Source organism: Rutilus rutilus (genome assembly GCF_951802725.1).
Source record: "Rutilus rutilus genome assembly, chromosome: 9".
Classification (NCBI taxonomy): domain Eukaryota; kingdom Metazoa; phylum Chordata; class Actinopteri; order Cypriniformes; family Leuciscidae; genus Rutilus; species Rutilus rutilus.
The window spans coordinates 38,602,049-38,738,258 of NC_140223.1; the positions used below are offsets into that span (position 1 = coordinate 38,602,049).

Consider the following 136,210-nt stretch of genomic DNA (forward strand, 5'->3'; position numbering starts at 1 on the left):
GGACCATTTCTCCAAACACACATGCCTTTTCCTGTGCGTGATTCAGTTAATAGATGATTGACATCCATTCCTCCCCTGTAATTGGTGTTGTGCTCTATAATATGCAAATTTTTAGTTTTTGACACTTCTCTAAACCCCGCGTTATTAACAACACTACTGACCAATCCTACTGTAAATTAGCAACCTCGTTCTCAAATTAACATGCATAGCATCATTGAGAACACCTACATTGATGTTAAAGTTAATGTTAATAAAGCATGTTAGTTAATGAAGTAATATTGCCATGTCCTTGTGGCCGTCATATAGCACAACAGCATTTCGACGACACAAGTTTAAGTCCCAACTTGTGGTCCTTTCCCAATCCCAATCACCTCCTGTCTCTCCTTTACTGTCCCCTCAAATAAAGACTACATATAAAACTAAATAAATAAATAAATAAAAATTAATAAATAAGTAAAAAAAAAAATCTGGAACAATTCTGTTCAATGTGAAATTACATTATTGCTTCAATCATGTGAGAATAATAATCCTTCATTTTCTCTGATCAGTTTTTGCCTGCGCTGTTGATCTGCTGAGTAAGAGTGGTAGCCAAGGGAAGTGGAGCTAAACAAAGGATTAATCTGCTTATTTCTAGCGTTGCATTACACTATACGGTCACACAGTTTGACATGTGAAACCCTCTGTGCTCGCAGAGGTTTCGTAGCTCTATTAACAGCTGTCTGTGTGCTTGTGTTCTACATGCTCTTTCGGGAGGCTGTTTTTTAGGGTGTCAGGACCGGGTGGCCCGACCAAACCCCCATAACGCATACAGTGTGGCAGCCGTGTTCATGAAGAAACTCTCAGATTGGCATATGCTGATACGTGAGAAGGTGTGTTTGAGTGTGTAATGTGAGAAAGTGTGTATGTGTTTATGTTGTGGGAACGAGAGGAAATCCTCAGGGTCGAGTGTTGAGAGTTGCATGTGTGTGGTTGGGTCATTTGCACCTCATCAAGTCAGGACTGGTGGTCTCAGACACACACCAGGAGCAGAGCCTGATGGGTCAGTCTGTGGTCGGTCAGGCCACCAGTTGTCAGAGGTCCATGAATCAACGTGACCAACCCCCCCCCCCCCCCAACATCCTTTAGCTAGCGTTACAGTATTTAATCATGCTATCTGTGATCCACTCACCAGACTGGGGATGAGCTGACAGAGAACTGACCATGTGTGTCGCACACGTCCTGAAAAGTGAAGCCAAAGCCTTTCGATCGCCCCCTGGGGTCTGGCTGCAGTATAGGTCATAAACTTCGCCCTCTCCATGTAATCGAATGGGACGCGAGCCATACTACTAAGTCCAATTACTCTTTTTTCCTGAAGATGTTTTTGGTCATTTTATCACGCTGACGTATGTTGAAGTCTTCATTTTTACCAGTTAGTTTGGTTTTAGTTAGTTATTTGATGGAAACGGGGTGTAACGTCATGAGTCTGCGGGAGCGGGAGTGATGCCACACGGCTCCACATCAGGATCACAACTGCGCAGACTCAGGCTCGGGAACAGTGCGGGGACAAATTGGGTCCTCCCTAAAATCGGGTCTCCGTTAGGACCCCCAAGCGATCCCATTGGCTCAAATTACTTTTAATAGGTACTCTCTTTTGCGCCTGATTACAATTCCTACAAAAACATGTTATGATAAAAGATGTTTTAACCATGGTATAATTACCATTAATGTCTGTATTAGTTAGCTTATGTACTAGCATAGCATACCGATTCAGATTAGCCTGATAGCTTAGTTTATACATGCAGTTGCACTTAACCTAGGCTATATTGCAATTTAAGTGTAAAAAGAACAATGTAATGTTCAATTATTCACTTAATAGGCTATTATTATTATTAATTTTATTTAGTTTTTTATTATTATTTCATATTATTATTGTTTTTATGTAGTTAGTATTATCATTAGCTGATAGTTGATGGAGGTCCGATTTCCCGGAAGGACCTGATTTGTCATGACACCGGCAACGACCATTACTGGGATATTTTGTCTTCATTTTTCTACATTTGAGAGAAGTGGAGACACGTCGTCCACCTTTTTATTTTTTTATTTTTTTACGGTCTACAGAGAAAGAAACATCACCAAACACACTATATAAAAGGCAATGGTAAATGTAACATTTATTATAATAATACATTTATGTGATTCTTTTTTTTTTTTTTTTTTTTTTTTTAAGTGATCTACTTTCTCCAATTATAATATTTATGTTCTTGTTAATAAATGATAAATAAAACCATATAACTTGCTGTTTAGGCATTTAAGTCTTTCACTTATGCTGAAAAATCAATTTAATAGAGGCATCAATATCGGACGCTTGCCTTCATTCACAGTAAGTTAAAAGATGGCATTAAACAAATATTTAAATGATAAAGGTTTTCACATTAAGTTGGAGAATGTGATTACAAGTTTTAATGATAGGTGCGATAAATTACAGAAACCTGTGTGATTGATTAGTTATTTTTTTATGCCTTATTAACAGAGGAATCGACGGTTGCTGTATGTTTTGTTCTATTCAACTCTCAGAAACAGTGAAATCAGACTTTTGTAATGTCCTCTTAATAAAGCAGAGTGCAAGGTTGTAAAATCCTCGTGGGTTATTTGCCCAAGACAGAGGTCACCGGGGCACTGTTGTTAATTAGCCAAATGAGTCCGCTCGCATTGTGGCCGTGACCTTCTCTGCAGTCAATTACATGAGTTACACTTCAGCTCTGTGAAGTAATGCTGATCATAAATATCTGTGATCTGATTTGTTTGTCTCGCTGATAAGAGTAAACGAGAGTTACAGCCTTGACGTAAAGCTTCGGTCTCGTGAATGGAGAGGCTCTTAGTCTGCAAATCTTGCTGTTTTATGTCTGATTACATCATTTGTGTTTTAAAGGCTAGCTCCAATTACGTAATTAGCCAGCTGGGTGTTTCCTTCATTATAGAGATGTTTGTGACAGAGCTGCTGACCAGCAAAACCTCCCAGTGCTGCAGTTTATGTGCCTTCCAGGGTCCTTCATTCTCTTTCATCTTGTTGTTCATGTTAAAGTGACATTTGTTTGTCTCTCTCTCTCTCTCTCTCTCTCTCTCTCTCTCTCTCTCTCTCTCTCTCTCTCTCTCTCTCTCTCTCTCTCTCTCTCTCTCTCTCTCTCTCTCTCTCTCTCTCTCTCTCTCTCTCTCTCACTCACACACACACACACACACACACACACACACACACACACACACACACACAAAGTATGTGTTATGGGTCAGTTTTGACATTATTAGATGTTGTTTTCCATTGTGCATTTGTATTTGCATTGACATGAACTGTTATACCAAAGCATGATTATGAATCATGGATACAATACATCTGTTTTAGCAGTAACTAATGTTTAAAGGGTTAGTTCACCCAAAAATGTAAATTCTGTCAGTAATTACTCACCCTCATGTTGTTTGAACCCCGCAAAACTTTCGTTCATCTTCGTAACACAAATTAAGATATTTTTGATATTTTCGATATCTGCCATCCCAGAAAAGTTAGTAAAGACATTGTTAAAATAGTCCAAGTGACTACAGTGGCTCAACCTTAAGTTTATCAAGCGACGAGAATACTTTTTGTGTGCAAAAAAAACACTAAAATAACGACTTTATTCAACTATTCATTTTCTTCTGTGTGGGCCTCTGACGTGAGTTCAGTTTTAATGTTGTTTATGTGTCTATGTGGGGTTTTTAATGTGCTTTAAGACAAAGCATGTGTAAATTCATAAGTTGACATCATTGCGGAGTATTTTCTCCTTAAAACTGCAGTGAACCAAAGACAGTCTTGAAATCGCTGGTGTTTCTGACGTCACAAACGACCTTGTAACCAATCAGATCAACGTGTGATCGTCAACCAGTGGATCTCTGAGCTGAGTGAGTGAGTGGAGGCGGGGCTCATTTGCATATTCATAGAACCACTTATACTAAATGAGGCAAAGGTGTAGAGTTACATTCAAGCTATTTTAAGGCATGAAAAAAAAATATATATATATATATATATGTGTCATATTGGTGATCAGAGATGAGTTTTAAGGGATAAACTGGTTGACTACAGGGGGACTTTAACACTTTCTAAAACACCTTAACCTTAAACAAAACCCAGCTCACTCACAGATCATCATTTCAAGTCAGGGTTTGGTTTGTATGTGATTGAATGTGATGATATCCGAGTTGTTTCACCAGTTTCAGCCATTCAAGCAGATCTGCATTATCACAGTCAAATACAATGAAGCAAACGTGATATGCAGGAATTATCAAATCAACTGAATAATGAGCCAATCATATGAACTTTCATCTGTATTATGCCATTCATGCCACATTTAGAGTTTGTGAAAATGCTTTAAACACTATTTGAACACATATTGATCATATATATTTATTTTTTTTCTTTTGCACTGTCGATATTTCACTGCTTCCTCATGCATCCATGTAACATGAGGTGTTGTACAGAACTGATCCACAGGTATAATAGTGCAGTTTTACAAGGAAATTGCTAAATTATTTGATGAGTAATGGGGATTTAATGATTTAACTTTAAATTAGGCATTAAACATCAAATACATCTCGAATTTAAGTGCTGGAAGCATCAGCCATCAGTGATATTGATAAAACCTCCACAAACCAATAATGTTTCAGATGCTGTAATGACTTCTCCCATGTATTTAATGCAAAACTATATGCTGAAACTGCTGCTGTTTCAGCAGGAAAGATAGGAAAAGAAAGAAACGTCGTGTAGGATCATTATCAAAGTTTCTGAAGAATTTGGTTGCTAGCTTTTCAGTATCATTGCAGTCTGATGTGTTTAGTTTGAAGCGTCATTATGGGACTATAGGTTCTTCCCTTGTGAGCCGATCATACATACATCTATTAGAGAGACTATTCCTGAGGAAATCCTCTGTCCTACAGCTAAACCCATTGGATTGCAGAGCATACTTCTCTCCGTCTCTCACTGCTTTAGACCCTTGGGGACATTAGCGGCATCTGGCATCAGCCAACATCAGCGAGAGAGAATTCACTTAGATGACCCACATCAAGTGAGACGCATATCATATCGCTCGCGAACCTTTTTATTTGGCCCGTTTGTGGAGTGCGATCTGCTCCGAACACGGATTGAGTGCATGTTACTAGGAGGAGACATTGGCCATGATTGCGAACTCTCTTTGTTCATTGAGATCTCATTTGTCAAGGCCGAGAGCCGAGAGGGTATTAGTTAGTTAGCAAATATTGACATGCCACTTTGTTCGGGGAACTATCAATTGAAATCAGCAAATCAATGCTCCTAATAGCTGCTCATTACGCACTTGATGCATTTTCAGTGTTCGCATCAGCTTTGCCGGTCAATGCAGTCAAAAACTATTACTTGACCAGCAGCCAGACACGTTTCTCACCCAAAAGCCTTCAATAGCTTTGCATATGGAAATCTCTCTATCTTTTGGGTGGTGGTTTTGTAGCTTGAACGAGGTGTAACGTTGACTCTTTGAATGAGCATATCTCACTGACATGATTATTTAAATGGAATTAATGGAAGATTTTGCTTTAATGGAAGATTTTGCTGTCACACACTGTGATTAAGTTAGCGCAATGACCTTTCATCTAGGTTTCTTTTGTGCGTACGATGCAAATCACAAAGGCTTGAACGAAACCACATTTTCGGCAGCACTCACACAAAGTCAAGCAGCATTTCGTCGAGAGAGGATCTTTATTTAGACACCAGATCTTCCCAGATAAATAAAGACAGTGTTAATGGAAGAGGGGCGAGTCGGATGCGTGTCAGGGGTTTGCCCAGATAAATCATTAGATGGAAGGTTATTGGAAATGCAGGGAGATAAAAGACTGAAGAAGCCAGTAATTGCCTTAAAGATCAGACTACAAAGCATTAGCCCGGCTTTTACAAGGCCAGTCGGCAACAAAAGAGTCGTAATTTATGAGCTCAGCGTAAAAGAATAGCATAATTGCATTAAAAATTAATGCTAATGAGGTCTAAAATGGGGAAGGTGGTTATTATGAAAGTTTGTATTCATCTTCTTTGGCCTGAATGATGGCTAGTGGCTTGATTAATGGCTTAATTTCTATCAATTAGCCGGGCCAAAAATAAATAAATAAATCTATCCACAGAGACGAGGCTAAATTGAGTATTGAATTACATATCTTATCCTGATGCTGAGAGGGGGGCCGGATTACCATAGAGGGAATGTCTGTGTGTTTAACGGTTAGTTCAACTTTTTTACGTGTTCGTAAGTGCACATTGATGGAAACGTGTATGTATACTGGATGTAAATTCATTTATTTTATGTGATCTGTGTTGATTTATATCAGTGGTTCTCAACTTGGCGGCTGGGTTCGGTTGGGGGTCGTCAATATTTACTACTACTTTTTTTTTGGTCATGTAAATTAATACAATTTTATAATAAAACTCCATGGGCGTTTTAAAACGACACCATTCTCCAAAATATTGTATTGGGTAGAAATTGTGAGTCAAAATTATAAATGGGATATACAAATAAAAATTATTTGTATTATACAAACGACTGGAAAATCATGGACCTTTTGAATATTGTCGTCAAGTCAAGTCACCTTGTGCTTTTTACATTACAGATTATTTCAAAGCAGCTTTACAGTGATAATAATTCAACAAACTTTGTTTCTGCTGTACAGCAGGTCTAGAAGAAAGTAGCGTCACAGTCCAGCTTAAGTAAGTTCAGTGATGGTTCATTTTTGTTGTAAAAAAGTTAGTTGTGAGCAATGTTTTGGCTGAGCTTGAATATTTCTAGCAAACACATAAACACAGCTGTGCTTGTGAGAGCTCCTCAGGTTTTTACATATATAGATATTGTGTGTGTTTTATTTTATTGCAAGCGCTCTCGCACTCGTCTCTATGGACTTTTCATTCTCAATCAGTGCAGTGCCATCATTAGGCCTTGTTTTCCTTGTTCGTGACATTCAAAAGCACCTTTGAATCTGTGGCCGTTTGAGACCGTCCACCTGATGATGGGCAGTTTCTGCTTTAATTATTCCATCAGTGATGAGAGCTGTTGTAATTTCGCTCGTGGAAGTAAGGCATTCAATTATGGGAATTAATGGGGCTCGGTGAGTTCTGCGTTCAACTTTCCTCTGGTATCCTTGATGAACGCTCTCCTGCAGGACCTTGAGTTGTTGAACATCGCCCTCTTGTGGTCTTCTGCCGCCACAGGCACAGCGAGCAGTCCTGCCTTCTGAAGAGGATCATTTCTTTGATTCGGAAGTGGAGAAACAGCTATTATGGGCATTTAATCATGCTGGATATTTTGCTGGTGTCAGTTGTTTTACAAACCTTGGCTTGTTTTCAATTTATTCACATCTTCTCATCCAAATCTACATGCATTCAGGTTATAAAAACAACAACACCAGCCCAACCAATCATCAACTGAATCCGTTTAGGCCTTTAGGGCAACAAGGATGGGGGGAAAAACATACTTCAATATAACAAAATCACATGTCATCTCTCTTTTTCTGTGGTTAAGACTGCTATAAGGCTTGCGTAATGCAGCGACAATGGACTCTAAATTAATTTTGTGGATAATGTGTCAATATTAAATGTCAACTTTGACCTGGCCTTGTGCTGATCGTGTCTGGCAGAGATGTCTCTCCGACAGCGCTATCGATTTTCTGCTCTCCGCTCGGTACGGGCCCCTCTCTCAAAGTCCATTATTTTTGATTTTCCTATGAAATACATATCTTTCCTCACTGACATCTGACAAACAGCATATGGAAGTCATTTTATCTACCAATAATGTGTTTGTCAAAAAGTATGAGGCATTAATGGAATTCCGGGCCAAGGATAGGTTGTCACTGATATATCTGGGTGGGCTTGTGTGTTTGTGTCTATGTATCAGTCATTAAGATGTTCAGTACACACACACACAGGAGGGGTAATAAGTGTGTGATTGAGAGCCAGTGGACTGCTGTCGTCTTCAGGACAGGCTGTAGACTTCTCGAGGATATTGCACCTCTGTTTTGCCTTATGCTCAAGTATGTTTCTTTATTACCAAGTGTGTGTTTTCACAATGTATGTACTGTAAGTGAACCAGTAAATAGTTTGGGCTCATTTTACTGCAAGTTTGTTTCTCAGAGCATATGTTTGTGTTGTGGCATCAGAAGTTAGAACTATGTCTATAAGTATGTTACTCGAATGAGAAGCTTGATATTCATTAGAATAAGTATTTTAGTTTTCTCTGTCGACATTTTCAAACTGTTTGCCGAGAAAGAATGACAGTGCTACAGTGTTTAAGTTATGTTCATAAGCCGTATTATAAGACAAACACTAGAAGCTGTGTGTGTGTGTGTGTGTGTGTGTGTGTGTGTGTGTGTGTGTGTGTGTGTGTGTGTGTGTGTGAGAGAGAGCGAGCGAACGAACGAACGAACGAGTGTTTCTGCTAACAGAGAGAAAACCAGAGCAAATATTCATTTATTCATTAAACGAGCAGAGCGAGAAGATGTGTTGTGACAGTCGCTCCCTGGCAGTTAATGGATTAAATTAATTCCTCTCATTAGCACAGGGATCTCTCTCTCTCGCTCTCTCTCTCTCTCTCTCTCTCTCGCTCTCTCTCTCTGTGTGTGTGTGTGTTTGTGCGCCAGAGCGTTCTTTCTGCCTAATAGTGTTTGTTTATGAGCATTTTCATGCATATGAGTGGAGAGAGATTAAATTGTTGGTGAATTTGAGTATCAGTAGTACATTGTGTTTTATGATTTAGAAATGTCTTAATTGTGCAAAATCACACAAACAACCAACAAGAGCACTTCTGATGTTCTGACTATCAGCAATCTCAGTTTATAATCAGTCTGACACAGCATGATTTCCAGTTTTATATTGCTTTAATACAACAGGTCAAGAAACAAGAAGTTAATATGGAGTAGCTTAAGTTTTAGACACAATTTAGCTAGTTACGTTTGTCTATTCATGGAAATAATTCCAAACAAAGTCCCGGCAGGTCTTTAGTTCATATCAGCACTCCCAACCACCAGAGGGCGTCAGCGACTGACAGCCAAGAGCTTGACCAGCAGCGAGTGTGTGCTGTGTATCAGACCGACATAACATAAATATAGTTCTGTTGTAATTATGCAGGGAATATTAAGCATTGGCATATGTATCTCTTAATGTAAATGTTAGTAGAACTTGATTTGAATACAATATACATCAAATACCAACCACAATAAGAGCCTGTGATACTATAATTCATTAATATTCGGGTCTGTTTGCCATGCATTATTTTGCTCGGAAAGACCAGCTCTACGTCTTCTAGACCATATGGCTGTTTTTTTTTTTATGTTTTTTAAGCATGACTTTTTATTTTCTGATGACTTCTCATTGACCAGCATCCACTTGTTGGATTTTTACTAGTCAGTTCACATAGAAATAATATGTTATGTTCAGTTTATTGTTGGATTAAGTTAAGTTTACAAACCAATTTTAGACCATTTAAAGTTAAAAAACGTTGAACCTCGTGCATGAAGACACAGTGGTTATTTAATTATTTTGTGATGTTAATGATTTTTATGAAAACAATTCATCACTATACAAGGTGAATAAGGTTCTGTGTGCATAGCTTACAAAGCACAAATTATTGTATTAATGTAAAATTAATGTATTCAGAATCAAAACTTTGACATTTGCAGGATCCCTACATATGTTGCAGTGCGTCGTCCGTCAGCTGGTCTGATGTCGCTTCAATGCTGTAATGAATATGAACATCACCCGCTTTCAATTTCAATAAGCAGGAGATATTCTTTACTCGAAACAAATAACCTGACTGACTGTACAGGGAGTCTTCGGACCCACAAGCTGTGTTTGGGTGGAGAACCTTTACGTTATTTATTATAGATCCGCGTCTTCTGAGAGCTACATTTCTGACTCTTAACTCCCAGAGCTTTCAGGCTGTTTCCTAACTCATCTGTTTTCACTGATCTGTGATCAGTTCCGTTCATACATCCGTCTTGGTTTCACCCTGAAATTAATCAAATTAACCCTTAAACAGGCAAGAGTAGAAAATGATAAGCAACAAATAATTTCATGTCATTTTTTTTATATCATCTGGACTTAAGTAAATCATATCAAAAAGAATTTTTGAAAAATGTTACGTATTTTGGATGTTATGAGCTGCGAGTCCCAGATCACATTGCCTGTTTAGGGTATAAAAAAAGGACCAAATCTATAACTGTAACTGCCATTGCATGTTTAAAACAATTATATCCTATACTTCAACTCATATAATGTTGACGTATTATATATCATTGGAAAGCTTACAAACTCAAGATTCCGCCTGTGAAAACCGTTTTGAAATCGGACCTTGCGTTACCATAAAAATCGTAAAAATAAAATTGGTAAAATGGTAAAAAATGTTGGATTTAGGTCAGGCTGACTAATTGATCACAGATAACTTGAAGCAAATCATGTGACCAGCATACTCAAGGCAGACAGGCTGTATCAGTTTAACCTGTACATTTTATCATTTGTAAAAAAAAAAATTCCCTCAGAATACAAAGATTGTTACAAAAATGAATACAAAGTTAATCCCTTTTTTATACCCAAAAGTGGCAATGTGACTCAGGTGTAACATACATTTCAAAACGTGCTAAATAACAGCATGAACCACATTTTTATAAATGTTCTTTTCCAGCACCTCAAGACAATGTTCATAATTAATGTTAGCAGTGTTAGTATTATTTTTTCAAAAGAAAAGTAAGTTTAATATATATTTACTTATCTCAAAATCTGAATGTCCTGCACCGCTGGCAGCCATGTTGGATTTAGTATTTAGGCTGACTAATTTAATCACACTATTTTTTTTAAACAAATCATGTGACCAGCATACTCAAGACAGACCAGGCTGTGATAAATGATTAAAAGGATTTGATGAAAAAAATCATTCTTACGCCCCAAAAAAGACGACAAAAACTATGTTACACCCAGATCACATTGCCAGTTTTAGGGTTAAATGAATTACTTTCACTCTAATATCAACAGTTCATTGTACTTAATAGGAAAAAGTTGAACAATTATTTTAAACTGAATGAGTTGCAGCAGATTTCTAGTTCCCAGCATGCTTTTTGTCAGACTGTATAAGGAGAATAAAGGTTGAAATGAAGTGTTATTTTGTGGTTTTTGCAAAAGATAAATAAAGGCGGAAATAATGCTAATGTTTAATGTTCTGTTGTGTTTTGGGGATTTGAGTTGTGGCAACTTAACACAACATATGCTTTGTCAAACCAACACCATTTTTTACAAGCTTTCCTTTCGGTTTCTTTCTCTCACGATCTGCTTTTTTTCCCCAATATTCTCTTTTCTCCTCCATTTTGTGTGCTCTTCCTTGTTTAGACGTAGTGTGCTGTTCTTTTGCTGGAGTCTGGTGGTACTGACATACTGAACCTGGGCAATGGGATCAGGACACCACCATTGTTTTTACGTGTCATGAACAAACATACAGTATATCCAGCAGATCGAGACGAACCCATCAGCCTGATGTTTTTCAGTTTCTGTGGTCTGTGACCAGTTGACCTGCCCAGCTGACCTCTCGCCTGTCCACTCACCGCTCTGTTTTCTGTTCTTCTAGAGGAATTATCTCTCGCGGAGCAGGTGAGGAGGATAAAGGATATCGAGGCCATTGAGGATGACTCCTTTGTTCCTCAGGCTTTCAAATCATCTCGGGACGCCACCAAGGTACATCTCTCGCTCTCTCCCTCCCTATTCTTTTTGCCTTCCGTCTCATATCTATATATTCTTTTATTTGATTTCCTTTCGCCGAGTTATGTAGCGTTTGTCTGCAGATGAAATGATTCCCATTAAATTCCGTTTGCTCTGTCCACTTGAGCTCGGGCTCCTGAAAAGCATGTGCCCGTTGGTGGGCCGCGCCGGGCCTCGTTCCCTCTCTCCACAGACAGCTTTACTGAATCTGGTCCCGCCAGCATTCACGTTCACCGCTCAAATTAGATTACTAACAAATGCTCACAGATCTCTGTGGTCTGAGACAAAAGGTGACAGTTGAAATGAGCCCGTATGATAGATTACAGCCCAGAAGGGCCAGGTGGCTCTCCCGAGCTGATCTCAGATCTGTCTGTGCAGACTTCAGTGCTCCACTGAGATTCACTGAACTGATGCTAGACCAGCACTTAACATTACTTTACCTGCATGCTTTTTTTTTTATCCTTTCTGAATGATGTACAAACAGCTCTGGAGATGGAGCAATAAAAGCTCCATCTAAATAAAACGGAGGACATTCTTTGGACGAACACGAATACACACAGCCACACAATAACACACATTTGATTCTTTCAGTAATTTCCATTAGATGTAATTGGATGCTCTGAGCTCTCAGCTATACTCTCACTTAACAGAGCATGGCCTGGATGTTAGAGACAGGAATCTGGTGCTGGATACAGAAAGGACAAATGCTTTCTGCAAGAGTTATGATTATACTGATATAATCCATGAACAAGGTCAATCCCCTTGGACTAACCTGCAGATAAGTGTTTGCTCAACTTAACTCTGGTTCAAGAATGACTCATTATGGGGTTCAAACCTTCAACCTTTCAGCTGCACCTACTAATTCCAGTTTAAATGGGTCAATCAAATTTAACTTGATCTCTTGAGATAAAATAGCTCATTGAACTCACTTCCTTCTCAGTACAAAATGAGCATTATTAAAACCTGAAAAAGGTGCAAAAACCTTTTAACGTCTGCTACTTACTGACATCTTTAACTCGACCACCCACATTTAAACATCAGCAATGGCTAATGGGAGAACAAAACCTTGTTGCTGCCGAATCATCATGCAGTCCTTCCAAATCGTTATTGAAGGGGATGCCGAAAACAGCAGCATAAAGCATGTTTTAATCTATCTGATTGTTCACACAAAGATGAAAATTCATTTTCTCATGTCATTCCGAACGTGTGACTTACTTCTGTGGAACATGAAAGAAGATATTTTGAGAAACTAAGACTGTTTGGTTCACCAACAAATCTGAATTTTCATTTTTAGCTCTAACCCTTAACAATGCACCCCAAACAAGCTAATCATGGTGTTCAGACTTACAGTTTCACTGGGGGCGGAGCTAAAGTCTGCAGGCCACCGGCCCTCCAGGACATCAGCTGATGAGCCCTGCTTTAAAGGCACAATATGTAACTTTTTTGCTTTAAAAATAGCAAAAATCACTATATCTATGTTATATATTTTTTTTAGTTGTGTACTTACATTATCCCGACTGTTTCCAACAACTTTCAAACCGGGAGAAATTTGTAATATAATTCGAAGACACGTCCCATTTCTTTATTTTCGTTTTGTCGCCGTCAATGGCGCCATATCCGCGTTGTCCCTGGTTTCCGCTCATACTGCCATAGCAACCAGAGCCCTCTGATAGTAACCAAGGCGACAGATGTGGACAACTGTGTAGTTCGCAATGTCTATTTGCACGCTCTTTGCACGTTCAAACATTATGGACCATGGCAAGCAGACTTTGGATAAAAAAGGAGAACTAAAACGAGAATCAGTATCAGCGCGGTGTTTTCCAGATGCCGAGAGCTCCCATAGACAGTATATAAACGAGAGCTCCACGTCCGAGACTTTGACCGCTCCTGCATGTACTTTATTAAACAGGTGAGCACATTTACATAAAACTAATCAATGTTATATAGTGCAACAATGATAAAATGTTAGAATATGATCTGTATGTTATTCTAATGTTGATCTAGCTCACTGCTAGTCTCATACAGACAAACTAACACATACATTTCAACACATTCAAATGCAGTTTAGTGTGCTAGTGTAATGTTAGACCAAGTGAAACAGCGCTGCGTTACCTCACAAGTTTAATTTGTCTAATAAACTGACCTGTGAGTAGTAATTCTGCACTTGCGTGTAGTTCGGTAGAATGAAATGTCCTTATTCCTATTATATCCGCAGGACTCGCGTCGCGTGTGGAGCTGATAGCTGTCTCTTAGCAATCCCGACCTGCTTCATATCACAATCATGATAAAAATATCGATGTATTCACTCATCCATAAACATTATTATATCGGTCTGCTTGACGTTGACGACAAGATCCATAATTCTTAGCAAATGTTGCATCATCAAACTACGCCTTTGTTATTGTAAAGAGGTTAGCGACCCCTAGCGGCGAAAAAGATTACATACTGTACGTTTAACGGGTCTAAATTATGACTATTTTTGGCACCGAAAAACAATGTACCTCAAAAGATAAAGATATGATAGCATTTATTTTTAATTAAAGGTAAGGGTAGGCAATTGCAGAGAGGCTAGCAATAGCAAGCTAGCTGTGAAAGCATAACCCCACCCACCCTTCAGAGCGTCTCCAAAGCCACGCCTCCTTCAAAACTCATGAACGGCCACAAATTACCTCATGTCTCAAAGCACATAACATTACAATAATAATGAACGTAAAGAGCACTGATCTGCACCACCTGACTGCTGCAGATTAATATCAGCGTTGATAGTGTTGACATAGTAGCACATAAATCTGAGCAGCTCCAGGTAGAACGTCACGGGTTGCAGTCTCGTAATCACTGTTAGGACGTGGTGTGAACACAGCGTAAGCTCAGTGTTTTAGTTCAGGAGGAACTGTGAAAGGCTGCTGTTGGTTTGTGGCTCTCAGTGACTGTCTGTCTAGCCTCATGAAACACGCTGACAGACCGAATGCAATGATTGGATGAACACGTTTAGGTCCTGAGACTTCAAAAGAAGATATATGTACCTGTTTTAATTGTTATTGAGTTTCAACCAGAATAATGCCTACCCCACCCTTAAACAACTTGCAGAATAGGTGTTTTGAATGTTTGGAACGATGGAAACATGAGAGCTCTGTGTGATTTCTCAGGGTTGGTGTAAAAGACATAACCGTTTATTCACAGGTGACTGAAGCTTCAGAGATCAAGAAAGAGGCCGAGACTATGAAAGAGGAAGTCACCGTTCTGCCCATCTCCATCACATACAACGACAGCAACAGCCTGGCTCACCCCAACGTAAGAGTGTGTTGCTTGTGTGTGCCTACTTGTACATATTGCAAATAGGAACGTTTTAAAAATTTTTTTTTTTTTTTTTTTTTACATCAAATAAGACATTTGTGTCGTAGGCCTTACATCCCAAGTTACAATAAACTCCCCAGGAGGCCTCCAATCAATAATCCTCTTCTCCCAATACTCATTCCCCTCCACCCTTGTAGAAATTGCCTATTTCAGAAGCTCCACTTCTTGACAACCCACACAGGGCCCTTCTTATGCACCCTCCGTAATATTTGCAGACAGAATTTCCTATGAAAGTGCGCTCCATCTCTCTCACTCGGCAAACTGGGTTATGTGTGACGGATGCAGATGAGCTCGACAGGCTGATCTATTGCAGCAATATGCCCAAGGCGAGAGAGCCCTGATCACCAGTAATGATTCAATCATTTAGCCACCACCACTTACTGTATCTACTGTAATTTCAAACTCGTTATCTGCGCTTCGCTAGGTGCGTTAAGAGTCAGAGGAGGCTCGTTGTCGTGTCGCAGAATCGCCTACGAAGAGATAACCAGGCGACATACACCCTCAGTCTATTAGCGCTGCTCAGCACGTGTTTCCCAGTCACACACAGACCCCGCAATGAGTGCTACGGGCGGACCCTAACCCGATGTAAATCACACACTTCTAATGCGCACGCAGCGGGATGGAAGTGATCAGTCTTTCCCAAGCATAGATTTGATTTCATGCCTCTCGTGTTTTTTGGATGAAGGAAATGAGTGATGAGTGTTGGAGAAGAATCCGGAACTTCCAAACTTAAGGAACTCATAAGCACAACTAATGCGGGAATCACTCAAATCCTCCCTTTATGCTGACATCCGAATCAACCGCGTGTATTACCCTGTCTGATGTGTTTATGATGCAATACCATTTACACTTCCTCCAAATCTAATCGCAGCTGTGATTGTCCTATATTAAGCCGACCGAGACAATTAGAGAGCAGACTTGGAATCCATTAGAAACCAATAGGAAAGATTTGTTTCAAAAGGATTACTTGCGTTTTAGATGTATAACACCAGTAGACCGTGGCCAAATCCAGACATTTTCTCACTTCTGAAGGGGAGCAAACACACATGCGGACGGTTGTAGATCCGATCTCGATGACGTTCTCCTGCATGTGGATGTGTGAGGACTCCGGGTCATTCACTTGTACTTCTCAGATAGGGATGATGATAATAATACACAATTTATTATGCATTTCTAATCCCAATATACAATTATTTTCAGTTCAGAAATAAGAGATCTTCGATGTACTTCAATCATCGCTTCAATTTCATTTAACCTCCCGACTAATCATAACAGCATTGACGCACGTTTATATGTCCTGTTGTCCGGCCTCATGAAGACACCAGTCTCGAAACGATCCCTGTCTAAAAACAATGCATTTCAGAATCAGAATCATCCATTGCACAGCTGTGAAAGAAGATTAAAGTAGAAAAAAAAACTAGAATTTTACAAATAATTTTTCATTCTTACATTTCTGAGGAAAAAGGTTTTCTTCTCTCACCTGTAGGTGGATGATTCAGATGTGTATGTTGTACGATGGACAGAGTAGGCAAGTGCTTTAGAAGTTCATTGCACTTTAATAGTCTAAATGACTTGAACTGAACTGGCTCTCGCTCTCTTGCAGTTGTTCATGGATAAAGAGGAGGCAGAGAGGTTGTGGTTGAACAGACTGGTTTCTCTGCGTCAGGAGAGGCTCATGGGAAGTCCGGTGTCCTGATGGCATCCAGCTTCTTCAGACCTCCAAACCAATGCGGATGTGAACATAGGTTTAGCCTCTGGAACTCCAACATCTCTCAGAAAGGAGCAAGTGCACCTCCTGCTGGCTTCTGCGTGAAATATCTTCCCAAATTGAATTCAGCATGTGCTCATTCTGAATCTTTGCTGGTTTGTTAGTGTTACTTTTTACTAACTGATAATGATGGTAGTTTTAGTTTAGTTTTTTTGTTTTTTACACATACTTTGTCCTCTTGTCCTCTTTTTTTATGTTTTAAGCAGACATCCTTCTCATCAACATGAATGTATGTCAATTGTATGTAGTGTGTGCTAGTTTTTTTTTTAGTTTTTAGTTTTTTTAAATAAATGATCTTGTTGTAATTCTCGGACAGAACTTGTGTTGTGGTCGTTTAACAGTTTAAAACCACTTATGCAAACTCTTTTTACTACAGAACGGCCACATGAAAACCTTTTGAGGATTCACTGTACACTACAGAATCTGAGCTTTTTTACTAATGAAATTAATGAAGCTTCATACATATCAGAGACTCAAGAAGAGACAGCTAGGACATGAGCTCATGAGGGGGTTTCCATTACAAACAGACTTTATTAGGAGCCAGTCTACAGGCAGAAGACAAGCAGCTGCAATTTACTCTCGTTTTACTCTTAATACTGATATTGCCATATGTTATGTGAAAATTTGTAACAATGCATCTCTTGCTCAGTTGTGTTGGATTTATACACGCATATTTCTACGGTTTATATTGATGTATCCTCATATCCACGCACCCTCGATCCCTAACGGTGGTTGATGAACGAGAAGTGCCCTCGGGTGCTGTGTGTCACGGGGGTTTCGGCAAGGATGAGTTTGAGCGGGCTCTAGTTGCAGCGATAGTTATTGCTAGTTCAATAACTCAAATGAACAAACACAGGAGAGAGATCAGGACGCAGGAACAGAACAACCACTAAACCAGATGCATACTAATAGACATAAGAACAGACGATGAACTGAACGGAGAGTGTGTATACCACACACACACTGAATGAGTGAATTAACAAGGGCAGGTGGACACTTGATATGGTACATTAACAGACACACTAGGAAACTAGTTCAACTAAGGAAAAGAAGAAATAAACACAGGAACTGGGAACACACAAAACTAAATCAAACTGGATGTCACTTCATTCTGCAACCCTTCATTTTCATCAGTGCCTTTGTAACTCACCATCAGGAGAGACGTCATTCAGAATAAAACTACAACATATAAACACAGACGTCCTCTTTCTGCTAATTAGAAGTCTAAAGCAATTCTTTTTTGCATTGTCTTCACCAGTTTCTTCCAGCTCCTCAAGCACAGAAGTTAAAGGTGACATATTATGCCCCTTTTCACAAGATGTAATATAACCTGTGATGTCCCCAGAATGTGTCTGTGAGATTTAATACCCCACAGATCATTTATTAGAGCTGTTCAAATTTGCCCCTTTTTGGGTGTGAGCAACAACCCGCCGTTTATGTGTGTGTCCCTTTAAACACGGAAAAAGTCAGATTTTCACCCCTTTAAAGCCTTATTTGTGTAATTGATTAATCTTTGATCGTTGTAGTAAATATAATTGATCCACTCTGTATTCTTAATGGGAGTCATAGGATTTGATTCCAAACCTAATGCAGTTTCATTTCTTCATTTTTGCACAGCCTCAGCTTCATCTTACAGACAGACCTTTCTAACCCCAGCTAAGTGAGTGCTAAATAATTAAGGTTGGTCAGACGAGGGCCAGCAAAAGTCCCCTGGACATTCATTGGGTTGAGGACATAATTAAATATGTAAAATTATACATATATATATATATATATATATATATATATATATTGACATCGGCTGTTTTTTTTTTTTGATTTGATTTGATTTGATTATTATGGAAAAAAATAATAATTAGCAATTGAATTTCCTAGTTTGTGGAAATTCCTAGTTGTGGAAAATCCTAGTTCCTAGATTGTTAATTTTAACCCATAATATTAATCCTAGAGAGAGTTACCAATATAGTTTAAAACCTGTTTCCCAACTGTTTCCCATGAACATACTATGCACTTTTTGTAGAATGACTAACTAGGAACTAACCCTGAACCTTATCTGAACCCACCTTACACTGCACTCTATGGCTCTCTGTCATTTAATGTTAATCAAACAACAAAAGAAAACGAGAGAATCATTCACTTCTCTTCACTTTAATAAGAATCTATGTAAATTTAATTCTTACAGTAAAGACTATGCAATGTTTTATTTATTTTATTTCATTTTTACATTTGATTATTTCTGTAGAGTAGGCAATTATTAGTAGAAGGCTAAATTGTTTATTTCATGCATATCTTTTTGTCTGTTGTATTTTACCTATTGTTTGTTTTTGTTTTTTTGTTTGTTTTTACTGAACTTTTCAAGTCACTGTTGTTGGTTGAAATTCTCTGAAAGAACAGATTAATGGGTTGGGGGGGGGGGGTTATGAACCCACTGACGGGGCCCCTGGGCATAGTTTTGCTTAGGCCCCCCAGAAGTCTAGGACTGGCACTGCGGTGGATGGCAGTGGGCCCTGGCCTCCCACGAACTCTGTCGGCCTCACCCTGCTTCACCACACCCAGTCCTAGTTATCAGGTGTAAGCATACGGACCCGTCTGCTCTCGCGGTACTTTCATATAATACATCGATCAGTGTGTGCAGCGCCGCTTCAAGTCAAACACTCCTATTTGAATCAAAGTCATGATCAGAAGCATTACATAGTGTGGAGAATTGTGTTATTTTAGGAACGGTTCATATAGATTTTTGCAACTGGTGTTTTTTTACTTGCTAGGACCCCACTGAATACAAAACAACCTGTTTCCAATTTGTTTCTTCATTTTTAGTGCCAAAATTCAAGATGGCAGACAATATATGCAGAAAAATCACAGAAAATAAAATATATCATCTTTTCACTTCTATAAAAGCTTTAAAATGGTAAACTTTTTGATTCATGTATTCCTAATAAGGCAGACAAGTGAGACAGACTATTTTCTAAATATTTATTGGATCATTTACCAAAAAATTGGTCAAAAAAATGGGGGGAAAAAATCTGCATTTTGTTTCATTATTGTTCAACAAAACAGTCAGCCATTGTCACTCAAGTATTTATCCTCATCACTCTCACTGTCACTGTCTGACTTTTCAATATTGGTGCATGTCTCCTCAGAGCCCTCACACCTGCAAAGTTGCGTGCATGGTAAGTTGTTGCTCTTGCAAGAACACCTTCTACTGCATTGGCTGGCAAGACAAGAGCACTTCACAAGCTCCACAACAGCCTCTGGTGCTGGTGGAAGTTTTGACAGGACAGGAGCCCATTGCCCATCATCAATTTGCCTCCATCCCAGTGATAGTGCGTCAAGAATCTTTGGAGCAGGCACTGTATCTTGTGCCCAAACATTTGCTTGCCAGTGTGCTCTGTAACTGCTCCTGAAGTGGGACACTCCCTGGTTGGGTTTTAGAGTTTTAAACATGTTCCACCGAATGGCTTTAGCTGTTTCATAACCAGGTTTGACGAGCTGACGCATGAATTTCTCACATCCAGCTAACACGTCTGGAGATGGATGAGGACCTACACCAAGCCTACAAAGTGCATTAATGACATCATCATCTGTCTCCATGAATAACTTGAAACAAGAAACCTTTCCTTTCCCACGGATATGGCCTGTGGTATCGCAACCTGTGAGTGCATGGAACCCTGGTAATGCTGCTGCACGCTCTGGGCCAAGAGCCACGTAAATAGGTTGGAGTTGTATCTTTCGTCGACGATCTCCAGTGCCCATGATAATGAGACTGTCTTTGTTGAGGTCTGGTACCCTGCGTAGGGCAAGCACCAAGACATCTGTGTCACATGTGTAGATATGTGGGGTTTTGCCCAAATGACTTACTGCTACTGCGTACATGATCAGTAGAGTGTCCGCCTCTTCTTGTGAGCTCCTCATGCTCACCATGTTAACTTTTGAGGCCATAACACCTTTGTGTGTGTGAACTGTGATTGGCAGTTTACATAGTTCAACAGCTTTATGAGCAAGGTAGAGAACGAGGTTGGCTTTGGTTTCCTTAGATCCCAGAAAAGCTTTAAAGTCTTTGATTGGTGTAGAATCTTGTATTTTGTATCCCTTATCCTGTGCTTTTCCCGCTGTACGCACCTGTCTTGTTCTGTCTTTCATGGAGTTTGTGATGGTATAGGTGTCAAATAATAAGTATATGTCACTGTAGCCTTGTGCCTTACTTTCAACACTTTGAATGAAGCTGTGGCGAGCACGACGAGGTCGAGGGCCGTGGGAGGACGGCGCGAGGCCGGTGGCGTGATTGATAAGCGACACGTGCGCTACGCACCGGTCTCGCATCTCTCATGGAGGAGCGGAAGCATAAAGGAGGAGCGACGACAGTGAAGAGCGAGAGAGGAACAGGCCTGTGTTTTAGTTGATGTTTTATTTCTGTTTTGTGTGGCCAGCAGTCATCCGTGAGGGGCTGCTGGCTTTTACTTTCATTTTGTATTTGGTTTATTTTTATCATTAAAATGTTGAATGTTCGCCGGTTCCCGCCTCCTTCTTCCCATAACAATATACCTCGTTACACTGGTGCCGAAACCTGGGAGGAAGGAGGAACGCGCTGTCAAAGAGCACTCGCCGCTGTGGTGAATCCGCGGTGCCATAGTGGCGGGCAGTTTCCGTCGCCATGGACGCTCAAGGCGGTGCGCGGGAGGGAGTTGCCGGGGGGACGGTCGAGCTCGCTGCTGGCCGTCTGGGTGCTGAAGGGGCGGCTGCCGTCCGTGATGGAGCGGAGGAGTCGCCGCCGTTTGCCGTGGGCCGGAGCCTGCTGCCATCCGCCATGACGGGGAGGAGCAGGGAACGGGGGACTCTTGCCGACTGCCCGAACACTGAGGAGCTGTCGCCGTCCACCAAGGGCTATCCAGCGCCACCGCCAGGCACCGTGGAGAAGATCGCCCAGCTGGTGTAGGGCCAGATGGCAGCGCGTTATGGGAACTGGACCAAGAATTATTATTATTATTTTTTTTTTTTTTTATTTTTTTTTTTTCTCTCTCCCCTCTCTCGTCTCTGTCGCTCCTCATGCTTCCGTTTCCTTTTCTCTCACCTCGTCTACCCATACCCCCGGGCCAAGGTACCGCAGCCGCTGTGATCGGTCCCCCCGGGGAGGGGAAAGTAGGCGCAGTCTCGTGGGTGCCCCCCGGCCTGCGAGGGGCGATGGGGGTATGTGGCGAGCACGACGAGGTCGAGGGGCGTGGGAGGACGGCTCGAGGCCGGTGGCGTGATTGATAATGAGCGACACATGCGCGACGCACCGGTCTCGCATCTCTCACGGAGGAGCGGAAGCATAAAGGAGGAGCGACGACAGTGAAGAGCGAGAGAGGAACAGGCCTGTGTTTTAGTTGATGTTTTATTTCTGTTTTGTGTGGCCAGCAGTCGTCCGTGAGGGGCTGCTGGCTTTTACTTTCATTTTGTATTTGGTTTATTTTTATCATTAAAATGTTGAATGTTCGCCGGTTCCCGCCTCCTTCTTCCCATAACAATATACCTCGTTACAGAAGCATTCTGCCAAATCTTGGCAACAGTTTATGTCGCTTTTCCTGACAACCATCTCCTGCACAACAGCCATGCCATCTATTAAGATGCTATCCAATGTCTGTGTTGATTGCACTGAGCTACTCTCTGTAGATTGTTCAGAGGATGCTGTTTCTGAAACCAGTCCCTCCAGTTCATGGATGAGGGCAGACTTAGCTGTAGTGGGCAGCAAAGAACCATCAGGCACCATTAGGCTTGCGTTATAATCAGCAAATTCATATGTTCCCACAATGTCCTGCAAGTCCAGTTCTCTTGAGGACTTTGCAATGAGGAGCAAGCGAACAAACAGGGAGTTGGTTGCTTTCATCTGACCAACCTCAGAAGATGACTTAAGCTTGATAGTTTTGCATCCATCTTTCCATGTCAAATACTTCAGCTTTGACATTTTGTCCCACATATTCTTTTCTCCTCTGACTCTTTCATTAACATAAGTTTCAAGTGCTTTTGCACCTCGTAACTCTGTGTCCAAAATATCATGCTGCACTGCTGTTGGCATTATTTGCTTGGTGACAAAGTTAACCAATTTCATTTCAGATGCATCATCATTCTCTGGTGGGCTGAAAGGGTTTGTGATGCTCAACACATGTTTCACATGTTTTACAGCTTTTTCCTGAAGTGTATTTCTGGATAAAGAATGTTGATGATGTTTGTTTCTCGTGGGATCGGTTATATTAAGCATTCGCTCTGTCTCACCAGCCAGTCTAGCCAGCACCGGGGAACTCAGGCAGTACTTCAACAGGCCCTGATTGTCAGTGGTTAAGGCCGAAATGGCACCCTCTCCTTTGTGAATCTTGTTCACATGCTCTTTAGCATGATCAGGTCCAATGGATGCGAAGGGAATAGGGTTCGTACTAACAACAAAGTCACCACTCTTGAGATCTTGCCAAATTGAAGGCTGTCTTCTTTCCAGGTGATACATATGTGCAATGTACTCAGGAATATTCTGGGCATAATCATGCCTGTTGTAGGCAAAAAAGTAAATGCACATCCTTGTGAACTTACATTTCATAGCACATTTGACATGTGCTGTTCTTCTCCAGGCTGGAAAAATAATTTCCCTCTTCCTGCAAAAGCTCAAAAGTTTATCGTTTCCCATCTTTCCCATTGGCTTCATGTAATCCATTCTCCCCAATAATTTTCCATGTCATCTGATTGTTAACAGAATTATTGTGGTGAGCGCAGAACATTATTTTAATTAAAATGATTATTAGGTTATATGAAGGAAACTTTTAATCGGTCAATGTGTTTTTCCGGGTATGCCAATAAATAGCATAATGGTGGTTACATCCATCATTGGTTGATAATCATGATAATTCATGATAATGATAATGATAATTCATGTTACCCATGGTCATATTTATTACCCAAGTCATTCAACTAAGTCATTCAATTAATTAGAAAATGTATGTAGATAATGATAATGTATATAATGATATACCTAACATATATCCATTTGAAATGTTTAAAAAGGCGATTATTTGCCATTTTTGGTGATATATCCGCCATCTTGGATTTTGGGCCTGTGCAGCCCGGGAAAAAAATCTGAAAGAAGGTAGTTTTGCAAACTATAGGGTCTGAAGAAGTCAAAAAACATAATTTGCAAAAATCTACATGAAATGTTCCAAACAATTTATTTTGCTACATATGGCCCTGCACTATACAATGGAAACTGCCAACATTAAAATTATTTTGCTTAACCTAAACCAAGTGTTGGCCCACATCTGCTCTGTCGTTAGCCCCACACACTGAAAAAAAATAATATACTGTATGGATAATCAAGCAAGCTGCTTCACTCTTCATCTTGAAATATTACAAACAATATAGCATTTATTCTGATGTTGACTTTATAAAAGATAAAGACTTTATAAGATTTTAAAACCAAAAGACCAACTTTTTTGCTTCCTAAAAATATATGAGCTATCAATATTTATATATATTTATCAATATATGGGCATTACACCAATCTTTCAGTGATACCAATCTTTCATTTGAAAGTCACGTGTCTAGTAGCTGTAAAACCGCATTTTTCCATCTTAAAAATATATCTAAATTACGCCATATGCTCTCATTGACAAATGAGGAACAATTAGTTCATGACATCAAGGCTAGATTATTGTAATGCTCTACTGGGTGGTTGCCCTGCACGCTTAATAAACAAACTACAGCTGGTTCAAAACGCAGCAGCTCGAGTTCTTACCAGAACCAGGAAGTATGACCATATTAGCCCGGTTCTGTCAAAACTGCATTGGTTCCCTATTAAACTTCGCATACATTTTAAAATATTGCTGATTACTTACAAAGCACTAAATGGTTTAGCTCTGCAGTACTTGAGTGAGCTCTTAACGCATTATAGTCCTTCATGTCTATTGCGATCTCAGAATTCCGGCCAGTTAATAATACCTAGAATATCAAAATCGACTGCTGCCGGTAGATCCTTTTCCTATTTAGCACCAGAACATTGGAACAATCTTCCTACCATTGTCCGGGAAGCAGACACACTCTGTCAGTTCAAATCTAGATTAAAGACACATCTCTTTGACATAGCGTTCACATAACACATTATAGGCTGCATAGATTAGGTCAGCCGGAACCGGGAACACTTCCCATAAATCCTGATGTACTCGTTACATCATAAAAAGAATGGCATCTACGCTAATTTTAGTGTCTTTGTTTATCCCGAGGTTTTCCCGCAGCCTGCCGGATCCAGGCCGTATCCAGATCTGATGAAGGATCTTCGCCTGGACCCGATGACAACACAGTGCTGAAGTGCCAACTAGTCTCTCCCTATAGAGGATCCCTTTACCACTCTACAGATAAAGCGTTGTCGGGAAAATTTGTTTCCTTGATGTTTACACTTACTGTATAAGAGGTACTCTACAAAAAAAACTGCAAGTTTCATACTAAAACAAAATTTTGATTACACAGGTTTCCTTCACACACCCTTACTATTTTTATATTTTAGCGCTTTGCATTTAAGAGAGGCACATTACAAATAAAATGTATTATTATTATTAAAGGTGCTCTAAGCGATGTCACGCGTTGTTTAGGCCGAAACATTTTTTGTCACATACAGCAAACATCTCCTCACTATCTGCGCGATCTACTAAAACGCGATCTCTGTAGTAGACAGCCCAGGCTCCACAAACGGCAACAAAAACAAACTGGCCCAGCCTGGACCATGAAACATAACAAACATTGTTACAGCCAATAACCGACAAGAATGATTTGGGGGTGGGGGTTGGGGGGTTAGTGCGCGTGCACATGAAGGGAGGTGTGGGGAATAGAGGAGAGAGAAGCATGAAGAGGGAAGTTAGCTAGAGGAGAGATGTCCTAGACAATGACAACAACTAACGTTAAAATTATATTCTCTTGAATTTTGATCCGACACACGACCAAAGAGATGCCGTTCCGATGAACAAATAGCAAAGAAGAGGGAAAAGGAGAAGGAACGCGCAAAGTCCCGGATTTACATCGGAAAAGCCTGTTTCAGGAAGCACGGAAGGGAGGGGGAGGGGACGGGATGAGGAGGAGGGAGGGTCGAGCTAGCCTCCGTTTTGTTTGACAATACTTCGAACGTCAACAAGAAGTGACGTCACCCCGATCACTTAGAGCACCTTTAATATGCAAATCAAGGATGTGTGCTCTTATCAACACATGTCTGTCCAGCATGGCTGAAGTTTATTTTTAACAACATGCCTGAGTGATTGAACGAAAATGTTTTCATAAAGTCCATCCCGTAGCCACTGCCTGCCAATCTAAATTTCCAGACTTCCTTTCCACCCTTGAGCCAACCCTGAAATTTCTTACTCTCCACTCCTCAACTCGTCCACTTTATTGGACTTATTGGTTCCATCCATTTCCCTGGTCCTTCCTCCTCCACTGGTTCCGTCCAGTTGCCTGACACAGCCTCCTTCCCTTGTTTCATCTGATTTCTTTGCTTCTCCTCAAAACTGTGCAACTCACCGAGTGGTTAGTGGTGTTCGTTGATGTTCCAAAACAAGTAGCGTAGCGAAATACAGTTTCTGTCGTGTTTTATTTGGCATTTTGTAAAATCCCATTGATTCCTGCTGGAGGACTCATTGCTCGTTGATATTAGTGTGCTAATGCTTCAGACTCAAATATCGAGCGGAAGTTTATACGCGGTTGTGAGGTATCTGAAAAAAATAGTTCCACTATAGCAAATAACACGGATTGAAATCATACATTGCGCCGATATATTTGTTTTTAATCATCAACGAACGCCACTAACCACTCGGTGAGTTGCACAGTTTTGAAGACGAACGTTAGGGTTGTTTTAAGGACATGTTTGTGCATGCCGGTAGCCAGCCACTCTGAAGCGCTCAAAGGCGATTCTAAACGACGTGTAATGGCGCCCGCGCCATTGGATGTGCTGTGCCGCAGCAAAAATGCGTTTTACATTATATAGGCTTCAGTAAATCGAGGAAAAGGAGTTTCTCCACTGCGTATAGGGAACTGAGGTTACAGTAACCGAGTAGTTTTATCTCAAATGTTTACTTTCACTATAGACATATCACATAACCAGCTGTAGCACGATACTACCATCTTCAAAAGCAGATTGTGGAGCCATTTTAATCGTCCACGTTCAAAATTCGTGTGCTCAGAGCACAGCCGTTAACGTTAGACGAACGTAGTTATAACTTAAGAACTTTTTTCCTTAGACTTTATCAGTTTACTGTGACAATCTGACGTGGTAACATACAGAATATGGTAAACGGGGTGAAAAGGGCAATATTTAGCCTAACTAACGTTACGTTTATTGACAACCTAACGTTACTCCGTTCGACAAAAACATATGGTCTGGATTAACAAAAAAAACAGTAGGTACTGAAAATACAATAATAGCAGAACACACACACTATGGCAAATACTTACTGTTAAAGATAATAGGCTACTCAATTTACAATTAAAACTCACCTCAGAGTCAGGAGAATTCCATTGTGAAAGCAGAAACAACCGTTAGGAAGGCGGCAACTTCGGCAAGTGACGACTGCACACTGCAGCCTGTAGCGCGATGACGTTGATTAGTAGTTGATGTTCGACGCATGCGCGGAATTGGATACTTTTAACACGCATGTATTAATCTTTTATTTAATGTAATTTAAACTGTAATGCCGAGTTAAGGATAGAAAAAATAGATACTTAAATATATATTTCATTAGACAAATAACAGCCTATTAATTATTATTAATTATTCTTCTTCATATCTCTGTACCATCAATAACTTTACATTTTGACCTTCTCAAATAAATTAAAAGCCTATTGTTTTATTCCTGATATGCAGGATTCAAAATGATCTAGGTTGTTAGATTTTTTTCTTAATTATGAGGCAGCCAGATTTTTACCACCAATTGCATGGTACACTGTTCATTTTGAATTACATTACAAACATCATATCCAGTAAAAATAATAGGCTTTTTAAAGTAAGATTGGGCCCCTCAGGGGCATGTTTGCAGGGGAGTCAAAAAGTCGAGACAGGACCCATCGTCAATTTCTGTGTCCACCACTCTAGTTCATCCAAAACAAACCAGAAAAGAGACTCAAAGTGCTAAATACCGGAATTATCCTTTAAGATATGGTAACGTGGGATCGCGTTAACAAAACGTTACTATGAGAAAATCGAGGACACGGATATGGAGAAAAAAGTTATGAGAAGTAACGCTTGACGCAATGCTAGCTAACCAACTAGCAAAGTCAAGGGCAATATTTCTAGACGTTAACCATAGTAAATCCATGGGCATGCACCATTTGAAAATAACACAGTTTGTCACTCACTTTCGTTTAAATGCTTCTCGGTGGCATCAGTGAATGAGCCGGGACTGCCGACACATTACTGAGAGAGAGAGGCTCTCCGAGTCAGAGCGGTACCGGTGTGTTCTGAGGTAGCACAAGCCCTAATCTAGCATTAACAACAACATTGCAAAAGCGGTGACGTAGGGTATACTTTAATATTACTGTACAAGATAGGCGATAGTAGCCAAGTCAGGAATTTAATATTAAAATGCATGACGTGCAAACGAACATGATTAGTCGAACAACTTTTTCTATGTAGCTACAGCCATCCATAATTTGATCTGCTAGCTAGCACTAGGGGTGTTTCTCAAAACCAAGAATGCCAAGAACGGACTTGTGTTCTTGGGGAGAATGCTCTTGCTAGTTGTTCTTGGAAGAATGAACTCACAAGGTGACGAGCACACAGAACGCCGCTGACAGTTTGAGACGATGCATTCTTGCTGGTATTGCGCAATAATACCCCCGCACAGACGCCGTCTGCAGTCCCAAACATAACGAGAATTATTGACGGTAACAGCCAGGCTTTATCGCCCAAGCCTACCCTCAGCTCAAGGGATTACTTTACAACACTATGTAATGTATATTCATAACAATAAAGCTACCTACGCTGGAGATTCTCACTTCCGAAAACGTTTGAGCGCATTTTCGAAAAATGCCAATATTTGAAATCTACACAGTTGATTTCTCACATCAAATGTTCTCAGAAGTGAATTTAGTGATGAAATGGCGTACGAAATTGTAGAAAAACGACTTGCTGTATTGACCTCTCGTTCCTCGAATGCCGAAATGAATGCTGGGATATTTCTGCCGTCAAGTTCACACAAGTTACCAACCGTTGCATCCTCGGTAAAATGGGCGTGTCAAGAACACTTCCGGGATTTTTAACCGTTCTTGCCAAAATGCAAACTTGTGTATTGGGACGGTACTTGGGCAGCGACTGATGACGTTTCACAAGTCCACAAGAACACAAGTACAGACAAGAACGCATATTGAGAAACGGCCTAGGTCTTTTACAGGTGAACTTGATGTAGCTAAAACGTAATATGTAGGTTACACACACACACACACACACACACACACACACAACATATTAACTACCCAATTGAAATAGGCCTAGTTGAAATGTTTAATAAATTACATGACTAGTAGATTATATAACATTATAAACCAAAAGTATCCTTACCTCCAGTGATCTCACCAGTTGCCAGTAAGACGGGAAGGTGCGGCGCCGAACTGGTCTCAGGGAGAAATTTGTTGCATTGGCAGATACCATATACAGTAAAAGATTTACAGCAAGAAGAAACACTAGTGGTTCACGCTTGTGCGCATACTGCTGTTTTGGCGCGCAGTGTTCTGATTTGCTTATTTCCCATTTACCTGTTTGGTGGAGGCAATCCAGAATTACTGTTGGTGAAAATATATGTATTATAAATACTTATTAAATGTATGCTTAATCTCTCATTTTAAATTCTTACATTTAATCAAATTAATTTACAATAATAAGACACCAGAGGACTGTTACCAATCAAATTAAATCATTTAGACCAAAAAAATTACCTGCATTAAATAGTTATGAGATGTTTTTTTTTATATATATATATATATTATATTAAATATATATATATATATACAATAATACTATATTATTTGTGTTCTTCATGAGCCTATAGTTTTCAGTCTATTTAATTACCAAAAAAACACATCTCTGTGGTAAGTAGTATGGGGTGTAAGAAAATATTAATACATGTGAATATCACAATATTATTTTTGGCAATATTGCATCGATTCTCAAAATCACTGTAACTCCAAAATTTGTGGCAATTGCTTCATGTCGATTTAAACCGTGACCACTAGATGGCAGTGTTGTTATCTCTAAACTTGCAGGGAGAAGCGCAAGAGTGCACCATTAATGTTTGCAGTAGCAAACCAAGCTCACTAGTCTCCAAGTTACCACCGCCAATGGAAGACGAAATAATCGTACCAGCTCCTGTTGCAGAGTTGAAGTGTGGACTCATTTTGGCTTCCACTATAAAGAAAGCACTAAAGAGATCAACAAGAGTCGTGCTGTTTGCAAAATAAGCCATGCGAAAACCTTTACTAAAACCTAACAAGTTTTGAGCTTGTCCACTTTCGTCTACTTCCACAGGCAGTCAAAAACACATTCGACTGGATTGCTTTCATAGTGTAAACACTCATGTGGTCGACTGTGTTCGAACAGCCACAAAAGATCGTCTACTCTCCGCCTACTGACCTGATGTTTGAACAAGTTCTGTAATTCAGTCTTCCAGTCATGTGTTGCACTTTATACAATAGAGAACGGTTTACTGATGAAATGAGATGTAAATAGTGACCGCATTACAAAGGATCAGATTTTTCTTTCGATTTTTATCTAATTTAAGTCGCTCAAATAGCATTCTTAGCCAGCTATTAAGAAACTAGTAGCCAGGCAACTGACAAGTGACCAATCCTGAGTGGCGACCTCACTACACGCGTTCTACCAGCATGGTTCAGTACGGTTAGCCAATAGAGAACGGTTTTTAATTGTGCCGTGCCAGGCTCAAGTGGAAATATAACTGGAACTGTTCATCTCAACGGTGGAAAAGAGGCTCTGGAGTTAAGATGCAGGGTCTGGGTGGAGTGGGAGCCCATGCAGAGGTGGCCAGGCTTCTCACTATAGAGAAACGTGTGGTGGCAGAAGGGAATTTCATCGATATGGACTGGGCTCGTGAGGTGGGTCCTTCCCATCCAGGTTCTTACAATACAGATCCACTTTTGCCGACACGACTGGTGTCGCGACGCCTCCCCTCATTTGTAAGTTGATGGGCTTTCCTCAAGTTTACCGCTATGGGCGTGGTTTTGAGCCAGCGGGGAATGTTGTGTTTTTAAAACACTTGCTCGAAACCAACCTAACTTCTTCCCTCTCGAATTATGAAATTTGGAGGGAGAAGTGACATGTGTATAAATATGGATCTCGTTGAGCAGTCATGAATCGAAAACAGAGAGGAAGAAGCCACGTTGTCGCCACTGGGTTCACCCTATCTGGAGTGAAGTTGCCCGGCGTGAGACTTCCCCCAGTCTCCATGTGCTCTACTTCTATTGGATAGTCGCGTCGCGTTCAACGGATTAATTTGCATAAAGATGGGCATCGGCCAGTGCTGCGTTCCAGTCCAAAATTGTCATGCCCTTCACTCCCTAACTTCCCTCCGTCTCGTTCACTCGGATGTACGTCAGTGCTTACGTTGCACGAGTGCCCACTACTGGCGGAAATTGCGGTGGGCTGAACTGGAACGTCCTAAGCCCTTGATCACTTGGAATCAGCTGTGGAGTTTATTTATTATTTACATTTTTTTTCCCCTTTAAGAATTTGTTTAATGCAGCATCCAAATGTATATAGGCGTGTTTGGGTTGTTTTAAATGTAAAAATATATAATTAATATATCATAGAGTTGTTTGATATATACCACAACGGTGGTGATTAGACGAGATATGTGGTGACGTCGCAGTCGTTCTGCATTGTGGGACATATATGTACCTGAAGTGTACATATGAAGTAGACTCGCTCCCTCGGTCAAAATCGAGGGAACGAGGGTCTGTCCATATAAACTTCCCTCATCCACTTCACGAAGTGGAACGCACTTCAAAATGGCGGCAGGGATTTCCCCAAGGGGAAGTGCTTAGGGAAGTTTGCAAGTGCGTGTCTAAAAGTGGACTGGAACGCAGCCCAGCTTTTTGACGCGCTGCATTTTTTCAAATGCAGCTCCGCCTTCCCGGGATGCTTTGCAGGTACGTTAAATTCGCTTGACGTGAGTCACCCATAGGAATAAAGTGGAGTGTGGCGCGACAGAAGTGTCGCACGGTCAAGTGGATCACATCGCTGGTACTGTGAGTGTAATCACCTTAGGCAACCACAGGGAGGTGCTAACATTCTACACCTCTAATTCACCTGTTGCCCCATGATGCTGGGCCATCCCTGGCTGTCGCTCCATAACCCACACATTAACTTTAAATGCCTCAGTTCAATGTTGTATAACTTCAATCTAATAAATACATGTACTATAGATTTAGATAAAGATATACGTATGCAAATACACACCAAAATAAAATTTGAAAAAGGAGGTTTGTGATGGTTTTTCTTCTACCCTTTATTTAAAACGATGAGTAATTAGCGTCAAGACATTAAACAAATTTAATCTAATTTATTACATGATGTGTCGCAAGTTGATTTTGGCTGAGAAAAAATAGATGTTCTGCTTTTGAATAGCAAATTACCAGTTGTATATTATAAAGAACAAGAATAATTATTGACAATTATTTGTATTTTTATTATTTTTGTAGAATAAGAGAATATATATATATTTTTTTTTTTTCATTTCTACAAATAAAATACATATATGGAAAAATTACATGTTTTAATTGTTAGTTTTTGTAAGGTGATGTAAAAAACAAACAGTGTTCTAACTGGTGTTCTCTGAGGTTTTTTTGTTGTTGTCTGTAACCACTTTGAGAAGCAAGATGGCGCCAAATAGCTAACTTAGGCTTATAAGCAAACATGGCAGACATGGTAAAATGGAAGTACAGTATGTTAAGTTGAATCCAGCCAGAAAGCACAGCTTGATACAAGATACATGACCTCAGGGGTTTCCAGGATGAGAAGTAAATAGCGTTGCCTGGATGAGAATCATAACATCAGGTAGGGTGAATTCAGGTAAAGTTGGCCACTTTTTGTTAAACGTTTAACTTAGACACACAGAAGTTATTTAGTTTCTTTTCTTTATTACCTTTGTTAACGTTAAGGTTCAGTTGTTTAAATTCAGTCATAAAATTGGTTATTTGGCGGGTATATACCAATAAACATTCTGAGGTCATGCACTCCAGACAAATGATTGTTTCAGGTAAAGTGGGCCATTGCTGATTTATCATAATTAGAAATTAGAAAAGCTCCTTGTTTATTAACACATCTACAACAGATTAAAAATGTGACTATAAAACATATGCTACAACAAATAGGCTAACAAAAAACTGAACAAGTGGAACAACTGAACTTTAATTGTAGAGTTTATTTTCATTTAGTCAAAACACTTTTGTAGAACAATTCTATAATTTAAAGGAAAAGTGCAGTAAGAGATTTCTGAGAAACAGTTGATATTTGAAATCAATCCAAAAAGGACACCCCTCCCTTCATTGTTCCGCCCCCAAAATGCACAAACACACAATTCAAGAGTGAATGTCTTTTTGTCATAGCTAAAGTAAATGAAAAAATGCTTTGCGGAAAATTAAGCGAAGATGAACTAATGACAAGGAAGAACAAAAAATGAACATACAGTTCATTGTTTGTCGCCAGCAGCACACCAACTCCTGACAAACAATGATACTCAAAACTGTCCTTTTACTTCTTCAACAGCGTTTCTAAGAAATCGCTTACTGCTCATTTAATTGAGGAACATGGGCCCTATTTTAACGATCTAAGTGCATGGTCTAAAGCGCATGGTCTAAGTGCACTTAGGGTGTGTCCAAAACCACTTTGGCTAGTTTAACGACGGGACAAATGGAGCACCCGACGTCTCATCTCCCATTCCCTTAAAAAGCCAGTTGCGCTCACACCATGGCGGATTCGCTATTTACATGGTGGAATTTGCAAGAGGAAAGACTGAATGTTCTCCAGAGAGGATATAGATCTGCTCGTGCGCGAGGTTAAAGCTCATAAGCAGACCATCTACGGGACAAGCCGGATTCATTCCATCATATCTTTTTGTACACAATAATAATCTTTTATGTTGTAATCATTTTATTTTTAATATTTGGCTAGTTTGTGTGCCCTGTGTGTGTAATAAGCAGAGTGTACGCGCATTGTGGGCCCGCCTATAGGCTCATATTACTAATGTGCCCTTTAAATAACAAAATAAAGTACTGCGCCATTGACCTTAGACCAGGTTTTTGTTGGTCAATGGCGCAGTCTATTTCAGTTGCCTCAAAATAGCAACGTGCCAACTACTAGTTTTCAGACCATACACTTTGCTTCTCTACTCTACACAGACGCAGCAGTTGACATTTTTGCAAACCATACATAATTACAAGGAAAAATATTCCACACGAGGGAAATCATTGTTGTGTCCATGAAGATGTGAAAAAATAGGCATAAATCTAGCTTACACATTTACCCAAATTATTATACGCCTGTTTAACCGAAGCTAATTTGGGTGGGTTTCTCTATCCCCATACAACGTCACTTCTCTGTGTTTTACGACCCTGATGAGAACGTCGGGCTGTGAACCGCTCCTGGCGTACGCCTGGAAAATCTGCTGTTATAATAGCAATCTGCCGTGGAACAAGCACGCCTGCTCTTAAAGGGAATGTGAGATGTCGCTCTGATTGGTTTATTCACGTTACGCCCAAACCACACCTATGAATAATGAAGCTACTTCAGACCAACCAGCCCGATCTCACGGGAAAACGTACAAATTCTACGAGGTGGCTTATTCGTACGAATTCATACGACCTGACTCGTACGAATTAGTAAGATTTTTGCAAAATCGTACATATTTTACGAATTGGCCAATTCGTATGAATTCATACGAATGACCTACCCCTGACCCCGCCCCTAAACCTACCCATCACGTGGGTTTAGACAAATCGTACAAATTCGTACGAGTGAGGTCGTACAAATTAGTACGAATTAGCCAACTTTTTATCATTCGTACGAATTCGTACGAATTGGTCGTGAGATAGCGTTGGACCAACCCATTTTAGATTTGTGTCGGGCGCAAGAGTCATTTATCCCGCCGGTGTAATAGAAACAGCGCCCGAGATCCGCCCCCAAAGTCACTTGCGTTTCGCTTTTGATACTTGCATTTCAGATTGTTAAAATAGGGCCCTAAATCAACATTCCAGGGGCCTGGGGTCCGTTCTTCGTACGTCGCTAACTCAGTTAGCTGGATTTGATTGTTGATGATTTGGCATGATCTTGGATTGTTCTTGGGTCAAATATCTCAGATGGTGTGTGACTCCATGTCCTATATTACAAATGTGGAAGCAAAATGGCCTGAGTCTGTGCATGACTCCAAAATTTTCAGAGAGTCACATTTATGCACATTATTTGAACGTGGTAAGGGAAATTTTTTTTTTATATCAAGCTTCACTGTATTACAATACATTTATTCTGAGCCATGGTGTCGCGTCATTGCTTGTCACGTGACACACCGCAGCAACAGCGCTGAATGAATGATGATCTGCTTTTATGTCATTTTTCCTTTTTTATTCAGAATATTCACAAATGTGTTAGCTATGGCATGAAATATCTGATATTCCGATTGTCAAATACATGCAAGTGGAAGTGTATTGTTTTTTAAACACCTTTATAACGATCGCGTTAGTTGAGCTGTCGGATCTGTTGGATTTAAGCTACAACACGTGAATTCATCCACTTCTCCCGAAATACTTAAACGTAAGTGGCTGGTGAACTGGGAGAAGAATAGAGTAAACAGTAAAGTTACTTACACAATGTGGATCTGATATGAATAAAACGTGTCGAATTATAATGGAAAGGATTATTATTACCTCTTCCATAGACATCAGTGTGTATTTTACAACCTCTAAATGTATTGTTTTTTTTTTTTAGTACTTATGTGAATTTATATGTCTGAAACCTAAAATACCTAAAATAAACAGTATGTGGTTGAAAACACTGAAAAGTATGACAGCTCTGAGTGCGCCTGTCTCTGGCTAAATTCAGCAGTTGATCATGTGATGCACTGACCATTCTAATCACACCGATGTGATCATACGCTCCAGGGACCAGCCTAGACTGATCACACCGGTGTGATCGTACGTGCGAAAGGCTAAAAACAAGAAATTTTATGACAAAATTTTGAAATGTAGGCTTAAATCGAACACATTTTAATTCAGATTCTGCATTTATATATATATATATATATATATATATATATATATATATATATAAAAAACAACGGAAAACAAAAACAGCGAAAAAAAAAAAAAAACAGGTGGCTGACCCCTAGAGGGGTATTTACCAAATAACTCATGGTAAAATATTTTTACATTAAGTTTAGCAGTTTTCACATTCACAAGTCAAAGCAATTGATCACTACTCAATATTTAACAGTTGAAACGTACGTATGAAGAACGGACCCCTGATGTATAAACGAGTCAGACAATTAGGCTATTTACACTGCAAAAAAATAAGGCCTACTGTTTCCATTAAAATATATAAACATCCTAAAATATACAGTACAGAATGTTTAGCCTACCTTATAGGCAAAACTGCATAAGTAATTAAATATAATTAAATATTATTTGACTAGTGGAAAAGATTGAAAATAACTCGTTATATGTTATACAATTTAGATTTATTTATTCTAAAACAAGGCAAATATTTTTTTAGCAATCTAATGTTGTCAGCACATGGTCCGTATCTCAAATTTTCCTGATGTCTTGTAGGCTACCGTTGAACACGATATCTGTCAGGTTTCCGGCGATGAAGGACCCAAAAGAAGAGAAATGGAACACTGGCAACGTTCCAGCGCTTAATGGATCGTGTCTTAGCTGGAATGCAGTGGGAGATCTGCCTAGTCTACTTAGACAACATCATTGTGCTGGGGAAGATTTGAAGGAAATGCTTCAATGACTAGCACAAGTGTTCGAGAGGCTGCACCAAGCCAACCTAAAACTAAAAGCCAACAAGTGTTGTCAGGGGCGTAGCACCAAATTCTGGGCCCTGTATACTCTCAATGTCAGTGGGCCCCCTACACATGCAAAATTTCAAAAGTACTCCTCACGTACAACATGCATTGTACGATGCGGGTTAGCAAAATGAAAATTCAATTTTGAATGATTTTTTTATTTTATTATTTGAATATAAACAAGTACAAATACAATAGTGTTTAAATCTATAATCAAATGAGATTATAGTAATGACTGGTTCTTTCATTCACCACCTGAATTGATGCATTTGGCCTACTTGTGCTCAAATACCTTTAAACCTTAGGCTACATCGGGTTTGTGTACTAACATTTTGATCCATGATACTGATGCAAGTTTTAAATTAAAAACATTTATTTTTGAACAGGAGAACATGAGACAACTGTACCCTCAGAAACCAATCAAATAAGCTAAGCCTGCCATAATAATAAAAAAAAAAAGTCAACTAAAAAAAAAAAAAAAAAAAGTCAAATGAGATGTAATCTACATCCCAGTAAATCCCCCTTGACGATTCTTTTTGTTTGCGAAATCAGTGATGAGATCTGTAAAGTCCAACTGTTTGGCCAATTGGCTTTCAATTGACAGAATGGCGAGGCTGTTTAGTCTATCCTGGCCCATTGTTGATCTCAGGTAGTTTTTTTTACCAGTTTTAACTTGCTGAAAGCCCGTTCACCTCCTGCAAATGTGACAGGAAGTGTGCAGAAAATCCTTAAAACAATGCAAAGCTCTCCAAAAATGCTCTGCAGCTGCATCTTCCAGATGGCATTGAGGAGCTCAAGAGAGGACAGAGTTTTTGAAAATGAAGCATCATAAATAGTGCGGAAGTGTAGCACTTAATTTTTTTTTATTTTTCTGAGAGATCCGTGCTTCTTTTATCTGCTCTGCAGTCATATCTGTCAGCTTCAGAATAGGTGCAAATGTTTCACATATCTTTGCTGTGGTCTGAAATCTGGCACTCAATGCACTGATGATGCTATCCATTGCAACAAAAAATATTTTGTTCCTGAATGCATTTTCTGCACTGTCTTCAGTAGTTGCATCTTCTTGTGTCATCTCATCAGGCATGCGTTTCCTTTTGCGCTTCCGTCTCTCTTCAGTCTGAAAATGATCAGGGACATCCATTGTTTGCGCTACTAGGGAGGCCACTGCAAGCAGTGAGTCCCATCTATCACGAAGAGCCTGCATTTCCTCTTGTAGTGCCTTGATGTTTGCAGCCTGAACATCCAGAGAAATATCTCCTGCCTGAAGAATTACATTTCGGTTTTCAATGCACTGCAAAATCTTTACCCACACAGTGAGCAGGACGATAGCGTCAAAGGTCTTGAAATAACTTATCAAACCATTTGCCTCAGACTTGGCTTCACTTGCTAAACTGCAGGTGGCTAAGACACATTCCAGTGCCTCAAGGATGGAGGGCAAGTGCACTGCCACAACTCGTACTCCATCGAGTGTCAGAGAGACGATGAAGAGAGAACCCTGTCTTTTCTTTCAGGATTGCCCATCGCTCTGGGCTAGCACTGAAAAGATTATAGAGACGGTTTACAGAGCCAAAAAATGTTGCAACCTCTGGACATGACTCAGCTGCATCTTTTTGTGAAAATCTTTGAATTCAATAAACCTCTCAACTATCTTCCAAACACCACTGTCTTCTTTGTCTTGATGTACATATCGTATCAATAGCACATTCTGTTCTGTATGAGATATGTCTGGTGTTGAGTCACATATGACAGAGTAATATATTGCATCTTCTCTTTCTTTCAGGATAGTGTTGAGCACTCTCTTGCCACAGATCTCAATGAACTCGTTCTGGGTGTCTGGACTTAGGTAGTGAGTTAAACGTGACCCTTTCTTTTTTTGCCTTACTTTTTCTAAGTGCTCTTGTAAGAGGGGATCATAATGGGCCAACAACTCAAGAGTTCCAAGAAAATTGCCATTATGTACATCATCCAAATTTGAGGTTTTGCCTCTGAATGCAAGATTTCTTGAAGCTAAATAAAGAGTTACATCTAAAAACCTCTCTAAGATCTTGGTATGCTTCTCTGCTTCTGTCTGGAACTGTTACTAGGTCGAAGCAAATTCTGATTTCTTGATTTACTTCACTTTGTTACTGAAAGTCATGAGTTTATAAATTTAGATATCTGTCTAGTTTCATTTCCCCTTTTTGTTATGTTCAGAGATGATTCACACACACACTGACTGAGTGACTTTGAACAAAGTGTTTGGAAACATTTAGGTTTCAAAAGCATATGAATGTTATTCCTGCAAGGAAAAGTAATGTTAGATATGATTAAAAAATCCATCAAAATAGTTTACACAATTTTGTTCTGATTCAGATAGAAGATTATATTGATAAAGAAATAGTTATCTTTGTAGTTTGTTTCAATTAGATAAATCACAGATATGAACAATTAAAGGGATGGTTCAGAGTAAAATCAACCTAGGGTCCTTTGAACCATGACCCTGAGCCAAACACCCCCCAGAAGCATTTTTTCCCTTGGTCGAACATTATTAAAGTTAGAGCTTATTTCGAGATATCAGCCGGATGCTTTAGTGCAGGCGCTAATGGATCCAAGGATGTATCTCGTAAATTACCCCACTAACAATTCCCAGTATTAACTTGTTTTTGTTTGTGATATTTAAAAACCCCAATTATATGACCAATTTTCAACATTTTTAATTGCTTCCTGAATTTTATTATTAACATACTTAATTTTTTTTCCTCTTTTCCAAATAACTCCATCATCAGCATATAATGCTGATTGAATCCCTGATCCTACATCCCTAAACATACCGTGAATCATAATATTAAATCAAATAGGACTGACCACACTTCCTTGTGGAACTCCATTATTAATATTAAAAATATCAGATAATTCAGACCCGACTTTTACCATAATTGACCTATTTGTTAAAAAACTCATCACCCAATTGTAAAGTCTTCCTCTTAATCCCTAGATTATTCATTTTCATTAATCCTTCTCTCCACATGGTATCATACCCTTTTTCTATGTCAAAATAAACTGACATCATTACTTCTGTAAGGCCCGATATATTGGTCCAATGGAGGCTTTCCAATAACACGGGGAAGGTTATCACGTGTTCTGTCCTCACTCACGCAAAGTATTGTTTTGGTTAAATTTGTAATACATTAATCATATGTATTTACTCGTTAATTCATCTGACTCCATAAATGAAAGGTTTAATAATATCTGTGCCTCACTGAAAGTGAGCGAATGTTTGACTATTCCTTATAACCATTAAAGGAACAATGTCAAAATCAGTTAGAATAATCGCATGTAACAATTTAATATTTCAGATATCAGAGATCAATTCCACAATCAATTCAAATATCTAGAACATGATTATACATTGGTTACACCAAAGAATCTTACCCTGCTTGTAACCTGAGATAGAGAGAGAGAAAGGGAAAGAAAGAGAAAGAGAGAGAGAGAGGGAGAGAGAGAGAGAGAGAGGAAGAGGCCACCTATTCCATTCGTGACCAGCAAAGAAGAGCCCCGATAGAGCACGCACACCTTTCTTTATCCTGTTTGCCCAGGTGATATGGGGGATGGGGAAAACCACCCTCAAATGGCTTAACCAGTTTTCTCTAAACTTCTATAAACCTTATTACCTTTTATTTTATCTATCTGGATATGAGATATCTGTACCACTCACTTTGAGACATTTCAAATGACACCAAAAACATAACAGTCAATGATAAACATTCACATTAAACCATATTCTTGTGTGAGTTCTTAGTATTTTGCGGAAGTGAGGTCGTATGGTGGAGGTCAAATGGTAATTAGCCCTTTGTCTCAGACCAGGGCGTGAGTTCTTAGTATTTTGCGGAAGTGAGGTCGTATGGTGGAGGTCAAATGGTAATTAGCCCTTTGTCTCAGACCAAGGCCTCAACCAGTATTTTCAGTCTTACACTTCTTTCTCCTTCTGCCAGTAGTGGAATTGTTTTAGAAGTTCTGTTTCCACACAGTTTCTTAAAGGTCCCGTTCTACGTGATCCCATGTTTCAAACTTTAGTTAGTGTGTAATGTTGTTGTTAGAGTATAAATAATATCTGTAAAATTATAAAGCTCAAAGTTAAATGCCAAGCGAGATATTTTATTTAACAGAAGTTGACTACAAAAAACGGCTCGATTGGACTACACCCCTCTACTTCCGTCATTAGTGACATCACCAGAACCGTGTTTAGACTAACCTCCGCCCACAGGAACACAGGCGTATTGATGGCGAAATGTCAACAGACGTGGTTGATGTTTATCTATAATCGGATACCGCAAAAGTTTAATTCTAAGTTAGTTTGCTCTGTCCATTTCACCACGGACTGTTTTTCTAACCTGGGATAATATCAAGCAGACTTCTCTCAGCGTTTCATACTGACGAAGGGGACAATTTCAACTATATTCCAGCAAGCGGTAAGTACAAGTAGTGATTTAATATGGAAGTAGCGATCAACTTCACATCGTTTCTCATAGTAGGATGAAAATAATCTTACTTAAACTGTGATTAATATACAGAAAGCGATCAAAGAACAATCCCTTTCCAATCGTCCAAGCTGTCAATCACACAGCGCGAGTTTATATGGACACTTGTCAACACTCGTTATGAAATCAATGACGCTGTTACACTGCACAACGAAGCTCTTACTGTATTTATATGCCTCATGTTTGCATTGGTGAAATCATTAGTGAGTGCAGAAACTGCATTGCAATGATAAGATCTTTTTTCACGCGATCAACAGGCTGTCATCTGCTCAATGCTCGTCACTGCAATTTTTTATGTGATTGAAAGAGATCTAAATACTTAAAAAACTTCTCACGATTCGTTAATCCAGATATCTGTAATAGTAAAAACGTATAATAGCTGTAATAGTAAAAGTTTTCCAGATAGTTCCACATGTAATGCCAGATATTTCATATGCAAGCATTTCAGCCAATCACAGCAGAGGGCGTTTACACTGAAGTCTCACAGCAGACACGCCTCTTCAAACAGAGTGTTCAAACCAGGGAATGAAATCAGGCTAGGAAATATGCCTTTTATTTCTAAATTATAAAAAAAATGTATCTAAAAAACATACTAACATTATAAGGGCACCCCTGGAAACATGATAAAATAATAAAAATAATCCATGGAATGGGACCTTTAATCATATTCCATACATCTCCTAGATCTGTTTTCCAACCAATATTTGAACAAAAATTTCTCCATGAATTTCTTTTGGGGGATTTTATTTTTAACCTTCTTTTCTAAAATGGCTGCCTCTTTTATTGGCCTTAGCTCCTCCTAATTTTGGAAAATACCCTTTTAGGGAGAAACCTATAAATTACAAACAGGTGACAAGACAATAAACAAACAAACAAACAAACTGCCATGACATTTCAACTCTAAATCATACATAATTTATATCTAGTACAATTTAAAGGGTTCAAAACAATAAATACAAGACATAGCAGGAAAAAAACTTACATACTAGGTTCCCTCCCTCCCCTATGAGGTCAAAACCAAATGGAGTAATCTTTCATGAGCACATTCTAGTTTAAATATGGCTACTTTCCTTGTGTACTGGTTTGGCAAGTGAGGGGTGCACCCTATTTGATCAGCATGTGTCACTGAACATTAAACATTTAATCACATTACAGCATTAAATGATTGAACAATAAAACTAACAACTTGGGACAACTGATGGGATGTTACAACACAAAAATCAGGGCTACAAACATACAACTACATAAGGATGGTATATTTTGCCAGCATTTAGTTTGTGTGTATGTGTAATGGTGGAAAAAGTTTGTTGTGTGGACATACCCAGTTGCTCAATCCCTTCAAAATAAAAGTCCTGGGTCACAGTCAGTCTGTGACAATACCCCCTGCCCAACGATGGAGCACCACTGACTTTGCATAGTGATCAAGGCACTTATTTTGAATCCGAGATCTTCAAAACAATGTGTGAACTCTTAGACATTGAAAATACCTGCACATAACCTTTCTGACCTCAACACGATGGACAGAATCCTAGCCACGAGCTCGGAGCGGTGTCACTGGGAGTGGGATCTTATGGTTCCTTATGCTGTAATGGCTTACTGAGCAACCAAGCACAGTTTAACTGGCTTTACCCCAAACATGATGCACTTTGGCCGGTAGCTAACGGAGCCCATTGATCTAGTTGCAGGACTGCCCCCCAATGATGCATCAGCTCAAACACCCCCGCAGTATGTGGCTCAGATGAGGGAAAGGCTGGAGCTGGCATGGTGGTTCGGTGACTGGACTAATTGACCCTTGTTGACTTTAAAAAATAAAAAAAAAATGGGAAAGGAAACCTTGTTGATAAGTTTTTGTTCTGCTGTTAAAGAAAAAAACTGAAGCATGCTTGCTGTTGGAAATATTTTATATGTTTTCCTTTTGTAACATGGAGTGATTTTGTCTACATTTAAGGGGTTAAACAGACTTTAACCATATGTGAATATGTTTAATGATTTTTATTTTTATGTGATGGCTGTTGTTCACTCCTTTTCCTTCTGCAGTCTCAACTACCTCACTATTCTTGCTTGGACTGACTTACTCAAGGAACAACCCCTTTATAAAGATAACCTTTAACCCCTCCCAGCACCATGCTATCCTTCTACCTTATGGACTTTTTACCTCGTCACATGGTGATTGGAATATATGGGCTATTGCCTTCATTGAGTGGAGTTGAATGGACTGTATGCCTTGAAAATTAGGGCTGCCTATGGGCTTGGAAGAAATGCCTATGGGGGAAGAAATGTAATATGGGTAGACAATATGTTGAATGTATTCTGCCTTCTATTAACACCAAGAACCTATAGTAGTGTCCCTGTTAATGTGTTGATGTATTTTATATCAGTCATGTAATGGTGCTGGAGTGGTGTTATCATGTTAGGGGTAGTGTAGGGGTAGGGGGAGAGGAAAATAAGGGTTATTGCTTTGAGATCAGTAACTATGGGTGTTGAACTGTAACTCTGACAACTTTACCTTGCAAGAATGGGTAAAATGGCATGAACTAATCTGTCGCTAAGCTGCCGCTGTGGATGGCCGAAGCGGTGAATGTAACACGTGGATGGGAATATGCATAGAACTGATATGCACATGGCATTATGCATGGTAAAACTAGGCATCGTAAGCTATATACATCGTTGCATCAGGGAAGAGATGGGGAGAGGATGCAAGTACGCACAATTTTCCGCTGACTGGGTTTTACTGTATAAAGGTGAATTTTGCACAGATTCTGGTGTACGCATGTTTTTATAAATCTGAAAACATTTGTCTGGACGCAAAATTTTACTTTAGTAGGATGAAATCGATAGAAAGTTTTATACATGAAGCACCTGGACCATAAATAAGAGACCTGTCAATTTGGCGCCATCCAGTCTAAGCTAACTACTCTAACTTCTCCACAGCTTTAAAACAAAGAGTGCTTGTAAGAGATGGTTCCAAAAGAAGGAACCATGTCAACTTTAGGCAGTTAACCCAAGACTAATGGTCAAAAAGACAACACACCAAGGACAATCCTGAGTTGATGCCAAAGGTTGTTTGATCCCCAAGACAGAAATACAAAAGAGACCTTTTTTTGAAGACCTCTGTTTGACCTTTCCTTGAACAGCAGGACCTCTCTTAAACCACAGAGACTGCCTTTACTTATCAAAATGCATCAGATCATTCCAAAACAATGCTAGATGGACTTATAATCAAATATCATTTCATTGAATAATTCTACATAATGTCTGTAACCCTTGTTTGACTATCATGTTGTAATCACTCGTTGGTTGTGCTTTTTAGTATTAATTAATGGTTCATAGGAAGCATGGAGTGTTTGATATCATCGTGAATGATTTCTCATTATTTGAATTATGGTATTGAATCAAATCTGTGTTAAATGTATTGTTTTCTCATTATAAAATGAATGTCTAAATCATACCCTGCAAGAGTGGGAAAGTTAAGAGACCATGTGACTAATCAGATAGCATGTATTTAATGTGAGAAACAGTCACACCCTGAACCAAAGACGATACCTAATTGTTGAGAACTCTTCCAAGGGGTTGGACAAACATCTGAGTTTAAAAACTCAGGACAAAAAAAAAAAAAAGAAGAAAGCATTAGACGAGATGAGATCCAATCAGATGACAATGGTTTAAGGTTGGTTCAAGGAGGCATAAGGTTACAAGATGGGCTAAGGTCGACCCTGAAATATGAAGAAACAAGCCAACTTATCTTGCCTCACTTTTTCTAAAAGGGAAGAAAGTGCAACACTTTGTAATGCCCATTTGTTTCTGTTGCACAGGATAGTGAAGAAACACTCTCAGATGACTGTCCTTTGGAGGATGCATCTGTAAGTGCATAAACAACTTGACTTCCTGTGTATATACTCCTGTTATTTCTGACTTTAACATGAGTTCCAAGAGTCCACACCTACAGAAAGGCCCACAGAAGAGTATGTAAAGAGAAGTGATACAGAGGTGGGAGGTGTACTTTTCCGTTTTATTGTTGTATTGTTACACTGTTAAGAAGGATGCGAGGTCACTTCCTGGGGCAACACATTTCTTTCTGTTCAAAAGACAGGTCAAACAAGGAGCGCTTTTCTTTGCATGTACACCGCACTTCATCACTGTTCTCATAATAAGCTCACAAAATGATTAATAAAAGCATTTTACCACTGAATCTGACTGGAGTTCTTATTAACAGTACATGCTGAATGCGCTTTTACATGTAATGACTGACAAAGTAACGCTAAATGAGGTTAACATGTCAATGTGTAGACTAATTACAGACAAGTGTGCCTTCTTAACTCAAGACTGCCCAGACTCGTCAATACACACGACTGTGTTGTACAATGTTCGTACACATCTATTTGGTTAATTATCCCTCGTCTCGCACTCACATCTCGAGTATATATCTTTTTGCCCACGTTAAAAGTTACTAGATTTTCTCTTGAGTTGTTAACACTCTCGTCCACCATTTTACGTATGACACTCTTAATTACAGTCAAATTAAACTTTTCTTAAAGGGGTCATATAATGCCATTTTTGTACAAGCTAATATGATTCTTTAGGGTCTAAATTAAAAGTTTGTAATATACTTTAATTAAAAATTCTCATTAGTATTGTAAGAAAACACTAATTTTACCTGGTCAAAAACAGCTCTGTTTTCAGCACGCCGTTTCAGTGCATGTGTCTTTAAATGATAATGAGCTTTGCTCCCCCCGCCCCTCTGTTCTGTGGGTACACCGTATTAGACATTCTCTGACCGTATCTAACACAATAACCACGTGTTATTCGTTATAAACGTGGGATTATGAATTATATTAAGAACGTCGTACATAGAAAACATGCTGTAATGTACCCTGAGTGTAAACCTTAGACGCATTCATCGTGAAGCCTGCAGCAAGGTTTGCAAATTTCGCAAAGATTAATATAAATACTAATATAAAGGTTAATAAAACATTACACTCACATCTTCTGGAGGTTCAGCAGGAACACGTTGGTACCGATCCGTTTTTTCTCGTTTGTGAAGCTGTCTGGTGTGAAATGATTCGCGCAAACATGAAAGCACAGACGATCGTGGGGAATCCCCGTGAGGGAATCCCCGCGTCAATCCTTTGGGCATATAGCTTCAAAAACAAAACTCAGCCACTGCTTCTTCAACGGCTCGGATTTAGGAACATCCAAATGACTGCTGTGTTCCTTATTACATCTAAGAACAGAACGCCACAATCGCTTAGACGCCATTCTACTCCAGCATATCAACAATGGCGGACTACTATGACTACAGCTGTCACAGCTCGCTCAGGGCGGGTCTTGTGTTGAAACACGGCTGTCAATCACAATAGCGGGAGGGGCGTACGATCTTATGATGTCACAATATCGAACGGCTTGATTTCAGAGATGGTCAAACATATAAGGAGATTAAAACAAAACCACTGGATGGATTTTTATCATGATAGGATGGTTGTGTACAGGCACTGCCAACAGACATTTCAGTGCAATCAACTTGTAAAAGTGCATGTACCATTATATGACCCCTTTAACATCTCAGGCACGAACTACGGCTCTATAAAATACGGCTCTATTTAGTTGAGAACACATTACTGATCAGTAAATTTACTAATTTAGCTACCATGCACATTTGCTTACATTCTTAAAGGTGAATAGGGTCTATTGCAAACATTTAATCGGCTGCTGTGCCAGTCTAATGATATGATTTATTATCAACATATGCGGAAGTGTCTGTCGCTGCTTTGCTTGCTTTGGTCTGAGCACTGTCAGGATACATCTGCTTATATTGAATTGTGTTGGTTTTGTGGCCAGTTGTCACCTTATTCCACTGAAATGACACACCAATTGTGTGATGATGCAATTCTTTGTAATGTTGATCTGCATTTTATTACTTTTTGTTTAATTTTGGTGATAACCCTCTCGCTCACTCTGATGTTTGCTTGACATTTCTTGTCAAAGGTAACATACAGTATTATAGAAGAGGACACAGTAAGCTAGGCTAATTTTAGCCCGAGTGTACTTTTTTTTCCCACCGAGGTAAGGGGGTGAGAGGGCCAAGGTTCAAGACTCATGGTTCGCTACTGTGCTGAAAGAAGAAAGTAATATACACCTAAGATGGCTTGAGGGTGAGTAAATAATGGGATAATTTTCATTTTTGTGTAAAAGGGTAAAATCGGAATAGAGTTCACTGAATAACACGCAGGAAGTTGGCAGGTTAGTCTCTGCATTGCAGAATGTGACTGTGATATTGGCATTTGAATGATGAGTTTTATCTGTTTGCAGGTAGAGATGAGAAGCGGCTAGTGGACTGAACACTGGCAGATGATGACACACAGAAGACTGAAGAAGACGAAGTTCGATCAGGTACAGGTTCAATGTTGAACAATGAGACCACAACTTTATGAGTATTTGAAGCAGGCTTAAAGGGATAGTTCACTTTGAAATTAATTTTTGATATGTTTTAGCTTACCTCAAGGGCATCCAAGATGTAGGTGTCTTTGTTTCCGCAGTAGTTTCAATTTTGATATTTTTAGGTCAAACCGTTCTTGTCTGTCAGTCATATAATGCAGGTCTATGGTCACTGGCTCAAAACACAAGCACAGAGTCCAAATTAAAACAATTCCCCATCGTCCAAATGAAACAATTCCCCATCATAAGTACACATTGATGGCCTAAGACACGAAACGAGCGGTTTGTGTGAGAAAACGAACAGTATTTATATCGTTGTATATACATAGATACATAGATGTCGCCTTGGCTACTGCAGTTCATTGGAACGAAACCGTAGCCAAGGCGACATCTATGTATATATCTATACCCGCCCGCGCCGTCAGATCATTTGGACGTGTGCTGTTTTCAAGAGATAACAACGATATAAATACTGTTCGTTTTCTCACACAAACCGCTCGTTTTGTGTCTTAGGCCATCAATGTGTACTTATGATGGGGAATTGTTTCATTTGGACGATGGGGAATTGTTTTAATTTGGACTCTGTGCTTGTGTTTTGAGCCAGTGACCATCGACATGCATTATATGACTGACAGACAAGAACGGTTTGACCTAAAAATATCAAAATTGAAACTACTGCGGAAACAAAGACACCTACATCTTGGATGCCCTTGAGGTAAGCTAAAACATATCAAAAATTAATTTCAAAGTGAACTATCCCTTTAAATAGAGTGGCGTTTATGAAGGTGATTGATGGCAGGTGTGAATGATTGTGAAGTGTGCAGGTGTGAGCCAGGAGGGATTATGGGACATTAAGTGTGAGGTGACTGATCTGACTGAGGTGTCTCTGTTCTGTAGCTTTCAGCAGTCTGTAAAAATATACCTCAGATTTCTTATCAAATCTATCTTTACAGTCAATCGCAAAGCTCTTTCCCATTTTAGATGTGGTTTGTGTGATTTTCATGCTGCCACTTTTGCCACACAGTGGGCGTAACCGCAGTCACTCTGGCCGACTGTGACACCAGTGGTTACACAATGGTATTACAGACGATAAATGGTGAATAAGTTACAGATAAATATTTAGTAAATATTTTAGTTATATTTTGTGAAATTCCCTTAAATTACAGCTTGTTTAATATTTTTTTTTTATTATTATTATTGAACTAAATTTTTGTTAAAAAAATATCATGAATCACCCCTGATCAGTAGACAGGTGAAATTATGCATGTATTAGTGCAGATACTATACCATACTAGGCCTACTTTTAAGTAGCACCAGTTTGAAATTCAGTATGAACACATGGGACTGTAGCCTAATGGTACACAGCTTATAATGGATCATGTTTTAATTATTATTATTATTATTATTTTAAATGTATGTGTACATTAGAAGTACCATTCCGAGAGTGAGAATGATGCTGAACCAAATAAAGATAAATGTCTTGGCGTCTGGCGTGTTTATTTAACCAATCAAGAAAAAAGTAAATCGAGAGTCATTGAGTGAGAGAATCGAGCCAAAACGGTAAAAGACACAGAACAGTACATATTGGGTTATTTCAGGAACTTTTTGCCCTACGTACACAACAAACCATTTAGACATTTGCAACAGTTTGTTTTTTATACATACAGATTGGTTCTACGCAGTCAGCATGCTTTTTAGTTCTTTGTTTTAACTTGAAAATCGCTGTTCAGAGGCTTGCAAAAGAAAAAAAATGACAACAGTGTTAGCATGGAAAAATGGAAGTCAGAAGAATACAGATCATATTTATTTTGTGTTAGCTTAAACAAGTTGCAGTTGTAATTTAGGCTTACAACCTTATGTTCACTTCCACAAATCGATGTGATTCTTATGGCATAATTTAACCTTCATACTATGACCCCTTCATAAAGTCAGCTGACACTTGCTTTTTTCATGAATGAATCAGCGGGTTTAAACTAATTGGTTGAATGAATGATGATTCACTATGATTCACTTATTATGACTTGTCCCCATCAACTGGTTTCAGTTACATCAAAGCATATTGTTCAGTTCTAAAAATATTTATGATCCATATTGATGATTTAGCAATGTATATGCAAATCCTTTAGCCTGAATTGGTAAGCTAGCTAGTTTTGTTCAAAATGGCAGTTATGGGTAGCCTACATCAAGATGTTAGGTCTGGCAACTCACCATTGTCAGGGCTCAATCCGAGGGGCGGGATAAACGTCTGTCTTTCAAATTCGCTCTGCATGCAATAGGACAGCAATAAACCAACCAGAGCGTTTTCCCAACAGCGGAGCTAGTTGATAGATTAAACTTTTGCTGTATCTGGCTGGCAAAACTATGAACACATCTTCCTGTTTTAAGAATGACTTCTTTGTTGTTTTCTCAAAGAAAAGCTTAACTCCAAGTCACGGACAAAGCCGATTCGAAAGACCGCTGTTCGCCAGCAGCAGATCTTCTTTGTTTTCAAGTAGCAGGGAATTCACGCGGAACCGTCACAACTCTGTCGTCATTATGTAAAGCCCGCCCACCGACTCTATACACGATTTGATTGGCCTGACTAGAGTTTGGTTTTTCCAGCTCGAAAGTCAACTGAGAGTTGCTAGACTACCCTGGCTGCAAAATAAATTTTGTAAATAAAAAGTTATGGGGCAAAGTGAGCAAAATGCTGTGGGGTAAATTGAGCCAGTGTTTTAACTTACCCCGCCACAAGGCACTGTAGTTAAGTTCATTCTCTGAAGTATAAACTGGTATAATTTCAACGTTATAATACACAACTGGTTTAGTATAGCATTTTTTATTTATTTTTTGTTACCTTTTTTTACCTATTTTATTTTATAGTGCAAGTACACCATATCCTTCTCTGATAAGAACCAGAAGATGCGTAATCATATAGTTATATTCCACCTGTAGTCCCTAATGGCCTAACATGTTCGACGTTGCAGAAAAACTACAATGCCAAGAACCTTTTGACCTAAATGCTTATTTGTTTCAGTGACATTTATTCAGTCATTCAGATTCCGTTTTTATTTAATTTTACTTAAACTCTGTTTAGTCTGTTTTGGGAAGGTTACAACTTTAGTGTAAAAATATCAACTTACCCCTAACCTGGGGCAAATTGAGCCACAGGAACACTTTTTCATTAGAAGCCATATTTTTAGAACCCTTTGTCATTGATGCATTCTGATCACTTAAAATGATATGAAACATCCTGAAATTACCTTAGATACTTTCATTGTACTTCTGACTAATTTTCTCTTATCTTGAGAACCACATAAGTAAAAACGGCTCATCTTACTCCACTCTCCCCCTTTGTCACAATAATGAAAATGTTATCGTAATTATGACTTAGTTTCTCATAATAATGAGTCAAATAACGAGTAATGAAAATTTTTCTTTTATCTATGCATGCACAAAGCAGTCCAGACTGCTGTGAATGTGATTTCACCAAGTGCAACATATTCCTGGATCAACATCTTTATTGATCCTGGAACAACAGTCCAATCAGATTTGAGGGACAAGTTTATGTCAAGTTTAAGTTCACAACCAGAGTTAGGTGCTTCAGTGTTATATTCACCTATCATTTCCATCTAATTGTAGGGATAAGTTAGGTTTAGGGATAGGGTTAGGAACAGGGCTGTGCACAGACATTTTGATGGGCAGGTGATCAAGTGAAAAACAGGGGCACTCCTCTAATACTTTTTTTTTTTTTTTAAGTAAAGTTTGATCATCATTTGATTAATTAAACTATTTAACACTATATGCTATAGGGCTGTTATACCAATTGAATGAAATCGGCATCAACAAAGTCCATCTTACTGGACTTTTCATCATAATAAATTTATACTGCAATTACAATTTCTAAAATAATGCTATGAGATTAATGTTCTAAATATAACTTATATATTTTGAATATATAAATACACTGTTATCCCTTGCTGCAAATTCTTACAATATCATACCATTTTCCATTAAAACAGTAACATACCGTAGAAAACAAAAATAGCCTACAGGAATATACTGTAAATCAACAGTGCTCAAAATCGACACTCAGAGGCTGTTTTCACAATCACACCCTATACCCTCTTGACCCTTGACTTTATAACATTAGTTTATCTCTGGCTGCTGTAACAGTGAGTTTATAAAACATGTTTGTTATGGCAAGAAAAAGCCAAGAGGAAGATGATCAGGTGTTTATGACTGTTGAGATGATGCCATAATCATCCTGGACATTTCTGATTCTCTGATCGCATCCAGTATATAAGCTTTGAATTTTGGGGTATTTAATATTTATCGTACATCGGTTAATCTACAACATGAAATACAGCAATATTTCTGCAACCAGTTATTCTGAAGGATATTGAAATCATATAGTGCATTAAAACATTTTGAACTCCTTGTTAACTCAGACACACACAGACACCAACAATCAGCACATGAATCTCACAATGGTGACAATAAAAATTTCATGTCACAATGCATGCTGGGTTCCAGGATAGTAGAAAACTCCCAGCATGCACTGTAGTATGAAAAAAAAAAAAGTGTATATATATATATATTGCAGCCATTAAGATTCATGTGCAAACAATTTTATATCTCTGTTTCTACAATACACTGTAGCTCTGTTTCTGTGGTTGTGCATGATGTGTTAAAAAATCAGCATTTTAACTGTTAAACTGTAGTTTAACAGTGGTGGTAATGTAACACTTTTGATACTTTTGAGCTCATCCCCAAAATGGCTTAATTGTCATAGAGATGAAAGAAAGTCAAGTTATATTGTTTCTTCACCATTTGAGTTGACCACATCCTGAACAAATGGCATTCAATTGTAGAATGGGTGTGGGAAACAGAGAACCTTCTCAGACAATGGGGTGTCACAACTTCATTAACATACAGACCACAGCTGTTGCAACAAGAGCAACTTCATTTGCTTTAAGAAGAGGATAAAAGGTTTAAGATTTGGATGTTCTGGGTACATTCTGACGCCGGTGAACCCAAGGTACTTCGTGTACCTTGCCACTGCTATGCTGTAATAAACTTCATTTTTGAGATCTTCGACCGACGTCCACATAATTGTTTCTTACACTGGCAACACTGTTGCCAGTAGTTTACTGTAAAATTTAGTTTTTTGGGGTTGCCATTGTGCTGAAGAGTAGAGCCTGTGCTTCAGTCCAGGAGAAGATCTACAAACATTGATGATATGATGTTGCTTTATTTAACAGGCGGTGACTGTGTAATTGCTGCTCCAGAGGAAATATTTTTATGTACAATAGTTTTTTAGTGGCCTCAAATGAAATAAGTTCACAGTAATACTTTGCTCACATTATTAATGCATTATACATTTTAGTTAATACATTTAAATGACAATTGGTCAATTTAAGGCAGTCGGTTTCTGCAAGTGAAATTAGTTAACTCGAGTTTTAATTTAGTGCATTTTTACAGTAACATACTGTAGATTACAGTAAAGAACTGTACAATTAACAGCAAATTACTGGCAACAGTGTTGCCAGTATTTTACTGTAAAAAAAACAACAACAAAAAAACAGTAAGAACAGTGTATAAAATGTTAGGAAAAATTAAATGATACAGCCACGTATTTTACTTTGACAAGCCAAATTGACTTTTTACAGTAAATGGGTGCGTTCCACTCCTGTTTCCCCTTGTCACAGTCTGGCAGAAATGATAAGTGCTTTCAAAATGGTCACATGGCAATACAAGTGTATGGTTACAAAGATAAAGGGAGTGGGTCAATTTACCCACTGGCTGATCTGACCCCACTCTCCCCTACTAGGCTACTAAACGTTATATGAGAAAGTTTCTCAATATAATGAGACAGTAAGTCATAACTGTGAGAAAGTTTCTCATCATTGTGATACAGAATCATATTTTTACTAAACTGTGGCGTAAAACAAACAGAGCAAACGATGGTCCGGTAGATTCAAAACGCGGCGCCCAAGGAAGCAAATGCTTGTTTGTTTTTACAGCACGCTACGTCAGCGCTCTTGGCTAGTTTAAATAGACGCTCTGTTAAGGGGAAAGCCAGCTGAGTGAGAAACCGGTTTTTAACGGCTGAAGAATCATGTGTTTTTGCTGCAGTTGACGCCCAAACTTTCGGTTTCGTTATTATTTCACCCTAGCAGCCAGCTTTGTATGTGGCTCTCTATCACATAGTTTCAGTGTCGGGAAAAAAATCTCTGCGCGCTGGCATTTACGTGCGTCTCTTTCTGATCTGCCTCGGATATTTATACATGTGTGAGTGTGTGTTTCAGCCATAAGCGATGAAGTCTGTGCTGTGCGCTTTAGTGACGGTCGTGATCGCGCTACAGCGAGCCGAATGTATAACGAGGACATATTACATCGCCATAAGAGAGGAACACTGGGATTACGCACCAAGCGGAAACATTGTCAACAGTGATCTAAACGAGTAAGTTTGTGTGTTGACATATCTATTTACCAGTAATAGTAAAACAGGACTGTAATTGGTCACATTTTACATTACTTTTTTACATTTTAATACTGTAGGCTTCAAAACAAATCAATGTATTATTTTTTATAGCCTATGTGGATAAATACGCTTGTAAGTGCATGGTGATGTATGCTGATTCTGATAGCATGTATTAGGCTATTATTCAAATTAGGCTTCAAAACAAATCAATGTATTATTTTTTATAGCCTATGTGGATAAATACGCTTGTAAGTGCATGGTGATGCTGATTCTGATAGCATGTATTAGGCTATTATTCAAATGGATCCTGAACTGTACACATAAGGCCTAATAACAGCAAGCCCAATTGAATATAGGCTAATTATCATTTAAACTAAGCGACTTACTTTCGATTTTCTCTCTGTAACAGAGACGCATCAGTTTTTCTGTCAAATGGCCCTAGCCGAATAGGAAAAGTTTACAAAAAGGCTGTGTACAAACAGTACACCGATGACACTTATTCAGAAGAAATAGTTAAACCTGCGTGGCTTGGCTTCCTTGGACCTATTTTACGGGCTGAAGTCGATGATGTCGTGGAGGTGCATATGAAGAACTTCGCAAGAAGACATTATTCTCTTCACCCACATGGAGTGTTCTATAAGAAGGATTCAGAAGGTTGGACAATTATCTCTCTCTATCAGTTTCCGTATTTATTCTTTCTTCATCCATTTCCTTCTGCTTTTCTTGCTGTGTCTTTGTTTATCTATGATCAGGACAGCGATTTAGAGTATATTGACACACATAAATCCCATAAATCAATAACAGAGCAATAAACGAAAAGATATGCAGCATAGTGTCAAAATGCAAGGTTTTACTGAGCAGTTCAAAGGGCAACTCTCAGAAATGACTTGAGACAACTTGAATCTTTATAATAATAGCTATACCTGAAGCAACCACTTTCATAGCTGAAATAATAAACTGTTAAAATATGTGCTAAGATATCAAATAGAACAACAACAACATGTAGATCTGCACTTTTTAATTGTTTTTAATGATTTACCCAGTTAATTAAAGGCTTTTACTTTCACCACATGAGTGACTTACATATTTTGTCTTTATAAATTTTTTAATGTTGGATTTAATGCTGGTGAAGTATGTAATGGAATATCTTTTGTAAGAGTACATTATACAAATGCTTTTTAAAGATGCCGGTATGCAAACAAACTCTTTTATGTGATTGGATAACCATGGTACAACATTTTTGTTTCTATCCAATTAGCATACATGTAGCAATTTGTAACTTTCAACTCAATAAAAAAAAAAAAAAAAAAAAAAAAGGGGATGGTTTGGAGTAAAATCAACCTAGGGTCCTTTGCAACATTATAGTCCTGACAGAAAGTGTTAATGTTTAACTAATAATTGTTATAAACTGGTACTACCAACAAAATATTAGTGCATTCCTGGAACTGTGCGTCGTTACACTACATCCTTATGCATCGCTTTCGTCCAGGACTTTTACATGCTTTACCCTAATCACAGAAGTGACCTCGACGTCCGGGATAGCAGTAGCATGAGCCGTCAGGCAAGTGTTATTTAAATAAACTCCTGATGTACTTACAAACTTTCCAATGCCTCGTTTTATGAGTACAGAACCTATTTGTACTACTGTAGAAGTTTGGTACCATTCTGGGCATTATGGGGTAATTTACGAGATACATCATAGGATCCATTAGCACCTGCACTAAGCCATAAGGTTGATATTTCTAAATAAGCTCTAACTTTAATAATGTGGGGCTCGATGTCATGGTGCAAAGTCAAGTCAACTTGAAAGGACCCTAGGTTGATTTTACTCCGAACCATCCCTTTAAGTACAACTATACAGTGTCTTATTATTTATCCATGACTGTGAAGGAAGTTACTTAATGCTGAATAGGCATTATTATGTAAACTTTTGTAGTCAGGGTTGTATCAGTGCCATGAATATTTCTGCATGATCTAATTAGCATAATCTTAGCTTCCATTTAAAGTCTGGGTGGACTACGGAGAAAAGTTGCTGTTCATTTAACTTTTTACATTAAAAGAGCAATCTTGTTTTCCATTAAATGTCCCCTATTGTCAAATCACAATAGGACTCATTGAATAAATCAGATTGGATAATCTCATTTGCTTTACTTGAATTCACTACTCTGTATTTTAGGAGCGTTGTATCCCGATGGCACCTCTGGTCATGATAAGAGTGATGATGCGGTGGCTCCAGGTCAGAGCTGGACGTACACCTGGGAGGTCAAACCAGAGTACGGCCCTACTGAAGCAGATGCCAGCTGTCTCACATGGATTTACCACTCACATGGAGATGCACCTAAAGACATTGCATCAGGGCTTATCGGAGCTCTGCTCACCTGCAAGAAAGGTAAGGTTCACACAACCTCTAATAAACTGTTCATGCATGGAATCAGTTTCTTATAGTTAAAATACCCACAGAAGATTGTACAGTATCTCACAGTACCAACTACTTCTTAACATCAACACTTTTCCCTCCCAATTCAATTCTCGTTATATTTACTCTTTATATCTTCTTTTCCTTATGTTTTGTCTTCTCTTTTTATCTCAGGCACTCTGAACTCTAGCAATAAGCGCTCTGATGTGGATGAAGATTACATTTTGATGTTCAGTGTTGTGGATGAGAACTTAAGCTGGTACTTGGAGGAGAATGTTGAAACATTTTGCTCTGAACCAAATAAAACAAAAGAACTTATGGAAAATGATGAGGATTTCAGAGAATCCAACCTTATGCATTGTAAGTCTCAGTATTTCTCAAGGTTGAACTTTAACTTCATCAATACATAACAATTTGGGTTTTGCTCCTTGTGTTCTATTGAGGAATGTTCTTTGTATCATAGACAAATTTAAATTTAAAATTTAAATCAGCTTAAATAATTCGATTTTTGCGTTTGGTAGACAATTTTAACTCGAGGCTTAGATTGCATTGTAGCTGTTAATCAGTTAAAAATAAGTGATTCATTCTTAAATCTTTAAATTGAAATCTTTAGTATTAAATTGTTACAGCTACCCTTGTCTGTTACCAAGAGTATTTGATTAGCACATTAACTTCCATGATGTAATATTTCTGATTTTCAGAAAAGTTTTCTGTTTTTCAGAAAAGTTTTCTGTTTTTCAGAAAAGTTTTCTGTTTTCAGAAAGTTTTCTGATAATGCATGACTAACATTTTCATGGAAAGTACCTTCTTGTATCTGCTCCACTTTGGAACAAAAGCATTTTAGTTTTTAGTAAACAGCAAAGTTTAGTTTTACTTTTGATATCCAAAGTTGGCTGCACTCTAAAATTCCATTGCAGTTGTTTGTGATTTAAATTTTTTTAAGGATCAAATGTTATTATTTTAGTGAATAATATGCAGAATTATCAGGTTTTTTTTTTGGTATCTAATTATAAAACTTGTGTAATCTCATATCCTTTTTTCCTTCAATGTCACTTGTTCAACTTTTTCTTGTATTTTCCCATTAGCGATCAATGGATATGTTTATGGCAATTTGCCTTCACTGAAAGTGTGTGTTGGGCGTCCTGTATCTTGGCATCTCTTTGGCATTGGCAATGAAGTGGACATTCATTCCGCTTATTTCCATGGACACACCCTCATGGATCGCATGCACCGCACAGATGTTCTTAGTCTGTTTCCTGCGACTTTTGTCACCGCAACAATGATCCCGAGAACACCTGGAAAATGGTTGTTAAGTTGCCAAGTGAACGATCATATAAAAGGTAAGTGTTCTACCGTCTTTCTGTCATCTCTGTGTTAAGCCCATATGTGCTCCTGCTTTTTTGGAAGCATTGTTTTTGTCTAATCAGTGTATGATCACTTTTGGTTTTGCTTTGATGATTATGAGTGGTATAGTGTTCAGTTTTGCTGCACCAGTTTTTTACTGACACTTGTTTTATCTTTCTGCCAATTTCTTCCATGTTGTTGACACATTGTTTACTTGAAGAAGATTTTATCATTTTGATTGCTACACTGTAAAGGAAAATGTATCATTGTGTTTATGTCATAACAACAACTTTGAATCCATGAATGTAACTTATACAATAATTGCAATTTTCATTCGTTTTCTGAGAATTTCAACTCTGTTATCTTTATCTTGATTGAATTTAAAGTGGTACAAACATTTTGATGAACTTATCTCTGCAAGTCGGGTTTATCTTCCCCAAAAGTGTTAACATAGATCCTCCCAGGCACCATCTAAACATTCAGAGAGTCTCCTCAGATATTTCAATAGGCTTGTTCTATGGAGTTAATATTGTGCCATAATTAAACAAACAAATCCAGCATTTTGCAAACAAACTCGATCTGCTTTGCAAAAGAAAACTCGACTAGCAAACAAACTCGATCTGCTTTGCAGATACATTTACTGTTTTAGAAGAGGAAGTTGCTCAACTGCATTTGTGAGAAAATTTGCCTGTGAGAAACTAGAGCCGAGAGATCTCATAAAAAGCCAAGTGTCTCACAATCATAACAGACAGATATGCATTTGTATGCAATAGATTTGGTCTTTGTTCAAAGGTTACATGCAATTTGTAGGATGGTTTGTATTTATTTGTGAAATATTATCTAGGCTCATTTATTTATATTTACAAAACACAATGCATATGTGTTACTCCACTGCATTTTCGCTCAAATTGACCTTTGTACTTGCACATTGCTTTCTGTTTATTTGCGAGTCGAGTTTTCCTTTGCAAAGCAGATCGAGTTTGTTTGCAAAATGCTGGATTTGTTTGTTTAATTATGGCACAATATTAACTCCATATTGGGCGTGTCTAACTGTAGCAGGCGGAGCCAGAGGGTGTTTAGCCAGTGTGGGACAATGGCCGATGTGTAACATGGGAAAAGACATTCAGCTTCGGTTACAGGAGTGCAAGCCAAATTTCACTGCATTCAGACCTTCAAAGATTAAACAGATCATGAACATGTCAAAGCGAACAACGCACTACAATGGATGTTTCAATACAGCATTATCATGCACCCATTCAGAAAGACAAATGTTCCAGTTTGTAATGTTTACTTAGACGTGTCAGACCACCTTAAAGGGATGGTTCGTAGTAAAATCAACTTAGGGTCCTTTGCACCATGACCCCGAGCCAAACACCCCCCAGAAGCCTTTTTTCCCTTGGTCGAACATTATTAAAGTTAGAGCTTATTTAGAGATATCAGCCGAATGACTGATTATTATTATTATTATAATAATTCGTCGTTACACTACATCCTTATGCGTTGCTTTCTGCCAGGACTTTTACATGCTTTTCCCAAATCACGGAAGTGATGTCAACGTCCGGGTTAGCGGTAGCATTAGCCGTCAGGCAAGTGTTATTTAAATAAACTCCTGATGTACTTACAAACTTTCCAATGCCTCATTTTATGAGTACAGAACCTCTTTGTGCTACTGTAGAAGTTTGGTACCATTCTGGGCATTATTAGTGGGGTAATTTACGAGATGCATCCTTGGATCCGTTAGTGCCTGCACTAAGCCATCCGGCTGATATCACTAAATAAGCTCTAACTTTAATAATGTTCGACCAAGGGGAAAAAGGCTTCTGGGGGGTGTTTGGCTCGAGGTCATGGTGCAAAGGACCCTAGGTTGATTTGACTCTGAACCATCCCTTTAAGTAGTTGCGCCCGGTGGAGTTACGTTGGATGAGTTTATTATAAGCAAGACACTCATGTTTGCACCAGACAGAAGAGTGTGTTTTTATTTTATTTACTTATTTACTTACTCATGACACAAAGCGTGTTAGACCTTTTATTGAAAGTGATCTACTGTTGAGTCATGACTTTACAAGCAACCAGAAGAGCTGTGATTGTGATGTTTGAGTTGAAGGAGGTGCAACATGCAAAAGAGTCATTTGCAAAATATGATTTTTTTTTTTTTATTCCAATAGGTGCCATTAGTGTCGCAGAGACTACATACTTCACCTTAAAATATTTAAGAAAGCAAGTAAAGTTTTATTTTCAATATTTCTGAATCCCTCTTTTTTTTTATGGTCTCTACTTGTGAGTAGCAGGTATGCAGGGTTTCTATGAGGTCTCGATCTGTGGGTCAGCGACCTCTCCATCAGAAGCCCCTGGCACTGAGAGACGTTTCTACATTGCTGCTGAAGAGATGGATTGGAACTACGCCCCTTCAGGAATGAACTACATGGAAAATGAAACGCTTACTACACAAGACAGGTAGAAACAGATTTGGAGACAATGCATGATTGAGTAACACAAGTCCCACTACAAAGGCTTGGTAATTATATATTTGAAAGATTACGCCTACCAGGTAAAAACAGAATTGAATGATGAATCTGACCATCTGAAATTAGATTCTAATCATTTGTATTGCTGAGGGATTTTTAAGGGGTGAAGGTCAGACTCACGCTTTGCTTGTAAATGTCAGGGAATAAATTCTGATTGGATAAACTTTTGCCACTATTAATGAAATCAAAATGTATGTTTTTTAGCTTTTAGTATGAATATGTTAGCCTTAAGGTTAGGAATAAGCTGGTGTGTCTCAAAACAATAACAAAATTTGCATTTAGGAGATATAAGCATTCAAAACTTACACTCTCTCACTTCTGCTAAAATAGATCAATGATTTTAATAACATCACTGAGGACTTCAGCTTCTCATCACATCTTCTGTCCAATCAAATGCTCTCTAGAATCTAAAGCTCCGCCCCCTATGCTATAAACACCACCTGGCCAAAGCGACTGTTGACACGTCACAGAGCAATATGGGTCAAAGATGTGTGTTCGGTTGCTCAAACACTCGAGTTTTATTCCGTTTCCCAACTGTACGTTGGTTAAGAATGAAATGGCTATAATTTATTCACGCCTCTATTATTGAATCCAATGTATCAACGTATCATTCGCTTCCATGGTGCTGTCAAGTACGACTTACAGTCTGTGAGGTAAACTAAACACTATTGGCTATTTGAAGAGGGGGAGGGGCAATTCAATATGTCCCGCCTTAGCTTCCTGTTACAGTGTAAATAACATCAACACATCATACTAAGCTGTGCGTTCCAAGGCTCTTCAGTGGGCCTTTAATATATCTCAATTGACCTTGTTTTTGAAGCCTTTGAAGGTACACAGAGATTCAAATACAGTATGTCATTAATGTAATAATCATAGATATAATTGTGGCTAATGGTTAATGTTGTCATTGGATTAGCGTGTTAATGTCTTTCTTTTCCTGCAGTGACTCTGAGCCGTACTTCAGTCGTGATGGTGGTAAACTGGGTGGAACTTACCGCAAGGCCAGATACATTTTATACACTGATGAAACATTTACTACCAAAACTCATATTGCGGGCTCAGATGAGCATCTTGGAATTCTGGGTAAAATCCTTACTTTTGTCTTATATGTGTATGAACACTGATGTGTCTTTGATAATATTTTAAAGTATGCATTAAATGGAAGTTACTTACTTAGCCACATTATGATGTTTTTGTGAGCGAGATGGCTTAAAAAAAAAAAAAAAATGTAGGACAGGACTTTGACTTATACATCGCTTGTTAATTGGATTGTGAAAAGTGAGCTAGGGCATCTCAATGTAAATCGCTTACCTGCAATACGGCACAGGAATATCACAGTAATAGCAAGTTTTGATTAAAGAATAAAAAAATAAAAAAAAACATGCACAAATGAATCATTAACAATAAGACCAGTGACATTAATAAAGAAAATAAATGTGGTAACTTTTGATTTCTTGCTGACTTTAAAGTTTATGAATAAGAGTTCTAGTAAAATGCCGTAGAGCTGGTGCCATGCTACGATGCATGAGTGCTCTCAGTTTCATGAAGCACAGTTATATTAATATAGTTTAAACATTCTGTTGTGAAGATGATAAGTGATCCGTTATCTCTAAACCCACCCCCACCCCCACCCTAGGTCCTGTCATCAGAGCAGAGACTGGTGATGTTATCATTGTGACATTCCTTAATAAAGCTACTCATAACTATAGCATTCAGCCACATGGTTTGCATTATGAGAAGGCCTATGAAGGAGCAAAGTATCAGGATGGTAAGTCATATACAGCTACAGGTGTACACACAGATAATCATGTAGACCTTCAAGCTAGGGGTTCTCAACTGGGGTGCTAAGAGCAAAGTAGAGGGGCATTCATCCAAAAAAAGGGCCTTTGGTAAAATGCTTACCATTGCTTTAGCCCTTTGTTGAGAATTTCATTTTGAAACTGAACACAAAGAATAATAATATAATACACACATTGCATAATATTTGGCTAAAATATGAACAAAATACATAGCATAAATAATGAAGGGAAATCATTTCTAGTTTTTTTTTTAATGTATTTATTTATTATTGTTTCCTCCACAGGTACTCAGAAAGATGGAGCCTCTGTGGCTCCTGATAAACGATTCACCTATCACTGGAGAGTAATTGAAGGTCCCTCTGCCGATGATCCACCTTGTCTTTCCTATTTATACTATTCCGCTGTTGATCCTGTTCGTGACACTAACTCTGGTTTATTTGGGCCCATACAAGTGTGCAAAAAAGGTGTTCTTGATGGAAGTGGGCATCAGGTAACAAACTCACATACTAGGCCAATGCAGACAATATGGTACTTTCCACAAATATTTAATTTGTTAGATTTTTTTCTTACAGTATAGGTTTGATTGTTTGAAGAATGCCATCTAGACTGTAGTTTGTGCAAAAGTTGAAAAGTCGTATTTAATTGTGTTTTTAGCATAAGCAGAAAATCATAACAGGGTTGTGCACGACACAGCTAATGTGGGATATCATGTTACATTGGTCATTTAGGTTTAATAGCTATGATACAGATGTTGGATACTTTTATTCCTTTATCGAAGCAAAAACCAGGAGATGTTGGGATCACGTTCAAACTGAAGTTATTCTTTACTGAGCGTGGCTGTAGTTCGTCCAACAAAATCTAAACTACATAACTTTTCATGGTGTCTTAGGAGGAGGGACTTTTGAAGGTGGAGACAAATTCAAACAATGCAGAGGATGATTTGATTCAATCAAGTGAAAACCAGTTTGGCAGGTTATCTGGCTTGCTCAAGAGAAACAGGCCTTAATCAGCATAACACTATCATTCAAATGATCCAATCAGCCTGATCACCCATACCTTCACATGATCACAGAGACAAAAGCACAGCTGTACATTGAGCTTAATGGTCAGGAAATGCATAAAGACAAAGGGTGAGGGTGAGAGTCTCAGCCATTGACTCATTTAGAGAACAGGACTGGCAGAAATCTCTTGATATAATCAGCATAACCGCTGCTAAACTTTCTCAGTTTATATTGGAATCTAAATTAAACATTTAATTAATTTGGAATCTAAATTAAACATTTAATAAATTTGTTATTCTTCACAGATATCGGATGTGTTTGAAATAGTTACTTTTAATACTAGAATAAAAATAACAGCAGAATAAGTCTCACAACAAAAATAAGATTTGTGTCTGTACTGCTTTAAAAAAATCATTGGACACCAAACAAGTGTACCTTGTTGGTGGAATGTGCCATATATGCAATGCATCTTTTGCTTTTCAGACTATGCAGGTGAATATAATAACCTATATATTTTGTGTGTGTGTGTTTCCATGTTTTGGGTGTGTTCCTTTAGCATGCTGACAAAATTCAGCATGAGTTTTTCCTGCTATTCTCTGTGATGGATGAGAATGAAAGTTGGTACCTGGAACAGAACATTGAAACGTTTGGCAGTGATGCTTCAGATCCAAATAATGCTGAGTTTCAGGAGAGCAATAAGATGCATGGTATGCATATATGTGTTTGTGTGTGTTTAATCACACAGTCACTTTGTGAATATACAAGTTTATATCCTGGCAGTATTAAGAATGTTTGTGTTTCTTCTCAGCGGTAAATGGCTTCATGTATGGAAACCTGCCTGATCTGGATTTGTGTAACGGGGAACATGTTGTGTGGCACACACTTGGCTTGGGCACAGAGGTGGATATCCATGGTATCTACTTTGAGGGTAACACATTTCAGCGCGATGGGATGAACCGTGACACTCTCAGCATTTTCCCACATACCACAGTGACCGTTAGCATGACACCTGACAACAATGGTAAGTCACAGCGCTTTTTATATCAGGGATGTGTTGGTGTGTCAATGCTTATCCATTATGCTCAAGCTATGGAAGGCGTGATTGGCTTTGATACGTCGCTTGTTATGCTAATATTGATTTCGGTGTCGTGCCAGATCCTAAACCAGCGATTTTTGTTTCCCAGAATGTTCTGAAAAAAAAAATATATTATTAGTAGGTAATTTTCCATTAGTAAATTATTAGTAGGTAATTTCCAGAACAGACACTGCAAGGTTTTTTTTTTTTTTTTTGTTATCAAGTTTTAGTTTAACTCGTTTAGTTCAATGATGATTTCAAACAAGAGAGAACAACAAAAATAACAATAACACAAAATGTATACACAAAAGTATTTGCAACAAGGAAGATATGAAAACATAAGGTACATTACTGGAGGAAAAAGTGGAAATAAATCAAATCTATACATATTTAATGTGACTCAATGATAATAATATTTTTTGTAAATTAATATGTTATTAAATATTAACTATTTGGATTGTAAATTACAGTACAGTCTAAAATTATAGTGCTAATTATTATTTATTGTTTTATTTTAAAATTATTTAATGAGATGTAGTAGGCGTGTACAGTATATGTGAATTTTGTAATGATGATTAACTGTCTAAGGGGAAATGTTTTTGAGGCATCACATCAGAAAAAAATATTGTTTGCACCAATGTAATATCCAGACAAACTATACTAAACATACTGCGTTATCCACTTTGAAGAAGTGTTTAATCATGATTTATGATTTATTTGATCAGCTACATAATGCAAAAGGCATTTAGATCAGGCTTTACGAACCGCTACCTCTCGGGGTCCAAGGGGATGTAGGATTTGGCACAACAATGGTTTTAACAAAATTAGGGAAGATTATCCCAGTTCTCTGCTTTGATACGCAGTTGCTAAGTCTTGTAATGTCTGAAAAGCTTGTTGTTTTCGTAAATAATTAAAAGATATAAGCAAAATACATTATTTTTGACAGTAAACATATGCTCATAAGTATGCACTTTTACTCCAGGCGAGTTTGAGCTGAGCTGTCGCACAACTGATCACTACATGTCGGGCATGCGTCAGCATTACACAGTGAAGACATGTTCAACGACTCCTGCACAAGAGCGCTTCACCTCCACAGTGCGGTACTATATAGCAGCAGAGGAGGTTTTGTGGAATTATGCACCAAACCGAACATGGGAACTAGAGAAACACAATGCTACACTGGAGAATAGGTATACCCACAAACATATATGCATATTTGTTCTTACACATAAATTGAGCTCTAAAATGAGACATTAGGGTTAAGATTAACACTTCAAGTGAGGCTTGACTGAGAAGAGTCAAGTCTCGTGCTTGAGACCCTCTATTTCACACACAGTTTTACCTATTTACACATTCATGCACACATTATCTTTTCTGTCTTTCTTTTTTTTTTCTCTCTCTCATTTTCTGTCCTTCTTTACTCAGCCCTGGAAGTACTTACCTAGAACAATCAGATGATCATATTGGTGCTGAATATAAGAAGGTGGTGTTTCGTGAATACACAGATGGAACATTTACCATACAGAAGCCCAGGCGTCCAGATGAGGAGCACTTGGGGATAATGGGTATGGCACATCTGACTTTGTAAACTCCTTTTTCTCTGACAACACTCCTTAAGATTAAAAAAAAAAAGTCGATTTTGAAACCTGTTTATCAAAAGTTCAAGAAATTATTGTATTTATAATATGAAGATTACATATATGGAATGGAATTCTGAATATATGGAATGAAACTCTGAATATATGGAATCAAACTCTGAATATATGGAATGGTACTTGTAAACTTGTCAGCAAACATTTTAGTATATCTTCTAAAGGGACAATACTATAGAAATGAAACTTGGATATATTTTAGAGAAGTGGTTGTGCTGCTTGCATAGCAGTATATATTTACTGTCCTCTGAAAATAACTCAGCATACAGTCATTATTGTCAAAATAGCTGGCAACAAAAAAAAGTGAGTACACCCTAAGTGAACATGTCAAAACTGTGTCCAAAGTGTCAATATTTTGTGTGAGCACCATTGTTATTGTGATTTTATTTTTTAATTAATCAACTAACATTTGTTTTTCTTGCAGGAACGACATTCATATGCTTTTAAATGTTTCCAAACTCTTTGGGGAAACCTTGTGACTTTGAGTGTGTGTGTGTGTGTGTGTGTGTGTGTGTGTGTGTGTGTGTGTGTGTGTGTGTGTGTTAATAACAAATAGGGGAAGTGAAACGTGTTGGGAAAGTTCACTTTGTACATGAACTATTTCAAAGTTCAGTTCACAAATTTTAAAATGAACTAGTTCAGTTCATAGGTCATACTTCAACATTTTTAACTAAGTTCACAGTTCCAAAAATGAACTAGTTCATAGTTCTTTTTTTCCATATGTTGCTGCGAGCTATTATTTTTCAAAATGATTGCCACAGCCCATATAGAACCACAGACAGCAATTATTTCATCAGTTTGAACACAAGCTATGCGTCAGATTTCATCTTCATATCCAATTTTGAATCTTTGTTGCTGTCCATTCAGCATTCCACACCGCAGCTTTCACCCCTACAGAATATTCTCAAACACATGAGGAAAAACGTGCTGCTTGAATGGTCTTTTTAATGAGGAATTATTAAAAGAAAAACAGGCGAGTAGTCCATAAGGTGCAAATGTTTTTTTTATTATTTTTTAAAATAATTTTCCATTTCAAATTCCAGATTGGGTGTTTTTTACGCTACATATTAAGGCCTGTTTACGGTGTGTTTTAGCCGGGTTTTCGCATGGAAGGCTCTATAGAAATCTGGCACCCTATTGAACTAAGTTAAACTGAGAGAGCGTGCCGTTCACAGACACCAGAATGAAGGAGTTCACAGTAAGGTTCATCAGTTCAGTTCACGTTCGCCCCAAAATATGAACGAGTTCATGAACTATCATTCAATGAACGCGTTCAGGCACAACAGTGAAACTAGAAAGATGACTAGTTTCACAACCTTGTGATAAGTAATCACAAAAACAGAGTTTGCTTGTGCCGGTGACAGAGGGAAAAGGTTGGGGCTTTTGAACCAATTGAACCAAGTTTATCTTAGTCTTATCAGACCACAGGACATGGTTCCAGTAATTCATGCTCTTGGACAGGTTGCTTTCAGCAAACTGTTTGTGGGCTTTCTTGTGAGCCAGCTTCAGAAGAGGCTTTCTTCTGGGACGATGGCCATGCAGACCGACTTGTTGCAGTGAGTGGCGTATGGTCTGAGCACTGACAAGCTGACCTTCCGCTTCTGCAACCTCTAAAGCAATGCTGGCACGATCATGCGTCTGTTTTTTTAAGCCAGTTTCTGCACCTGACGCACAACACGAGGACTCAACTTCTTTGATTGACCCTTGCGAGGCCTGTTCCAAGTGGAACCCGTCTTGGAAAACCTCTGTATGACCCTGGCCTGCACTGTAACTCACATTCAGGGTGTTACCAATCTGCTTATAGCCTAGGCCATCTTTGTGGAGAGCAACAATTCTAATTCTCAAATCCTTAGAGAGTTCTTTGCCATGAGGTGCCATGTTGAACATCCAGTGGTCAGTATGAGAGAATTGTACTCAAAGCACACATTTTAACTGCTCTAATACAAGATACACAAATTTGTATGGTCCTTTCAAGCAGACAAAAACATGAACATGATGAATAGGACATGTGGCTTTGCATGGTCAAATGACGTACAGCTATTATCACTTAGGGTGTACTCACTTTTGTTACGCACTCACAATTTTGTCAATAATGGCTGTATGTTGAGTTATTTTCAGAGGACAGCAACAACCTGTGCATCTCTGGTGAACTCCATGCCCAGGAGGATTAAGGCAGTGCTAGATAACATTGTTATCCAAAATATTGACACTTTGGACTAGGGATGTCCCGATCAGGTTTTTTTGCCCTCGAGTCCGAGTCCGAGTCATTTGATTTTGAGTATCTGCCGATACCGAGTCCCGATCCGATACTTAATACATAAAAAAATAAAATAAAGAAGAGCGAAAAAACAGATCCAGGATGTTCCTTATTTTTTATTTAATTCACCTTATTTTAACATTCAACAACTCTGTTAACAAACAGAGCACTTCTGTGAGGTAGCTTGAACAATCAAGTAATAAATAAATTCTTCACTTTTGGACTTTAGTGCAACAGTAAATATAAAAAAAGTCTAATATATAAACAAATAGCACCTCAACTTAAAATACCCGGCAGGCATGTAAACAAATAAAAAATAAAAGTGCTACAGTGTTTGCAAAGCCAGTAATGTGCTTTTAGGAACTGCACTCCTAACTCTTACGCCGGTTTCACACTGCACTGTTAGCAGAGCGTGCAGCGCGTATATTTTTCGCCGCCCATGTTAACAGATTAAACCAGGCTTTAGAACATTCACACCGCGCGCAGAGGTGGCGCGGCAGTGAGTAGCAGAGCAGAAGTGCCGCGATCGTTTCGGCGCCGAGTCTATTTTTGCTGCGCTGCTTTTGCTGAATTAAAGTGACAATACATTGATCATGGCCAAAATACACCGCAGTTTTATCCAAAAAGTGCATTGATGATATCTATTGTGTTTAAACAGTCAATCAAATGACCAACAGCAATTTAAAAAGAAAACAAATGTCCAAAAACAAACTTGTTGCCATAACAATAAAAACAAAGATGAACCAAAAGTTATATGAAATTATTAATAAAATAAGCTTCTTGACAAGTCTTTTCTCTTAAATGTATTTGAAAACGAAAAAAAAAAGCAATGCCAACTTATCCATTATAGAGTACTCTGTCTGTAGCCTACACAACCCGCGGTTCAGCCGCGCGTGACAAACGCTGCCAGTGTGAAAGCAAAACGCGCGTGTCCTGCTCCTGCTCACCATATGCACTGCTCCTGCGCTGCTTATGCTCTGCTAACGCGTGCAGTGTGAAACCAGCGTAACTCTGTGCCACCGCATAACTATATATGTGTTCAAAAATAATGAGAATATATATACATATATATCCGAGTACTAATCGGGAGGTGAGGTCCGATTCCGATCGAGTCTGAAAACACGTGATCGGGCCCGATTTCCGATCACGTGATCGGATCGGGACATCCCTACTTTGGACACAGTTTTGACATGTTCACTTAGGGTGTACTCACATTTGTTGCCAGCTATTTTGACAATAATGACTGTATGCTGAGTTATTTTCAGAGGACAGTAAATATATACTGCTATACAAGCAGCACAACGACTTCTCTAAAATATATCCAAGTTTCATTTCTATAGTTTTGTCCCTTGAGAAGATATACTAAAATGTTTGCTGAGGGGTGTACTTACTTTTGTGAGATACTGTGTATATATATAATTTGTAGCAATACTAAGCATCAGTGATGCATTCATAGATCAGTGTTACATAAATAATTAGCATTGATATAGCAGGTCTCTTTGTTTTAGCTCTTTGCCTGTGTGGTTCTGTAGTGACCCTTGTTGTATTCGCAGGACCCATCCTTAGAGCTGAGGTCGGTGAGAGGATTCAGGTTGTGTTTAAAAACAATGCCAACAAGACATATTCTGTTCATGCCCATGGAGTGAAGACCAGTGAACCCCATCAAAATGGTGTTCCTCCAGGTTTGTTTATAATAAAAATGTTTTTCAAATTTGTCTTCTTATGTGTGCAGGAGAGAATAGTATATTTGTATGTGCGTTATGTGTGTTATAGGTCAGGTGCTGACATACAACTGGACCATTCCAGAACGATCAGGTCCGGGTCGCAATGATCCAAACTGTATAACGTTTGCCTACTACTCTTCTGTCAGCTTTGTTAAGGTATAAAACACATACATAATATAATCTATACATTATACATAGCAAGCACATTGCAGGCGTTTTACATACACCAAGTATGAAAAATTGGTAACATTTTAAAATAAGGTTGTTAAAGCATTGGCTAATATGAATTATCAATCAACATTATATTTTTAAAGCTTTGTTAATATGCGTTAATAAAAATGTTGTTTATTTTAGTTCAGTGCATTAACTAATGTTAACAGATACTTATTTTGATCTTAAAACTGTTGAGATTAACATTAACTAAGATTAATAAATGCTGTAGAATAATTGTTTATTGATCATGTAAACTAATGTAGTAAACTAATGTTAACAAACAAAACCTTTATTGTTTAGTTGGTTATTATAGTTTTGCTTTTTTAAATTAGTTTTTATTTTAATATCGTTTTCAATTTTGCTTTAAATTTAAGTTTAGTTTTAGTTCGTTTCATTAATGGTTTTGTTCGTTTTAGTTTAGTTTTTATTTTGCAAACACATTTCTATTTAGTTTTTATTTTATTTAGTTTCAGTTTTAGTTTTAGTAATTATAGTTTGGCAGAGCAAACAGAACACTTCCAGGGTAGACCAAAGCGAGACGCATAATTTCAGCAAAGTTTAATGTTTGCCGAGATTACAGTTAACTCTTGTGCAGACATCGTAATAATAAAAATAAAAATAATGTTTTGAGATTGAACAAAGCACCAAATAAATGGAACTTAAAAGTATACAAGAAAAAAAACGATGAAAAAGTCAGACAAACTAATTCATATTAAAGATGAAATCTTGTTAAACATAGTTTACTTTTTTCAGCTGTACATTGTAGCAGAGTGACACTGGTACATAAAACAAAAAAACAGCTCAATTAATCTGACAACCTGCTGTGAAGCCAATGTGATTAAATAATGAAGTATCTATGCAGTGTGTGAGTGTGTGTGAGTGAGTGTGTACATGTTTTTCTATCCCGGTGGGGACTTAAACCTGAATGCACACACACTTACGGGGACTCGTGTCACTGTGGGGACCTAAATTAAATGTGTGTGTGTGTTGTGTGTGATGGGTAGGTTTAGGGGTTGGTTTAATGTGTGTGTGTGTGTGTGTGTGTGGGTAGGTTTAGGGGTCGGTTAAGTGTGTGTTGTGTTTGATGGGTAGGTTTAGGGGTCGGTTTAGTGTGTGTTGTGTGTGATGGGTAGGTTTAGGGGTCGGTTTAGTGTGTGTTGTGTGTGATGGGTAGGTTTAGGGGTCGGTTTAGTGTGTATTGTGTGTGATGGGTAGGTTTAGGGGTCGGTTTAGTGTGTGTTGTGTGTGATGGGTAGGTTTAGGGGTCGGTTTAGTGTGTATTGTGTGTGATGGGTAGGTTTAGGGGTCGGTTTAGTGTGTGTTGTGTGTGATGGGTAGGTTTAGGGGTCGGTTTAGTGTGTGTGGTTGTGTCTTGTGTGTGTGTGTTGTGTGTGATGGATAGGTTTAGGGGTCGGTTTAGTGTAAGGAGACGGTTTAGTGTAAGGAGACAGAATATACAGTTTGTACAGTACAAAACCATTACGTCTATGGAGAGTTGGAGAGTCCCAACAAAGATAGTGGACCAGAGAGTGTGTGTGTGTGTGTGTCTGTGTGTGTCTGTGTGTGTGTGTGTGTGTGTGTGTGTGTGGTGTTCACACACATGTCTCCATGTCACACACATGGACATGTCTCCACATTGTTGATAATATTATTAGCAGAAAACCTTTTGTAAAAACAAAGATAACAACAGCACCTTTCAGCCTGTCAACCTTCATGAAACCTGACATCTCAAACATACAGTAGTAGTACATTAAAGGTATTTTTGTGCTTGACGGACTTGTTTTGCTGTTGCACCCGCGTCTCGCAAATGAAAGGACATTCTAAAAACGCCGCGCTCAAGTTAAAAGAAGTTCATTACCTTGAGTTATTTCCTATTCCACTGCCACAGACGCATCCTTTATGAACAGCCGCTTAGGACTAGCGATGTGTTCGACGCTACCGCCCTTCATTGAGCGCGACACAGGACAGCGGTAATAATCGCCTCAGCAACTTCACGCGTGTGAAGCGCAATATAGCCTTCAGGCATTTCCCTAAACAGCCACAGGTCAGATTTTCCACCAAAGTAAAGAGCTTATTAAATACGAAAACGATTATTTATTTTTGCTAAATATTATTTTATTTCAGTTAGTTTTTCAGTAACTGTTGTTAGTTTCGTTTAGTTTTAGTTTTTCATTTATTATGAATTTGTAATTTTATTTCAGTTTACGAAAATGTTTTTTTACCAATAGTTTTAGTCTTAGTTTCAGTTTTCGTTTACGAAAATAACCTTGGTTTTAACGAAAATGTTGCATTTGTATGTGTATTGCATGTAAAGAAATCAGATCTTACTTGGAAGAATGTTATGAAAGCAATAAGTGAACATGATAATGTGAGGTTTTACAGTATGATTGAAGATTTACAGGTGTACTATGTGAATGTCCTTCAGGACTTGATGAGCGGTTTGGTGGGTCCACTGATAGTGTGCCGTAAAGGCACCCTGGACACTGAAAGACGGAGAAAAGACGTTGATAAAGAGTTTGCCCTCCTTTTCATGGTGTTTGATGAAAATGAGTCCCACTACCTGGATGACAACATAAAATTGTACCTTAACCCAGACGGATTTGACAAATATAGTGAGGAATTTATGGAGAGCAACAAAATGCATGGTAAGTGTGTGTGTGTGTGAGAGTGGTACATTCAGATTGCTTTTTTTGAAGAACTTAAAACTCTTTCTCTTCCACAGGTATTAATGGAAAGATGTATGCTAACCTCCATGGGTTAGATATGAAAGAGAAAGACAAGACCGAGTGGTATTTGTTAGGACTGGGGAACGAAGTGGACATGCACACTGTACATTTCCATGGCCAGAGCTTCATTTACAAGGTATATACATGGCATGAGGTGTATCGACACCAACGTAAAGCAAGCGTCTATTACCTTTAAATTTATGGCATGACATATACATTCATGTCCATACATATGTGAGCTGCATTTCCTCATAGACACCTCAAATCAATAATCTTACTGTTTAAAAATCATTTAAAAATAAGCAATATTTCAATATCCAGGGCGCTATGACAGTAGCAGCCTTCACACATTAAATCTGGTAAATGTGCATTTTCATCAGATTGCATTTTCCAGTAAATTTACCACATTTGCTCTTCACACAAGTCTTTTTACTGTTAAGATTCACACATCAGAACCGAAATACCTGTAAACTCTGTGATGTCAAACACATAAACACTGCACCATTTTTTAGTCACCCTGATCTGAATATGTAAAATGTAAAATGAACTTCATATGAATAATAAATCCACTGAAATAATATATATGTGATTAATAAACATCATGTATAATTTTAAAGGGAAATACTTGATTAAGATTAGTTTCTTACGTGACACTGTTGCCATTCGGAGATGCTTCCATGATCAGGTAATAAAAACAGAGCAGGCATTCGGGAAATTCCCACCACAACAAAATGTGCATGTACAAAGTAATAGAAAGATGTGTTCTCTTCCCATTATTTTGCAGTTCATTGTATTTTTATCTCATTACATTGAAGCACAGCTGCTGAAAGGGGGAGCAATCGAAATTGGGTTCGGACCAGGCAATCGAATCTGAATATATTAGAATCTGAAGTGTGAAAGCACCCTAAGAAACACTGTTTACATTTACGTACAGCTCTCCTTGCCGCAGTGACACTGACACAACAGTGGCAGATGGGGTGGCAATACTTAGGCCCTGTCCACACGAACACAGGTATTTTCAAAACCACAGCTTTTTCTATGCGGTTTGGCCGTTTGTCCACACACAAGCGCAGTATCCGGTCACTGGACCGAACCTTTTTAAAAACTCCTGCCAGGGTGAAGATTTTCAGAAACACTGGTTGCAGTGTTGTCGTATAGCCGGTGAATCTAGAGATTTTGGCTTAAGATTTCGGAGTGCACACTGTTATCTTCTTTGTTTGACGTCAGATTTTGCGCCGCTATCTCCTTTGTTTACATGAGGCGATTCTGTGCAATGGCGGACATAGCCAAAATATTGCTGCTAATAACTGTGCTAACAGGGCTTATAACATGTATACAGATACATGCACCGTTCTCCTATCATATTGTGGAACAGAGGCATCAGAATGCAATACTAGGCAGGTTACTGCTTATGACAACATGTTGTTAACCTACCAGAACTGGTAATAACCTTTTTTCAGGCTTCTGATTGGCCAACGTGTTTTTGCGGTCAGGGTTATATCGCCACCTGTTGGTTTGGCGTGTTCATACAGACAGTCTTGACAGAGCTTTATAGCGTGTTTTTTTGTTTTGTTTTCAAGTGAACGAGATTTCCCCTCCAAGAGCATGAATTACTGGAACCATGTCCTGTGGTCTGAAACTTGGTTCAGTTGGTTCAAAAGCCCCAACCTTTTCCCTCTGTCACTGGCACAAGCAAACTCTGTTTTTGTGATTACTTATCACAAGGTTGTGAAACTAGTCATCTTTCTAGTTTCACTGTTGTGCCTGAACGCGTTCATTGATTTTCAACGAGATGAGGAAAAACTCATTTTATAAAAAATACGTGTGGACTGGGCCTTATTCTTAGCATTTCTAACCCCCACCATGCCACCCTAGTAGATCCACTTCTGAAACACAATAATGTCTAAATCCCACTTAGGTGTTAAACTGTCCCTCAAACACTCTCGTTTTCTTTCCTTCAGATGGATCATTCTCATCGTGCTGATGTATATGACCTATTCCCAGGAACATTTCAGACCATAGAACTGACTGCAGGAATTCCTGGACAGTGGCTGCTGCACTGTCATGTGACCGACCACATCCATGCGGGGATGGAGGCGCTTCTCACTGTTCATTCTAAAGGTTAGGATTTTCATTCATGTTTTGTTCACAAATACTGCAAGAAATTCACAAATGCAGAAGTAAATCCAGGAATGCACAAAAGCAAGCATGAAAATGTACACATAAGAAGCTTACATGGTTTTTAAAGCTTACAATATAATCCACAAATACACAAGCGACATTTGTAGTTTAATACATACATAGTGAGCTGATTACATCAGTATACTGTCTCAAGAATATTTGTGAATGTTCTTCTGCGTTTTTGGATCTTGTATAATGTTCGTAGTCTTTATAGACAGATTATCTCAGATGTTTGTGGACGATGATGTAGATCAAGGTTTGTAGGGGTTTCTGTCTATGGGTAGCAAATTTCAATTTGAAATGTAATATGCAAAATCACAATGCAATATGTAAAATGGCAATGCATTTCTGTATTTAAATTTAAATTTTCCAATACATTTGTGCAACGTTTGGTGCAAAATGAAATTATAAAATGTACATTTGCCATTTCATACACTAGTTTTAATATGTAAATTGAATACATATTTTAACGCTTTATAAGTTGCAAAATTAAAATTAAAATGCATTACAGAAATGATTAGATATGTTTAACATGTTCAAGCAAAAACTTGTTATTTGTTCTTAATTGCATTTACACTCACAGTTAAGACACTTGCGATTGCATTTCCATAAAGTGTCCCGCAATGAATATTGCAAAATTCAATGTGCAATTGAAAATGCATTCTGAGCCTATCACGTGCCCGCCCCGCCCTGTCAATCACTGTGAAGTTGGCCCCGCCCCCAACCCAATGCAAAACGTCGGCAAATAGTTTTTACTTCGTTTGTGCTGTAATTTTTGTTTGTGTGTGCTGTTTCTGTTTTTTAGATAGTAAAAGAATATTTATAGGTCATTCTGTCACCCAGCCCACCACATGCTCCAAATAAAATAGTCTCGTTCGGTTTGTGCAGGTTTTGTTTTTGAAATATTAGACCGAATTATAGCCGATGACGTCACCAGCCCCCCGACCTGCTCCACATTCACCCAAAATAGTCTCATATGTTTGTGCTAATTTGCGCCGATAAACGTTTATTTTGTGCTGCTTCGGTTTCTTAAATATTAAAATAAGATTTAGGCCTATTGGTCATTCTGGGGTCACTCAGCCTGCTCCACATTCACCCAAAATAGTCTCGTTTGTTTGTGCCGGTTAAAGGTTTGTGTGCTGCTTCATTGTTTAAAATATTAGACACTGAATTATAGACGATGACGTCACCAGGCCTCGACCTGCTCCACATTCACCCAAAAAAGGCTAGGTCGATGAATTTGACCCGTCAGATTCCGTGACCATGTACCTTATCAGTATGCTTTATACAAGGGACTCGCATGTCTGCCTCATATTTTATGATTATACAGCTGCATAAACAGAGATGGTCACACATCACATTCGTCACTTTATTGAACTTTACAGTCAGTTCTAAATAAATAAAGAGCGGTCACATTTTTCGGTAGCTATTAATACCGAATACCAATGGAGCTTTGTCATATTATGTGATCTCAGAGTAATAGGCCTATATGCATTTGTAAGGAAAAACTATAGGATCTCCAACATTATTGGGTATTTCAGTTAATAGTAGTCTAATAAGAATAAAGATAAGCATGTATCAGACAATGATAATATTTTATACAAAACGAAACCATCAACACAGTCCAGCATCAGACAACAGCAGCGCAGCAGAATGTTGACACGGGTGTCGACGCTTGATAAGGCAGAACATTCTCCCAGACCCAGACGGTCCAACATTGTACTGGTTCTATCACCTGCAGGCACGTAATTATCTTCGGAAACACTACCATTTCTCTGTCAACGCTCCACTTCATCTACTAGTGAATTTAACACTCGTATCAGCTCTGCCGCCGCCCTGTTTCCTTCCAACACCTCAAAATACGCACCATAGCCTATGTTTACCTGTTGCTGAGCCTGGGCTTGTGATCGGCTCAGAATGCATTTTCAAATTGCACATTGAATTTTGCTACATTCATTGCGGGACACTTAATGGAAATGCAATCGCAAGTGTCTTAAAGCCCCGTTCACACTACAAGCGACTTTGTCGCTGCATGTCGCCAGTGGCTGGCGGTGAGGTCGTTAGTGGGCGTTCCCACTACTGGTTGCCTAGTAATGTTTGTGAGTGACATTCACGGATGTTACTCTATGTTGTAGACAACAAATCTGTTTTCTTGCCTCTACAAGCTAACATTTTGGAAGGAAAAGTCTAAATATAAATGGAATCAGTACATTAAATGCATAATATTAAAGATGAATGAGAAACAGCGAGTGCCCTGTGCTATCGCGGCTATTTAACTGCAGCAAATGGGCAAATACTGGTCTTTCTGAGTTCACGAAACCATTCAGACTCGGAGTCAGCACGGCGAGTACCACTGTATGTACACGGAGACATATCATACATTATTGGACAGTTTCGGACTGCTAAAATAAACTTCTCATTCATCTTGCCTCGGTCTGACGCAGCACTGAAGAGTGACGGATCACGTGTGCTCCACTGACTTCACTCCTATTGGTTGTCGCTCCCGAAAGTCGCTCTTCATTTGCATAAAGTTAAACATTTCTCAACTTTGTCGCGTCGCCAGACACGCCCCATCCAGTCGCCAACGGTCGCGACTGCGCGTGTCACCGGAAGTCGCCCGCTCCCCATTGAAAATGAATGGTATCGCGTCGCGTGTAGTGTGAACGTAGCTTAACTGTGAGTGTAAATGCAATTAAGAAAAAATTACATTTAAATTACAATTTTGCTACAGTTTTTGCTTGAACATGTAAAACATATCTAATCATTTCTGTAATACGTTTTAATTTTAATTTTGCAACTTATAAAGCGTTAAAATATGTATTCAATTTACATATTAAAACTAGTGTATGAAATGGCAAATGTAAATTATATAATTGAATTTTCATTTTCATTTTGCACCAAATGTTGCTAGAATGGTGTCACGGTGTGGGTTTTGTGTCTTGTTCCTTGTTAGTGTCTGTCATATTATTCCCTGCTTGTCATGTGATCCTGCCATGTGTCTTGTCATGCTCAGTTGTTCCCCGTTATGTTGATTAGTCTTCACAGGTGTTTCAGTTTACCACGCCCCCCTTGTTATCTTGTTTAGCTTGTATTCCCTGTGTATATATACCCTGTCTGTTTTAGTATGTGTCACGGAGTCCTTGTAAGATATCACACCACTTCTGTATTCTGTTCCTGCCTGTTCCTGTCTTTGTGTCTCATTGTTTGGATTGCTTGTTTGGATTATGACCCCTGCCTGGACTGGATTTTGAGTACGGATTTCCCCATTAAAATTCACTTACTGCATTTGGATCTACCTGTCTTCTGTTCGGTGTGGTTCGTGACAGAAGGACTCCGTCACACATAGATCCAGCGGTATGAGTTTTCATGACTATTCCACAAACACTAAGAGGGAGAGGAGGCAGCTGAATGGGAATTCTCGAGCTGAAGAGGAGGAGCCGCGCATGACTTTATATGAATGTTTTGCGTTGGTTGCTCGTATCAGGGAGGAGAGTGCTGCGATCCCGGTTAATTCCGGGGAGAGAACAGCACCCAGTCACTCGCGGACACGAAGGAGAAAGAGGAAGACTTCCTCCATGCCAGTTCCGGGGGTCCTGAGTCCGGTGGTCCCAGTGCCGGTGGTCCCAGCGCCGGTGGTCCCAGTGGTCCCAGTGCCGGTGGTCCAGAGTCCGGTGGATCCAAAACGCAGGAGGAGGAGAAAGGCTCCCTCCATAACTGTTCACGTCACGTCTGCCCAGCCAGAGACTGTTCACGTCACATCTGCCCAGCCAGAGACGGTTCACGTCACGTCTGCCCAGCCAGAGACGGTTCACGTCACGTCTGCCCAGTCAGAGACGGTTCACGTCACGTCTGCCCAGCCAGAGACGGTTCACGTCACGTCTGCCCAGTCGGAGACTGTTCACGTCACGTCTGCCCAGTCGGGGACTGTTCACGTCACGTCTGCTCAGCCGGAGACTGTTCTCATCGTGTCTGCCCAGCCAGAAACTGCTCACGTCATGCCTGCAGACCCTGTGTCCCTGGACAAGATGGCCGTACAACCGGTGCCTGTGTCTGAGCCGGTGATGTCTGTTCCTGAGCCCTCAGTGACCGCGACACTGGCCATTATGGCCACAGCCATGTGGTGTGTGTGGGCTACGCACACACTTGAGCCGGTGGTGTCTGTCCCTGAGCCGGAGCCAGTGTCTGTCCCTGAGCCGGAGCCAGTGTCTGTCCCTGAGCCGGAGCCAGTGTCTGTCCCTGAGCCGGAGCCAGTGTCTGTCCCTGAGCCGGAGCCAGTGTCTGTCCCTGAGCCGGAGCCAGTGTCTGTCCCTGAGCCGGAGCCAGTGTCTGTCCCTGAGCCGGAGCCAGTGTCTGTCCCTGAGCCGGAGCCAGTGTCTGTCCCTGAGCCGGAGCCAGTGTCTGTCCCTGAGCCGGAGCCAGTGTCTGTCCCTGAGCCGGAGCCAGTGTCTGTCCCTGAGCCGGAGCCAGTGTCTGTCCCTGAGCCGGAGCCAGTGTCTGTCCCTGAGCCGGAGCCAGTGTCTGTCCCTGAGCCGGAGCCAGTGTCTGTCCCTGAGCCGGAGCCAGTGTCTGTTCCTGAGCCGGAGCCAGTGTCTGTTCCTGAGCCGGAGCCAGTGTCTGTTCCTGAGCCGGAGCCAGTGTCTGTTCCTGAGCCGGAGCCAGTGTCTGTTCCTGAGCCGGAGCCAGTGTCTGTTCCTGAGCCGGAGCCAGTGTCTGTTCCTGAGCCGGAGCCAGTGTCTGTTCCTGAGCCGGAGCCAGTGTCTGTTCCTGAGCCGGAGCCAGTGTCTGTTCCTGAGCCGGAGCCAGTGCTTGTGTCTGTTTCTGTGTCTGTTTCTGAGCCAGGGGAGTCTGTTCCTGAGCCCTCAGTGACCGCGACACTGGCCATTATGGCCACAGCCATGTGGTGTGTGTGGGCTACGCACACACTTGGACCGGTGGTGTCTGTTCCGGAGCCGGAGCCAGTGTCTGTGTCTGTTCCAGTTCCTGAGCCGGAGCCAGTGTCTGTGTCTGTTCCAGTTCCTGAGCCGGAGCCTGTGTCTGTTCCTGAACCTGAGTCGGTGGGGCCAGTTCCAGTTCCGGTGGTGCCAGTTCCGGTGGTGCCAGTTCCGGTTGTGCCAGTTCCAGTGGTGCCAGTTTCAGTGGTGCCAGTTCCAGTGGTGCCAGTTCCAGTGGTGCCAGTTCCAGTGCCGGAGCCATTGGTTCCAGTTCCAGTGCCAGTTCCGGTGGTGCCAGTTCCGGTGCCTGAGTCGATGGTGCCAGTTACTGTTTCTGAGTTGGTGGTGCTAGTTCCTGTTTCTGAGTCGGTGGTGCCAGTTCCAGTTCCTGAGCCGGTGGTGTCTGTTCTGGTGCCATGGCCGCCCGAGGGGTCGTCTCCGCCCTGGCCGCCCGAGGGAAAGTCTCCGCCCTGGCCGCCCGAGGGAAAGTCTCCGCCCTGGCCGCCCGATGGACAGTCTGCTCCGCCCTGGCCGCCCGAGGGGTCTTCACCGCCGTGGCCGCCCGAGGGAAAGTCTCCGCCCTGGCCGCCCGAGGGAAAGTCTCCGCCCTGGCCGCCCGAGGGAAAGTCTCCGCCCTGGCCGCCCGAGGGAAAGTCTCCACCCTGGCCGCCCGATGGACTGTCGTCCCCGTCCTGGCCGCCAGATGAGTTGTCACTCCCTGTCCCCGTTTCCCTCCATGGACCTGGCCCTCCATCCCTCCCCCTGATCCTCCACCACTCCACCTCCCGCCTGGATTTTTGTTTGGTCTGTCACGTCTTGTAGCGTCTGGTAGCCGCTCCGTAGAGGGGAGGTTATGTCACGGTGTGGGTTTTGTGTCTTGTTCCTTGTTAGTGTCTGTCATATTATTCCCTGCTTGTCATGTGATCCTGCCATGTGTCTTGTCATGCTCAGTTGTTCCCCGTTATGTTGATTAGTCTTCACAGGTGTTTCAGTTTACCACGCCCCCCTTGTTATCTTGTTTAGCTTGTATTCCCTGTGTATATATACCCTGTCTGTTTTAGTATGTGTCACGGAGTCCTTGTAAGATATCACACCACTTCTGTATTCTGTTCCTGCCTGTTCCTGTCTTTGTGTCTCATTGTTTGGATTGCTTGTTTGGATTATGACCCCTGCCTGGACTGGATTTTGAGTACGGATTTCCCCATTAAAATTCACTTACTGCATTTGGATCTACCTGTCTTCTGTTCGGTGTGGTTCGTGACAAATGGTAATGTAAAATGTAAATTTAAATACAGAAATGCATTGCCATTTTACATATTGCATTGTGATTTTGCATATTACATTTCAAATTGAATATTACTACCCATAAGCTTCCATATTAGTCATGGAAACTTTCAAAAATAATATATATATTTTAAATATTCCAAATGTTGTCTGCCGATTTGTGTCAGGATTCTGTCACTTCAGTTGGATTTATTCTTAGTTTGGTGACAGATTGTAATGGATCCACTGAGGAGAGTTTTATTTGCAATAATCCAAACTAAAGTGAGCAAAAAAAAAAAAACAGACTTGACTAAGAATAAATAGTGATGGCAATTTGAAAACACTGCTTCATGAGGCTTCGAAGCCTTTATGAGTCTTTTTTGTATCAAACTGCCAGAGTCACATGACTTCAGTAAACAAGGCTGCGTTACGCCATATCTGTTTCGAAACATTTCAAAATTTCAATGGTTCAACACAGGGGGCAATGATCTCTGTCAACCCATGAATCACTGAGAACCCATGAACAAGTGTCTGTGGGTTTTACCTCTGATCAGTTTTATACATTTGTAGACGTTTTAATTAGACATTAGTATAATTAAAATGATTAATGGTAGTTAATATTCTTAGTGGCCTGTTTAGCTGAGCCATTCATAGAACAGACAAAACAAACCCTGCACAATTGATTAAAGAACATACTGTATATACACTTGAGAAATCTTATTAGATTATTAGATAATTGTGTTTGAAAGATTTTACTTTCAATAAAAAAAAATTGTAAAAGGGGATTTTATGCATGTTCTGACCACTAGGGGTCACCGTGGAGACGGGTGTCGGATTGTTTCGAAGCCTCGACACAATACAGCACATTTGCTTCAACTGTTTCACGAAGACATGACATGACGTGACACACACACACCAACAGAGGTTTACAGTAAACAATACAAGACTGTGGAAACATGAATAAATATATACACAGAGACTAATGACTTGACAAGACACTGAACCAATGAGAACACATTAAACAAGGAAGCACATGACATGATCACAAGAGGACAAGGGAATCACATGACAAAGGGGAGCACAAGGCAGGATAACATAACACAAAACCTCAAAAATAAGACATGAAATATGAACAAAACAAAACCAAAACTAGACGTGACACAGCTCCCTGAAACTCCTATTGTCTTGCTGTGAGCATGACCTTTTGAGTTTGCTCAGGCCATATGCTAATTTGTACACGTGAGTTGTGTGTGCGGACCATGGTGTTCGGATCCCGGCACTTTTGTTTAGTTTGGTTTTTGGTTCAGATATTCACGCTCTTGTCTCGTGTTTTTGTTGTCATGTTCTGTGTAGCATGAGGCTCATGTTTATAATTGGCAGCTTGCTTTCATATTGTCATGTTTTGTCTATCATGCGGCTCCTTTTTTTTTATCAGCAGTGTGATTTCATGTTGTCTTATTTTGTGTGGTCACACTGGTCGTGAGTGTTCCTATTGGCCATATGTTCTCGGTATAAATTCCTTTTTAATTGATTGTTAAATTGTTTAATTACGATTTATACATGCTAGTTTTCATAGCAGAGTTCGTGATAAATCTTTTCATCACAACTGGAGCTGCTAGTTTGCTATGTTTCAATTCATTTGCAAGCACAAACTATGCAAAACCGGCAGCCCTTCCGGCGCACTCAGTGTCTGAATTCACTCAGCAATTGTGTTCTCAATCCTGAGCTAGTTTGTCGTCGGTTGTGCCCCTTGTGCTGTTTTCTCCTACAGGGTAGTTTTTGTTTGTATTTTTTATTTAAAATAAAAGCCCATTGTTTGCTCTGCATTCATCCCTTACCATACAACCTGCATTTTTGAATGATGAAAAAGCATTTACCATTATTTTCACCACCATTTTTCTACCCTGACCAGTTCCCCATTACCTGCCAGGAAATTCCCCTGATGCTGCCAATGGCCAGTCTGGGCCTGCTTCCAGTCATTTAAGTGTTTGTTTGCAAGTCCATTAAAGTCCAAGCCAGCTTTCATGTGTTTTGTACTGAGGAGAGGCTTCTGTCTGACCTCTCTGCCAAAAGCCTAGTTCAGTCATGACAACTCTCAGAGTAGATAGCACTTTATTGCCATGGGGCATGGAATATACATATTCCTGATTTTGGGGGGACAAGATATGCTACGCTGATACTGCTGCAAACAAAAGGACAGGCTGCTGTAAGCAAATGGTAGAGCCCTCGTAGCCGAGCTCTACTGGTGGCGCTGGGGAGGAGGAGGTATAACAGAAGTTTTCATAATCGGCAGCATGGCGATCGCAGGCTAGGGAAAAAACATATATGGTTCCATGCATTAGGAAGTACTTCAGGGGTGCGTTTCCTGAAAGCATCGTTAGCCAAATATGGTCGCAAGTTTCGTTGTTGTCAGCATAGTTCAACGACTGGAATGGCAGCTCTCGTGGTTAGAAGCATAGTTTCTTGTTTGCATGACATGTGGAATGAATAAATCCTTATCTTCAGCCAAATTATCAAGCTGACATTCAGTACAATCTATATATTTTATTTGGAATTAGTAGTGGGAAGTTCGGATCATTTTACTGACTCGGATCTTTGAGTCTCGTTCAGCAAAATGAATTCATCTTTTTTCGAGTAATTTCGTTCATTTCGGCATAACATAAATAAAATGGCATGTTAAATATCCCAACACATCTAGTACTTACGAAAATGTTGATTACATTTGTAAAAAGAATAAAAATAAACTATAGGGTAATGCAGCCAAAGCCAAATGATAAGAAACCGAAATGTTTTATTAATTGATTAGTTGTTGGGTCTTAAGTTCAGGCTATTGCATAGTCTGACTCTGTTAGTTCACCTCACCTCCTGATCCGAGACGTTCTTTCCTTTGCAACTTCATATTTATCACGTTTGTTCTCCTCCTCTCGTGTCTCGAGATGTTAGTTGTCGACTCGTCAGTGTCTGACTCTGATCTGTCTGCTGGGCCGTGCCGTGTGTGATAGAGCAGGGCCGGAAACGGAAACGATTAGTTCATCTTTCGAGTCTCGAGTTCGGGTTCGGCCGAATTAGTATTCAATACGGTGACAAGTCACCTGACAAAAGAATGAAGGACTCAAACCCGAAGACTCGAGAGATGAACTAATCATTTCTCTTTCCGGTACTGACAGCATAGCCTCTATGGGACTGACAGGAAGAACGAAAGACTCGGACTCGTCCCGAAACCGAAGACTCGAGAGAGATGAACGAATCGTTTCTGTTTCCAGTACAGATTCAGAACCCATATGTTGCGTAATGCGCATGCGCGGTCAACACAAAATGAACGAATCACTCTCTGAGACGACTCGGTAGTCCCGAATCATATTAAAGATTCGTTCAAAATGAACGAATCATTCATGAACGACACATCACTATTTGGAATACATACAGATGTCATTTACGTCTTTTAGTTTGTCAAGAGATTTAAAGCGTTGTTTTTGAAGAGTGCATGTGCGTACGTGCTGTACTACGTAAGAACGAGCCTATTATTGAATCTGGAAATAGTAAAGCAAAATAACTGCTTAGTCCTCTAATGCCATGTCTGTAATTTAGCATTAATTCAATCTCAAACAGATTCATTAAAAGTAGCCTAGTTATTATTACTCCACCACCTGCGTTACATCGACCAACGTGGTTCAACGACCAATTTGTTTCAGGAAACAGTCGTGACTTGCTACTTGATTTCTTTAACGATGCATCGTACTAGTTAAGCAGCGAGTTACGTCGTTGTACGGGAAACACACCCCTAGTTTCATGCCTGAACTAATATATGTATATCGGTGGAGTGTTGCAGTGATAGTTTCTTCTGCTCTTTCTGCAAGTTTCTCCTATCTCTATCTATAATCTATGGAGCTCAACTAGAGTGACCGTTGGGTTCACCTCTCATTTCAAAGCCCTTCTTCCCTGATTGCTCAGTTTGGTCTGGTGACCTGCTGTAAGAAGAGTACTGGTTGTTCTAAATTTCTTCCATTTAAAAATGATGGAGGCAATTGTGCTCTTGGGAACCTTCAAGTTTTATGTAACCTACACAAGATCTGTGCCTTGACATAATCCTGTTTTTGAGCTCTGCACAGGACGCTCTTTTTGACCTCATGGCTTGGTTTTGCACCAGTATACATTTTCAGCTCTCAGGGGTGTCCAATCCTTATAGAGAATTTAGCTCAACTCCATTTAAACACACCTGAGGTCTTCTGGTCTTCAAGATTAGGGCTGCATCCGAAATCACACACTCTCTTGAGCAGGTACATATTTCGAATAAGTAATTACTTAACGACCACTAAAAAAGTATGTTCTATATAGTAAGAATGCGTAGTATGAATGTAATCTGGACGTACTACATTCACCATGCTGTCATGTTCATGTGAACTACCAGCGTCAGTTACGTCTCTTCACTGCCATTCATAAATCCTCTCCCGTGGCCTTAAGGGATAGTCCATCGTATGCACACTTGAGAATCTCACTGGAAGAATAGATCATCAGGGTACTTTTTTCCTACTCTTTTATGAGTACTGTGAATTCGGACATATTTCTTTTGTCACATACTGTTTTTCACTTACTATATAGTAGGGAAGCAGCCTAGAAAGTTCCAGGCAGGTGTGTTGGGGAAAGTTGTAGCTAACTGTCCAGGATGTTGGCCCTCCAGGATCTGGATTTCACCTTTCCAAATCAGTCAATAGAATTTGCCAAAGGTAGACTCTAGTCAAGGTGTACGCAAACATCTCAAAAATGATCCAGAGAAACGGGATGCATTTGTGCTAAATTTCAAAAGTGACTGTCAAAATTCAGCGCAACACTAGAAAGCCACTGTCTCACACCAAATGCATGAGAACTAGAAACTCTGCTTTCCCTCATGTTCATGTTTGCTCTAATTTTAGAAAATGCTCAAATTCCACCGTCACTTGGTTAAAAGCTGTCTCTCTTTCTATTTTTTGTTATATTATAAGTCTCCTTTATTGGCATGACAGATAGTTTACATTTGTTTTGCATGTAAATGCAATCTGGTGCAAATCTGGACTGGCCATGCATGGCTCTCCTGGGCATGAGATCAGCAGTTTTGAGACTGCACCATTTTGAGAAATCAAGATTTATTAACACATCATTTGAAACACGATGCCTTTAAACCCTTAAACGTATGCCTCAACATTTTTTGTGTAAACAACTGTTTAGAGTGGATGAATTTCTAAACTGGATTCAGTGAGTAGATTTATAGGCATTAATATAGATTTTTATTTGTATCATCAGGGTCTCAGTCAACAAGGTTCAGTCATGACAAAAATCTGTCCAGTGGTAAATAAACATTTGTATTCACTATATTGTTTTTGTTCTTTGAAAATCATGCAATGTTTAAATGCAGTGTGATAAATGGTAATAACAAAGGTTTTTTTTTTGTCTTTTTTTTTTCTCCAGCCTTCGGCCACTTTGGAAGCCTCTACACTGTGATGTGTGTCCTGGGATCGGTCCTATTGAGCCTTGTTGTAACACACTGAAAAAACTAAATTGACCATACACCCAACAGAATGAATTTTTATTGTTGCTCACTACTTAGGCCATGTCCACACTAATACGTTTTCGTTTGAAAACGTATATTTTTCTCTCCGGTTTGGCCTTCCGTCCACACTGAGACGGCGTTTTTATTAATGAAAACGCACTCCAAAGTGGATACGTTTGAACACGCCGTTTTCGCGTTGTAGTGTGGACTGTGAAACCGGTGGTACTAAAAACGATGACGTAAATTTAGTCATGTGACGCATATTGTACCAATAATAGATATTCATGTTTATACCAGTATTGTGCCTGTTATGTGTGAAACTATTCACTTTCACACTTTCACACTGTTGCTAAAAATATTCTACATTGCACACTCTTCATATCACAGTCCTGCAAAGATGACAGAATTTACTCACATTTGCTGTCCTGCGGCAATACATGAGAGCGTTTTAGACCAAACATATGGTGACTGCGTGCGACCTGGACCGCATCAGTGAATGGTGAGATATTTTACTAAATAAAATGATCCTGTCAGAAGAATTGCGCGATAACTTTTTTCCATCTGAATCATATCAGTGATCTTTTGTGGGGTTTTACGCATGCGCAGTGAGGTGAATTTAGCATTTAGAAAACACTAGTGTGGACGGAGAGCGTTTATAAACGAAAACGCTGTTTTCAAATGTATCAAATGTATAATTATTAATTAATGTAGACGTAGCCTTAAGTTACCTCATGTGGCATTCTCATTGTATAGCTGTTAGGTATAACATAAGCTTTTGGGGGGTAAAACAACTCATAAAAATGAAAGACTGAAGATTATTCTTTCAATTTTGATTTAGCATGCAAGTTATAATTTAATTTGGTCATATTTAGTGTTAATAAAATCAAAGCTTAGAGAAGAATGTAGCAAAGCCTCTTGTGTCTGCTAAAACAATAAATATCAATATATTACAGCTTAATATATGTAAATATATTACTTTATGATGTAAAGTTTGAACTGCTAAATAAATCAATTATAGCTGACAAAATTCAAATCTACAAGTAAAGACAGAACAACTTTAAACTTAGGTGGGGTTATAAACACTGTATCAAATGTACACTGGTAGAATGATGTCTGATGTCAGAATGTGGTGTCAATTGCTGTAAAGTCCCACACATGCACTGATGAAGGCCTTTGCATCTTCCACCATTATTATTAACTCAGTAAGAGTAAGTTGATTAGTACGAGTATGTGAATGTGTAAGTGACTTAATGAATAAATTGTTTGTTTTTAAACTTATTTGTTCATTTTTTTTTTTTTTTTGTGGAATAGTTAACCCATTTTCTGCTCTTAAATAGCAAATTATGTTGTATATAATAAAGAACATGAATGAAAATTAAGAGCTTAATTATTATTATTATTATATAGAATGATATCTTTAAGCATTTGACATTAGTTGGTTAGGCATAACAGATGCATTACAGATACCTGACATGGGTACAATTAGAACAAATGTACTTGTATTTGATTTCAATTAAATGTTGTATCAGTGATTTCAGGCCCAAAAACATTTGGTTTCACCAACCACTCAAAACCAAAACAAATAGTGTTCCAACCAATCACCGACAGGGGGAGGGTGTTGTGAGGTTTTGTGCTCGTGCACGCGAAGTCGGAGCTGAAGAAGAAGCTGCTTCCCCCTGTCGGTGATTGGTTGGAACACTATTTGTTTTGGTTTTGAGTGGTTGGTGAAACCAATTGTTTTTGTGTGCAGATCTCAGAGCCTAGGCTGCCTACAGAGACGCGTTTTTTTGACGGCATGCTTATGGGGCGGGCAGCTAGCGGATCGTTAGGAAAGATTAGATGAATGTGATAAAAAAAAATGTGGGCCTGAAATCACTGATCACTTTAACCTTAATTTTCTGCGGGTACTATGGCGATCAGTTGATGTATCCAGTGAAACCTCTAGATGGCAGTAGTGCAAATACAAGATAATGGATGCTTCTGAATACTCAAATGGATGAATACTCATTTTTCATTTCAGTTGCAACAACATCCATTTTAATATGAAATGGATTATCAAAATTAAAACAACACAAAGAACATATTTTTTCAGTAATTATGTTGCCTAAATAATTTATTTCATTTGCATATCTTAAATGAGAAAAAAATTAATTTCATAGACAAATGTGTAAATGTTTTAAATGTATCGATTATTTATGTGTAATATATAAAAACATGTGTAAAAAGAACAATACACTACAAACTGTTGGCAGATCTTCTCTTTGTCAAATAGTTCAATTTGACATCATTTTAAGCCAGATTACAAAACTACCACGTTATATCATTAGGTCGGCTGTCTGTTCAGCCCCTTTTTCTGTTTCAAAAATAATAATTAAGGTAAATGACTTTTGACTCACTATATTCCAAATGAGTAAAACAGATTAGAGATGTGTTATTACTCACATCATATAGGCTACCTCCTTTTCGGATATGGAAAATTGTTGCTGTATTTCATCCCACAGTAAAATTACCGTAAAATTACCTATAGTAGATTTAAGCATACTGTAAAATGATGTACAGCATTTGACTGTTATTTATTACCATGCTGAAGTACAGTATTAATCTTGTTTTTTTTTTTTAAATGCCATATTGTTATGGAAATGTTACTGTTGGCACAGCCCATTTTTGTGAATGATAAACGGTTAATTTCAATAAACTATACGAAGGAAAAAACACATACATCACTTGGTATTCTGTTGGACTGGGACATCTTTTATTTGCATATATCCATTTATGGATAGACATGACACGAGCAGTATGAGTGCACACCTATTACAAACTTTAACACCCCCACTTGTTCTCATACTGTGCAGTTTACCATTATAACAACATAACACATGAACACAGTCTTGTATTTCTCTTGTGCTGCATTTACATGCCAAACATGAAACTCAAACTGATCGAATGAAATGATACATCAACATGTTTGCATCTTTGTCGACACACTGGGTTCTTTGACAGAGCAATGGCACCTTGGTTATCTTCAAAGATTTGTACTGGCTCAAGCAGACAGTAATTTTCCATGCTGTTCAACAACTGTACAAAATACATGCTTTCCTGTGTGGTTGCGGCCAGTGCCATACACTCAGCTTCACATGTGGACAAAGCAACTGTGGACTGTTTCTTTGACTTGCAGGAAATCAGAGGACCATTTTGAGTAAGACTAAAACAGTATCCTGTCGTACTCCGCCTGTCATTTAGATATGATGCCCAATCAGCATCACTGTATGCCACAAGTTTGAGGTTTTCTTCACTTTTCTTGTAACATAGTTCATGATCAATTGTACCTTTTAAGTGTCTCATCACATGTTTCACTGTAGACCAGTTTTTGTTCATTTGGATCAGACAGATATTGAGATCCAACTTAGATTAGGTCTAGTACATGTCATCAGATAGATCAAACTACTGCCTCACGATACCTTTTAGGATCAACAGGATCATCATCACTGTTGTACTCAAGCTTTTGCTCACATGGTGTTGACCTGGGTTTACAGTCTGACGTATTGAATCTCTATAGGTGACTCTCTAGTCCCTCAGGGCTCAATTCTTGCGCCACTCCTATTCAACCTGTAAATGCTCCCACTGAGCCAAATAATGAGAAAGAACCAGATCTCTTACCACAGCTATCCAGACGACACACAGATCTACTTACTAAGTGAGCAGTTGGATGTGCCAAAACTTTTTGCAATTAAACAAAGACAAAACTGAAGTCATTGCGTTTGGAAACAAAGATGAAGTTCTCAAAGTGAACGCATACCTTCACTCTAGGGGTCAAACAACTAAACATCAAGTCAGGAATCTTGGTGTGACTCTAGAGTCAGACCTTAGTTTCAGTAGTCATGTCAAAGCAATAACTAAATCAGCATACTATCATCTGGAAAATATTGCAAGAATTAGATGCTTTGTTTCCAGTCAAGACTTAGAGAAACTTGTTCATGCTTTCATCACCAGCAGGGTGGATTATTGTAATGGACTCCTCACTGGCCTTCCCAAAACATTTAGGATTGATTTTAAAGTATTATTACTGGTATATAAATCATGCAATAGCCTAGGATCTCAATATATTGCAGATATGCTCACTGAATATAAACCCAACAGATCACTCAGATCATTAGGATCACATCAGCTAGAAATACCAAGGGTTACCTCTAAGCATGGCGAGTCCGCTTTAGCTATTATGCCAGCCGCAGCTGGAACCAGCTTCCAGAAGAGATCAGATGTGCTCCTACTGTAGTCACATTCAAATCCAGACTCAAAACACATCTGTTTAGCTGTGCATTTAATGAATGAGCACTGTGCCGCTGTTCGTCCGACTGTTTGTACTGTATTTTATTTATTTATTTTATTCTAAACTGTTTTAATTATTCTTATTTCTTTTATTTTAATTTCTTCTATGTAAAGCACTTTTAATTGACATTGTGTATGAAATGTGCTATATAAATAATCTTGCCTTGCCTAGTACCTTTCAAATGTACCTTTTCTGATTAATTTCCATGAATCCTTCATTCTGATGAAAATCAATTCCTAGGATCTTTCATTTTGAATCTTGTTGTCAGCATCTTTTTCACGCAATTCAGTTAATCATTGTTACACTGCAGCAATTATCAGATCATCAACCCAGATTACTATAATCACTCTCTCTTTTTCAGTTTGTTTACTGTAAATCATTCTCACTGAGGTGGTCCAGTTCCAGTTTGTTCCAGTTTCTTACCTGACTGTTTGTGACTTGTTCAGTTTACAGACTAGTTTCTCACCTATGTTTGACTTCACTTCAAATCCTTCTGGCTGTTCCATGTAAATCTCACAGTCATGTGGAGCATGCAAATAGGCAGTTTTTACATCCATCTGGTGGAGGTCAAGATCATATTGTGCCTCCATTTGCATTAAAGCACGTACTGAAGTGATATTTGCACTGGAGTGGCTGCTGCTGGAGCATTTCATTGAGGAGGAGGGTGTCCAGCTCACTCCTGAGACTCTGCTCAACCTCACCAAGTCATGTGACCGACAGAACCTTGACCTTGCTCTTCATGACCAGATGACATCATCAGGTATTATCTGGAGTATCAAGACAAGGTCCGCATGGGTCATCTCTGCAAGACAGCAGCGTTCTGGCTGTCTGTCATGGACCACGGGATGCTGGTTTTCATGCTTCTCTTTTCTGTGAAGACCAACAACCTGGCACTCTTCCATAAGTGAATATGAATTAATGAATATATGTGTCAGACATAGTAAAATAATTGAAGTAAATCAAATTTGATGTGGCTTATTTAAGTTGCTCAGGGGTGTGTTTCCCACACAACGACGTAACCACCATAGTACGATGCATCGTTGAAGAAATCAACTATCTAGTCACGACTGTTTCCCAAAACCATACTGTCTAAAAGACGTTCAACCACCTTGGTTTATGACGTCACGCACGTGGTGGAGTACAAACTGTTTGAGATCGAATTAACGCTAGATGTTTTAATAGTTTCTCATTTTTATCAGTTATTTTGCATAATCATAGGCTCGTTCTTACACAGTAGAGCACGTTCGCACATGCGCAGTCTTCAAAAGCAGTGCTTTAAATCTCTTACTAAAAGACGTAAATGACATTTGTAGATGTGTTCTAAATAAAAGACATGGGTTGTACTGAATGTCAGCTTGCTTATTTGGCTCAAGATAAGGATTTATTAAATCCACATGTCATGCAAACTAGAAACTATGCTTCTAACCACAGGTCGAGAGATGTCGTTCCAAACACACAACTTTGCAATGATGTTTGCGAATGTTCGTTGGAACGATGGTTTCGGGAAACACCGACACATTGAACTATGATGATAGCGACGGAACTTGCGAACATAGTTGGCTAACGATGCTTTCGGGAAACGCACCCCTGATCAGTATAGACCTCTAAAATATTTGAACGATGCTGGGGTAAAAGTGGATCTAGAAAGAAGACCATTTAGTCAAATATTAAAATTAGCTGTAAGGCGCTTTGTGATGACTGGGAGGTGGTTGGAATATGTCGAGACTGCAATAAGGCGAGAGTAAACTCTAAAATATTTCCAACACAGCGAAGATTCCTTCTCAGAAGGAGACGAGGAAGTGTGATAAGCGGTGATTAATGCAGTTTAAAGTGGCGGGTCTGCGCTCTGAGGAAGTGCAGTATAGAATAACCCTAAAACCTTAGAAGAAGGGTCTCAATGAAATTATATAGGAGCTAGAATCGCGTGCATTCTGATTTTGACAGAATGGAGACTGATTTGAGATAAACTTAAAAAACAAAAATAAAAAACAAAAGAGCTGATGGGAACGAGTTTTCAAGAACTAGCTGAGACCATGAGGGTCTTTTCATTAATTCTGTGGAGAACATAACAAAGCTTATTTTTTTTAGATTAATTTATATTAGAAACATGATGTTAGTTACCTTTTATAGAAGTTTATAGAAGTTTTATAGAATTTTATAGAAGTTTCAGATTCAACATTACGGTGAATACCTGAATCCGTGATGGCTGTGTGATATTGAATTAATATGTCTATCATAGTTTTCAATTTTGCAGATCATTAGACATGGCATAGGATAACTAATTGTTTAAAGATGAAGATCACTTATGCCAATTCAAGAGAAGTCTGGATAACATGGGATAAATTAATTCAGCATTCAAACTAAATATAACTTTAGAAATGCTCCTAGCATAACATATTGATAAAACCTAGAATGCAAATAAAGAGTGAAATATACTACACTACTTACAAAACACAAACTCACAAACAATGAACACCCGCTTACTGATTTTCAACCCCAAGGGATAGGATCCTTTAACATCAACGTTTGTTTTAGTTTGTTGTTTTGGCCAGGAACTGGTCTGGTATAAAAAATACTGCCTATGAGCATTTTTAGCATGCGTTCAAATTAAATATGGGGCTTGAGTGTTCGTAAAAACAACAATAAAAAAAATCTGATATTATAAAAGACTGAGGAGTGGTAATTTGCAACTATGAACGGGTCATAGACCTTCATAATGAGTTTTAAATTCATGATTTAATAATGAGATTTTTATTCAAGTAAGATTCTAATTCTAGATGTTTATGCATAATATGCAGTATACAATGCTTGCCAAAATGGGCTTCCAGCTGAAAGTCAGCAGAGGGCGATCAAAGGGACGACTGAAGCAGTGGTGGCTCGACACGCTGCACAACGATCTCAAGCTTACCGGTTCAATCATCAAATGGTGCCAGCATTTCAGAAAAGCGGACCCTGCTACTATGTGGGATAAACGCAAAAAAAAGAAGAAGATGTAAAATAAGAAAATTAGGACAAGTGAAGCATTAGAAGCAGAGAATTTATTGTGCGGTTTGAACAATACATTAGTACAGTAGTAATACATACAGTAGTAATAGGCCTAATAATAATGAACAATACTACAATAAAAACATCTGTTTTAAACCAAGATTAAAAATACAAGTTAACATTAAAATCATTAACAATTAAAGATGAAAGTCAGCACTGAATTTAATAAAAAACAAAATGTTCTTACTCTTGATATTATGGGTGAGGGTAGTAGCGGTGGGTGCTGGCAGCCACATAACATGGAGCAGGGGCAACAACACTTGTGAAAAATCCTGCAAGAAATGATAAGTACAAATCAATCACTGAGGCAAAAAGTCAACAAATTATCTAAAACTCACATTATCAAAACACTTTTAACTGAACCTGTCTGGCCATAGGAGGGCTGCAGTTAGTCACTTGGTCTGTACATGTACTGTACTTGGTTACACCTGATGGAGTTCGGGTTCCTTGCCACTGGGGACACTTAATATTCAACAGTATTATTGATCTGACTGCGTTGGCACCATTGTTTGAGACCTGAACTGAGCTGGATGATGATATCACTGTTTTCTCCAGAGCTGCTGTATAGATAAATGAACTAAATTAATTACTTATTGTAAATAATTCAAATGTCCACACAAGTCTGAGGCTTCAGTGAATACTTTGTATAGTTAAACAAACGTGCACAACCGCGTGAGTCTCCCCTAGGGGAACGGCCCCCGTACGACTGTAGGGATGTAGCAGAATGCCCTTAAAGGTATAAAGGCACATTTACATGTGCACATTGTATGATATCTCCCCTTTTAAGTTTTGTTTCTTTCTCTGAAAATACACAAGATACCGAAGATATCCTGACTGTTCCTATAACTGAACATTTGAACGGTACTGCATTTGATTAAACTGTAAGGCACTAGAATCAGTAGGTTTAACTCATCAAACATTACTCTGTGCATTATATAAACGAGCATTAGAACATCAGCTCTCTTCACAGTGTCAATAAACTTTTCAGTCCACAAAATCAATAAACATTTCCACTAAAGTCCTCTTTTCCCCTCCCCACAGTGGCTCAAAAAAATAACAAAATAACCACACCTTCACAGATTCAACCTTTCAACAGGTTTACTCAGTCAACCAGACCAGGTATAGACCAGTCCAGTCTGTGTGTCTGGCGGTTTGACACTGGGGGTTGGTGATGCAGCGTCAGCGAAGACTGCGGGGTCAGGCTGCTGTGTGGAAGCTCCATCTGGAGCTAGAGGGTGTGTGTCTCCAGCCGCCGGAGGAACATGCAAGTGACGCCGGTTGTGTCTCAAAGTTGCTCCCTGAGGTGTTTCAATAACAAAGGAGCGTGGTGTGATGCTGTCTCCAGTGACAATGACAGGTGTTCTCCAGGCTTTCTGATGGTCCAGCTTCATGAGGACAGGATCACCTGGCTTTAAAGAAGGCAAGGGCCTAGCTCCATGGCGCTGGTTAAAGTAGAACGCTTGTTTCCCCTTTTCCCATGCATCCATAGTCCTGACCGTTTCCAGATTAGGCCATCGGGGCTGTAGATTTGCCTCCATTGTTGGAAGGGTTGTCTTTATCTTCCGGCCCATGAGTAGCTCTGCTGGGCTCACGCCTGTAGTGGTGCAAGGCGTTGACCGAAAGCACATGAGGGCGAGCAGAGGGTCTTTCTGCTTCAAGATTCTTTTAGTATCTGAGCCCCTCTCTCTGCATGTCCGTCCCCTTGAGGGTTGTGTGGACTTGAAGTGATGTGTATAAAGTCGAACTCTCTCGCAAAGTTTTTAAATTCCTGGCATGAAAATTAAGGCCCATTGTCAGACACGACCTCGTCTGGACAGCCAAATCTTGCAAACACTGTCTTCAACTTCCATATTAACTGCGAGGCAGTGATTGTCGGCAGGTGAAGTATTTCCAGGAACCGGGAACTCCAGTGTTGAAGCTGCCTCCACTTACTGTTGAACACATAAAATGATCCCAAAAGGACAGCCAGGGCAAAGGTGAAGTCCAGCTGGAGGTGACTGGGTTCTATCCCTTAAGTCTTCTGAGTCTGGGTTGGAGTTTATGTGTGTCCAAGTTTGGAATTAAATACATATTTTATTATGTTAGTGGTGCACAACATCATGTGTTCGTCTAGTACAACTGCAAGATGTCTTGTGTTATTTAGTGATTGCGTAAATCAGGTATAGAAATCTCACCCAGCAGGATTATCCTTGGTGTGCTAGCCAGGTCTGCTGTGTCTGCCTGTGTTGTGGTGACCTGTAAAAAAAACCAAAAAAAAAACCGTGGTTAGATCTGAGATCATACTGGTAATTTAAAAGATGGTGCTTAAATGACATCTGTGGTCCTAAAAAATAAGTGTATTTCATTGTAGAAACAATTGGGATGGACTCATCAATCTGTCTCTGTAGATTTAGTTAAGAAATTAACAAATCAGTAATACAGAAGAACGAGCTGGAACTCAATGTTGCAGCATATGAGCTTCTGTATTATTGATACATCAATTTTTCAATTAAATTTACAAAAAAATATTGGAGTGTGTCTAAATTTCCTATATGTTATGACAGATCATAAAACAATTATTGTTCTTACATGAGCCAGGAGGAAAAGTGAATCTTCTCTGTCTTTGAAGAAGGCCATCATCACCATTATGGCAGCAAGGCCAGGATCCACATCTCCAGATACTTTTCTCAAGGACTGTCCTCACCTCTTGTCTCCAGCGCAGCAGTTGAGTCTTAAAGAACTGGAGCACCCATCTTCCTTTTCCAGTGATGGACTTCTTGAGTCTAGATTCTAGTTCAAGTGTACTGGATCAGGAACCCCTTCATAAACAAGAGAGGCCAATCCCTCTTTAGCTAGCCAATGCTAGGTGTAGATGATGCATTGATGGTGCAATGTGGGAACTCTATATGTTATCATCATCAGTTCATTCACTCTTGCCCTATCTGCTCCATTTTGGCCCTTTTGAGTGAAAATGCTTTTAAGCCCCACTCTTGTTTCTCCCACAGGTAGTTCACGTGGCTGTCAGTTTATACAGCCATAGCTGTCAGTTTTTGCACATTTTCTTATGATACTGGCTGACTATTCTCCACCATCGCAGCAGGCATTTTTGGTTTCCTTAGCCATGCAAGGGTGTTGTTCCTGTTCAGGTTGTCTACTCTTGTTTTTAGCTGTGAGCACAAAGTGAAATTTCCAATGCCCATTATTTCTCCTTCATCAGTTCGGTCTTCAAAACTATCTGGATATTGTTCAACAATATTCTTTGCAACTACAGGCCACTGACTCAAAGTGGGACTTAAACATATTTGTCTCATGGGTTTAACAATCACTCTGACCATGTGCCGCCTATCAGTCTCTTCTGGTCTCTGTTAGATTTGGTCTGGCCTTGTCCCAAGGTACTTGAAATGTTGAGGTCCATGAACTGTGCTGCACAGGGATAGGGTGCTGAAGTGGTGGACTGTGAGTCCGAAGAGCCTTCTAATGCAGACACTGGTGTCAGAGTCAATGGTGATCATGTTGTACGCTACAGAATCCCTTGCCTCATTGTTCCGTTGCCCTCTATTATCTAAAGTAAAAAATAAAATAAAATAAAATAAAAAAACCACAAAAGTACAGCCCTGCCACAGACATTTTCCCCCATTTTTCATGAGCTGAACTCAAAGATCTAAGACTTTTTCTATGTACACAAAATCTGTCTAAATCTGTGTTAGTGAGCACTTCTCCTTTGCCGAGATAATCCATCCACCTCACAGGTGTGGCATATCAAGATGCTGATTAGACTATTGAAGACTAAAAATGTACTGTTTAATGTTTTTTATTTTGTTAAATTTTTCTGTATTAATTTTCTTTATAATTTCATAATGTATTTTGTGAAGTCAGACTATGTTTGCACTTGTGTGCTGAGCAGAGAGCTGATAGAGTTATATTTTGCTTAGGGGTATGCAATGTTCACTTAGCAGAGATGTTCCAATGACGATGATACTTCAGATCTGTACAGTTGGTATGCTCTTTGCGAGAAAAGGAATGTTTCAACTGATGCAAATGTACCATAATACCACTAATACATTAATGTATACACTGAGAAATAGTTTCTTAATGTGGATAGTGGATTGTATTTCGATTCCGATTTCGATCGGATTGGATTTCGATTCCGACAATTCCAATTTTTTTGCCCCTATGCGACCTGTATCTGATCTTTTCATGACAGTCTGAACGACACAGATCCGATCTTTTCAAATGCAACCCAGGCCACTTGGGTATGTAGTCCAAATCCGATACGTATCCGATCTTTTGAAATGCGACTTCAGTCTGAACGACCAGGTCGCATGTATCCGACCCGCACGTCATTGATACGCGACAAACGTCATAAGTCTGCGTTGAAGTAGTCGTCGGTTTGAAAACTGAGGTAAATCTGCCGAACGGGTCGACCTTGACGAGCCCGTTAATTAAAAAAATAAATAAAAGCCCACGGCCACCATCATTATATATCCAATGTGAATAAGAGTAGACTAACGTTGTTAACTTATTTGTGCTGATATTAGATAGGTCAGCGGCTGCTGTCTGGCTCTTGTGTAACGGTCGCTGCGCGTGCTCGCGTGTTGTGTGTGTGTGAGTGAATCACAGTTAGTTGAAAGTTTAGCTACTTCCGCAAACAACAAGTGACGTCGTTGACCGTTGAGTACTCTTTTGCGCATGCGGGTCACTTCAAAAGGTCGCATTTAATTGGAAATGTGAACGGCCTTGCAAATTTTTTTATTTTTTTCAAAAAATCGGAATTGAGCATTAAGCCCTGCAGTGTGAACGCAGCCTTAAGTGCAATATGTTATACAGAAATGTATATGTAAATTGCTAGTGGTTACATGTCTGTTGTGCCTTAAGCCATGTCTTAAGTTTATGTTTAAAAGTTAAATAATTATTGCATTCTCTCAATTGAACAGGTAAACTATTCCAGTAGCGTGTAGCTCTAACTGAGAATGCCGTCTGTCCAAGCTTACTTCGCCTGTATTGTATAATACAGTCCCCTCTACTAACTGCCCTTGTTACCCTACCTCTACTGTCTTTCTGCTTTATGAACTGGTTAAGCGGCAGAGGGGCTAGCCCATATAACACCTTGTAAACATGGCAAGCGTCTAAAAAAATGTTTGGGAGTGCCTGGAGGAACATCTGACCCTACTCCAAAAAAAAGGTCAGCATTTATCCATCCATTCTCGGATAGCGAGCATAGATGTGATGGGTTGTCCTCGATGCCGAGTTCCTTCAATAATTTTTCATATTGATGAAACCATTAGCTCAACACTTGTTCATTTAGTCCTGCAGCTCTTGCAGCTGACAGCGCTTCTGGCTTTCTCATGCTTAGATTTGCATTGCGTTTCAAGAGGTTTTGGAACCAATAGCAACCTTGCCGGTTTTCTGTGAAAACCCACTGATGTTATTCTCTTTGGCGTACTGGAAGGCTAGCTGCTGGACATCCTTTTTGGTAAGTGGGAACCCTCTCTCGGCTTCAGCACTGTGGCAGGCACTTTTTCAGCTGCTTCTGGGAGGATTGGTTTTTGACCAAAAGCATGGTCTATGCCAGCGATATTTCCACTGATACGCCTTCGCAGCGTCGCTCGTGGGATATCCCAAGCTCTCGCAAGAAAGCGTACATTTGCTTTTAGGCCTCTCTCAACTGTCTCCCTATATTTACCTAACGCTCCTCTCACCCTCCTCTACCCACCGATTATATTTTTTGCCCTTTCCTTGGCAGACATCCTTTCTATATCCTTTATGTGCCTTTTGACACTCTTCTCTCCTTTCTGATCCTTTCTGTTTAACATGATGTCTGTAAAAAGAAAAAGTTTTCAAAGATTACTTCAATCACTTATATAAATGTATTTTTACGGGTATTTCGCACACTGCTTTAAACCACATGTAATCCCCTTATTTGTTTTATACAAATGTAATTTGCAAGGTACAAATACATTTGTGTTAATATCTGTAAAAACATTGGAGCGGGTGCTCATTGCTCATTTTAGCCATGTTGACAAGCATTTTCCTCCCGCAGCGGTGCTGGCAGACTGGCGGGACCATCGTGAGACGGGCGGCAAGAGTTGCCTTTTTCTTTACAGCATGTGGTTTTAAAAAGGCGAAATGTATTCGCTGGTTATTGTTGTATTGTAGGCTACTAATAATAATTAAGTAGGCTACTTTAACTCGTCAAACATTTATTTGAATATTTCCAATTCTAACATTTATTTCCCACCGGCACTGAGATTTAGGTTACTGAGATTTTACTGGTATGGCTATATTTGATTTTGTTCATTGATGAAATATGGCTTATATTCTGGTGAATCTGTTATATTCTATTAAAGATGAAATCTGAATGAAGCTGTTGATGTGAAGCAATAACTGGTGTTACTGAGTACAATTAATAAAAATAATGATAATACAAATAACAGTATAATGCTGTACTTTATTTTACAGTAGGCATATGCTTAAAACTGTAGTTAGTTTTACAGTAATTTTATTGTGGTATAAAATACAGAAGCTTGCTGGCTATTTGTTGCCAGTAAATTACTGTTGATTTTTTGTAATTTTGTTTACAGTGTAATGATGAATGACACTACTTGTTTGAAAATTAAGCCTAAGTAAACCAATTAAAAATATATGTTAATTTAAAAAGAATAGTTTGACTAATGATACTAGTGTAAATTAATTTGGTCTAAACCAACTAAATTGTGTCAACCCAACTACACTGAATTATTTTGATTGAAGTAAATTAAATTGTGTGTAAAAATGTATTCAATTAATTAAATAAAGTAAGGGTAGCCTAATGAAAAAGGACTTTCATCATATAAAACAAAACTTTTTTTTTTTTTTACTTAAGTAATTTTACCTTGCCAGAGAAATCAGGTTACATCTACTGTCAGTAATGCTCCAGTAAAACCTTGTCTTTCAGGTAGGTTTTCAGTTATTCAGTTATGCAGTTAATTCAGTTATAATCAGTTATCATAAATAACTTATTTAATTTCAACAAAACCAGTCATTACCACATGATGTACATTTTCTAAGTAGAACTGACTAAATAGATATATAATAGATAGATGATAGACTTGATAGACTAAATGAAATATCGAACAATAAACAGATTACATAATAAAGGTTTGAATGTCTGGTTTGTTTGGGTTCCTGAAAGAAAATGAAGAAGTAAATATGTTAGCTAAACAATCTTAGTCACCAACAATAGATTTATATTTTGCATTAAGGAAAGCTGAGGCTAAAGCAATCATAGACCACAGATCAAACTCAAAGAAAAATATGGCAGGGATATTGGGATATTAATGACACAGGAAGACTTTTGTATAATATTCAAAGCTCTGTTGGTTTTGAAAGAGAGATGGTTAAAAATCGAACTGAAGAAAGGGTTATCACTCATCTCAGAAAGAACAGACACACAGGATACTTCACACAAGACACTTCATTAGATAGACATACAAATGGAATGTGCTTACATTGCAATTAACTAGAATCTTTCCAACAGGTGATTATGGATTGTTGTGCATCTGAAAAGGAAAGAGAGGAATTAAAGGTGAATTTTCTAAAGTGAAAACTAAACATCCTTGGAGCAGCATTGAGGAAATACACATTTAATTAAACTTTTGAAAGAAACAGGCCTGATGGAGTAAGTATAATAGGTTATGGTTAAAGCTGTATGAATTTCTTTCTTCTGCTGGACAGAAAGGAAGATATTTAGAAGAATGTCAGTAACCAGACAGTTTCTGGTCTCATTGACTTCCATAGTAGGAAAAAAATATACTATGGAAGTCAATGAGACCAGAAACTGTCTGGTTACTGATATTCTTCTAAATATCTTCCTTTCTGTCCAGCAGAAGAAAGAAATTCATACAGGTTTGAAACAACATGAGGGTGAGTATATGATGACAGAACTTTCATTTTATTATTTTAATTATTATTATTATTTTCCCTTCTTCCCTCTTATCCTGCCAAATCTTCTGATCCACACTCCTGTCCAGTAGATGACAGTAAAGCACCTTTAAGCTGGTATGCCATCCGCCAAGAAAACTTAAGAAGAAGAAGAAGAAGAGGAAGAAATAGAAGAAAACGAAGAACAACAACACAAAAACAAGAAAGAAATGGTTTCGGAAATAGTGTCGTTGTTTGCGCTTTCACATCTAACGCCACTTACTGTATCCTTTCATACTTAACGCGTTTTACCATTCAATGCCTGTTCAGGAGATGAATACCTTTTGAACAGTGACCCGCTTTCCTCTTCAATCAATCGAAAGTTATATGGATGTTTGTGATTAGATGTATGGATGCTAACAGAGGAAAGTCATGGCTATAGCGCACGCCGCCACAGAGTACGTGTTCTCGGATTTCGTGCTGAAGGAGCCCGCGTCCGAGAACAAGTATAAAGGCATCAGGTTAGAGCTGGCTCTGGATAAGATGGTCACCTGTGTCGCGGTGGGTCTGCCTCTGCTTCTCATCTCTCTAGCCTTCGCTCAGGAAGTGTCTGTCGGTATGTGGTTCTCTCACACTCATCATCAGAGATCTTAACTTACCTAGTCTACTATTTCTTTATGAAACTGTTCATTTCCAACTGTTGATGCCGTTCAGTGTTAAGTGCAGTAAATGACCTGAACTGCATGTTGTATTTTCCCTTAGCATTTTATCCTGTGCTTTTGTTTTATATACAATATTTTTTTTTGTATTGCATAAGCAGTGACATATCAGTTTCCACATTGCCCCCTCCCCCGGGTTAAGTTAAGTTAAGTTAAAAAACAGGTTAAGTTATTTAAATATATGTAAATGCTTCAGGGTTATTTGGCGCATGGGCTGTTGATGAAGCTCCAGTGTGTGACAGCACAGATTATGCTGAATGTTATGTTATGACATGTATGTTATGTTATAAAAGCGATGTTTAGTGTATTTTATCTCACAAAATTAACATTTTGCCATCTCACACATCTGCATTCAAAAGTTTTAACGTATTTTTATTTAATCTCTGTAATACATCAAGTTCTGAAAGTATGGCATGAAGATTCAACATTGATTGAAATTTAAAAATGGCAGAACAGCCCTGTAGGTGATGTACACTAAATGTAACTCGTAAAAATGTCAATGCTGATTACACTGTTAATACTGGTAGCCAAATTGGCTTTTATAGGGAAGGGGGAGCCCTTATTTACGGTGAATGGTCATCATTCAAAATCGTGCCGTAAAATGACTTGTGAATGTGTTTTTACACCAAAGGGGCTCTTTTTCCAGTATTAATGTGTAAGATAGGGAGTAGTTATTCAAACAAAGAGAAATACTTTACAATTCACTTACTTTATTATTATATTTTACCTTTAATGATAACAGGCAGGCAACGGATTTCACCCTCGGAAAATGTAGGCTATGAAATTGAACATGTTTGAGAATATTATAATATATCTTTTTAAACAAGAAAATTATGTTAATTTAAAGAGAATCAGGGCCAATTTCTTTTTTAATTTCTTTACAATTTCTTTTATGTTATGTTTGATTTAATCCGACACCTATGCAGGGTTTTATACATAAGAAGGTCCCAAAAATGATCCTACTAGGGGGGTTGAACCTTGACATGTGCTTTTTAAGGTGCAGTAGCATGAAGTATTTTAAAAGTCCCAGTGCTGATACTGGGGAAATATTCCAACACATTCGAGGTAACGTTATACAAATATATTTATACAATAATAATGGCAATATATTTAATAGGATGCTTGTGTTGTTAAATTGAGCACTGTCTTTGAACAAACTTATTATTTCTGTCGGTCATTTAAAACAGCTGTTTAGCTTATATGTGTATTTTCTACTCTGAGGTGAATATCTCCGGACCGGAACTCCTATTAGATGACATTCAGAATGACAGATGTGAATGCAAGAACCTTTTGTTATTGTGACAACCGGAACAAAATACTGATACTTATCTTGATTTCTTGAAATTGTGCTCTTGTGCGAGTGAGTTGCTGTGCTGACATTGTCTCATGAATGCGCAGCTGTGCACAATAGATGGATAATAATAATAATACTATTATTACTAAATATCACCTTTTTTTTATTTTTTAATATATATATATATATATATATATATATATATATATATATATATATATATATATATATATATATATATATATAAATAAGTGTTTCGATGTGGTCAGTAGGCACGAAGATGAGGGAGATTCAAAAACAAAAGAGGCTTTATTAATTATCCAAACCACTATGAATGAACACGCAGGAGAACAACGCAAACCACACAGTGCATAAACGAGAACTGACAAAGTACAACTGAAACACAGGGCTATATAAACAGGGGTAGAACAAAGGAAAGTAAACTAGACTAAACAAACGAGGACATAATCAGTAACCAGTGAAACCAGAACTGAACAGAGCGAGGAACAACAGCATGTCAAAATCAGATTCCACATAACGGCACATGAACCTGACATTAAGCTTGTTGGGCTATTGTTTGTATACCAGTCAGGCTTTCTTGGACTGCTGATGTTTCACCAGTATCAGCGCAGCTTTGTCTCAGCTGCTTCTAGACAGGCTGTCAGTCAGTGTAGGTTCACTGTTACGCCACATGGTGGCGGTAAGGGACCATTCGTTCAAGTAATACATGTATTCAAAAACACTGATTCATTCATGAATTAAAAAAAAGTTTTGCAATTATTTTAACATTGGGCTATTTTTATAAGAATAAAGGATGTGTACGTGAGAAATGCTAAGCAGGTGTAGTGATTAGGTTATTCTAAAAGCAACAAACAACATATTTCTGCCTAATAATATGACCAATATATACATACATAGAGTATTAATATCATAAATTGCCTAATTGTAGCTAAAATAAGAAGGAAAAAAAAATAGTTTTCTAGAAGGATTTTTGATAATATGTAAATAGGAATCAAAGGGATGTGGATGGCCAAAGCATGTGATGCCAGAGTAAAGTAATGCCACAACTCGCATTTGACAATGATGATCTATTCTCCTGACATAATCAAAGTAATGGCAATAATTCCAGCTTCTTAATGTAAGCTTTTCTATCTTTCAAGCTAGTTTGCTGCAATGGTGACGTCACATGCACGATTATTACGAAAATGAATCTATGGTTGGATTGGTGGATTTCAAATCAGTAGGGGTTGAGGCAACACACATAATGTTGTAACAAGCTATTTTATGGATGGTAACTGTAATATTATTACTGAAATAGTAATTGTTTTACTGGCATTACTGCCCAACACTGATGGAGATCAATATTTCACATAATGCACCCAATGCATTTCTGTCTCACTCTCAAACACAAACACACTTAGTCTCCATCTACTGTAAAACTGTTGATTCTCATTTTTTCTAGGTACACAAATTAGTTGTTTCCCCCCTACAAAGTTCTCGTGGCGTCAGGCTGGTTATGTGGACTCATACTGCTGGGCGGCAGTGCAAACACAGGACACGGGAGGCCTGCCACTGTGGCTGCACAAGGTAAAGCCATAAACACATGTTCTCACACTTTATACCAAGCTGTCCTTAGTGTTGTAGTCTAGGGCTGTCACGATTACTCGATAAAAAAAAAAAAAATCCTACATTACCTGTGTCGAGCAATCGGTAAAATTCCACAAGCGATGTATTTCACTGATGTTTACATTTATTAATTTTTGCAGTGATTAATGTGATTATGAAATCACAAAGGCTGTGGTTTAATTAAAAATATTTACACATGTACAGCTAATCACACTGTGCATTTGGAAATGCAACTTGCAACTAATGAGAAGCATTTATAAGTTTCCATCAAAATAGAAGCTTGATTGTTTAACATAAAAAATAAAATAAAATAAAAATTTATTATGGTAACGCTTTATTTTGATGGTCCCTTTGAAAACAATAATTCATTTTCCTTGTTGATTAAGGCGAGACACTACAGGTGAATAGGGTAACATTTTTAACGAGCAGATATCACCATGAAACTTCCCAGGTGATTACCTACATTAAGTTTTCTGTAATTTAATGTTTAAATATGCAAATTAGACAATATCGAATTAAATATGCGCTCATTTGCATATCTGAGTATTGGATAAAGCCAGGTTAAAAATATTTTTTTCATTGTGTTCACATATTAGATGGGGAAAAAATTTACAGAGGGATTTATGGATATCTACTTTTGTTATCCTGTAAATCAGAATATACTGTCCATAGCCTTAAAAAAAAAATTTTGCTATGTTTTTTGGAATAAAATGTTATATAAATCAGGCTAGGGATAATATATTTACAAATCCCTCTGTAAATGTCTTCATAATATAACTAGGTACAAGACTGGAAAGTTTGGTGTATATAGGTGCTGCTGAAGTGGAGCTTTCGGACTTGGAGAATGAGAGAAAAGTCATTTTGAGAAAACGGGCTTTAAAGATTTAGGCAATGAGATTGCACATTCAGCCCTTTTCTTTCACGATTGGTTGCTGCTAAAAAGGAAATGACCATATTTGGATCCGACAGCATTGTACAGGAGAGAGAGAGCTTTCCAGCTGTGTGTGTGATGACAGGGTGCCGGCAGCGATCGCGGAGCAGCGGGAGGATTAAGAACGCCAACTTTTGTTGAATTTATGAGAAATCTACAGACGCAAACAGACAAAGTGTAGTAAAATAAAGACCTAAATGTGTATTTCAGACTTTTTTTCACCACAAGTCTGAAAGAAGACATGTTATTGAAGACAAATATCCAGAAATCTCAAAATTGACCAGTATAAAAAAACTATGTTTTTGCCTGCCGTGTCTCGCCTTAAATGTGGAATTTGTGCATTACTCAAATAAATTGTTAAAATAATGACAGAAGTATAAAGAGGCTTCAGAGGTTAGTCATAGAATTCACAAAATCCACCTTCACCTCATAATAATAATATTCTAATACAGAAAAATGAAATCATGATGATCATTAAATGATCATTAATGTGTTTTAGGACAAATGAGCCTTTAAAATGGACCCCCTCTCCCTCTCTCTGCAGTTTTTTCCTTATATCCTGTTGCTGGTGGCAGTATCAGTTTACATGCCAGCGTTGTTTTGGCGGTTCACAGGAGCCCCTATGCTTTCTTCTGATCTGACCTTTATAATGGAAGAACTGGACCGTTCCTACAACAGAGCCATTAAACTGGCCAAAAGCTATCACGCTGCAGGAAAACAGGACCCGCTGTCAGCCCGTGTGGACTCGTACAGGTGAACTGAGCAGAGAAAATGCCTGGTGGTCCTTCGTGACGTTTCAGGGTGGTTGGGTTCACACTGCACAGAGCTGTCACACACTCACATGGCTTCGCTCTGTGAGAGTTATTGGCACGCATACACAAACTAACCTTCTATCAGTAACTTTCTATAAATATCTCTTTTTTTTTTTAACCATAATCTCTCACCAATCATTCCTATTGCATTCCTGTAACGTTTAAATACTGTTATGCTTGCATGTTTTGTTTCTTTTCTTTAGCTCTGTGATAGACGTTCCCGAGAGCTGCTTTAAATATCCTCTGGTGGAACAATACTTGAGGACCAAACGCTTCTCTCGAGGATTACTGATCCGATACCTCCTCTGCCGCGCCGTCACTTTCTTGGCCCTCATATTAGCCTGCATCTACCTTTGCTATTACATCCGTCTCTCCATCACAGATGAGTTTCAGTGTGACATTCGATCTGGCGTGGTAATCAACGACTCCTCGGTCCCTCCGGCCATGCAGTGCAAGCTAGTTGCCGTTGGCATCTTTCAGCTCCTGAGCTACATAAATCTGTGTGTGTATTTGCTGCTTTTGCCCTTGTGCTTGTACGCCATGTTGGTTCCATTCAGAAGGACCATGGGGTTCTTGAAGCCTTACGAGATGTTGCCCACATTAGGGGTAATGCAGTTTGGACAGGTGACCTGGGATGATCTTGCGTTATATCTGCTGTTTCTGGAAGAGAACCTCAGTGAGCTGAAGAGTTATAAGTGCCTGAAGGTGTGTTCATCAGGTTTGCTCTATTTGTTGCGTGTAGACTCTGGATACGGGGTGGTCATTTAAATTAACTTTTAATTGTTCGATTAATCTCGATTCAAGTCATTTATATCAAATTTTTTATAATTACGTAGAAAATTGTCAGGCTAAAGGGCCTTTCACACTGAGCGCGATTAAGCGATGCAAATGTATGTCATGATGATGCCCTTGAATCGAAACAATACATCCCTATGAAGCTGTTCACACTGGGCGCGATCAATCGCAGCGTGACCAGTGTTGGCAACTATTTTCAAAGGAAAGTAGCTAAAGCCTGCCCAAATAGTTGCTAAATGTCGCTAGATGGTGTCATGATGACATCATCACGTCACTCTTGCATTCTGCCGGCCTAATGTGTTTTCTTGCTTAATCCGTGCTCACATACTGTATTTTGGTATAATAAAATAAATATAATATAATATAGTCGAATGTCCAATAAAGCTGTTCTCATTTCCTATGTTTTCTTTGTCAGACAAAAGAACGAGTATAAAGTGGATGACTATATTTTTTATTGTGTAAAATGATCTGAATTGAGAGAGTTCGCAAACTGGATGACCTAAAGCTCTGTGATTAGTGAGTAATACAAGTGATAAGCACAAGAGAAGAATGGAAATTAAAATGGTCAAACTAATTTCTTTAAATATAAAAGAAAGGAGAAGCAGATAAGTCCATTCACGTCTGTCAGCACTGCCAGATAGATTCGCTTTTGTGAGAAAAAAAAAAGTCACTAAGTTGGCAACACTGAGCGCGACAACCAGTGTGTCGATTCTTTTCTTCATCGCCCCGCGATGAAACGAACCGTCCAATTAGATTTGAGCTTATCCGAGCCTCTGCTGTTACACAAAAGTGTGAGAGTGGTGGTGCTGTTTTGCAAACCTGTGTAAACGCTGAAGAAAAGTATTCTGGAAGAGAGAAGAGAATGATGTCTGAGAACAGATTTAATCTTACATGTTCTATATACAGATGATCATTTTCTATTCATTTCCCATGAGTCAGAGAGCTCATTCACTCTAGAGCTGTCAATCATATTATGTGATCATAACTCCTGCCCTTCCGAAAGACGACGTTGTGTTCATTTCTGAGTTCTGCACAGAAACAACTAAGAGAAACGGTTCTACAGATGAAACCATAAAGGCAGATAATGTTCTGTATGTGTTTTTCATGCGGTATTTTTCATATCAATAAAGAATGAGAAATGCCTACATAAGAAATGCTAAGCATGGGTAGCGTTCAGTTTGTTGTAAACCACTACAATTAATGTACTTCTGCCCGTTATCTAATCAAAATCCACTCAATGATTACACACACTCGATGATGGTTTCTGTGTAGTACCAAACTTTATCTTAATTTACTGTTGTATGTTGTGCAGCGGACGAGGTGAAAGCCAAATGGGAAAACCTACGAGATAAATGCATGAGGAAAAATGTATTCTCGGTCAGTGCCCGCTATCGCACAGGCGTGAAGGCAATCAACCAGGTCACGTTCAAAGAGAAAGCTCTGTTCGTCTGCGATTCGCTTAGCTTTATCGCATCGTGCTCAGTGTGAAAGGGCCTTAACGCTATCAGCTCTGATTGGTGGGTATCAGAACATCTGCATATTTGAAACTTCGGTAACACTTTATTTTGATGGTCCCTTTTGAACATTCTGTAACTTTGCAACTACATGTCAACTAACTCTTATTAGAGTATTAGTAGACTGTCTTAATATCTGCCAACTCTTTATTGTGATGGTCATGCAACAGACACTCTACTGACTATAAGTAACTTTGCAACTACATTAGTCAACTTATTCTAACCCTACCAGTCTACTAATACTCTGCTAACACTCTAATGAGAGTTAGTCGACATGTAGGTGCAACGTTACTTGTAGTCAACAGAATGTGTTAAAGGGACCATCAAAATAAAGTGAAAGCAAACCTTCAAATTGATTTCCATTTAGTAGCAAAGTCTTCAAAAGCTTGAGTGCAAGGAGCTAAAATGCTTGGCTTTTATCATCTTATAATCTTAAGGCAGGTCATCCAATTACTATAAAAGCACTGTTCCTTAATTTAAAGATTAGTTATAGTAAATTTGTGTTAAAGTCATTTCAATGTGAAGTGAATATAGTTAAGAAGTGACCATACTTTAAGCATTAATAAATTGTATTAATGCATTTGTTTAAATATATATTGACTATTATTCTGGATATTTTAATTAAATAGTTGACTGGATGAATCAGATCTATTGTTTGACTATCAGAATGTATTTATTTTTTGGTTTCCTAGAGAATGTCTTGTAATGTGTGTGTGTGTGCTGTATGTATGCAGGTGTTAGAGCTGATAAAAGAAGGGGGAGACGAGTCTGTTGACACCATGCTGCTGTTGCAGACACTGGGACAGGTAAAAACAGATGTGGTGGACGGCAGATTGCTAGAAAAGAACAGGAAAATCTCCAGCACCATCAATGGTGACACAGAGATGAAAGGTGTGTGTTTTTGCTGATTACTGTTACTATTTGATTTACATATAAATTCTCAAATTAAGACGGGCATTGTCTCTCTGTGTTACCGAAAAAGGAGCGGTCATTGGAAGCGTTTCTTATGTGTCAAAAAAAATAGGGCTCACAAGGCATTTAAGAGGGCAGCGCATTCTAGTGAAGTTTTCCCAAAGATGCTGATATGTGAAAATAGAAAGTGTATTACCCTGGCCTGTTGATTCGGGTTTATGGATAGCTTATGGCGCTTTTCCACTGCATGGTACGGTACGGCTCGGTTCGGTACGGCTCACTTATGACGCATTTCCACTGCATGCTACGGTACGGTTCGGCTCGCTTTAAATGGTACCACCTCTGTTGAGGTTCCAAGCGTACCGTACTGATACTAAAATGTGACTTGAAAACACTGCAGATCACTGATCGGTCAGACAGAATCGTCACTATACGAACGTCATTGTATTTGCGACACGAGACACTAAACCCGCTAGATTTAAATAGCCAGTAGACGACAGCCAACGCTGTAGCACCTGATTTTAAAGTATTTGCTTGAAAAAAAGAAGGAAAAAATTTCAAAAAAAGAAATGGCTGAATCGTGGTCAGTGGACGAGGTGTATAATGATCAGTCCCACCCACTTTGAAGCGGTACTAACTGCAGTGGAAAAGCAACCGAGCTAAAGCGAACCGAACCGTGCCGTACCGTGTCGAGTCGTACCACGCAGTGGAAAAGCGAAGCGAGCCGAACTGTTCCGCGCCAAGTCGAACCGTACCGAGCCGAAACGAGCCGTACCATGCAGTGGAAAAGCGCCATTACATGCTATCCATCATGCCATGCTCAATTCACATCAAAGTTGGATATCCACTTTGTATACTCTTTTGCTTCAAATCACACACTTTCAGTCAAATACTTTATTTAACTTTAAAATGAAAAGACAATTTATCAGGATTTTTGCTTTTAATCTGGTCAAGTTTATTGCTATGTATTATGGTGTTGTTTATCCTCTAAATTAAGTGTATGCTACAGCATTTTCTCAAACCCCCCACTACTGCACATTTTGTAGGTGTCCCTCATTGGTCACACCCAATTGTTAGATGAGGGAGACATCCAACCTGTGTGGTGGTGGGGGTCTCCAGGATGGGTTTGAGAAGCACTGGGCTACAGGAAGATGATGCCCTAAATAATGTTGTTTCGTTCACCTTTGAAACACAAATGAATGAGAGATTTCTGACCGTCCAAGCAACTAGTCAAGTCAAGTCACCTTTATTTATACAGCGCTTTTTACAGTACAAATTGCATCAAAGCAGCTTCACAGTGATAACATGAAAATAATACAACAAAGTTTGTTTCTGAAAGAAAACTGCATCATCGTCCACCTTGAATAAGGCAGATCAATAATATTGTTGAATATTAAATGTCCCCAACTAAGCAAGCCAAAAGCCAAGGCAACAGTGGCAAGGAACCAAATCTCCATCAGGGACAGAATGGAGAAAAACACCTTGGGAGAACCCGGGCTCAGTCGCTCAGTTCTCCTCTGGCCAACGAGCGAACAGTGTATGATGATGATCCAGGCAGCATTACAGGTCAGAAGTCAGATTGGATCAGAACATTCAGAATATTTATCCAGTTCCATCTGGTTGGAAGTCGGAGTCATCACGCCGGTATGGAGACGAGGTTCGACCACTATGACTCTTAAAAAAGTTCATAAAGAGATCGTAAAACTAATCCATATGAATTGAGCGGTTTAGTCCAAATTTTTTGTCCATAAGAGACACGATTGCTTAATATGAATAACAGATTTAGTTTCGGCTTTATATTGATCTCTGAACCTTTGATGTAAACAAATGTAAATTTTAGAAGTGTAACGAATGCACTCATGTCACGATTCGACACAAATGGCGTTTACTTCTGATGATCAGTGCAATCCATCACAGTTCTAATCGCAAGAAAGCAGGTCAAAATGACTATTCCCAAACTGTAAATGGTTAGTTCATCCAAAAATGTTCATTCTGCACTTACTCGCTCTCATGTTGTTTTCGCGTATCACGCAAGCATTTGAACGAACACGTTTACTACAGAATGCGCTTCGTTGTAAATCTGTTCATCATATAAAGCCATAGTGTCTCTTCAGAGGACGTGGATTTGGATTCGGCTGCACTCAGTTGATTATTTTTACAATGCCTTTATGACGTTTATTGGGTCTTTTAAGTTTTAGAGGAATAAACTTTAAATGGAGGGACAGAAATCTCTCAGGTTTCATAAAAAATCTTCATTTGTGTTTGGAAGTTTAACGAATATCGCAAATCAAATTGTTTACATCACCGATACATATGGTTGCATTTTTGTATCGCAATTTAACGATGTATTGTTAAACCCCTAGTAAAAAAAACATTGTGTCCATGTGTTTCCTCAGAGATTTCTCCACTGATGCAGGGGGACTGCTTGAAAAAAGATGAAGATGAGAAGGTTGTGCGCCAGAGGGTGATCTGAATTGCCCATTTACAGTCTGTGGTGACTGCCTGCATCATACTGAGGCTCCTAACTTCTGGAAAGAATGGAGGAATACAATTTGGGCTAAAGGAGGAAAACCGTGGAAGTCTCGTCTTTTCATAAACGCATAACTAAGATTGCAGTCAAATTCTGTTTTGGTTCTTCTTGTTGTGGCAGTGATGTGCTAACTGTTTTATATTACTTTAGGTTTCCACATTCGATTTTATAGTACCTTTTGCAGTAACGTTTTCACTGCATCCTGCACACTTATTCTGTTATTATAGCTGTGACAACAATTTAGGCTGATCTGGTCAAATTTCTATACACTGCCCTGTGTAAAAAAAAAAAAAAAAGAGTCACTGTTTGGATTTCAAATAGGCAAATTACTTAAGAGTCTTTGATTGGATCATTATTGCAGTGATCGTTACTCTTGCATGAGAAATAAATGTTGTGATGGTATTTCCAACAAAGAGGTGCTTACATTTTTGGTCAAGATCTTGTATTGACAATGCAAGAGTAAAGACTTGCGATGAATTTAAGGTCTGGACTCAGAGGAGCCAATTCATGTGTAAAAACTATTTTCTTGCTCCTCCCATCCATTCTTTTGCATTTTGTGCTTGATGAGTCTTGAATTTGACATCATGGAATATGTTCCTGTTGCCAAACATATAACATGCTCGAAACAATAACCACTGCAATAATGATCCAATCATAGACTCTTAAGCATTTTCCTATTTAAATCTAAACAGCGACTTTTTTTCCTTCTTTTTTAATGGCCGGGCAGTGCATTTACATGCATGTTTACATTGTCGCCCATAATTGCAACTCAAAGTAATGGGGAAAAAATTTATAAACTGAAAGAAAATGTTAACCTAGAGAGCTTCTCTTTGAAATATGAATTGTGGAAAGAGATATTAATTAAAATATTAGACCATGGATCATCTGGGGTTTCTGCCAAAAAATGATGCTGACATTTTTTTTAGCCTTTCTGAATTCTTTTTTTTTTTTTTTTTTTTTAATACAAGATTTATATTATCTGTGCTCTGGAAATAAAGTTGATTGATTTTTACACTAGTTTTGGAGTTCTTTCATCATTTACTTTCCTTAGGTACAGTTGTCATAAGTTTACATACTGTACATATTACAGAATCGGTAAAATGTTAAAAATAAAAATAAATAAGAGGGATTATAAAAATTTCTGCTTGTTTATTTAGTACTACCCTGAATGGTAACTTTATAATAACGTCATACAGTTGTAAGTCATTTATAAGTGGTTAGTTAATGATGAACTAATCATTTACAAAACCTTCATAAATGATTAGCAAGTGACAAACATTTTTCGTTTCAAGTGATTAGTAAATTATTAACTAATTATTTACGAAACATGACTATGCGTTCATAAATGATTAATAAGTGATATGTTAATTATTGTATGTTTTGTAGATTTAGTTATAAGTCATTTACAATTGATTAGTAAATGATTAATCATTTACAAAACATGAACATGCATTTCATCAATGTTTAATAAATTATGTTAAAAAAAATTTGTATGCATGTAGCAATTAGAGGGTGTTGTAAATGCCTTGTATACACGTACAGATCATTTGTAACAGGTAATTAACAGTGTTCAACACTGATGTGTAAACGCATGAATGAATCATTTACAACACTTTCTGCATCCCCTAATCTAAAGTGTAAACTAAAAAATTTACAAAACATACATAAAATGTTAGCATATCATTTATGAATGTTTTGTAATTGATTAGTTCATCATTAACTTACCACTTATAAATGACTTACAACTGAACGTTATTATAAAGTGTTACCAGTGAATTTATAAAAATGAACCCGTTCAAAAGTTGACATACGCTTGATTCATAATGTTGTTGTCATTACCTGGATGATTCACAATTTTTTTTTTTTTTTATGATAATTGTCATAATTGTGATTATTTGTCCTAAAGCAGTTAAACTACCCACTGTTTTTCAGAAAATCCTCCAAGTCCTACACATTATTTGATTTTTTTCAGCATTTTTTTGCATATTTGAGCCCTTTCCAACAGTGACTTTATGATTTTGAGGTCCATCTTGTCACACCTTGTACATAACTATTATAAAACATTCACTGCAAATTAAAAAAGGTCATCGAATGCTCAAAATGAATCCCTTGTGGACACCTTCAGTATGCTGAGACAACCGGAAAGCATAAGATAAAATGTTAAAACTGTTGCACTTGCAAATCTTTTGCTCTAGAATTTAACTATCTTCACCCTGGATTACACATTGTCAGTAGTCACTAATCAGAACAGACTTCTACGACTGTCTGATGCAAATGTTACCTCATTAAATTTTATTGCTTGAGAGGGAACTTTACCTGGAATTATTTGTCGACAAGAAATTTATGTTTTATTTCTTTACAACATAATACTATTTAATAATATTAACCCTCTGGTACTGTTCTCGTGTCAGTCAAAAATGACAGAAATGTGTGTGTGTATATATATATATATATATATATATATATTAAATGAAATGATTATACTATATTTTAGTTTGTTCATGTTTTTTATTTAATATTTTATGGTACTATTAATTATATTTATGCAGTAGTTATAATCCATTTATGGACTTTTTGAGCATAGACCTGAAAATTTCATTTTCAACTTAAACCGTTATAAATCTTGAATGCTTTGGAGCACAGACGTAAGTTTGGTCTCTTTTTAAAGACGGCACTTGTCAGATTATTGCTGAAGTGAAAAAAAGTCTAACCTGTTAGCCAGCACCCCCGCTTTTGAAAAAATCCCAGTAAATGGCATACCCAAACTAAAACAGATACAGTTCATGGACCCTTTCCACTAAAAGCATATGTATAGTCTTATTTGAAATCAGACACTTGGCAGTTTATTGTAAAGTCAGAATTAATTATTGTCACAATGAAAGAAAAAAAAAAAGAAATAATAATTATAAATAGCTTCAAAGTTTTGTAAAGTTATTAGAAATGTATTTGTATGAAATTGGATTTATAATCTAGAAATGCACTGCAGTAAAGCCAAATGACTGACTATGTTACATTTCAAATCTGAAGATGATAAGTCTAAAACTCAAGATCATGTCATGTGACTTTATTTTGAGAAGACTCAATGCTAACTGATGTTTATTGTCATTGTCTAAGCATCCATTCAGTGTTTGTCTCTATTGTTTTGTGGTGCAAACGAGCCCCATTCAGTCTCAGTCTTTCCTGCACACATTCACAGCCATTGTCCAGGTAAGTGATGATTAGGTTAATTGAATGATTTGAATTGAAAAGTTGTGTCAGCTTTATTTATATAATGCAATATACAATACAGATTGTTTCAGATATGAATATATAACATAGGCCTACAATATTTACTTTTGTATTACTATTTAGGTTTCTATTACAGCAATTTCCACATTCCACTACATTTGGATGGCACCCAAAATCCTATAGGCCTACATCAAAGACAATCAACAACTGAGTACTGAACTCATTTTTCTCAGTAAATATATTTCCAAAGGTGCTATTGGCATGAAATGTTCACCAGATGTTGGTAACAACCCAAGCAAGCCATACATACAAAGAAACAAACAAACATAAGTTCAGAAATTAAGTTATGTCTAATAATGTGAAATGACACAGGGAAAAAGTATTGAACACATGAAGAAAGGGAGGCGCAAAAAGGCATGGAAAGCCAAGACAACTGCTGAAAACTTACAGTAATTAAAAAGCAATCCAGCCCCCTGTCCGTGGAAATTAATAACAGCTGGTTCAGTCCCAAATGATGGCCTACAAAAAGGTCTCATTGCCAAGGTGTCACACAAGACACATCTCATGATGGGTAAAAGCAAAGAGACCTTCGCAACCTAATTATGAGTCAATCTCAAACATCTGTGGAATGTTTGGAAACTCCATCATTGTCATCTTGGCCATCTGTACGAATGGCATAAGAACATGTATTTCGTCTTATACAGTAAAAATAGTAGTATGCCCCTTCTGTCTCGAAAGACAATGGCTGCGCCTTCTTTATCTTTTTCAGTCAATTTTGATGTTGGCAACATCTGGAGTGGCTCAGTAGTCCTAGTCATGGCTTGGTTTCCTCTCCTTCCTGCGACTTCTTTTGTCCTTCACTTCTCCCCTTTGGATTCCAGCACTTACTGTGGTTCTCCATGCGCTGCGATTTTCTGCAAGTGTCTCCCAGGTATCTGGGTTTATACCAGTGGTTTTCAAATCACGCTTGAAAACATCCTTGTAACGCAGTGCTGGTCGGCCTAGAGGACGGTGTCCTGTAGCTAGTTCACCATACAGTATATCCTTGGGAATACAGCCGTCCTTCATAAGGCGCACAAGACCTATCCATCGGAGCCGGCGTTGAGTTAGCAAAAGGTGCATGATGTGGGAATTTGTCTGTTCCAGTAAAAATACAGTACAAGTTATCACATCAAATGTGTGTTATTTTGAGAGTAATTCTTTATAATTATTACTTCATGCATAAAAATACATTGAAAATGAATTAATTAAAAATGTTAAGTTATCCCATGACTTATTATCATTTGGTTCTTTTAACACTCACATCAATCTAAGTAACCGATCTAAGTAACCGATCGACTAATCGATCGACGCTGACGAGTGAACGCTGGCATGACCTATTGCCGCTGCTCGTTCGGAAAACTTTGAATTTTAATCCAATGTTGTATTGATTTTGAACCGAAGATGCCGCTACAACTGTTTTTATGGTTCGTTTGTGTCTGGTTTCTCCTGCTACCTGTTCACCTGCCAGTGACGGGTTTATACCAGTACACAATTACTGACCTGATCCGGCTTCGACGTCACTTGCTTGGCCCCCCGCCAGCTGTACTCCATCTCCACCCGGACATCATCTACCATCCCCGGCGGAGATACAACCACCGAAGCTCCCGTCGGATTCTCAAATCCCACAGCTCTACAGCCATAAAGTCCATCTGGTCCAGCTCTCGACGTCCACGCTCTGTCAGCCGTGCCGTCAACCACAACGTGTTAGCCCGCCTAACACGATCGGCTAACACTTCCAGCTCTGACAATACTCCACTCAAGTGCGCTCTTCTCAACGTTCGTTCTCTGTCAAACAAGGGACATATCATCCGGGATCTCATCGCTGACCGTGAGTTAGATTTTATCTGTTTAACCGAGACCTGGCAACAACCTAATGACTTTACACTGCTTAACGAAACTGCTCCACCTGGATTTGTTTACAAATCGCAACCCCGTGGCACCGGCCGGGGAGGTGGTCTCGCGATGTTTTTCCGCGAGAAGTGGAAAGTCTCGCCAGTATCTACACCTGTCTCCAGCTCGTTTGAGCATATGGTCTGTTTACTTTCTGGTTCAATTCCAACCATCATCGCCACTGTTTACCGCCCACCCAAACCTAATTGTAACTTTTTAGATGACTTTGCTGTTTTTCTCACTTATTTATCTACTTTATCATCAAATATAATACTGCTGGGCGATTTCAATATCCATATGGACAATCCCGATCTGCCTCTCACCAAAGATTTCACCTCTTGCCTGGACAGTTTTGGTTTCCTCCAGCATACAACATGTCCCACACACTCCAAAGGCCACACTCTAGATTTGATCTGCTGTTCTGGTGTCACCCCCATCAATATTACAGCTGATGAACTCCCCATAACGGATCATTTTCTCATCTCATTTACAGCTGAACTTACCATCACAATCACCAAGACACCACGTCATATCACCTTTCGCAATATAAAAAACATTAACACAGCCACTCTAACTACAACTATTGACTCTTTTGCCACCTTCAACATCCACAATCTCTCCACCGCTGATGATCTGGTTTCTCATTACAATACTGGACTTCTAAACATTCTCAACTTCCTCGCTCCGTTAAAAACTCGACCTGTTTCATTCACTGTCTCCGCCCCCTGGTTCACCGCTGATCTTCGACTCATGAAAGCAAAAGGACGACAACTGGAACGACTGTATAGGAAAACTGGTCTCACCATACACAAAGAACTGTACAATATCCATATTCTGCATTATAGGGATTCCATTGCCACCACCAAAACACAGTACTACTCTAGTTTAATCACTGCTAATTATGGAAACTCAAAGTCACTTTTCACTATTTTAAACAATATCACTCAATCACAGGACGCTTTGCCTCCCCATTTGTATACAACTTTCTTCTGTAACTCCATCATGTCATTCTTCACTGCTAAAATATACAATATCCATCAACACCTTGACTCCATTTCACACCATCTTCACACCTTTGATGACCTTCATCCACCCATACACACACTCTCTTCTTTTCACCTGCCCTCCCTATCAGAACTCACCGAACTCATCCAGAAATCCAAACTGTCCACATGTCAACTCGACCCTCTACCTACACATCTTGTCAAATCCTGCCTCCCTTCTCTGCTCCCCATCATTTCGGCCATCATTCACTCCTCTCTCACTACTGGAACTGTCCCTACATCCTTCAAAACTGCTGTCATTACACCTATCTTGAAAAAGCCTGGCGCTGACCCCTCCGATTTCAACAACTTCCGTCCTATTTCTAATCTACCTTACATTTCCAAAATCCTTGAAAAAACAGTTGCTATTCAAATCCATTCTCACCTCTCTCATAACAATCTCTATGAACAGTTCCAGTCCGGTTTCCGCCCACTCCACAGCACTGAAACAGCACTTATAAAACTCACCAACGACCTCCTCATGGCAGCTGACTCTGGACTACTCACCATCCTAATCCTCCTTGATCTGAGTGCGGCCTTTGACACCATCTGTCACGCCACCCTCCTCAATAGACTGTCATCCATTGGTATTACCCACACTCCACTAAACTGGCTCACATCCTACCTCACTGGCCGCACTCAGTTCGTTCAGCTTAAGTCATTCAAATCCATTTCCTCCCCCGTCACTACAGGTGTGCCCCAGGGCTCTGTCCTGGGGCCCCTTCTCTTTATCATCTACCTTCTTCCCCTTGGCAATATTCTCCGTAAATTCAATGTTACTTTCCACTGCTACGCGGATGACATCCAGCTCTACCTCACCACAAAGCCCTCAGTCACTCTCCCACCCACTACCCTCACCGATTGCATTGCTGAAATAAAATCCTGGTTTACCCTCAACTTCCTTAAACTTAACAGTGATAAAACTGAGGTTCTCCTCATTGGCACCAAATCCACATTATCCAAAACCAACAGTTTTTCCATCACAACTGATAACTCCTCCGTCTCACCTTCCCCTCAGGTTAAGAGTCTGGGTGTCATCCTGGATAGCACACTATCATTTCAATCACACATCAATAACATCACCCGGTCAGCCTACTTCCATTTACGTAACATTAATCGTCTTCGCCCCTCCCTTACCCCCCACTCTGCTGCCATTCTTGTCCACAGCCTTGTCACCTCACGTCTAGACTATTGTAATTCACTTCTCTTGGGCCTCCCTCACAAATCCCTCCGTAAACTTCAATTAGTCCAGAATTCAGCTGCCCGAATCATTACCCGAACCCCCTCCATCCATCACATCACTCCTGTCCTCCAGCAGCTCCACTGGCTCCCTATCCAGTCTCGTATCCAGTTCAAAGTCCTCTTGCTGACATTCAAAGCCATCCACAACCTCTCACCCCCTTATCTATCTGACCTCCTCCATGTTCCCACTCCATCTCGCTCTCTCAGATCCTCTTCCTCACTATACCTGTCCGTCCCACCTGCCCGTCTCACCACAATGGGGAGCAGAGCATTCAGCCGCTCTGCTCCCCGCCTTTGGAACTCCCTTCCACCTCAACTCAGAAATATGGACTCATTCCCTCATTTCAAATCTGGACTCAAAACCTATCTGTTTAAACAAGCCTATTCATTGTAACATCCATTCATCTGTAATTCTAATTGATTTTAACTGGTTTTTAATTTATTTCTTGTATTATTTTATCATTTGTTTTATGTATTAACTTTTATGTATGCCTGTACGGTGACCTTGAGTGTCAGAAAGGCGCCTTTCAAATAAAATGTATTATTATACTGTCAATTTTTGCTAGTTTTGGCCTCCATACACATAACTGTTTTCACATAAATTGATAAGACACACTGATAGCAATATAAAATAAATATTTTATTTGCGATAATATATAAAATATTTAATAATAATAATAATGCAAAATATATGTATTTGTAGTTGTATTTACTTATAAATATGTATAGCATTGTAAGGCTGATGGGGTTTGAATACACAAACCATGAACCGTGCAGAAATGCTGTCAATAATAATAATAATTTTGAAAGACGGATGAGACGTTAGCCACAATGAGCTATATACTCACCACAAACTTCCAGTGTACTTTTGCTGTAGTGATTCAGGTGGTATAGCCAGCCAGCAGTATTTGTTGAATTGAGGATGGCTCCAATGTAACAGACAGCTGTCATTAAACTAACCCATTTCATTTGGTGTATGAATATAAATGAATATTTTTCACATTTTTAACTTTGTGTATTTTTTTTAGAAGATAAGATAAAAAATAATATTTGTATAGCTCCTTATAGTGCTATAGGTGGCTTCAGGCTCTACAAATTACAATGAGCTGATTTTAGTCATTTGAATGCTCATACCTCTGTGGTAGTCTCCAACATGTTACATTTGAAGTCAATACTGTTATTGACATCTTGCTTTTTTTTCTTTGGTTGCCTTTGTTTTCTTTGGAACTGGAACAGTGAGTGGAGGAGTGTAACATCTGGAGTTGACAGTTTAAGGCTTTGAACCATCTCTCTTTGCCCAACCTTCCTGAGATTGAGTTATGTCTTTTCTTGAGATGGGTCTAAGTAGCAAATGTTCAGAGAAGTTATAAGCCATTATGTGTTCTCTGTACCTCCCCTGTAAAGGGCCATACATGTTTCTGACAAATGCTCCTGGTCTCAATCGCCTTTGTTTTTCCAGAATTGAGTGTTTCACGATTCCGAACCATCGCTCAACATGGCAATTTGTGTCCCTTGTTTTACTTGGCATGGAGCTGTCATCTTCTTTGTCATCTGCATACCTTTTCAAATCTGGCAAATGCAAATGTTGCAAAATCCTTCAAACCTTTGTCTGCCCGTTTTTCTCCCAAATGACTGAGAGACAGCTTTGAGCACATGTGCAGAACATATATGTAGCACTGTAAATGCTCTGATATCCTTCCATGTTTTCAGTTTTGAACAAATGTCAAAAGCCCTGTCCAAGTAGCTGACAATGCTCTCCCTGTTGAATGCCAGAAGAACACTTTGGAGTAGTGCCCATCTATAGTCTGTTTCTATCTGATGAACTCTTAGTTTTGTATACTGTGACAGTTTTCGGAGGAACTGCATCATCCAGAATGTGATTGGTGGTATAGAGTGTTCATTTGTCAGCATTTCACAGATGGGGAGGGGAGGTGCATTTTGACCACATCCAGGCAGAGTGACAGAGTATAGTAAAGGACTCTTTTGGTCTGAACAGGAACTTTTGATGCAACATTTCCTGTAGCATCTAGGTATAAGGTCAGTGGAGTCTTCTTTATTAGGTGTTGCACAACTATGCTTACTCCTGTTTCAGTGTACATGTGCACACCGAAGGGGTCCACTTGAAAGTGCTGTATGTGCCCATCTGATGTCACATTCCTTCATGATATTTTGAGTGAGGTACATCTCAATGAACATGTCGTCATGAATTATTTTACTCTTTCTAATCTCTGAACGTATCACTTTTAGAACATTTTTGTTCAGACTTCGGGTTATGTTTCCTGAAATTAGTTCAGGAACGGGTGTTTTTTGTTAAAGGTTTCTGTAGAAGAATTGGATAACTCCTTTGTGTAGGGCTCTTGCAATTCTCCCTCTTCTTGTGTTTGATGCTGGTCTGAATTTTCTTTCACTTTTTTTTGTGTGCAGTTTTTCCTCTTTGTAGCACAGATGTCTTCACTGGGTTGTCTCCCACTGGCTCCTTTTTCTTTTTAAAGAAGTATTTTGCACTGCAGGAAGGAAATGTACAAACTGCTGTAATATTTAAATATGGACTATTCATTTTCCGGCTGTGAGGAATTGTAATATGCTGGCTCTTGAAGGCAAGGGTACAACAGGGGTTTTTCTGTCTGAAACTGTTGTAGAATATATGGGTCCACGGTTGTCTCAGTTTCGTTGAACCATGCAGTGGAACAATTGTTTGCCATTTCTTTCTGTTCACTGTAATTATGAACCTTTTTGAAACCACTGTCATCTTTCTCCATTGTTTTTTGTTCCCTCTTTTTCCACGTTCAGATGGGACTCTGCTCTCCAATGACACATTCTGTTGTTCACCTTCTGTGCCAGTTTTGTCTGATACTTCCTCAACATCAGTGACCACTTCCTCCACTTGAACTATACTTTCCAATGACAAATTCTCTTGTTCACCTTCTGTGCCAGTTTTGTCTGATACTTCCTCAACATCAGTGACCACTTCCTCCACTTGAACTACTTTCCACTGACACAATCTCTTGTTCATCTTCTGTGCCAGTTTTGTCTGATACTTCCTCAACATCAGTGACCACTTCCTCCACTTGAACTATACTTTCCAATGACACAATCTCTTGTTCATCTTCTGTGCCAGTTTTGTCTGATACTTCCTCAACATCAGTGACCACTTCCTCCACTTGAACTATACTTTCCAATGACAGAATCTCTTGTTCATCTTCTGAGTCAGTTTTGTCTGATTCTTCCTCAACATCAGTGACCACTTCCTCCACTTGAACTATACTTTCCAATGACACATTCTCTTGTTCACCTTCTGTGCCAGTTTTGTCTGATACTTCCTCAACATCAGTGACCACTTCCTCCACTTGAACTATACTTTCCAATGACACATTCTCTTGTTCATCTTCTGAGTCAGTTTTGTCTGATTCTTCCTCAACATCAGTGACCACTTCCTCCACTTGAACTATACTTTCCAATGACACATTCTCTTGTTCATCTTCTGAGTCAGTTTTGTCTGATTCTTCCTCAACATCAGTGACCACTTCCTCCACTTGAACTATACTTTCCAATGACAAATTCTCTTGTTCACCTTCTGTGCCAGTTTTGTCTGATACTTCCTCAACATCAGTGACCACTTCCTCCACTTGAAGTATACTTTCCAATGACACATTCTCTTGTTCATCTTCTGAGTCAGTTTTGTCTGATTCTTCCTCAACATCAGTGACCACTTCCTCCACTTGAACTATACTTTCCAATGACACATTCTCTTGTTCACCTTCTGTGCCAGTTTTGTCTGATACTTCCTCAACATCAGTGACCACTTCCTCCACTTGAACTATACTTTCCAATGACACAATCTCTTGTTCATCTTCTGAGTCAGTTTTGTCTGATTCTTCCTCAACATCAGTGATCACTTCCTCCACTTGAACTATACTTTCCAATGACACATTCTCTTGTTCACCTTCTGTGCCAGTTTTGTCTGATACTTCCTCAACATCAGTGACCACTTCCTCCACTTGAACTATACTTTCCAATGACACATTCTGTTGTTCACCTTCTGTGCCAGTTTTGTCTAGTGGTGGGGGAAAAAATCGATTCTGTTCAGTATCGCGATATTTTGCGCACGCAATTATATCGATACAGTAGTGCAAAGTATCGCAATATTTAATTATAAAATTATCTGTTTTACTTCCGGGTTTTCTTGGAGTTTACTCTGATAATTTACATTTGCGTATTACATCCACAATGAAGCGTTTGTTGCGGTGCTTTGTTGTCGTGCATTCAACAGGAAATTCAAATGAAAATGTAGATGCCAAGTATAAGTTTAGCATAGATATATTTCCACTCGCTGAACACTGACTGAGCACTTGAGAGTTTCACTCTCCGTCAAGCGATCATTCAGCTCAGCGTACCTGTGTGTGACGTACCGTAAACGTACTGTAGTGTGAAGGCGCGCACTCGCCGTCGCGTTTCTCTCACGCACGCAAAGAGAGCGAGAGAGAGTCTTACATTATACCATGCAAAATCGACATGCTACATGTAAACGATATTCTTGTTAGTATTTTTCTGTCAAAATAATGGAGTTCATCTGGGATTATTCAGCTTTTAAGAACAACAAAAAGAGATGCCGGTTTCTCTGGTAGTGGGCGGAACTAATGCGCAAACGGCAATCTTACTGGATGTCACTCATCCCTGTTTTAATTTCAGCAAATCAGAGCGAACGAATGCTGTCAAGGTGATTAACACTCATGAACCCAGCAGCTCGTGTATTGTAGGCCTATACTGTATATTTTTTATAGACTATGGTTGTATATTGTCATTATTAGTAGTAGAATTAGTAGTAGGATTATCTTTTAATAATAATTACTATTATCTTTTTTTTTTACATAAACACTGAATGACCAACAATATCTTAAGCACTACCAGTTTAGTTTAAGCTCAGTTTAAGTTCAGTTAAAATGACAAATATGCATGATTATCAAGTTTTAGTTCTAATTACTGAAGTTATATCATTAAATAGGCTAATGCTTGATTATCATAATATAATGCTTGATTTACTGATTTTAAGAGTGTACATTTAGATATATAAAAAGCTGTGCCATTTTACAATGATAAGCTGATTTGGTGGAATTATATATATATAAAAGTTTTTGCACTTCAGTTAATGTGTAGAAGATAATGTTCACAGAATTAAATGTGACATTTGAAGTGAGTTGAGCAGTCTTATTTTCCTCATTTTTTGTAATGCCTTTGAATAATATGGGGGGCATGAATCGCAATATATCGCAGAATCGAATCGCAATACTTGCTGTATCGCAATATGTTAAGAATCGCAATAATATTGAATCGTGGCCCAAATATCGCAATACTATCGAATCGTCACATTTTTGCCAATTCCCACCCCTAGTTTTGTCTGATACTTCCTCAACATCAGTGACCACTTCCTCCACTTGAACTATACTTTCCAATGACACATTCTCTTGTTCACCTTCTGTGCCAGTTTTGTCTGATACTTCCTCAACATCAGTGACCACTTCCTCCACTTGAACTATACTTTCCAATGACACATTCTGTTGTTCACCTTCTGAGTCAGTTTTGTCTGATTCTTCCTCAACATCAGTGACCACTTCCTCCACTTGAACTATACTTTCCAATGACACATTCTGTTGTTCACCTTCTGTGCCAGTTTTGTCTGATACTTCCTCAACATCAGTGACCACTTCCTCCACTTGAACTATACTTTCCAATGACACATTCTCTTGTTCATCTTCTGAGTCAGTTTTGTCTGATTCTTCCTCAACATCAGTGACCACTTCCTCCACTTGAACTATACTTTCCAATGACACAATCTCTTGTTCATCTTCTGAGTCAGTTTTGTCTGATACTTCCTCAACATCAGTGACCACTTCCTCCACTTGAACTATACTTTCCAATGACACAATCTCTTTTTTTTTTTTTTTTTTTTTTTTTTTTTTTATTAGGCAGGTTTTTAAATGACAATGTGCATGACATATGAAAAACAACACAACCTGCTTTTTTCAACCATAAGAATGAGTAAAGAAAATGTATACAAATATACAGAACACTCTTAACACTACCCAACCCAAAACATCCCATACACCCACACAAAAAAAAAAAAAAAAAAAAAAAAAAACATACATACATACACACACACATACATACAAAAAATGAAAAACAAAAGTCAAATCTCCAGTGAAGGTACAGTCTCAACAAAGGAGATAATAGGTCTCCACACTTTATAAAATGAGTCAACAGAGTCCCTGATGGAGTGTTTGATTTTTTCCAGATGTAGAAAGGACATTAAGTCTTTCAGCCAAGAAAGATTAGAAGGGGGGCATGAAGATTTCCAATGCAACAGTATTCGTCTTCTGGCTACCAATGAAGCAAAAGCAATAATATCAGCATGACGTTTGTTGTACAAGCCATCAACCGGTGTCATTCCAAAAATCGCAATTATTGGGCAGGGTTTCACAGAGACATTGAGAGCCTTTGACAGTGTATCAAAAAAAGAAGACCAGTATGAATACAATTTAGGACAGGTATAAAATGTATGAGTGTGATCTGCTGGGGAGAGCGAACATCTATTGCACCTATCATCTTCTATTAAAGAAAGTTTCTTCAATTTAGCTTTGGTGAAGTGAATTCTGTGAACAACTTTAAACTGAATAAGATTCAAACGAGCACAAATGCAGACAATTTAATTTTAGCTAGAGCATTATTCCACAGCTCTATGTCAAGCTCCAGACCCAGCTCTCTCTCCCAGGTTCCCTTGAGTGCAAAAAGAGGAGGGAATTGCGAAGATCGTAACAAGCCATAAATTGAGGAGATATGGCTATGCGATTTCGGGAGAGACATTATATTTTCAATTAAAGTTTTCATTGGCTGGTGAGGGAAGGTATTAAAGTGTGCTTTAGCAAAGTCACGCAATTGAAAGTAGCGGAACAAATTGGATCTAGATATTTTGAATCTACTCAACAAATCATTGAATGACGCAAATACATGATCATCAAGAAACAAATCATGAAATAGAACAAGGCCCTTCTCTCTGAGCTGGGCAAAAGTTGAATCTAAAGTAGAAGGAACAAAAAGATGGTTACCGCAAATAGGCATTAAGGTGGACAATGAGTTTAATTTAAAATGACGACAAAACTGTTTCCAAATTTTGAGTGATGAAAGCACAATTGGGTTGGTGGTGTATTTAGAAGGCCGTTTCAAATTAGGATCAAAAACTAATGCCGATAATGAGGATGATAAGCAGGAGTTAGCTTCCATTATACACCAATCAATATTCTGAGAATTACACCATGCATATAATTTCTGAATATTAGCTGACCAATAATAGAAAAGAAAATTTGGAAGAGCGAGACCCCCATCCTGTTTGGTTCTTTGAAGAGTTGACTTGTTTACACGCGGAGGCTTACCAGCCCAAATATATGTGGATATAATGGAGTCGAATGATTTAAAAAAAGATTTAGGAAGAAAAACAGGAATAGTCTGAAATAAAAAAAGTATTCTTGGTAGAATATTCATTTTGATTGATTCAATCCTGCCTACTAGAGAAAGTGGAAGATTGTTCCAACGCTGGAGATCTACTTTAATGCGGTCTATTAATTTAGTAAAATTTTCTTTGTGCAATGACCTGAATGAGTTTGAAATATGAACCCCTAGATAGCGGAAACCTGTAGAGGACATGTGAAAAGGGAGCATAGCTGGAGGAATTTGTTTCGCCAAGTCATCTATGGGAAAACACTCACTCTTAGCAAAATTCAACTTATAACCTGAAATTAATCCGAACTCATTCAAAAGGTGCATTATATTATCTATGCAGTTTAGAGGGTCTGAGACATATAGCAGGAGGTTGTCTGCATACAGTGATACACGATGCTCCCTTCCTCCTCTATAAATACCTGAGAACACTGAAGACGATTTTAATGCTATAGAGAGAGGCTCTATAGCTAAGGCAAAGAGGAGAGGCGAAAGTGGGCAGCCCTGACGGGTGCCACGAGAAAGAGAGAAATAAGGGGACCTTTCGGAATTAGTTTTCACGCAAGCTGATGGAGTGGAATATAATAGACGAATCAATGAAATTATTTTAGGTCCAAACCCAAATTTTTGTAAAACCATGAATAAATAATCCCACTCCACCCGGTCAAAAGCCTTCTCCGCATCTAGCGAGATAACCATTTCTGGCTTTGATGAAGATGGAGTAAAGATAACATTTAGGAGTCTACGTATATTAGAAGACAACTGACGACCAAGTATAAAGCCAGTTTGATCTTCTGATATAATTGACTGGAGATGAGCCTCCAAGCGTTTGGCCAATACTTTAGCTAGTAATTTAATGTCATTGTTAATTAGGCTAATAGGTCTGTAACTGCCACAAAGTTTAGCATCTTTGTCTTTCTTTAATATTAAGGAAATCAAAGCTTGGTTTAAGGATGATGATAGGAAGCCTTGATCTAAGGAGTGATTGTAGAAATCTAATAATAAGGGAGACAATTGAGTGGAAAACTTTTTTAAAAATTCAACAGAAAAGCCGTCAGGGCCAGGAGCTTTATTATTTTTCATAGTTAGGATACAGGAGGTTATCTCTTCCAGGCTAATAGGCTCGTCGAGGCTGTCGGCAATATCAGGACTAATCTTAGGTATCTCTAATTGGGAAAGGAAAGACTGAATAGCAGCAATGTCTACGTTAGCTTCAGATTTGTAAAGATTAGAATAGAAAGAAGAAAACTCTGAGTTTATTTTAACCGGATCATTAATAAGGTTATTTGAGGAGTCATACACCTGTGTGATTAACTGAGAAGCAGTTTGGTGTCTGAGCTGAGATGCTAACAGACGACCAGCTCTATCACCGTGCTCATAATAGGTTGCTCTTGTGCGTTTTAGCAGAAACTCTGCCTTGTTGGTTGTCAATAAGTCAAATTCAGTTTGTAATTTTAGCCGTTGTGTCTCTAAAACAGGGTTTGGTGACCTGGCATTTAGCCTATCTATCTCTAAGATTTTATCAATGAGTTTCTGTTGTTTTAATTTCCTAGCTTTAGTCCAATAAGCATTAAAGGAAATTATCCTCCCACGTATAAAAGCTTTAAATGTTTCCCATAGAAGTGATGGTGAAACTGATTCTGATTTGTTGGTTTCCCAAAAAAAATCTATGTTATTAGAAATATAATCGCAAAATTCTTTATCAGCTAACAACCCAGTATTGAGCTTCCAGCCTCCAGCATGTCTACACAAGTTTTGTGGGAAAGAGAGGTCTAAAATGTGTGGGGCATGGTCTGAGATAATTATCGCTGAATATTCTGTAGATTTAACTTGAGATAAGAGAGCCTTGTCAATAAAAAAATAATCAATACGTGAATAAACACGATGAACATTTGAAAAAAAAGAAAACTCTTTTGCAGTTGGATTAAGAAAGAGCCAAGGGTCTACACATCCCGTCTGATCTGCTAGAGATGAGAAGGATCTAGACATTGACGTAGGAGCTGATGACTTGGGCTGTGAGCGGTCTAGACTTGGGTTGACTGTGCAATTAAGATCCCCACCTAAAATAAGGTGATGGGTATCCAGATTTGGAAGATGGGAAAAGAGCGAGGTCATAAAAGCAGGGTCATCAAAGTTAGGGGCATAAACGCTAACTAATATAACAGGTGTTTGGTACAAAATCCCGGATAGTATTACGTAGCGCCCATCAGGATCAGATATTACGTTGTGTGGGACAAACTTTATACGTTTGTGTATTACAATTGCGGTGCCTCTAGATTTACTATTAAAGTTTGAATGAAAAACTTGACCGATCCATGGTTTACGTAGTCTTACATGATCACTAACCCTGAGGTGAGTCTCCTGTAAAAAAACAATATCCGAAGACAGGCTCTTTAAGTGTGAGAACACCCTTGACCTTTTAATTTGACCACCTAGACCCCTAGCATTCCAAGTAACAAATTTGACATTATGACCAGCCAACCCCTCTATGTTCACTTTAGGACTAATCATTTGTTATCGTGAGGATAAAAGAGAAAAGGAAAAAAAAAGGAGTCTGAGACGAGTAAATAAAAGGTGTGGAAAGAAGGAGAGAGAGAGGAAAAAAAAAAAAAAAAAAAAACCCTTAAACTTACAACTCTGATGCTCGTCTTTTGGAACATGACGAGTAGCCAGAACAACAATTCTCACAACCGATTAACCACGTAGAACTGTCAACTCCTAAAAGTTAGATATACACCTAAAGCAGCTATCAAGGCTTAGATATCCGCTGAGAAACTATATAAATATAATAATAATAATAATAATAATAATAATAATAATAACAATAATAAATAAACAACCAAGTAGATGATAAGAAAACATTAGATAAAAAAAAAAAAAAAACCAAGGCTAATCGAAAGTACAGTAAGAGCTCAACGACCTTAAATTATTTACAGCAGCTTGTACTTGTTGAATTTACCATCCCAAATCTGACGCGGGTATAGTCCACGACCTAATTAGGAAAGTTTTGGTGGTAAAACGACTCCGCTGCCTCAGGGGAATCAAAGATCCGTTCCACGCCGTTACGACTCACTCGAAGGCGAGCAGGGTACAGCATACCAAAGCGCACTTCTTTCTGATAAAGTAGGCTCTTGACCTTGTTGAAAGCCGCTCGTTTCTTCGCCACCTCGGCGCTGAAGTCCTCGTACATCTTGATTTTGTGGCCCTTGTAAGACATGACTTTGTGGGATTTAGCCCAATTCATGACAGTTTCCTTCACGATGTATCGATGAAATCTGATAATCAGCGGGCGTGGAGATTCCTCTGCACGAGGTCTGGGCCGTAGGCTACGGTGGGCGCGATCCAGCTCAGGTGGTTCTGTAAGGGAGTCACCGAGGAGTTCAGAAAGCAGGTTAGTCATAAACTCTCGTGCGTTTTTTCCTCCAAGGCCCTCAGGAAGGCCTACCACTCGTATATTCTGCCGCTTCGAGCGAGAAATCAGATCTTCTACGCTAGCTTTGAGCGCCGTGTTTTCCTTTTCCATTGTCGTCAGTTTTGATTGAACAGCGCTTACATCATGCTCGAGCTGAGCTATTCGGTCGCTATGGTCTGAGAGACCCGATTCCATCTCGCTTATGGTCACTGCCTGTGTTGTCAGGGTCGTACCGATCGATTCAATTGAAGATCGAATTGGTTCCAGAGAACTATTTAGAAGTGCAACAAACTCCCCGGTCATGTCTTTTCTGAATCTTTCGAGCTCTTTGACTAGAGATTCGATTGTGAGATGTGCAGGTTCGGGCTCGTTTTCCGCCATTTTGCTGCTTTCTTGAGAGGCCTGTGCATGTTGAACTTGAGACTGCTGTTTACCTCCCGTCCTCGTAGACTTGCTCATTTTAAGTGAAATATTCCGAAGGCGGAATTTTTCAAACATACAAAAAAGATTAAAGGAATACGAAGTGCTGATAAAATAGGGTGTATTCTGAAGAGATTACATGAAATAATGCGGAGCTTCGACACCGTGCGTCTCAACACCACATTGCCAAACCGGAAGAATGACACAATCTCTTGTTCATCTTCTGAGTCAGTTTTGTCTGATTCTTCCTCAACATCAGTGACCACTTCCTCCACTTGAACTATACTTTCCAATGACACATTCTCTTGTTCACTTTCTGTGCCAGTTTTGTCTGATACTTCCTCAGCATCAGTGACCACTTCCTCCACTTGAACTATTCTTTCCAATGACACATTCTCTTGTTCACCTTCTGTGCCAGTTTTGTCTGATACTTCCTCAACATCAGTGACCACTTCCTCCACTTGAACTATACTTTCCAATGACACAATCTCTTGTTCATCTTCTGTGCCAGTTTTGTCTGATACTTCCTCAACATCAGTGACCACTTCCTCCACTTGAACTATACTTTCCAATGACACATTCTCTTGTTCATCTTCTGAGTCAGTTTTGTCTGATTCTTCCTCAACATCAGTGACCACTTCCTCCACTTGAACTATACTTTCCAATGACACATTCTCTTGTTCATCTTCTGAGTCAGTTTTGTCTGATTCTTCCTCAACATCAGTGACCACTTCCTCCACTTGAACTATACTTTCCAACGACACATACTCTTGTTCACCTTCTGTGCCAGTTTTGTCTGATACTTCCTCAACATCAGTGACCACTTCCTCCACTTTAACTATACTTTCCAATGACACATTCTCTTGTTCATCTTCTGAGTCAGTTTTGTCTGATTCTTCCTCAACATCAGTGACCACTTCCTCCACTTGAACTATACTTTCCAACGACACATTCTCTTGTTCATCTTCTGAGTCAGTTTTGTCTGATACTTCCTCAACATCAGTGACCACTTCCTCCACTTGAACTATACTTTCCAATGACACATTCTCTTGTTCATCTTCTGAGTCAGTTTTGTCTGATACTTCCTCAACATCAGTGACCACTTCCTCCACTTGAACTATACTTTCCAACGACACATTCTCTTGTTCACCTTCTGTGCCAGTTTTGTCTGATACTTCCTCAACATCAGTGACCACTTCCTCCACTTGAACTATACTTTCCAACGACACATTCTCTTGTTCATCTTCTGAGTCAACATCAGTGACCACTTCCTCCACTTGAACTATACTTTCCAATGACACATTCTCTTGTTCACCTTCTGAGTCAGTTTTGTCTGATACTTCCTCAACATCAGTGACCACTTCCTCCACTTGAACTATACTTTCCAATGACACATTCTCTTGTTCACCTTCTGTCCCAGTTTTGTATGATAGTTCCTCAACATCAGTGACCACTTCCTCCACTTGAACTATACTTTCCAATGACACATTCTCTTGTTCACCTTCTGAGTCAGTTTTGTCTGATTCTTCCTCAACATCAGTGACCACTTCCTCCACTTGAACTATACTTTCCAACGACACATTCTGTTGTTCACCTTCTGTGCCAGTTTTGTCTGATACTTCCTCAACATCAGTGACCACTTCCTCCACTTGAACTATACTTTCCAATGACACATTCTCTTGTTCACCTTCTGAGTCAGTTTTGTCTGATTCTTCCTCAACATCAGTGACCACTTCCTCCACTTGAACTATACTTTCCAATGACACATTCTGTTGTTCACCTTCTGTGTCAGTTTTGTCTGATTCTTCCTCAACATCAGTGACCACTTCCTCCACTTGAACTATACTTTCCAATGACACAATCTCTTGTTCATCTTCTGAGTCAGTTTTGTCTGATACTTCCTCAACATCAGTGACCACTTCCTCCACTTGAACTATACTTTCCAATGACACATTCTCTTGTTCATCTTCTGAGTCAGTTTTGTCTGATACTTCCTCAACATCAGTGACCACTTCCTCCACTTGAACTATACTTTCCAATGACACATTCTCTTGTTCATCTTCTGAGTCAGTTTTGTCTGATACTTCCTCAACATCAGTGACCACTTCCTCCACTTGAACTATACTTTCCAATGACACATTCTCTTGTTCACCTTCTGTGCCAGTTTTGTCTGATTCTTCCTCAACATCAGTGACCACTTTCTCCACTTGAACTATACTTTCCAATGACACATTCTGTTGTTCACCTTCTGTGCCAGTTTTGTCTGATACTTCCTCAACATCAGTGACCACTTCCTCCACTTGAACTATACTTTCCAATGACACATTCTCTTGTTCATCTTCTGAGTCAGTTTTGTCTGATTCTTCCTCAACATCAGTGACCACTTCCTCCACTTGAACTATACTTTCCAATGACACAATCTCTTGTTCATCTTCTGAGTCAGTTTTGTCTGATACTTCCTCAACATCAGTGACCACTTCCTCCACTTGAACTATACTTTCCAATGACACAATCTCTTGTTCATCTTCTGAGTCAGTTTTGTCTGATTCTTCCTCAACATCAGTGACCACTTCCTCCACTTGAACTATACTTTCCAATGACACATTCTCTTGTTCACTTTCTGTGCCAGTTTTGTCTGATACTTCCTCAGCATCAGTGACCACTTCCTCCACTTGAACTATACTTTCCAATGACACATTCTCTTGTTCACCTTCTGTGCCAGTTTTGTCTGATACTTCCTCAACATCAGTGACCACTTCCTCCACTTGAACTATACTTTCCAACGACACATTCTCTTGTTCATCTTCTGAGTCAACATCAGTGACCACTTCCTCCACTTGAACTATACTTTCCAATGACACATTCTCTTGTTCACCTTCTGTGCCAGTTTTGTCTGATACTTCCTCAACATCAGTGACCACTTCCTCCACTTGAACTATACTTTCCAATGACACAATCTCTTGTTCATCTTCTGAGTCAGTTTTGTCTGATTCTTCCTCAACATCAGTGACCACTTCCTCCACTTGAACTATACTTTCCAATGACACATTCTCTTGTTCACCTTCTGTGCCAGTTTTGTCTGATAGTTCCTCAACATCAGTGACCACTTCCTCCACTTGAACTATACTTTCCAATGACACATTCTCTTGTTCACCTTCTGTCCCAGTTTTGTATGATAGTTCCTCAACATCAGTGACCACTTCCTCCACTTGAACTATACTTTCCAATGACACATTCTCTTGTTCACCTTCTGAGTCAGTTTTGTCTGATTCTTCCTCAACATCAGTGACCACTTCCTCCACTTGAACTATACTTTCCAACGACACATTCTGTTGTTCACCTTCTGTGCCAGTTTTGTCTGATACTTCCTCAACATCAGTGACCACTTCCTCCACTTGAACTATACTTTCCAATGACACATTCTCTTGTTCACCTTCTGAGTCAGTTTTGTCTGATTCTTCCTCAACATCAGTGACCACTTCCTCCACTTGAACTATACTTTCCAATGACACATTCTGTTGTTCACCTTCTGTGTCAGTTTTGTCTGATTCTTCCTCAACATCAGTGACCACTTCCTCCACTTGAACTATACTTTCCAATGACACAATCTCTTGTTCATCTTCTGAGTCAGTTTTGTCTGATACTTCCTCAACATCAGTGACCACTTCCTCCACTTGAACTATACTTTCCAATGACACATTCTCTTGTTCATCTTCTGAGTCAGTTTTGTCTGATACTTCCTCAACATCAGTGACCACTTCCTCCACTTGAACTATACTTTCCAATGACACATTCTCTTGTTCATCTTCTGAGTCAGTTTTGTCTGATACTTCCTCAACATCAGTGACCACTTCCTCCACTTGAACTATACTTTCCAATGACACATTCTCTTGTTCACCTTCTGTGCCAGTTTTGTCTGATTCTTCCTCAACATCAGTGACCACTTTCTCCACTTGAACTATACTTTCCAATGACACATTCTGTTGTTCACCTTCTGTGCCAGTTTTGTCTGATACTTCCTCAACATCAGTGACCACTTCCTCCACTTGAACTATACTTTCCAATGACACATTCTCTTG

The 136,210-nt window shown here is 39.0% G+C and overlaps 3 protein-coding genes across 5 annotated transcripts in view; all 3 read left to right on the forward strand.

Moving 5' to 3' along the window:
- Positions 1–17,188, forward strand: part of rsrc1 (arginine/serine-rich coiled-coil 1) — a 148,626-nt gene extending 131,438 nt beyond the window's left edge. For both annotated transcript variants that reach the window (XM_084419804.1, XM_084419805.1), the window contains exons 8-10: positions 11,622–11,728; positions 14,933–15,043; positions 16,710–17,188. In XM_084419804.1, the coding sequence (XP_084275930.1) occupies positions 11,622–11,728; positions 14,933–15,043; positions 16,710–16,802 (311 nt within the window). In that variant the 3' untranslated portion in view covers positions 16,803–17,188. The remainder of the gene's footprint in view (positions 1–11,621; positions 11,729–14,932; positions 15,044–16,709) is intronic.
- A 36,458-nt stretch (positions 17,189–53,646) lies between these two features.
- hephl1a (hephaestin-like 1a) lies at positions 53,647–88,261 on the forward strand. Of its 2 annotated transcripts, XM_084419353.1 has the most exons (20): positions 53,647–54,331; positions 54,762–55,006; positions 56,529–56,741; positions 56,943–57,128; positions 57,854–58,108; positions 60,398–60,566; positions 61,581–61,720; positions 62,274–62,405; positions 62,721–62,926; positions 63,994–64,144; positions 64,246–64,458; positions 65,495–65,702; positions 65,938–66,077; positions 69,975–70,103; positions 70,195–70,301; positions 72,784–73,003; positions 73,081–73,220; positions 75,046–75,205; positions 86,737–86,781; positions 86,902–88,261. In XM_084419353.1, exons 1-20 carry the CDS (start codon positions 54,186–54,188, stop codon positions 86,979–86,981), a joined length of 3,285 nt encoding a protein of 1,094 aa, XP_084275479.1. In that variant the 5' UTR covers positions 53,647–54,185; the 3' UTR covers positions 86,982–88,261. The 2 variants fall into 2 exon arrangements, with proteins under 2 accessions (XP_084275479.1, XP_084275480.1); XM_084419354.1 differs by lacking the exon at positions 86,737–86,781.
- A 14,094-nt stretch (positions 88,262–102,355) lies between these two features.
- On the forward strand, positions 102,356–114,383 carry panx1a (pannexin 1a). Its single transcript, XM_084419808.1, has 6 exons — positions 102,356–102,849; positions 105,709–105,833; positions 107,348–107,556; positions 107,819–108,320; positions 110,659–110,815; positions 113,233–114,383. Exons 1-6 carry the CDS (start codon positions 102,666–102,668, stop codon positions 113,307–113,309), a joined length of 1,254 nt encoding a protein of 417 aa, XP_084275934.1. The 5' UTR covers positions 102,356–102,665; the 3' UTR covers positions 113,310–114,383.
- The last annotated feature ends 21,827 nt before the right edge of the window (positions 114,384–136,210 follow it).

Coding starts and splice junctions, on each gene's coding strand:
- panx1a (XM_084419808.1), top strand. CDS start 102,666: ATGGCTATAGCGCACGCCGCCACAGAGTACGTGTTCTCGGATTTCGTG. Junction 102,850..105,708: donor CGCTCAGGAAGTGTCTGTCG/GTATGTGGTTCT, acceptor CATTTTTTCTAG/GTACACAAATTAGTTGTTTC. Junction 107,557..107,818: donor GCCCGTGTGGACTCGTACAG/GTGAACTGAGCA, acceptor TCTTTTCTTTAG/CTCTGTGATAGACGTTCCCG.
- hephl1a (XM_084419353.1), top strand. CDS start 54,186: ATGAAGTCTGTGCTGTGCGCTTTAGTGACGGTCGTGATCGCGCTACAG. Junction 60,567..61,580: donor ACGCTTACTACACAAGACAG/GTAGAAACAGAT, acceptor CTTTTCCTGCAG/TGACTCTGAGCCGTACTTCA. Junction 75,206..86,736: donor TCTCACTGTTCATTCTAAAG/GTTAGGATTTTC, acceptor TTGTATCATCAG/GGTCTCAGTCAACAAGGTTC.